The 121,896-nt window shown below is 38.3% G+C and overlaps 1 protein-coding gene and 2 long non-coding RNA genes across 6 annotated transcripts; 2 read left to right on the plus strand and 1 right to left on the minus strand.

The window, feature by feature from the left end:
- The first annotated feature begins 67,660 nt into the window (after positions 1-67,660).
- LOC122828159 lies at positions 67,661-108,871 on the plus strand. Of its 2 annotated transcripts, XR_006370171.1 has the most exons (4): positions 67,661-67,908; positions 68,624-68,714; positions 90,234-90,324; positions 108,825-108,871. It is a non-coding gene; the product is annotated as an uncharacterized LOC122828159 (long non-coding RNA). The 2 variants fall into 2 exon arrangements; XR_006370172.1 differs by lacking the exons at positions 90,234-90,324; positions 108,825-108,871 and adding an exon at positions 79,099-79,145.
- On the minus strand, positions 88,164-121,580 carry si:dkey-40c11.2 (drebrin-like protein A). 3 transcript variants are annotated; one of them, XM_044111465.1, is made up of 16 exons: positions 121,196-121,567; positions 104,649-104,704; positions 104,372-104,484; positions 103,470-103,544; positions 95,973-96,116; positions 95,704-95,781; positions 95,423-95,574; positions 95,105-95,159; positions 94,789-94,863; positions 93,948-94,056; positions 93,311-93,793; positions 91,992-92,531; positions 91,766-91,888; positions 91,541-91,674; positions 90,416-90,467; positions 88,164-90,300 (listed from the first exon to the last, which is right to left on the minus strand). In XM_044111465.1, exons 1-16 carry the CDS (start codon positions 121,285-121,287, stop codon positions 90,164-90,166), a joined length of 2,418 nt encoding a protein of 805 aa, XP_043967400.1. In that variant the 5' UTR covers positions 121,288-121,567; the 3' UTR covers positions 88,164-90,163. The 3 variants fall into 3 exon arrangements, with proteins under 3 accessions (XP_043967400.1, XP_043967401.1, XP_043967399.1); XM_044111466.1 differs by having other exon boundaries at positions 88,184-90,300; positions 91,796-91,888; positions 91,992-92,534; XM_044111464.1 differs by having other exon boundaries at positions 88,185-90,300; positions 91,992-92,534; positions 121,196-121,580.
- On the plus strand, positions 99,244-99,673 carry LOC122828160. The gene is made up of 2 exons (XR_006370173.1): positions 99,244-99,395; positions 99,476-99,673. It is a non-coding gene; the product is annotated as an uncharacterized LOC122828160 (long non-coding RNA).
- Positions 121,581-121,896: the final 316 nt, after the last annotated feature.

Genomic DNA, 121,896 nt, shown 5'->3' on the forward strand with positions numbered 1-121,896 from the left:
GTGCAATAACTTTGAAACAACAAAAGTTTTCTTCTTTTTTTTATTTTCTTCCTTTGGTTTGCTCCTGGAATATTCGCTTGGTGTTTCATCCCATCATCTCATCTATGCATAAACAAAAACAACTATAATTTCGTATTTACTTTGCATTTGCATCTGTAATAAATGAAACCAATTAAGGCATACTTCTAAATTAGGGAGGAGGCAATCCTAATTTTCTCCTTAAGTGCGGTTTCCACGGCAATCAGAGCCCTCTGCAGGGGGTAGAGAATGGAGGCGTTGGGTGGGAACACACGCTGCAGGGACAAACCGAGTGCAAGAGCCTCCTGCACTCATGGGTAAGACTTTGCAAGCATGCACTTATTTCTTCCTTCCTGACTCTCTCAGACATAAAACTATGTACTGAAGGATTGATTTGAACACACTTCTCAACTTAAAAATGAACGAGTGTGTGTTCGCATACGACTCTATTCAGAAAAAGAAAATACCACACAGGCGTTCTGAGGCATTCATTTTCCAGCCCAATCTTTATTTTTATTGTGCAGCTCATGAAAGCATCTATGTTAATGTTAATCTCATTGTTGTCAGTTTGATGAAGTAAAGGATTGTTTAGTGATTCACACAATGAATCTCAAAGCCTATAACGTGTCATACTGTCTGTGTGACACTCAGAGATGTCGCCTAATTCGTGTAGGTTTCTTATTATTTTCCTGTGAATGAATTTGTCCCCAGGCAAATGTGACTATGACAGCTTCCTCAAACTGTTAACAGGGGGAAGTATTTATGGTTCCAGTCAGAATATTAGGGAACTTGGCCGTATGTCATAATTTCTTGTCAAGTCTGGTTGGATTCTCCCTTTTTTTTGTCTGATTATAACAGCATGTTATTTTAGACGAACAAATTGTATGCAGCTGCGCAACAGAATGTACAAATACTCATGCACAATGTCTTCAAATTCAAGACAGTCGGTTCACTAAAGAAATTCCATTTCATCTTTTTTTATTATTATTTTGCAAGATACAAGCAAAATGATCAAATTTAAGCAGTTTACATACAATGTTATAAAATACTGACGGAGGGAAAAAAAATGCAAAAATTGGTCTTGTATGAGTATTTATTTACTCATAACGTTTCGCTACATTAGCAATGTCTTTAGTTTGGAATGGTGAGATTTCAAGAAAAACCTTTATTTATTGCAAAGCAACTATAGATATTTATTAAATTCATGTGACAGTTTTGAGATTCCTTTGATTGCTTATGTTGTATTTTCCTCATTGTTAACTTTGCATCGGAGTATTAGCAACTCAGACAAATAAATAAATCTAGTAGGTTTTAAAAATACCACATTCACTTACAGTAAACGGATGTTTTACAGCTTTCCAGTTTCTGATACACACAACACTGGATGTCATATTTCAGTCATGGTGATGTTTACAATATGTTGTGAATCAAAACTATTTGATTTAAAATGTGTCTCACTTAAAATAATAAAATCAATGTTTTATAAATGTAAAACCTAGTTATGTATTTTTCTTTAGACTGTATTTTCTTTTCTCTTGAAATTCTTTTTTAATTTATATTCCTCTTTTGTCTCTGAAAAGGTTTATAATGTAAAGAAAACATCGTATTGAAAGACACATTTTAATATTAAATATATCTTTTTTCACTTAGATTCTTAAATCGTTTTTGCAGCAGTTCTATTTATAATAAACTCTCCAAACAATGCCGGAAATTTGAAGTGTTTCTAAATAAAGCAAAATTTGATTAGCAGCTAAATTAATTTATCAGCACTGATTTTTACACAACGCATGTGATTCTTTTAAAAAAGGGAAGAGTCCTGACTTATGAAATATTTTTCTGTTAAGGAGAACTGAAGGGAAGTTCAAATATCCGGTGCAACTTTGATAGTGGTGCAACAGTTAAATCAAAATATGTATTGAGTTGTTTTAAGATATTCCAATATGCACATAGATGCACCTATAGGTGCACTGTGGCAAAATACAATCTCACTGAAATAGAATGAATTATTATAGAAATAATTAAAGAGAAATTTTAATGTAATGCCAGCAGTTAACATATGTATTGAACACAGTCATTGCACACAAAATTATTATTTGCAAGTACTCATGTTGGTTATTTTTATTTGTTCATCAGGAAATTGCACTGCATAAGAACAACAACAACAAAAAAAAAATATTTTAATACAGAAACATTGGCTTACACAATCATGGGGAAGACTGCTGACTTCACAGTTCTCCAACCAACTCTCCACAAGGAGGGTAAAACCACAAACGGTTAATTCTGAAGACGTCAGCTCTTTATCCAGTGACATGTCCAATCATAATAATAGACAGTTAAGTTGAAGAAAGAAAGAAAAAAAAAAACAAGTATAAGATGGACCACAAGATAAAGAAAAACCAGAGCCTTGAGATGATTGAGAAGCATGCTTTGTTACGCCACTCCTCGACCAGAGACAACATCAGAAACAACTTGCCAGAGCTTGGAAGAATAATCCAAAGTTATTTGAAAAGGGAAGTTTAGATGCTGAGCAACAGTGCAGTCCAATTTCCTTAAGAAATCAAGAACTCAGAGTGTAGCACACAAGTCAAGTTGCTTGAGGTAGAAATGTTCCCACAGGCAGTAGTGATATGGGGAACCATGTCTGCTGTTGTTGGTCCTCTGGCTTTTAGCAAACTGGAAAGGCAGCACAGGCATCTATTACATACATATTTTAGATCATTTCATAAACCTTTTTGCTGATAAGCTTTATGGAACTGACCTTTTTATTTTCCAGCAGGACTTGCCACCTTCCCGCACTCCCAAGAGTACCAATACCTGCCTTAGCAACCATGGACTCACCGTGCTGGATTAGATCTCAAACTGGTCTGACCTAAATCCAATCGGAGAGGAAGATGAGAGACACAAGAGCTAACAGTGCAGACTAGCAGAAGGCTGTGTGTGTTGTGAATCTGTCTGTGTTATGAATTTGCATAACACTGGATTTTCCCCTTTTAAATTTAATTATTGATTAGATTACCTTTAAATAATCCCTGAGGCAGATCTAAAAATCAATGCTGGCAAGTTTTTGTACAAATTTTCTACTTCTTCAACTTAGTGGAACTTTTTTTCTGTAAACAATTAAAACTTTCCCCCTGCTGTGATACGTTTAGCTCATTTTAGTCTTGCTGGTTAGCTCTTTTGGTAAAAGATTAAAAGGGAAGGAAGAATATAAAATATGACATTCAAGCCAGAACGGCGCATCTGACATTGACGTCTTGTAGTTTGAAAACGTCAGAAAAAGCCCTGTCGCTCAGACACAACAGTTGATACGGAAACACTGAAGTGTTCACGCCGACACATGGATGGAGAGGCAGAGGAAGAGAAAGAGGTGAGAGGGGAGAAGAATATGGATGAAAAGGAAAGAAAAACTGAGCACACAGGCCTTCTTCAGAACATTATGTATTGAGTACCGTCGTTTCAGGTTCATCTCTCATTACTCCTGGGTGCTCTCTCAAGCCTAGCAGAGATGGATTTTGCTACACAAAGAAAGGAATAATCACCCTTTTCTCCTCCTCTTCCTTCCCCTGGTAAACACACCCAACACAGGCGTGTGCGAGCGAAGGCACACAACATACACATTTGCATGCACAAACATACGCACGCCCTCTCCCAGTCTGTTGTTTTTGCTGAGACGCTGGCATACATGCACTGTGAGCGAGCGTGAGCTTTGTGTGACTGTGAGCTGCTGAGTGTGGCACTCGTTCCCTCCCTGCATGCCAAGGGACTCGTCAATTATCTCCCCAAACGCACCGAGTCCTCAGGGGGAAAAAGGCGGTGAGGGAGACGTCCCTGTTTTTGAGGGAACCTGGAGTTTGCAACATTCACTTGAGTGACAATACATTCACGCTCTAATTCTAGGCTAGCAGATGTAATGTTTTTTTTTCTTCTTTTCTTCCCTCTTTCGTTTTTCTTTCCCTTTGTCTCAATCATTCAGGATCTCCTTGTACTTCTCATCATTTCAACTACGAGAAGTTGGAGCTCCTAAAGGCTTTAGTCAGTGCGTGCGTGTGTGTGTGTTTTTGGTAGTCACACGTGAATTCTGACTGCGTGTGTGTGTGTGTGTATGTGTGGCCTTGCATTTGATACAACAAATACAACGCTGTGGGAACCGACTGCTCCTTTGGTCCCGTAAGAAGAGGTGCTGTTTTGGGGTTTTGGGATAAGGTTAAGGACTAAGGTGTGAATGCAGTTTTCATTATGTTTAGGTTTAGGCACGTACTGGGAATGGTTATGCTTAGGATCATATTAGGCTAAAGAAACAAATGAAAAATGAACAGAAATTACAGAAAAGTCTCTGAGAAGATAGAAATATGTACTGCGTACGTGTGTGTGTGTGTGTGGGGGGGTGTGTGTGTTTGTGCGCGCATGCTTCACATTAACTGGTGTATGCTTATAGTTTGATCTTTTTTATCTAATGCAGGCAAGGTGGTACTCCCTTAAGAGTTAGTCTCTGGTAAAAAACAAAACAAAAAAAAAACAAACAAACAAAAGAAAAATAACAATTTTATCATATTCATGTAATTAATTGTGCAAAGATTAGCATTTTCTCTTTTCAAGCATGAAACACATACAAGGATCCCTTATTTAAATAATAATAAAAAAATCACATCAAACCTTCCATAAATTCAAAGAACTAAAATAATATGACATAGGAATAACATTCTAATGATTGGTTGACATTTTTAACAAATTGCACTCTATTGTCTAAAGCAATAATTTAAAACCTATACATATATTTAGATCTCAAAGAAATATATCATATAAGAATATATTATATTCTTATATGTCATTAATGTGATTCAAAAAGTTATTATATAGTTATATAAATTATTTGCATGCAGAGAAATATTTTTTAGTGACTAGTATTTTTTTTGACTCAATTAATATTACTTCACATTATCAGAAATGCTTTTATATTACTCTAGACAAATTAAAAAGGATTTTTAACACAAAAATTATAACCTATTGAATAGAATCTCCATGTAGATGCAGAAAATTCTTCCATCAGGTTTCCTATTGTATCAATAAGGTATGACTTGGATGGGATCTACCTGTGACTGCTGAAGTGTAAAAGAAGCCACCTTCATTTCGTCTGCGTTGCTAGGTGTGGTGTCTCTCATCTTCCTTTCGAAAACTTAGCATACTTTCATAATAGGGTGTATGACAAGTGAGTGGCCGGACAAACAGAGAGACATTCAGTCAGATACTGGTTCTATTGGCAGTGTGATCAGGTGACAAGTTCGGCTGAGAAATGAAGTCAGAAACGCTTGTTTCCTGAAAGACGGCTGCACTGACTTGTTAAGATCCAGTGGACCAACAGGCGCAGAACTCTTGGAAACTTCACATTGGACCTGATGCAGCTTTAATTGTATGCTACTCCATTCTTCCTCCAGTCTTTGAAACTTTGATTTCCAGTGAAGGAAAAAAAATACTTTCATCTGAAAAGAGGACTTTAGACTACTAAGTTTTTTACTCCACAGGCCATATAAAACTCTTGTAACATTGTATTTGTAGGCCGTGTTCTGGATATATCTGTGTTTGACACCTCTTCAAATCCAACTATAGACCACAACTTGGGAATTTGCGCCACAACATTTGAATGGGCTTTTCTTCACAATCCTTACAATGGTACAGCTTTGTTGTTTTCAACCCTCTGTCCTTCCACACTTTTTCTTTCCACTGAATTACCATTAATATGCTTCAATTGAGCACTTTATGAAAAGTGTGCTTTTTAGCAATGGCCTCTTGTGTTTTATGTTCTTTATGTGGAAGGTATTGCTGTGATTTCTAGTTGATTGAGTACACATGAGCCACATACACTAACTTTGAAAAAAAAAAAGGGTATGAATAAAGGCCACACTTGTCTATAAGCCGCAATGCTCAAATATGTATTACAAAAATGTTTTTTTCCAAACAGTTCCTGTAATATGGCCATTTAAAAAAAAAGAAGCAGCCAGGAAAAATCATGGAGCGCAGGAGGAAGAGGAAGACAGCAGTCAAAGTCATCTTCTTCAACATCAAAACTGAACAGCCTCACACACACTTATTCAGTCTTTCTTTTGCTGTCGCTCGCAATGTCTCTTTCATCTCGAGGCAAATTTGCTCTTGAGTTGGTCTGTCCTGTTCATCACACAACAGTCCAGCCTTTTGAAACTTGTTGGTAAAGAGTCAAATAATTAACCGCATGGCAATGTTCTAAGTGTGTAAAAAAAGTAGCGGCGTCTAGTCCCGAAACTACGGTAGCAATTATCTGGTCAAAGGTCAAGCCTGTTACTGCTGCATATGGACAATAACAAAACATTTTATTGTTCTTATTTCATTCTCTAAAATTTTTTGAAAAAAACTTGAAGTTTAAGTTTGTATTTGCTCTAAGGCAGCCATAAAATCTAAAAAGAAATAAACACTCGAAATGCATGTACACTGTGTGTCATGAATCTGTATGTCAGAGTTTCACTTTTTAACTCAAAGCTTAATGAATGTACTTTTCTGGGACTTTGTTATTCAATGAGACGCACCTTTTTGCCATAAGTCAACAAGCAGAGAGGTTGAGTGTCTTCTAATGTAAAAAGAAAACTCCTCTGCCTTGTTTGTCTTGCTTCGTTGACTCAGTATATCTGAGTGCCGAGGCTGCGAGGCTACCTGGTTAAATTAAAGAGAATATGAATAATAGATGGAGGGAATGACACTTCCGTCGCCAGGGGTAATGAAAGACTGACTCTCAGCTCTGTCTTGTCATTTCTCTGACTCACCGAGAGCGCTAATAAAGATGACACTTGACAGCTAACGAGACCCATCACAGAGGCGGATGTGCACTCATACACACTGGAAAGAGACCAAGGGAAGGCGCATGGTGATATATATACAGAACATACAGGAAAAGAAGCACGTCTAACCTCGAAGCAAAAACGTAAACTTTGTCCGGTTTTTAAATCTAGTTTAGAAAGTAAATATCAGCTCATCGCTTAGGGATTTCAATGGTACATTTGGAAAGACAGAAAGCAAACAGAAAGACGGAAATTTGCAGAGATTTAACATCAGGGGGAAGAAGTTATCAACAAATTTCAAGTAGGTCGGCGAGGGCCAAATAGTGTGTTTGAGCAGATTGAGTTCACCTCCGGCCTCCGCCACAGAGTGCCTGAAGAGTGGGTGTGCCATTGTTTACCGTCCACCATGCGGGTAAACAATAAACAATGAGAAGATTGAGGGGTTGCCAGCTCCTCACCCTCATGTTGCCAATTTGGGAACTCAAACACGCCCCCCTTCCCCTCCAACCTAAAACGCCTCTCCGCCCTTCTTGCACCGCCTACTCCCTCTGTCCCTCACTCCCCCTATTTTGCTGCTTCCCTTGTTCAAATTCATCCACAGGCCCCAGAAACCCCAAAGGGCGGTCTGCCCACGCTGCCCTCCAAGAAACCACGAGATGGGTGTGGTTCCGCCTGCAACAGGGAAGCCATTTATTTTGGGCGCATCTCTGCTGACTGACTGGAAAGTTGGCTGCACGCTCCAAAGGCCAAGGCCCCGCCAGCCCTGTGGGCTATCAGTGCCTGACCTGCTCTCCCCCCATTTGACCCACTCTACTCCCTCAACATACATACACACATGCACACACACACACACCCACGCACCTCAGTCCTCCCCAGAGAACCATATACACCAAGGTGATGCAAAAAGACAGTAGTATAAGCATAGGAAGATAGCATCAATATATATATCTAAGAATTTCTATAGCAGAAAGAAAATATTGATATTCCCAGACTTATTTGGATTTATGGTTTAAGTCAAAAGAAGCTCTTTAGCTACACATATGCTCACTCAAAGTACATCAAAAGTCTTTTTTTTTTGTGGCATGTAAATGTAAATGTTTTAAATTGAAACTAAACTTCATTTAAATTCATAATGAAAAGGGGAATTTTAATCCAATAAAGCACCCATTAAAGGTCAGGAACAAAGTACATCCATGCTCTGTTGCAATTCTGGTTGCAAGTCATCAATTAATTATATGTACTGGCTATTGTTGTCAGAGGAACAATAAGTAGTGGATAAAAAAGTGCATTAATGTTCTGTAATTGAAAATTAACTTTAAATCATACAGAACCAGTCAAGAGAAAGTCGTCTGTCACTTCTGTTCTCTGTGTTTGTGCATGTGGAAACAAGACGGCAGACAAATTGCAGACAACTGCAGCATGCAAATTGTCAAATCTTCTTCAATTATTTAGACAATCAAAACCTGAACTAAACTTAAAAACTTTGACAAATGTGCTGTTTTTACGGTTTTTTTGTGTTATTATGCATGTCTAATGTGATCTAAATTATATTGGAGAAATGTAGTATGCCCTTAAAAGAATTAGCAAAAAAATCTGAAAAGCTAAGCAGAAAAGCAAAAACTGTTATTTTTTAAATAATTATTTTTGGTTCTATGTTTTTAGAAATCTGTAAAACATTTTATTGCAAGCTGATTAAATATATTTTAAGCCAAATCTGATGTTTAAATAATATTTTTAATGTAATGAAAAATTAAAAAAAATTCTGTTCTTCACGTTTAAGTAAAAATGTAACAATTAAGATTCTTCTTTGCTCTTGTGTGTCCTCTGAATTAATCAAAATACCTAGAATTTTCTGAAAATATATAAAAAAATCTGAGTAATTTCTAAACTTTCTTCAATCTACATTTATGTTTTTCATGTTAACTGTTCAGCAAACAGACTAATTTCAATATTTAAAGCTTGATATTTAAAGAACTGTGAAAAGATTGAGATTTTTTTCAAATCTAAACTCCTTTGGATGCTTTCAACAAAACAAATCAGATATTATGGTTTGGTGATGATGGCAGTTGTGAGATTTATAAAAACACATGGAGTGTTTAAACTGCACCTAACAGGCTTCCCTGTTTCAGCAAACAAAGAAATAATCACACAACACTCTGAAAATGGTGAATGAAAAATAAATATATTTTTTTTAAATATTGATGTCTTAGCAAACAATGTCAAAAATAACATTGCATAGTTAAGTAGAATTGTCACCTAAATACATTATAATATAAAAAAATATACAAGTGAACTCACTGTAAAAACATCTAATATGGCTGTGGCATTTTTATTGTTATAAAATTGTTGTCATTAATTCTTAGCCATCTACCTACCATCTAACAAGAACATCTCTCCGGGTTCCAAATCATATTGACAAAAAAAAAAAAAAGAAAAAAGGACAAAACAATTTCAACAACCAAGCATTACCAAAACAGGTTGAACTGAATCTTTTTTTTTTCTTTTCTGCTTCATATGACACAGGAGTCTTTGAGAAAACTGTGCTGTAAGGTGTTCTTTATCTCCTCTCTTTCTCCCCAGGGTTCCCATATTGCTTCTGAGATGTCTGTGGGTTCCTTTGCTTTGGCGTGGCACGCTGACATTCCCTCCACACCCACACGGGCAGCCAATGTGCCAATTAGTGGCCTTCTCCGCAGGGGTGTATGGGAGGTGCAGAACACAGAGGAACGAGAAACGGCGGAGAGAGGCCGGGGGAGAGAGAGCACGTTTGAGCGTCTCTGGATGCAACTGTGTATATGTAACAAGGCCTCAGACCTCAGACATTCCTTTCGCTATGGCCTAGGGTACAATTAAAAGGGATGTCCCTCCCCTGGCTCCCCTCCTTAGCGGACCACATCAACGGAAGTTCTGGCCTAGCTGGAGGCTCTAATGATGGGAGAGAGACCAGGTCGCGACCCTGGTGTGCCACCTCAGCGTCACACCCTTCCTGTTTAGGTCCAGACGAGTTTCATGCCAGGAAAAAAAAAGAGGGAGGGAAAGGGTATGGAGAATAAAGAAAGTGTTTTGACTTTTAGAACATCTGGAAATCTTGCAGGGGATGATAGAGACGCGCCGTCATAACGGCTGCTACCCCAAAAGAGGCTCATTTTGTATCAGTAGCAGTGCTGCACAACCTGTCACAACGATAATGATTTTGTGCTGATTTTGCTGAAAATTAACTTACTGCTTGTGGTGATAAAGTAGGTGCAAGAAAAACTAAGCAAAAGAGGATAAAACAGGCCTTACAGAACTTATGGGTGTCTGGTTGTTTGTAAGATGGGACCGGGGTCCTCCTCCCTGCATCAGACATGCAACGCTGATGGAGAGGCTTGGATAATGACATGTCTGTCTGCCATGCCTCTAGATTTTGCTCTCCCATTCTTGTGAGTGAGGTACAGCATAGGATATGTGTGTGGGTGGTAAAATGTGTGTATGTGATGTGAACCCTGTATCTGGCTTTGTATGTGAATGGCATACAAGCGGGATGGTCATGCATATGTGTGTGTGTGTGTGTGTGTGTGTCGAGTCGTTTGCGTGTGTGCGCGCGTGGTGGCGTGTGTGTGACAGGGGTCCCCGCAGATTATAGCTGATGATGAGCGTCTCCTCTCAGCTTGGAAAACCTGTAATTGTCACCCTGCTCAAGTAGGGGAGGTGGGAGCAAAAACACATCACACTGATAACCAGCAGTCCAGCCGACCTGCAAAAAGAGGGGAGAAGTAGAAAAGATGTGCAACAAAATGAAAAAAAAAAATGTCAAAGAAAAAGAAAAAGAAGTTAATGGAAATATGCATCAAATGTTACAATCTGCAAACTGAAACAAAAATTTATCCTCTTTAATTTGGGCAACTACAACATCTACAGTGTGAATTCAAGCGAGTGTGTGTACGTAATATACCTCTGAAGAAAAGGATAAAAAAATGCGGGATTTGAAACTTGTTCAGTGATGATAGTCATTACATTGTTAGTGCCTGACTGACCAATAACAGATTGCTTTCCTATGTCACTGAGTTGAGTTGAATGCTGTACCTGAGATCTATTCAGAAAATTCACACCCATGAAAATCTTTCCCATGCATTTATTAGAATAATTGCAAAACAGAAGAAAATGTGATGGCTTTTAAAATAGTCTCACAAATGCAAATCTGACAGCTGTGGTGTAAAGATAATACTTTTGAAGAAAAAAAATAAATAAAAAAATCAAGAGAAATTTAAATCAAAGGCCTCAGAGGTTCCTAAGAGAAAATGAATGAACAAACACCATAATGACAATCAAGAAACAGAAGTTTAAAGCAAGGTTAGGTTTGTCAAATAATATCTGCTCAATCTGTCATACAGAAATGAGTGAAGGGGCCAATGGTAACTCCTAAGGAGCTGCAGAGATCCAAAACATTAATAATCCAACACATTTCACATTCCAACTTTATCTGACTGAGCTTCAGCTGTTTAGCAAGCAAGTATAAACAAAATGTTAGTCTCTAGTTACACAAAGCTGGTAGAGACATACTTAAAAAGACTTGCAACTGTAATTTCAGCAAAAGTTGGTTCTGTAAAGTATAGACTGCGGGGGAGAAATGCTGACGATGGTCAGTGTAAAAGTGTAAAAAACACACACACTTTTTTAGATTTGTATCTGTAGAAAAGATTGAAAAACATGTATTTTTTGCATCTACCAACTAATCATCCAGTACTTTGTGTTACTCTGTCACATTTAAGTGCTTTGAATTACATCTGTTTGGCATGTGACAAAATGTGAAAACGATCCGGGATAAAAATGACACTTAAAAGGCATTATAACTGTCCATTGATGCAACCATTTTTAAAAGTAAAAGGGTTAAATACTACAAAAAAACCCCCCTGCAATTTAGCTCATAATTTCCTTCCAAATTATTTATTCTCAAATAACAAATACTAATTTTTTTTTTAAATTACTCACACAAACATCTTCATCGTTTTCCTAATGAGTTTATCCTAATTGTGGTTCAGTCTGACTTCATTTGACCTCATTTGAATTCTGAAGAGATACCATTGTGTTTCTTGTGTTGTCCTACTTTGGTAAACTGGGAAAAAATTCAGACATTGTTTTTTTTTTTTAACTGTAATGCTGCACTGTTTCTCATTAAGTTCCATTAATCTATATGCCCTCCACATTGGCCTGACACCACCCGCCTTTTGCAGAAAACTAAAGTGACACTGGCTCCGCTGGCAAGGTTGGGAGGCCGTGAGGTCACAGCAATGATGGCACTAGCTGTCGACCGGTGAAATGTGGAGCCCGTGGGCGGTGGGTGCTAGGTGCCTGTAAGTGGTAAGTAAAGGGAGTGTGCCGGGGGAAGTGAGACATTCATTAGGAGAGCCAAGCTGACGCTGTCAGCCCCACCATTGCTTGCTTCTGAGGAGCTTGCTCAGGAACACACCATCCTCTGCTGCAACCAGACCGGGGTCTACACCGACATGCCTTTGACATCCAGGTTTCGGTGTGCATAAGTGTATGAAAGTAGTTGAAAGGGACACTGGTGTTTTATGCTATGGAATGCAGTGACAAAAATGTGTTTTTTTCTATTTTAGTCATGGGAACGTAAGATATTGCAACCAAAACCGCTGCTATAGGCAGGGAAACAAGGGATGATTTCATTTTAAAATGGTCAAGTTAAAGTTCGTAGCTCAATTAAGGCCTCACTTGAATCAATAGCTGAGGCCTTGTGCTTTTCCAACCACCTTTATAACAAATGACGAGGCAACAATTTTTCCTCAGTTATCTTGCATGCTTGTGAAAACAGAACCCTGTTTTATTGGGTCTCTAATGCGATGAGTGGGGCCAGAAGTCAATTGCTGTGTACTCATTCTACCTCTCTGCCTGAAAAGACTTGTTAACACGTTCAAATAATGAGCAGCAGCTAACAACAGTGCAGCGCTAGATCCTTTCGTCTCACAAAAGGGAAAACACGTTCTATTCTCTTTAATCATTTCTGCAAAACACTGTCACTTATATTTGATTAAAATTGAATACAGAGGTGAAGGACATTGGGAATGTGTAACTTACAGCTTTAATGGTGCCCTAACCTTTTGCTGTTAATATAACAAAAGTGGCATCCACTAACAAATTACTAGGTATTGTACTATAATTAAAATTCATTAATACTATTTACTAAACCAGTATATTAATACAAGCCAGACTAAAGGTTAGATACATTTTATGGTTACTTATGTGAGGCATGAAATAAACAAAACATGCCTTCACTTGTCCAATAAAAATAGAAGAGAAATAAAGATCGTAACTCTGTAAAAAAAAAAACAAAAAAAAAAAACCTTTAACATCCAGAGCTCTAACAACAACTAGTTGTTGCCAGAAGAAGCTCTCATGCTCTCCCAATTGTATTTACATCATTATATACTACCTGTGTGAAGTAGCTTACAATTCCTGGGCTAAAAATATAAATCTGGTTTATCTTATTTTTGCACATGCCTTTGCAGCTAATTTGCAGGTGTCTTTTCTGTTTGTGTCGGCTAGTTAGCATTGCACTGAATATGTGCAACAGAAAAAGAGAGTGAGGAGTTTTCCTTATGCAAAATACACAAATTGGAAAGCCTTTTATACATTTGTGGCCTGAGCAACATGCATTTCCCCAGTTATACGGAAACTTTAAAGTTATTGCCCAAATAAAATTATGCATTTAGTCAGAAAAAACAAATATATAAATACAACCTCAGAAACACATATCAGTATGGATATAAACACATCACAAACAAGATAAACAACCAAAACACACAGACTCTTACAGTTTGTTTTGGTAATTGTTTCATAATGTAGAAAGAAAAAAATGTCTGTCAGATTTACATTTTCTCAAATGCATTTAAAATCTGAAGGAATACAAATTTTTTTAAACCTCTTTTCAAACTACCTTTTGGCCCTACCTATAATATTTCTGGTATATTTTTTATATCCTCTTGTTCCCTCAGTCAGTTGGATTCCAGTCAAGATTCCTGTAATATACCTGCTGTGCCAGTTGGTGGCAATAATGTCAACAACAGCTACATTGATGTCCAAAAGAAGGAGATGCAAAGTATTGCAAAAGTAGCACTAAGCTTAAGAGTCTTCCAAAACTAACTCTTGTATACTTTGGCATTGTTAATACCTCCAGTTTATTAAGATCTAAACTGGAGATATCTAGTGGACAGGATAACAATCAGTGAAATACAGATCAAGTCAGGAGGTGGCCCTAAATTTGCAATTATGATTAATCAAAACACAAAGAAAGCAAATTAAGAGCATGGATAAAAATTGGCCTGAATGAAGAGGACACCACAAATAAAACAAAAGTTATATTGAGAGTGACAACAAAAGACAGACTGTGGAAGTGTGTGTGTGAGACTAGAGACACCAGCAAAATATTCAGACACGAACAAAAACACTGCACTTGACCCACACGACCAACCAAGTCCACCAGCGCACAAAACCAACAAAATTCACCCGAATCACACAAATATAGTACACAGAAACAGCAGCGTTGCACCGCACAATCTGACAGTCAGCTCCTGATCCACACCAATGCAAGGTCCAACGCCAACAATGCAACACATCTGCCCTGGTCAAGACGAGTTTAACAGGGAGGGGGGCTTATTTTGGAGCGGCAAAATGAATCTGCGTAGCAATAATAATATTATTCAAATAAAAGAAAAGGTACAGTGAAGTAAAACTACTTTTATAAGTACCCTTAAAAAAAACTTACTCAAGTGAATGTAACAAGTACTACACACTTTTGAATATAGACAACAACATCGCATGTAGGCTACATGCTGCTTGTTGGCAAGCTTAAAGTGCTATATATATTTTAGCTGGTCATGTTTTAGCTAACATTACCTGTATCCAACAGCATATTACTCAACTCAGTTTGTTGGTTAGGGGGAAGAACTGTGCAAAGTTCTTTGCGATTTACTGCCATGATTGTAACACCCGAGTAGCTCTGCAAAGGTCGCCTTCGCTGCCGCACAGCGCACTCATGTTGCGTTTAAAGGCAGCTCGGAAAAACAGGTTACGCCGTGTTATCGACGGATTAAAAAGTTTTAACGGCTTAAAAAAAAGGGGTCAGAAGGCACAGATATGGGAAGTGCGGAAGCCCCTACTCTACTGTATCAAATCGATATCGGAATAACATAGAATTGGCCACTTTAAGGTAAAGTCAACAAGCAGCTTTTAGTCCAGGGGGTCTCGGCTGACTCATTCCATGCCTGATGAAAAATAAATAAATTAACACATTAATAAAATAATAATAAGAAAGGGGCAACAAAGCCTACCAAGACGGTTCCCAGATCCAGGTCCTGTTGCTCTGTGACATCCATACAAAGAGTAAGTCACTACATTTGCGTTCTACTCTTTCTGGCAAACGTTTCGACAAGATTTAACTGTTTAAAAGTCCATTTAATTATTTTTAGTTAACTTCACTATACAGTGACACTTAGCTTCTCGAAAAAGCACCAGTCGGCAAATTAACAAGAGTAAACTAACCAATTTAATTTACGTGCGACCTCTCCTGAATTCCTACTGATAGCACTGTTAGCACCAGCAAAGTTATAGCATTAGCATGTAAGATTAACACAAATGTAGCCTGTTTATAAGAAACATATAGACATGTTTCATGCAAGTTAGTGAGAGATGATGCAAGCGAAAAGCCAATAAAACAGAATGAGCTTGCATTGCTGGAGTAAAGTAACTCATTATCAGTTATCAACAATACAAAGGAAACGTGTAGCATCGGGCCTGTTAGCACTACAATCAAAGCATTGGGGAATTTAATTCGTAAAGATTATTTTCTGTAGAAGCTCAGTCAAGTTCAGGCAGATAATTTTTTCTCCTTTGGGATACAGTTACTTATTACACAGACAGGAGACCTTAATGAACTTTGGATCCAAGGTTATTGTTGTTGTTTTTTTTAAGATATATAGTTTTATAGATATATAGTTAGCAAGATCAAGAGGTTCATGCCCAAGTCCTCTGCAGCCAAAGAAGAGGTAAAGCAAATTATGCTGCTGCACATAGAGTTTTGTAGCTCTGTTATGTCATGGGGACTTCAGCTATAAAACCCCACTTTCCGGGGAACTGTCAAATAAATGGGTTAATACTATGCATTCTGGGATTCAGAATTTAGACCAGTTTCTATTGTTCTCTGTGTAGTTCAGTCGTTGTTCTCCATCTATGCCTGGGCCTTGTTGGTAACATAAGAAGTTGATTAGTTTAGCTTTACTACTAATCACAATCTCCATCATAATAGCGAAGTTGAAAAAAATAAACAATTTTCAAAGTTATTTGGGAACAGAAATCAGTTGATTGTTTACATTATTGCCTCTACTTTTTGAAGTCACCTAGCATTCGCTTGTGTTTTATTGAATATCAGTTTAAATACAGTGATCCCTCGCCACTTCGCGGTTCACTTATCGCGGATTCGCTATTTCGCGGATTTTCATGATGCATTTTTTTTTTTTTGGTGCATTGTGCTCTGCATTCTGATTCGCTAAAAACTCACTCCCGCTTCTTGTATCAAAACATGCTACGAATTGTGCTATCATTTTGTCGTCTCGTGCAGTTATGTGTACGTACATAAAACAGCTTGGCACTGAGGAATGGGACCCTTTGATGAGCCGTTCATTACAGTTCTCCAACGTAATCGATGGTGGCATGTCGGTGTACAAGGATGTTTTTGCAAAGAAGAAAAAAGAGCGACAACAGCTGCTTATCACTATGTTCTTCTCCCGAACAAACACACCTGCACCGCGGGCTTCAGAAGAGAACACTGCAGAGCGCAGTCAGGATGCAGCGGCCCAGTCTGAAGAGCAGTGAAACGGCCTACACGTGAGTCACTGTATTTGTATACAGTACATGTAATAGTTGCTAATTGTAAAAAAAAAAAAATAATAAGTTTTCTATTTCTCGGATTTCACTTATCGCGGGTCATTTTCGGAACGTAACCCCCGCGATAAACGAGGGATTACTGTACAGCTGTTCTGAATTCTGTCGGAAGCTATCAGTGAACCAACATCACCATGACCACATTGTAAATAAGTTTAATGCAGGTTCAGCTTAAATAACAATATCTCAATCTCTGAAAGTTTCAATTTAAGAGTATGACTGCATACCTGTCAAGTCTCCCCAAAAGAGTATAAAGATACCCAAGGAACCCCAGGAGAGAATACATTTTTATTTTTTGCACTCCTAGACTCTCAAAATACACAAAAACTTATTTAAGGGCTAAGAAGGGGATTTTGATATCTCTCCTTTAAAGGATATATCAAACATGCATGAAAAAACACAGGTATGTTTTTCATGAGGGAATAACATTATTTCAAGACTCACACAAAGAGAAAGTAGCTATTAGAAATAATAAGCTATCTGACAAATAATCTGCGGTGCTTGGACCTCGGCAGAAGGCATGGAGCTGGTAACCGCCGTCAGAGAGGATGAGCCGCTGTGGATTAGAGATCTCACCCCCCCACCCCCCTGGGCTGGACACTGGTGGCAGAGAGTGTAGAGTGGATGCTGGACTTTATGAAGAAAGCAAAGCCTGATGATTGGAGGAGATCAGGAGAAGACCAGCGCCGCGAAGGAGGAGCACGATGAGGTGATTGGCTGGGCAGGTGAGATGAAGAGTCTTCCTGTTAGAATTTATGCCTAGGCTTCATAATACAATGTAAAACTGAGAAAAGAAGATTTTACATACCATAATAGTGCCTCTTTAATACACCTCTCTTCTCTTTTGCTCTTGTTAATTACTGGCTATGTTGTCACAATCTAACTGCACTCAAACAGAATCCTTGTCAAAAAAAAAACAAGCAAAATGTCCTATTTTGTTTATATATACGGTTCGTAGAAATTTTCATTTAATTTAATTTACAAAACTTGGCTGCAGGGTGGTAAATTCCATAGTAAGGAATCTAAAGTATTCTTTTTAGAAGCTCAAATTTTCATTTTGATTTGAAAAAAATTACAAATGTTTAAATAATTAAATTATGTAATTAAAAAAAACCCAGCAGAAATCTTGTGACAAAACAAATTTAAATGTGTGATTTATCTTGACCATTTTCAAAAACACTCCCGAGGCAAATTCGGAGAGCTTTTTGTCATTCCACCTCACTGCTTAATTACCTAAATGAACTCATTATGTATTTCCCGAGCTAATTAAAATCTTTTTCCAAGGTCAAGTCTGACAAAGATTTACAGTGACCACAGTGTGCAGATGGGAGACAAGAAAAGACAAAACAAAATTGTTAAAAAAAGATCCGATTGTAAAATTATTTCTACAATCGCATTGTAAATATAATTTTATATTATATTTGAATATAATATAAATCTTATTTTATATTATATTTACAATGCAATTGCAATTGCAACTCTTAGAAATTTCTAGAGTTTTAGTGCACGTAACGAGACATATTATTTTTAACTAACTACAGTGCTAACAAAATACACCTTTAATATTGGAATACTTTAAATTGATTTGAAGCTATTTATTGGCAACATACATCATGATGTGTGAGCGCTCATCTTCCTCAAAGATTGAGAAAAATTGTCATGATCAGTGAATTGATATTAATAGCTTATCTCAAAACGGTTCAAAACACCCATTCCACTTATGTTTTGTCCATGACATTTAGCCACAACTGGGACTTTTATTTTTTTTCAGTGTGTGAGCCCAATGAAGGAGAGAGTGTTTGTTTAAATAACATTTCTCCAATTGAACCGATCAGAAGTTGGCAGGTCTCTGAATAAGGGTATTTCCACATTTCGCTTTGCTCCATCGGGGGAAATCCTGCAAGCCGCAGCGGTAGTTCAGCAGAACCAAACGATTGTCCAGCACAGAGAGGATACAAGATGATTAAAATAAAAATTTTTATTGACGGTAAAGCTGAAATAATTTTTTTCCTCTGCTTCCTTGCTGGCAAGCGCATACAGAAGGAGCTGGACGGAACAGGTTGGGGCAACTAAGAATTAAACTTTTTCACAATCTTTGGGGAGATTGGCTTGGCGGCTTAAGCAGAAGTTTGATTGACTTTATGGTCCCCCCATATTTGATGCTCAATGCAAAACAACCAGGGCCGGAGTACAGTAGGGCTGGGCTGAAGGTCGGGCCCTGCAGTGCAAAAAGGCCCTTAAATTAGCTTTAAATAACTTGTGAGGATCAAACGAATGATCTTGCAAGAAAATTATTTGCTCAGAAATTTAAAAAGTTTTGAAAGAGATGTGTAATGGTGTGTGTCATTGGAATGATGGCTTTACGGCTTCTTCAGTGCAATGCAAGTGAAAGTCAGACTGAAACGTAAGATTTTAAGCTGCCTCTTTTTACTGTTGCAATAATTTACACAACCAATACAATGTCCTAATGGCATAGTTATTCAGAAAAAAATGGAGGGCTGGTGCTCAGGAACAACTGAGTAATAACACAAATATTAAAACATTTTACCTCAATTCTACCAAATGTTTTTGCTTGTTTTTGTTTGCATCAGAAGTCATCCAGCAGTTTTCTTTTTATGAAAGACTGTAAAGACATCCATTCACAATGTGTTTTAAATTAAACGATATATTTTAGTTACCTTTGCGTAACAGTAGCTTTGGACAGGTCGATGTAGGTGGATAGGCCTACACTTTAGAGAATATGCAGAATCTGCAGAGTCAAGGGGTATTAAATTTCTTTCACCATCAAACAACCATTTGCAGAAATCAGTAATGCATTGATATTAAAAAAAAAACCTGTTTATTTACCTACTGTTGTTTTGTGGAATACTGTATATATGCGTGTTTGGTTCTTTGCAAGCAACTTGGGCCTGCTTTTCCCATCTCTTACGTGGCTCTGCTCAGCTCCTGTTCTCGCGTACCATTGGGAAGGACAAGTCCTGGCTGTCCTGGCTCTTGACAGAGGAGATAAATCACTTAGCACACCGGAGGATAGCCTTCCAGTCGGCAAGCTGGGAACTTCATTATCCCGCCCCTGCCACACATTACCATGCAGATTGTCACTGATTGGGCTGGCTCCGTGGCGTGTGCAGCCTACTTCTGTCACTGCCAGAGGAGCCTCAGATGTGTCTCAGTTTTGAGAGGGGAAGAGCAAGAAAAAATATCAGTAAATGGAGTGATAAAAAAAATATGGAAAGGTGGAAGCGAGACCTACTGCTAAAATTGGGAGATTTTTAGAAGAAGTGGGGAATTTGTACTATTTTCACCCAAGTTCAGACATATTTAGCATAAACAGTTTTGGTACAAAATAGTTTCTGCTGACACTGCAAGGCTGTGTTAAGTGAGGCAAGCATACTTCTGTGTAAATTATGCTGTGATGTAGTTTCCCCTACCAGAAAGGCCCAGGAAAACCACAATTTCTACTCACATCATTTTACGTCAACATTATTTTTTTATGTTAACACCCTGCATGTTGGGAAACAGAATAATTTTCTTTCAGTTTTTGTGTGCGTGGCCTGAAAGAACTCACATACACACACACACTCATGCTTTTGCGCAGATGAGCGCAAACACATGGAAGACTAAGTAAATGTTTGTAATACTAAAAGAAAAGGAAAAGTTTTACTTTTGAGGTGGAATTTCATATGGATAAGATTAGCATTTAGATGGTAATATATTACTCAGTGATCATTGTAGCATTCTTGTTAAATATAGTGGTTAATAAGCCATATTTCGTCTCTCTTACAAACTTCTCAGCCCAGTCAGAGGCAACTTTGCCAGCCGCAGGGTCATCAGCCATGAGCTACTGTTAATTGATCTTTCTCTTCTTTAATCCTGGAACATTTCAGGGTGATGGAGTAGCCATGGGGATGTCTCCTGCCAGATCCCTGTACATTTTTCAAGGATTATTGTTCCTTTTACAACTCAATCTTCTCATGCAGCCAGAGCTAAAATGTCCTCAGCTTTGGGTTGTTACTCCCTTAAAGAGCAGATATATATATATATATTTTTTTTTTTACAGTATAGTGTGTCAACAATACGGGCTGTATACTCCGAAAGAAGTGGGATTTTTTTGTCAGCAACAACAAAGGTGATCCTTTCTTTCCTCACTAACCAGTCATGTTTATAGCCACCATCGCGAAGGCGGCTTCCCCGCAGTGGTTCCCAATTCCGGTCCTCAGGGCCCCCCTGCCTGCATGTTTTAGATGTGCCTCTATACCAGAACAGCTGATTCAAATGATTGCATGACATCTTCTGCAGCCACCAAGTACTACAGGAGCCTGTTAATCACCCAAAGATTCAATCCAGGTGTGTGGCAGAAGGGAAACACCTAAAACATGCAGTCAGGGGGGCCCCAAGGACTGGAATTGGGAACCACTAGACAGGACAATGCTTTTAAACTTACTTCTCTAAATAGTTCTCCACCTTTCTAATGGGACACAGTGACAGGTTTTTTTATTTTAGGATATTTAAAATTTTGCTATTTGAACCAGTTCTCTGTCACAATTAGCTTAACTGCTTGACTTTAAACCACTTTACGGGCAACATCTTGAGTTTTTATTGTGGGCATAAGGTACAGTTCTTCACTCCATTTAAGTCATGCTGCTTCTTCACTGCTCATCATCACTTCTACCCGGTTCATGCACCAGTGGACCGGTCAGGAGTGAATCCAGAGAGACAAGCAAGTCAAGCTCAGAATGCAAAAGATACAGACAGATATGTGAAAAGAGAAGGCAAAACACAATGAAAAATAAAATCTCATTGGATAGAAGAATTGTGAGGACCAGAAGCATATAAAATAATGGAAATAATTCAACTTAAATAATTGAATATTTACACTATATAGGAAAGCCTTTCTGACTGAAAAAAACCAAACTTCAAATGTTACTAAGTGTGTTAGGGTGAACATCACTGTAGAAAAAAAAGATGGACCGTCAGGCAGTGGTTGTCAAGAACAACACTGTGTTCTCACTTGGAGGGTGTAATAAGTGGGCAGGGGGTTACAGGTGTTTATGACAGAAATAAAAATGACATCTGAAATTAACTAACCTTTAATTCCACACTTTTTAACCATGGTGCGCAAATGAAACTGAGAGGGGAATCTGAATCCTTCACCTCTCAACCTCCAGTTCTCACCACTGTCAGCAGATGTCAGTTAACGCCACTGCTGTTTTTCTCTTTCCAACTCTTTCTCCCCAGCACTTATCCCTCATGATAATTTCATCAGGTATAAGCAGAAGAGGGGTGTGAATAACAACCTGGATCTATCCCTTCTACTTTGACCTACGCTTTGTTTTCTCTCTCTCTCTCTTCATCTTTTAGATGCCCTCTTGGTTTCCCTCCCAACACCACCCCCAGTCCAGGTCTGATGTGTCAGAGGGTCCCCAGGGTGTGTGTGGGCTAATTAGGGTGAGGCAGATCGGAGGGAAACACAGGTGTTAGCCAGACCATGCTTGCTGTACAGAGTAATGACTGCACAGAAGCCCCTCCATCCCACCGCCCTCCCCCAAGGTAATTTGTTGTTGCTCTGTATAACCATGCATCTCTGTGCTCCACTTCTGTTTGCTTTTCATTAATTCGTTTTATGCGGTTGTTTGTTAGCATTATTTATGGGCCACACAAATATTCCAAACCATTAGCTGGAGACAAAACAATGACTTTGCCACTGTGGTCTTTTTTTTTCATCCACCAGGACTGGAATCATTGATGTGTCTTTATCAGGTCAAGGTGGTCTACTGGTGCGTAGGGGTGTGTGTGGGCGTGTGCATGCGTGTGTATGCTGGTGTCTATAGATACAGCCATGTTAGCTCAGATGACCTGTAGGTCGTGTCAAAATGTTTCTATGAATTTATTTGCAGATGACTTTTAGAACCTTAATGAAAAGGCAAAGCAGAATAACTTTCTATGGCTTCTCTCTTTGAACGATTAAGTCGACTTGGGTGTCATGTAAAGAATTCATGAACAGAAATTGACGAGGACATAAAGTAAAAGACAGCAAAAATGGAAAGCTGAAATGGCAAGTGATGGGTAGAGTGTGTAATGTAAAAGGAGATGTAGAGATGACTTGAAGTAAAACAGAAAGTGTTAGGAGATAAAAAGAGAGACTGCTAAGTGCATAATTTCCACCTGACTTCGCCTTTACAAGTGAGGGGAAACTGGCGCTGGTGAAAGATATTGTCTTAGGTCAAGGCAAGTCACAATCACTTAGGTGGCTGCTCAGTTGAGAGGAATCCTGAGAACAATATATCAGTATACAAAATGTATATATATATAAATTTTTAGAGAAAAATGTTCCATGCGTCTGAATGACAAAGTTACACGGTATCAGTCCAATATGTAAATCTCAGCTGATAATATCAACCAATATTTATTTTCGTCTTGTTGCCATTTGTTTTTCAGAGGAATGTAGAGAGGGGTTTGTGGTTCTTATTTGGTAATGTGACAGTGATGCTGTGCAGAATTGAAGGGTGAGTAGCAGAACCATAGAAGCAATGTCAGCTGGTTACTTTTTTTAATAGTAGGGAAATGTAGACAATATTTGTAACATCTTTAATTATCGGTTATGGGTCATTATCAGATATTGATATCAGTCCAAAATTTTTTATATTTGTGCATCAATAATTTTAAATGTTTTAAACAGGATTTAATTTATTAGATTATGTAGCATGGTCCAGAGCATAGATGTTATTCTTCTGATGACCCAGTGATCACTGCACAAAGCCCCTCAGTGAAGAGGGATGCCAACTACAACATTGCCACAAAGCCAGCTGTGGTTTGATGCACCCGCACAACCTGAAGTGTATTTGAGGAAAAAAGCTCACACGTCACAACTGAGCCCCGTCTACATCCCAGCTGGGTTTCCTTGTTGATCAAATTTCCCACACTGTTTTTATGTTCCATATTAGATACCTCCTTGCAAATGGACATATTTAGGCATGGCAGAAGTTGTGGCTTTTGATGACATTTTTTGCTCATCAAAAAACCTAATCTGTCCTGTGGTTAGTTTTTTCCAGTCACCATCAATTAAATTCTTCATTTTGGATGATGCATCTGCCTATGTTGATATAGATAGATAATTGAATCTTTTAGCTCATTGGAGGTAAAGTTATCTAGGGTGCACTTTTGGACTGTCCATGATTTAACTACCTAATGACTGCTGGTCACCAGCCCACCTGTGACCTTGCTAAGATAAATGGATATAGACAGTAGATGGATAGATGTCTTAATTAGAGTCTGCCCATTGCGTTTTACAACTGTCTAAATCTTTTAAGAAAGTTAACTGTTTCACTCTCTCCAATCTTGGAAGTGCTGTTGCAAATAACGATTGCCCATGTGGTCTGATCCAACATAGGAGCTGGTGCGGCTCAGATTGCTGAAGAAGTTAATACTGGGTCTGGTTCAAGTCAACTCAGTTTTTAGGTATCAGGATACACTGTGCATCTCAAATTGTTCCTTGCAGAGCTGTTTAGCCACTAATCAATCAGGGTGGTCAGAGCATTTCCTGACAGTTTTCCTTATCAGACATAGGAAGCAAGATTCTTGCTTCTTTTTCAGCAAGAATCTTGTCCTGGGATGTTTTGATTACAACAATGGGTTTTAAGTATCGGCTTGACCTCTAATCTAATTGATCATCAGTGATATGTGTTGGACAAACAAGTTTGATCATTGGAGAGCCGACCTCACAGCTGTTCCAATCAAAAGAAATTTATGGCAAGCAGTGTGCTTCAGGGCTGTTTTGAAAGCCAAAGACGGGAACCAAGACACTAGGCAAGTGGTCATTAAGTTACATAGCCTTGAGTGGTGGATGATTGGGAGGAATTTTATCTTATTTTAAGTAAAACAGAATTGCTCTAAGCTATGACACCAATGTCACAGCATGTGCTACAGTGACTATACCATGAACTCATCACTCATATTTAAAATATCACTTTTATCATAATTCCTCTTACTATATGATTAGAATACTTCAGAAGAAATTCTTTTGCTAAAAATATATGTAATAAAACATTCAAGTAATAAGTAAAACGCTCTGGTTCCCATGTACTTTGTGAGTCTTAACTGGATTAATTAAAATGTTTTATTAAGTGTCAAAAGCACCTGCAGGGCTTACCTTGAAAAACCCGACAAAAGTGCACTTATTGGCATAAAAGGGATAATGGTGGAACAGAGCAGTTGCTGCCTGACATTGATAAAAAAAATATATATTTTGCAGCTGACACAGGTGAGTGCCACCAAGTTCCACTGCACAGATGATTGGATTGTGAGCTAACTGATCACTCTTTCATTTGCACTCTTTCACCCTGAGGTCGGAAGTGTGACACAAGGCGTTTGTTCATTTTACCACTGCTTATGTCAGTTGTTTTTTTTTTTTCTAATCAGCACTGCCGGTGTGTAAGTAGTGCAGGTGTGGCTCAGAGGAGCTGTAATGCTGAGGATCTGTGAAATTACTCTTGTTCTGGGGTTAAGATGAGAAACACCAGAGAGGAATTGTGAAAGCTGAGGTTAATAACAGATTGTTAGTTGTAAGGACTTTTTAAGATTAGAGTTTCTTCTTAACAAAGCAGATGCAGCAAAAACATTTTGGCTTTTTTTTTTTTTTTTGCTTTTTGACACTCTTGTCACTTTTTTAATTATCATATGAATGGCTTTTCTGAAATGTGAATGTTTACCTCGTATGCCAGTTAATACTGAGAAAAAAGACTGCTTCAATTTATAGAAAACTGGCCTCAATGGGTCAAAATATTTTATTTTATCATAAAAAGATAAATATCTCATTGTCTCAACATGAAATATGTCACATTTTGATCGGGTTTTTTATAAGATATGTTTTATTCAGTAAAAGGCTGCAGATTAGCCTTTGAAAATGCCTCAAAAAACATTCACATAAAAGTAAAATAAGCAGTTTGCTTCATTTGACAGTGTGCTTCATTTTTCTATGCGTAGGAAATTTTTTTTGTTTTATAAACTTTGTTGACATTTTTTTGACTCAAATCTGAAACGTTAACTTGAGTAACACATTTCCAGTGTTAGTCACAAGTATGTACCCAAATAACTCAAATGTAATGTCTTGTCCTGTCTCAGTAAAACGCTATTGGAATAATCTAAAAGTTTATTTTTAGATAATGTAGTTGAATAGAAAAACAAAAAGCATTTTTTTTTCTTATACCAGCATTTCACAACATCCATACATAGTGTAAAATGCCATCAAGACAGACCTCTCAGATTTAATAATTAAAATTCAGTGGAATTGCCAATGACAGCGAAGTCAACTTGAGAAAAAAGGTGGCACTTTGGTGCCTTTGTGTTCTCTCCAGTGGTCTGACTTGAGGTGAGAAACAATAGAGATATCATATGTCAAGAACAATCACATACACATATGGCACTCAGAATAGTGTTGTTCTTGATAATTAAAAATGATGACTGACAAAGTTTTCACATTTAACCTGTAAGTCTGCAGGAGTCTTTCTAATTGGCAGCTACTCGTGTAGTCAGATGTGCGTGTACAATAAAAGTAATGATTACTTAGCTCTTTGACAAACATAGACCACTTTGAACTTCATTTAGGATTGGCCAAAGAATGCATGAGGCCTTAAGCAAATTGGATTCACTTAAGGCCCTTTCTTTCTGCGAAACTGGGCTTTAACAACAGCGTTTCAATACAAATTTTGAGTCTGTAAGAAAGCGTCAAATTTTATTAGCTAAGTTTAAAACAATCACAAATAAATGATTACTATTTGTTCAGATGAAATTGTGAATAAACCGAGCTGAAACCAATGGAAAAGATTAAAATTGTAACATCAGATTATAACTACAGATTTTATTCTTTAAAATTCTTCTGTATCTTTTTCATTTTCTTTAAGAGTGCCACTAAAAGAAACAAACAAACTGTGAATATGCATATTGTACAATAGTTTTCAATAACTAATGCAAAACTGACATCTACATTTCACACGCAGGTCAATGCCTGTGATCAAAAATAGTATGTGTCATGAAAGGCCCTTGTAATATTGATGATACCTAATGATAAAGATAATTATGTCTGGTCTGCTGAACCACTAAAGTGGTGGTCAAAGTGGAACAGCCTTTCTGTTCATGCCTTTAAGCCACTTGAGCGACCAGAGTCCTTGCTTTATTCACTTAGAGAGCCCCTGTTATCCCCTTATCAGCAACTAGGAACCTAGACCCACTTTCAACAGTATGATGATGATAAAAGGTTGATCATTTTGGTTGTTCTGCTGTCTTAACAGTAGATAGTTATTACTGGACACATGGGTTAACATTTTACTGAAACGGTAATGAAGCTCCACGGTTCCTAGGTTTTTCTATTTAACATTGAGTAAAATAGAGAAGAATTTATTTTAGGGTTTTTCCATTCCATAATCCACAGTTCAATGTAAAGAGGCCTCATTTTAAAGCCTTTTAGGGCCTCATTCATTTTTATGAGTGTTTTTCTTGTCAGCTCTAATTCTTGTCTCTCCAGCTCCCCTAAAACTATCAAAAAGTCTTTATTTTCTTTTTCAAATATAAAAAAACCCTGAGACTCTGTAGGTGAGGCCTCAAAGACACCTTACAAAATATTCCTTTAGTGGGTTGTGCCTAATGTTTACTTGGCATGTACCAGTGCCCAGAGGCAGCTGCTTTTATTCCTTCTCTGACATCAGTGCTGTCTTGAGCTGCAAGAAGAAACCCTCTATGCCCACAATTAATTTCCGCCAGAGCTGTAATATTCCCCTGGCATCTGCGTGAGACTGGCAGCAACCAAAGGATCTGTAGGCTCTGGGCTCAGTCCTTAATGGACATTTATGCCAGCAGAAATTGGTCTCAGCTCTTCATAACCCTGAACAGCATAACACACGTATGGAAAATGAAGCCTATGCTCTTTGTTCAAGAGTGGTAATGGTATGTTAATGTGAGTAATTACTCACTAACAGGACCCTAATTGTTAAAATCTATTATGAAACAGAAAGGACAAGAATCGAGTGGCCATTCATTGGGTTTTCTTTTTGATTGAAACAATCCTCAACAGTTATCCTCAAACAGTAATTTTTACTGTACAGTTTTTCCTTTTCCTGACAGTCATTTTGCTGCTACAACACAAAAAGGCAGATATTTGCTCTTTTGATTTAGATGAAATCTCATTGGCAATGTTTATGATTTCTCCCAAAATTATAAATTGTGACTTTGTGACATAGTCATAGAAATGATACTCTATCACCTAGTCACATAGCTAAAGTATAACTATTTTACAGTTCTAGTTGTTCTCAGATTTTACTTAGCTATCATGTAGTTATTTTCTTTATAAAAAGTATTCTAGACAGAAACTAAGAAAACAAATTTGTCTATAAAAATAATACTATCAAAGAAGACTAAGAACAAGATTACATAGAGGTTCTAAAACTTTCAATAACACTGGAAAGTCTATTTGATTTAACACGAGTGTCCTTTTTTTAACCAGACAAGCTAGAGGGATCCGAATACTTGCTTACTAGATACAATATTTGATGTGATGGAAAAGTGCAGTCTGCGACAGACTGGCGACCTGTCCAGGTGTACCCTGCCTCTCACCCGAAACGTTAGCTGGAAATGGGCACCTGGTGAAATGGGTTTTCTCCGTAGGGTGTCTGGGCTCTCCCTTAGAGATAGGGTGAGAAGCTCAGTCATCCGGGAGGGACTCAGAGTAGAGCTGCTGCTCCTTCACGTCGAGAGGGGCCAGTTGAGGTGGCTCGGGCTTCTGGTCAGGATGCCTCCTGGATGCTTCCTGGATGCCTCCCGGATGCTTCCTGGATGCCTCCCTGGTGAGGTGTTCCGGGCACGTCCCACCGGGAGGAGGCCCCGGGGAAGACCCAGCACACGCTGGAGGGACTATGTCTCACGGCTGGACCGGGAGGCCTTGGGGTTCCTCCGGAGGAGCTGGAAGAAGTGGTTGGGGAGAGGGAAGTCTGGGCCTCCCTTCTGAAGCTGCTACTCCCGCGACCCGACCCCGGATAAGCAGAAGAAGATGGATGGATAGATGGAAAAGTGCAGTCTGCGACAGACTGGCGACCTGTCCAAGTGTACCCCGCCTCTCGCTCGAAACGTTAGCTGGAGATGGACACCTGGTGAGTGTTGCCCACATATACAATTGTTTCTCACTTAAAATCGTGTCAGGTCTCTGTCTACTCTTCCTGCTCTTTAATAATGACCATGTGCTCCTGTGTATCACATTGTCAAAATTTATTAACTCTGATTTGGCAATGACCTTTATGCGAAGCTATGAAGGGAATATGAGAATGTTAACAGTTGCTCATTTGAGTCTCCTTTGTGCTTTGAACAGTAGACACAATGTCAAAGATTTCAAACTCAGACTAAAGTGGAAACTTGGGTGTGATTTCAGAAATACCAAGAAATAACACACCAAATAATAGGCTACAGAATGGGTTGTACTAATGAAATAATCATTTGTATTGCAAATGAACGCACAGTCTTGGCTCTTGGCCTTTATTACCATACAGGTCTCTTTTCCGGTTGTTTTTTTCAGTACAGTGCCCATTCCTTTCATCCTAATCATTCCTTTTGCATAAGACTCAGCTTGGCAGAATTCATATCAAAACTTGTTGATGCCATGTTTATGCAGGGGTAGCTCTAGAGCTGACTCTTGGACTTTGTCCAAGGAGCAGCAAAGAAAATTAATAAAAACAAATAAGGTTATAGTTAAATATTTGTCTTCTTTTTTTTTATCACTGTTTGTTTAAAAATGCATAGCCTAGTCAATGCCTGGTAACATATATGTAAAAGACAAACATCTTGAGTTTGGCTGGTGCTCTGACAGTTTGCAGCCCAGAAAGTTGTGATCCACTCCCGTGTCCTCACTGTTGCCTCCCACCATGCCCCTTAAAGAGCAAGAGTTCATGGGAATGACCAATGGGAATCATTGCTCAGCTACTTCCCACAGCCAAGAGGCAGCTGTAATGCTTTAACCCCCTTCCCCATATGAGTTCATAAACACACACACACTCACAAACTTTCTAAAACACAATGGAATTTGTAGGTACTAACATTTGTGCAGATATGAGCAGACACATTCCGCAGTAGTACAGCTCCTCCCAGTCGTACTGTGATGCGGCTTTTGAATTGATGGTGTTACTGCTGCAGTGTCCTAGATTGCCCATGAACATTCATCACTGGACCCTCCATGGCAAGCTGGGGCCACTGGCCGTCACTCAAACCCCATCCCATAACACTGGAGAGGTACTGATAAAACAAACAACACCCTGCTGAATCACATTGACCCTCCGAGTCTGCATATTACTCTCTGCCATCTCTGCACCCCCTCACTTAAACAATCTCTTCTTATTTGCTTTTGCTCTAACCCCGTCACCCCTTTTTGTGCCTCAGTATTCTCCATAATGGTTAACTCTACTGTACTTTCACCTCATTCAAAGTGATGGCAAGCATCTTCCATTTTCCACTTTCCTTTATCTGCTTCATGATGCTATTAGATAAAAAGGATTTGAATAGGTGCAGTTACTGAATGGGTTGATTGAGCTAGAAATGGTAAAAAGAAGAAAATGAATATATTGGAAGAGAGTAAATGAAGGTGGATATGAAAGGGCAGAAAAAAAGAGAACTGTGAGAGCCTAACATAAAAGCCCAAAGTAATCTTTGGGAAAAGAAAGGTAAAGATGCAGCTCCTTGTTCTGTGATCAATGCTAATCCTTAGACTGATCCCTGTATGTTTATATGACATGCTGGTAATTCCTGGTGTATAGTTGGTAGACCTTTCAAAGGCAATGTGCCAATATCAAATCAAACGTTGGCTTGAATCATTAAGTATATTGTTTATATAGGTGCTGACACTTCAGCCCATATTAGATCATCTTTTGTTTCTGTGATCAACATGCGCTAACAGTTAACTGAAAGTCCTGGCCGACGACAGACCGGGGGATTGAAGTGAAATCATAATTTTATGCCACTGGTGGACCTCAGGAGGTGGTTGTCAGGCCATGAAACATGATAAACTGTAAGAGTTTGTAGAGAATTGTGAAACCTGGAGACAGTAGAAAGCAAAGTCAGCAAAATAGATATACTGTATAATCCTCTAGTCTTTGTATGATATGAAAAGTAGAATCTGATGAAAATCATATTTAAATTACAATATTTATTTGGAAAGCTTGCATGCACTGGTGAAGTCACAATAGGGTAAATCCCCAGCAGATGATGGCTGTAGCAACCACAGCCCTTTTATTTCTCAATCAGTATATATGTCAGTTTTGGTTCACCACCAGCTCGATTAGTGTATGTAGTGGGGTCAAGACTGTGAATATCACAGGGTTCTTACTTGTTTTTACTTTTTTAGATTTTTCTTTACTTTTTTTTAAGGATCATCTGAGACGTTCACCAAGTAGTCAGATAATTATTACCAGTGACGTGCGGTGAGGTTCATAGCTGGTGAGGCACTGACGTCATCAGAATCAGATTTGCAAATAGATGCATAGATTGACAGCAGTTTACAGGTTATGTTTCACTTCTGCATCCTTACACATACAAACTGTAGCTCACAAAACACACATTTCCTTAAAAAACAAAACAAAATAAATGTTATTACTGTCTTACCTTACCTAAAAAATCACTATCTCTATTATAATCTATCGCTTCCCGAATCGTTTAGCCTAGCTCGCTGTCACTTACTCGGCAGTTGAGGAGTGAACAAGACGAACGTCTGGGATCTTGAGCGCCCCCTGCCATGAGGCAAGAGAACTGCCTGCCTCACCTCGAACCTGTTCTCTGCCGTTTATAATCGCTCATTACACGAAACACGTTACACAAACACAGTTGGTGACAAAAAGCACTGTACATTATATACATAAGCTAAATTATTGGAAATAAGTTCACATATTAAATTTGTTTAAACCATTTTATTGACGCCGTACAGCAACATGCTCTCCGCTTAGCAGCCAGCGCAGAGCCAGGGGTTGCGCAATCCAAGGTGAGGCAGAGCTCGCTGCTGCCTCACCGGCATCGCTTCCAAGCATTTGAATGGGAAAATAAGAAAATTCAGCGATTTTGAACAAATAAAAATCGAAATTGGTGAAGCTACATGAAAAATAAATATTTTTTAGTACAAACCACCGGATGAATATATCAATTTAAATTACTTTATGATTATATATTTTCTTTCTTTCCATGATGGCTGGTGAGGCACTGCCTCACCTGCCTCCCCTGACCGCACGTCACTGATTATTACCCATAATACTAAGAAAGCAAGTCATGTCTTGAGTTAGATTTTCAGCTTAGAGCATTAGACCCCTGGAGGTGAGAAATTTTTCATCAGGGCAGATATCTTTCTAATGTTGCATGACAGTAAATAACATTAATATTGGGTCATTGCTGCAACTTTTATGTGGGAATTGTATTGATGCTGTAGCTGTGGAGCCTATGTTGTTGATTTCACACTCCTAAAAATATCTGTGGCAGCCTGGATAAGCTGGTTATCAAATTATGTATGCCACAGTGTTAAATGTGTAGGAACACCATGCTGGAGCATTATTTATCTTTGTTACATAAGGCAAATACAGAGTTATGTGTCAAGGATATAATTCAGGGCTGCACAGTGGCGCAGTTGGTAGAGCTGCTGCCTTGCTGCAGAGAGAGTGGGTCTTTCCCCCGGCCCAGGGGAAAGACCCCGGGCCTGGGGTCTTTCTGCATGGAGTTTGCATGTTCTCCCTGTGCATGGTGGGTTCTCTCCGGGTTCTCCAGCTTCCTCCCACAGTCCAAAAACATGACTGTCAGGTTAATTGGTCTCCCTAAATTCTCCCTAGGTGTGTGAATGGTTGTTTGTCCTGTATGTCTCTTTGTTGCCCTGCGACAGACTGGCGACCTGTCCAGGGTGAACCCGGCTCTCGCCCGGAACGAAGCTGGAGAGGAACCAGCAACCCTCCCGACCCCATTAGGGACAAGGGTGAACAGAAAATGGATGGATGGATGGATGGATGGATGGATATAATTCAAATGTTTATATTTGCCACAACTAGGCCTGTCACGATAACAAATTTTTCTGAGCAATTAATTGTCTCAAAAATTATTGCGATAAACGATAATATTGTTTGAAGACCTTTTTACACTAATTTAATAGAAATAATGCAAGTGATTTCCTGCCAAAGATAGATGCATTTTATTTTCAAAAGAACACTCAACACTGGAACGGATCAAATAAACAAGACAACCAAAAATAAAATGGATTCTCAGTCTCCATTAACAAAAATGTGCTTGAATAAAAACAGCTAAGTGTAAATAAATACTGCATTCAACCAAAAGAGTGCAGATTTTGAAGTCTGTTTACCATATTGTCCTTCAGTAATCATTAAATTTAAATAGAGAAGATGGGCACATCTGACTACCTGATGCAATAGTTCACACTACACGTTAGTTCACACCTACATTTTCCCCTTACAACAATCTTAGAACGTTGATCAATAAAATGTCTAAAAATTCAATAAAGTTAGGTTTTTTTATTCATATCTTGAAATGGCAAAACACATTGAATTATCGAATTGTTTTCATATGTTCATGAATACATCACTGTAAATGGGTGTGTGTGTGTGTGTTCATCAATAAAACCAATTTATCAGAATCAGCTGTATCAAATGTACTTATTGTGCCCCAAAACAATAAAATAATTACATCCTAATCATATTCAAAAGTTTGAAACGTTGTCCTTAGTTTTTTTTTGTTTTTTTTTCATTCCTAAATATAATAGTGTGTGAGAGACAATGTGTCAATGACATTCATTAACTTAAAATACTTTGCAGAACAGCACTTTACGAAGTTCGGTCCATTTATTAGCTTGCTGGCAGATAAGCCACTTTCAATATGGCGGAAGCTATAGCGTATTGCAACAACGGGCCGACCCTCTGAAGGAATAAGTTCCGATTCAAAAGCACTGTCGTCCAATCAGCGATTTCTCAGGTCTCCAACTGGGACATATCCTTTCCGTTTTGTTAATGTAGCGTTTTTGTAAGTTGTAATTGTGCTTCGTTAATGTTGTGTTTTTGTAATTTGTAATTGTGCTTACTTAATGTTGTTGTGTTTTTGTAATTTGTAATTGTGCTTTCTTAATGTTGTGTTTTTGAATTTGTAGTAGTGGTTTGCACCTCAGGGCCACCGTAATATTGGTTAGGAAGTGACAAAAGAGAAGCGGTACATCCTTAAAAAAATACTACCTCACAGATATCATTTGGTCACGTTGGAAATAATTTTGTTTCAGTATATAGTTTAATATATATAAAGTTCTGAATAAATTACTTGTTACTTGTTAGATCTGAAAAACTTTGTGGCATACCTATGCATTTACAAAAAAAAAGGCAGAAGAACTGGTTCTTGAGGGCTTTCAATTAATTGAAAAAGAAAATATACAAAAGTGTTTACAGCAGTAGCTCATCCAATGTATAATCAGGAATGAGAAAAGGTCAAGCACAGAAAGAGAAAGATTAAACACAGAATGAACGTATACGGAGAGAACATGAAGTTAAGGCTAAACACAAAAACATTGGAACTGGTGTAGCTTCAAAAAAGATGAACGTTTGAAAATTGAACGTCTTAATTGTGAATAAATGTGTCTCCTAATTATGTTTTCTATCATTAAAATTCCAAATTAACTTAAACGCATCTTCTGATTTTATGTTTAAATTGACATTCAGAATTTTATAAATATTAAAGTGAATAAATGATTCAAGCTAGCACACTTAAATTCACACAATTGGTAGAAAACATGGAGGAGAGGAAAGAGACAGAATGTGAGCGATTCTGCCTTGTTGAGGCAATCTAATCTAATCACTAATCACATTAACGCACCACACTCAGCCAGTGCTGGGGATGAAACAACTGCTTTTGTTTCTGTGGCTTAGAATCCACTCATTCTTCTTCTACAGAAGTATTTAGTCACTATAGCTGTTAAAAACAAAGATTCCCTGATGGGATCAGGAGGAGCTATTGAGAAGTACTGGTTTTGCAGTTTACTTAAAAGATTTCTCGTCTTTTTAGAGCTGGAAGAAATTGTAAATGAATAGACAATGCAGGCTGGAAATGAACAGAGTAAAAGCCTGTTGTTGCTGACAGGGAAGATCTGAGTCAAAGTAAGAGAGGATAAAATCTGAGAACTGGAAAGCTGACAGTATTGAGGAGCTTATGTGCTGAGGGGGGAACAATGTTTCACCCATATTCAACGGAATGCCTTAAGATGTTAAATTTGAGAAATCAAACAAGTTTTGATTACATAGACCACATTTTAATCACCCTGGGTGGTAGCCAGTTTTGGGCATTTTAAATAGTTATTTCTAAATCAATTTAATTTAAAATATTACAAATATACAACTTTTAAAATGAGTGAAGGAAAACATTTCTGTTGACAAGAAATTCATGTCAATTGTCATTAACAACCAAACTAACCCACACATACAATTGGTAACTGTAATAAACTAGAATTGTAACATAAATATGTATGATTCCAAAGTTGAAGAAAAAAAAGATGCAAAAAACCCCCCATGCAATCCAGCTAAAGTCCATTAGCTTTTAGGAAGCACATTGTTGTGTTTATTCATATTTATTTCTTTAAATCTTACTTAAATAGACAAAGACATCTGGTGTGAATTTATGAGCTCATTAGAAATCCTACTTCTACTAAGAAATTTTCTTTGGGACTTTGTTTACTACCTGGATCAACCACATAGTTTTAGTAGTCATTCTGACCTTTATGAGAGATTTAAGCGTGACTTGCATCATTCCTCTTACGTTCCTCTTCCTTCTATTTACTTGGTCCTTCTTTGCCATCTATGAAGCAGGAGCTGCCACTTCTAGCTCCTAATGTTGTTTGGCAGAACAAAAGCTTCAGGGCTTCTGCTAACAATCCTGCTCTAGGAAGTTCTGGGGTATGTGAGTTGAGCTGTGCTGGAGGTAATATCACTGTTCTCATCAGTGGGTTCTTATGTCAGGTGGTGTGTATGTGGAGATGAGGATGATTCCTTTGTTTGCTGTGCATACTGCTCTCCATATACTCACTCCTCCTGTCTCTGCCCATGCCTGTCCTGCTCCTTCTTTGGCGTTTTTTATTTTTATTTTTTTTTTACTTTCTGTCAATGCATCCCTCCTCCCCCTCATATTCTCATATTCTTTGTTTGACATCTTGCTTTGAGTTGTTGTTTTTCTCTCCTTTTCTCCCCCTTTCTTTTGCACTTTCTCCGCTTCTTCTTGTGTCTCTTTGATGCCCTTATGGTTGGTTGAATGACTGAAGCCATGAGGCTGTTCCACCCACACTCGCATACTATGCAGAGCTGTCCTATGCTGTGTTGCTGATTTTCCTGCCCAGTCTGCATGAAAAGAGAAAGCAGTGTGACTCAGATGCTAAGGTGGGTGGTATTGGCCCAGGTGGGTGGTTAAATAGGCTAACTGAAGCTTCTCCGGCGCACTCACTTTTACACAGGAGATGCTCTGATAAGTCGCTAAAACAAGGCAAATTGGAGATGTGAACAGCTTTCAAATGTGATTTACAGTTCAAAGATTGTTGCCGCTATATCTCTGGGTTGTTTTGGAGACAAACCAAAGCTTTTGATTTGATTTACTGGGACGACTGCTACGTGCTGTGATAGCTCCTTTAGCCTCAGAGTCAAAACGACATTAGCAGATCAGCATTATCATAATCATCCAAAGCCATGCAGCCTTCTGAGTTATTTTCATCTTTTCTGCATCGCACTGAATGGATATTTGCAAATTAAAAATGGGATTTTATTAAGTTTTAAATTAATGTTGAGGCGCTAAAGCCGTTTTACAAAATTTCTATCCAAGTTGTATTAAACACACAGAGTTCTTATGAGTTACAGTTCTTGGTTTAATTTTAAATCATTTTAATAAAAAAAAAAGTGTTTTACACATTTTTAAAATATAACAAAATGATAACACAGATACAATGATGTTTTTGTAAGCCACAATGCTGCTAGACAATGATACCCCTCCCTTTTACTTTTAAGGTTTTAAATATCCCCCTAAGTAACAGATTTAGGTTTTTACTCTGAGCAGTGGTAATTCTCCCATTCAGGCTAAAGGGAATAAGTCTCATTATGTGGGCATGGAAAATCTGCAGCTTATCTATAAAGGTGCTTAACTTTACTTGGTATGTAATACTGGGAGGCACTACTTAAGGGCTTTCATTCAAATACTTTTTAAACACATAAACAGGATTCAAAATTTGAATTTCCAATATAATGCTGAAGAAAATAAATAGAAAGACGCCAGATGAAATAACTGAAGAGAAGAAAAATACTAAGCAAATAAATTATAGAGCAATTTCAACAGTCCTTTTGAAAGGTATTGATAATACAGAATATTGGCAATGACTCATGTTTGTGATGCATTTTGATACATGTTTTTGCTTCAATTCATTGCAAATTTCACATATAATAGCAAAAATGGGGAACATAAGAAAATATTGGTAATAATTTGAATAAGTTTTTTTTTTTATTCTAAGAGGAGCAAAAACAAAACTTATATAGCTAATTACTGAGTTTCATTCTACGACTCAAGTCACACAGCTTGGACTGAGTCTTGCAAAGTGAATGTTGCTGTGAGCAACATGGCCAAGAATATGCATTGTATTGACAATCGTTCATGGAAAATGTGGCTTTGACTTCTTTAAATCTGAAAGGGAGTAAATTTTACATATAAAGACATAGTTTGCCGCCCACTCCTTCATTCTCACTTACAGGCAAGAAGAAACGGCTTGTTTCCAGAGGATTAAGAGCTTTTCAATCAAAACCTAAATGCAGGCTTTGCTATTTGAAGGAGAAAGCATTTTATTCATAAAAAAAATGCTATAGGCAAGCTAACAAATGAACAAAGCAAAGAGCAAGGCACAACATAGATGCAAACTGTTTTATTTCAAACTCTTTTGCTAAACCTTAATAATTGTAAAATTCAAAATCAAATTTTTTTATTATCATATGCAAATAACAACTTTTACTTCAAATACATTTTTAAAATCAGATTAAAAATAAGTAATCAGTAAAACTGATTATATTTCTAAAAGTATCCAGAGAGCATCTTTATTAAATGCCTGAACCTCATTAGCTGTTTGATTTCAAAGCTGAAATGAGCTTCTTATGAGCGGTGGTCTTCTTAGCGACAGAAACAAGCTGGGGAGCTTGATCCCCTGGAATAGGCTGCTGCTCCTAAGTGAGCTGGGCATTTGATTGAGGTGATTCCTGGACATCTCCACTTGGAAGATTTTAAGACTGGAGGGACTTTATTGTATCGTCTTTTTTGGTGTGGGAGCACCCTGGGATCCCCTGGAATGAACTGTGAAAGTGTCACCTGGGAGCAAGATGTCCCAGTTTCTGTTCTTGAAACCATTACCACTGAAAACTGATTTTGGATGAGAGTCAGACAACTGGTGGATGGAAGGAATCACCAAAGTGGGTTCACAGGACTTGTCTACTGGCCGTTCTTTAGCTTGTGTACCATCACTCATATCTATCAGTGAGTCCCCTAACTGCTCCTGGAACAGGCACTAAGGACTTTTAGGCCACAGGTAACAGAAAATGCATGTACAATGAAGTAACTTCAGTAACAGTTCTGCTTCTCTAAACGTTTTTCAAAGATCTTAATATAATCTTGGTTCACATATATTTTATTTTATTTTATTGTAAAAAACATTATTGTTTGAGAAAGACGACTACGGGGGTTACTGTCTAACCCCCGTAGCCATCTGTTGGGAGCTGGTGGAGGAGCCATGATGGCCCTCCATTTGAATGGTAATTGAGCTTGAAATGCTCTTAATAACAATTGTTCAGGCCTAATATACCACATCAGGAGCTAGAGCACCGTGACAACCCTAAGCAGCCAAGACATTGAAGCACACAGAACAGATGAACCGGAACAACATTTTTCTCCTGCTCATTACCAATTATATATATGTACAAGCAAATACAAATACAAGCCACTGTTCTTCACAGTTTACAATAGCTCATAAAATAAGAGGTCTAAAACAAATGGGCTTCTTTTTCAGGTTTCATTGTATATATATGAAGACTGGCCAAATGTAGGAGCCTTGCAATACATGAGACTTGCCCTACTTTTCTAATTGGTCATGTAATAAACTTGCTTTTCAATTTATTTGTAATGATCAAATGAATCTTAGCTGCCATGACAATGAACACATCCTCAGGGAACGAGTTCCATGTGTTATTAATGGGTGTAAAATGATTTGTAGGTACTAATACGGCGTAGTGTGTGGAGGGGCCTGTGTTCGGCATGACAGCTGCCCCAGGAGACCACAGGGAACGTAAGAGGTACTTGTCAACAGCAGGCTAGAGACAAAAGGCAGACGTCTTCTTAGTCGGCAGGGGCTGGTGTCTGGGATCAGAGGGCGTGATATCCTGTCCGACGTGCCTGCTGAGGTTCCAGAAAACCTCAACTCTCTGCACCTGTCAGGCGCTGCGGGGTGGTGGCTTGACGGTGTCACACTCGTAGCACAAGAGAACGCCTCTCTCCTGAGGTGTACACGTATAGTAATCATCATGACTTCCATTTCAGATGTATAATCAGCCGTTCAATCTGGCAGAAGCACTGTGTTTATGCCTGTATGTTGCATTGTGTTGGAGCTGAAGAGGCTATGTGCTTGGGGTTTGGAAGTGTAATTGCCTCACAAAGTGAACTGAGTCATGAGGAAATGAGCATCCTCAGAGAAAAATCTGTCTTACAAAGTAAGTCATACACAACAACCAGATTCTGCTGCTGAAGCATTACTTATTCCCTCTCAACTCCCCTCTGCTATTCATTTCCCAGTCTATTCAACTTAAAGTGTGTGGGTGCTGCTAACTCACCCAGGCTGCATGTGTAACCTGCTCAGCAGTAGCTAAATGTTACTCTGGGGAAATAGCTTCAAAAGAGCAATACCATGCATCACAGAGACCACATTTAAATACCAAATATTGCCCATTCATTTTCCCCTCACTAGTCATGGAGGAAAGCACAGCACTGTGTTTAGCACAGGCCAGAGGGATTTGAGCAGGCAAACAGATGGGACCTGTGAAAAGGTATGGATAAGGTACAAATGCAGGAATGGGAATCCCCTGAGAGCGTTCTCCTCATTCTGGCACCCACTTTCATGGTGTGTTTAGCGGCCTAGTACATAATTTATGAATAGATCCAGAGACTGATTGTATGAAGCTCGAAGTGTGCTATGTTCTACGTGCTAATACTTTGGTAGAAGGTTTTTTTTTTTTTTTTGGATCAGCATATTTTAGTGTTTAAAACATAAAATTGCTCTACAACATGCTTTCTACACTCCAATTGACGGATGTTATTCCTTCGCTATTAGCTATTTTAAAAAATAAGACTCAGCTCAAAAGAAATGAATAAAAGACTTCGACCTTCAAAGAAATATGTGCAGGTGCAACTCAATATTTTAATAATATAGTACACGCTATTAGTTCAGTTAATTTTGATGACATCTAACAAACCTACAGTTCAGTGTCTCAGACAATTATGTAAGACAAGTGAAATAGAATTTTTGATAAAAGAATGTTGTGACCTCCATGGTCATCAAGGACTGCTGACTTGACATTCTTGATAAGGGTAAGAGACAGAAAGCCATTAATGAAGAATCTCACTGTTCACCGAATGCTTGAATCCCTGCACAGTATGGGAAAGTTAAGTAGAAGGAAAAAGTCAAAATTTGTATTTTATATAAACATACATTTTGCATAAATTTTTGAAATCATGGTCCCAGAGTCTGAAGGAAAAGCAGAGAGGGAGGTAACTAAGTTTATTCATCAGTATAGTTACAAAGGACCAATACCTGGTATAAGGACAGTGGTATTACTTTGCTTAACTGTCCAGCAAACTGGCTTGAACAAAGTACATTGAGAACCTATACAGTTCTCAATACATAAGTGACCCAGCAATGCAGATGAGCTGAATCCCAACACAGGCTTCTACCAAAACAAGCTGGGCCTTCTTCACTGGTGTACCACAGGTTGATCACCTTCATATACCTTTTTGTTTAATTTGAAAAGGGATTTAACCAAATATGGATCACAGTCATTGATAACTGTGATGAAGATGGAAATACTTTTAATAAGGTCACATTTCTGTGTTAAAAACATCTTTTTAATTAATTTTTTGTTGTTGAGAAACTTAAAGTTATGGTAGCATTAGCTGCATGTCATCGCTACCAGAATAAAAAAATAACTAAAAATTACATAACTGTGTAACGAATCAATTGATATACAAGTTTCACATTTTTATTAAATCAGTGAAATAAATTAACTATTCAATATTATTCTTATTCACTAAGATGTATCTTTATTTCCTATCGGCAATAGTAGCAATCAGCACTGCTATTTCAAGACTTCTCAGGGCTGCAGAGTCCTGACAAAACACATGTGGGAGCTGAGCTGACAAATCTGGAGACAACATAGGCACTTTGACCTTCCCCCGACATGCCGCCTACAGGCTCCGAACCCACTCAACGTGATGGGTGTCTGTGCATTTCTACTGAAATCATAATTGCGCCTCCTGTCCAAGTGCAAGAAGACATCTTCTTAAGGACCTTTTCTCTATGCATCTCCGTAAGAAGCGACAGAACAAGAGTACTTATCCTCATCTGTGAATCCAGCCCCTGAGGTCTCTTACTTTCATCGAAAATGTAATGAGACAATGTTAACTCAATTTTCAGAAATTTACGAGAAAATGAAAAAGGCCTTTCTGTGGGATTAGAGAACGCCACTACCATTTAATTTTTGCTTGTTGAGCCCCGATATGGGTTGATAAAATGTGGCTTTGATACTTAAAAATGTCAAATTTCTATCGAAATACACTAATGTCTCTTTGAACGCACACACACCGTAGCCGTTCCTCTCCATTATCTCTGCCTTTTAGGTCTTAGAGGGGTTCTTTTGCATGCCCTGACATTTACACAGCTTTCTATGAATGCACTTTAACTCACACACGTCCACTCAAATGCTACACTAGATCACAGTGTTAATCTGTGTCACAATGCCCTCTGAAAGGATAGGGCACCTTTCAAAGAAAAAAAAAGAAAAATACTTCTGCCACAAAGGACAGTTTGTGGCAAAAGCACATGTCTAGGTTGAGGTCACGGTGAACTGTGTCACTGTGAGCCAGGAAAACGGATGAGGTGGGTCTATTATGCCAAATTCTGGTTGCGGTACATGAACATAGTGGCTGTCTGCTTCCACTGAACCAGTAGCCCTTGCACTCACCTGCAGAGAATGAGAGGGAGAAAAAGCTTTAGTTGTATCCCTTTATCCTCCTTTCATCACACTTTTGAGCATTTGTCTATCAACTGCCACAACTTAGTAATAAGTATATATACTTATTACTAACGAATGTCTCATTCACAAGTGTGCACAAAGGGCATGAATGACCCTTTGGTTGACAGAGACCAACAGTCATTGTAACATTTGGTCTCTCCAGCATGGAAAAGTGTTACCATGGTTGATCTAAACATTTGCCCACTAGAAAGGTCAACTTTATTCAAATTATTTAATTGTTATCATGTTTCAGGGGTTTAAGATGAGCTCACCACATGGTCCATGTTGATGGAAATAGCTTGGAGGAGGCAGCCGCTGATTTGAGGCTGCTTTTAGGTCAACCATATCATCATGTCTTTCTTACATGATGCCAGGACTGTGACATTAAGCTGCAGGCCTCCGGGCCAAACAAGTACCATGCTATTTCTTTGGTGTACCTTTCTCTTTTCCTTCTGTATTTCAAAATTACAGAGGGCACCAGTCAATGCAGGCCCATCATTAATATTGCTGACTGAGACCGTTATGAGGCAGAGATTGTGACTTGATCTTTAGACTTGTACTCAAGTTGCACCTATGCAATAACAAGAACTTCAGACTTGGTACAACTCTAACTTAGAGTCGTGCTTTAAGACTCAGTCTTTGTTACATAATCAGAAGTTAAGGACAAATAGTAAGCTTCACAGCCGTGATTGCGTGTGCATAAAGTCCTTTGAAAATGTGAGCTTGATGTGGTTGCAAATGAGTCTTGGGCTTTTCAGAACAAATTAACTTAACTTCTCTCTGATATGTTGTCGTTTTGCCGTTAAGCATGAGTCATGAGTTTTTCACAGTAATATAAAAGTGTTTTCTGTTGCTTTTAGATCAAAATTCAACATTTGCAACTTTGCAAATTGAAATGAACGTTAAAAGTTTAAAAGACAGCTGCCACCTGGTAATGTGTTCTGCTGAAGAACAAAAAGCAAATTATTTAATTTTGGAACCAGCAATGCAGCTACAGACAAACAAGATGAGAATATTTGTTTTAATCATTAGATGTGAAGTCTGCCTTGGACTTGGAAAAAATACTAAAGATCTGCTTGTAGTGTATGAAATATTTTCCTGCTTCAAATTATGTGGCTATGATTAGAAAAGTCTTCTCAGTCTCCTTGGTAACATTCTTTCTTCATTCACCTCAATCAAATAAATTATCAGTCTAATCACATCAACATAAACACACGAATAAGCAATTGTGCATTTGATCTTAGATGATTGTGTGCCAGTTCAAAGTTGTCACTGATGAACAACACAAAACAGTAATTGGTAAGGAGAAAATTATATTTATGCAAGTGTTAGGGTATATTAGGTAAGGCGTTAAAATTAAGGCAGTTGTCATTTTTTCTATTATTTTTTTTAATGAAAGAGTTTTTAAAAAATACATTGCAAACCCAATTCTGTTATTAACCTAAATGAATATATAACTTCAGCAAAAGCTACTGATTTTGAGATTTGCATAGCAGTCTCCACATTTATTCACACCCTTTGAAATTATTACGGTATGATAAAAAAATCACAGTTTCATGTTATCATAATATTATAATTAGAGCTCTACAATGTGTTATTGTTCTTTTTCTTTAGCATGCTTTGATGTGAATGCAGAGAGGATTTGCTCCCTAAATGTTTGCTGAATTGTGAGCTGATCTTCACCCTTTGCCATGACCGGTTGCTGCCAGAGCCATCGCTCAAAAGAACAATTACAATAAACTTGAATTTAATTGGAATTTCAAATTCAACTATCACCATAGTCTCTTTAGTCAAAGAGACTATGGTGATATTGATTTTATCAAAGCTATTTGTATTCCAGCATGCACATTTGTTTTTAGTAACTAAATATATATTCAGACTGTAAAAGTTAAACTTTTCTGACATGATCATACTGCAGTAAAAGAAGAATTCATATAAAAACTTTGAGCCATTGCTAGTAGTAACTGTGAAGAGGCTGGAACTCTTAAAAATGTTTTCATGTAAACTTTAATCAGGTTTACGTGTGAATTTGGAAAGTAACTATCAACATGCAAAATAAATAAAACACTTCGTAGGCGGACTGGCAACTCAATCTCTAAAGTTTCCAATCTGAGCTTTAACACATCATTACAATCATCTACACCCCCCAACCCCCTGTCCTTTCTCATAAGTAAATAACTAAACTGACACCACCTGAAAAGCATGCACTTTACCGCTGACACTGTGAGGGGGATTTGGTCCTGTGGAGATATAAATACCTGCCGAATCATGAGATACTTACCACTGAGAGATGAAGGAGAGGCCAATCAGCTGAATAATGGCCATAGTTTTTACACCGTAGCTGCAAGTACTGGTTGCCATCAGTAGTAATGTCCACCTTGAAAAACCCTAAGTGTGCTGTTTGATCAATGCTGCCTGATGGGAAGGGGAAAATCAAGCCCATAAATGGGCCTTTGGATGCTAAAAGAGGAGTGAGACCTGAGGGACTGAGCCTTGAAACGTATGGTGAGAGGTATATTGATGGCTGAATTCCGAGAACCAGAGGTGTTTGACCTTTTAACACTTTCCGCTATTGCAAATGCATGTGCTGTAAGGTTGGACGAGAGCTGCCAAAAACTTGGGACAAAAGTAAGACAGTAATTTTTGAATTACTTTCCCCGTCTAATGTATGTCATCATTGCTTTTGTCCACCTGTTAACAACTTAATGGAAGAACAAGCAACTCACACCTCCTGAAATCTGTTGAAGTATTTGTATGTTGGGACGGGCAATATTATATTGTGAAGGAAAGACAGAGTTGATGATTTTACAAAAATTGGATAATCTAAAAAGCACGTTGTATGTCCTCTTTGTCTATGCTATTACTCATTGTTTCACTGACTTTCAAATATTACCATTTTGTAGACGTAACAAAATGGTAAAGCTTAATATTAACATTTAGTTTTTAAAATGAAATTACTATAAAAGCACTGTGGTTACTGTGGTAATATGGTTTTTGGACTTTCCATCAAGAGCACCATCTGAAACACTCATATGGTTTAAAAGGCAGTACAACTAAATACTAAGAAAATTAATCTAATTTTATGGAATTGACAAATGTTTCAAAAATTACTATCTTATTTTTCTGGCATTTAGCAAACATAAAAAACAAAAATCTGGCATCCGAACACTTAAAAGAGGAATCATTGAGTCAGATTTAACCTTCAGGAGACCAGGATTTTTATTTTTTTTTCTGTTTGTCCGATCTGACATCAACGGTATTTCATAGCCAATGGAAGCAGCTCTCTGCTTATAAAAACAACAGTCTTTTCGCTGGTTGTTGGTGTTACTGGGCTACAGACTGTAATTTGTCACTGACATAATGTAAATAAATAAATTCTGTGTTTGTACAAGAATCAATATGTGTCTGAGTGAAATGCTGAAGAACTAACATTACTTCTACTGAAACTATTAACAAAAAAACTTTTGACATTTTTATATCCCTATTTACTTGAGTGTTGATGTCATTATTTATGTTTGAAGTTAGATTAAAATTTCTAAGTACGGTATTTTAAAATAGTATTCTAGAAGTTTTAAGGTGTCTTAAATGCTAATTCTACATCGTTCGTCTTTAATGTAAATGGCACTACATTTTAGTTACACTCGTGATTGTGTTTCTTAAAACTGTTAAGAGCAAATTTGCTTGCTACATTAATATGTATGATGAGAGACAGTTGTGCCTTTATGTCTTTTAGATGCTTTTTCAGCAGTTGAAAAGTTCATCGTCTTAAATGCAGGAAACACCACAACCTCTTAAAGCTGACAGGAACAAAAGAAAAGCAAAGAGAGGGGAAACACAAAAAGGAATAAGTAGCAGCAAAGTTTATCTGAGTAAAGAAGAAGGCATGTTTCTGACACTGTTTTCCTTTTTCATGGCAAAGGGAGCAGAGCCAAGGTCGAGCATGTCAGTGTGAGTCAAGCCTGAAAGTGTGAAGACTCCAATTAGACATAGCCTCGGGTATGACTCCAAAAGACAAGGATAACACACACCCCTCTGTGAAAATGTGCCAAACAACGCATAGTGCAAACACATACACACACACGCACACGCGTCTTCATGTCCCTGTTTTACATGAAATGCATGTTGATACCACAGCTGTTTGCACCCCATCCATCATCTCGAGCAGGCAACAGGCAGAATTATTAACAAGCAAAATCTGTCATGCCCTATTAGCGCAATAAGGAACCTGCTAAGGCAAGTAAACAATTTATTAATGTATGTCTGATCTATCTAATTATTGTGTGTTTGAAAGAGACCAAATATTTAAAATTTCACAGTCTATTTGCACTTAATCGATCATGTTGCTTGTGAGAAAAGCACAGCACTGATAAGTTAACGAGTATACATCATGTTAAAGTTTACATCCATTTTGTTCTTAACTCGCATGTAATGAACAGTAACATATTTGTGCTAAACAAAATTAGATATTGACTCAGTACAGCTTTGTAAAGGAAAAGAAACCCGTATCATTCAAGGACCTGAAGTGTAGCGTATTCAAGATTTTGTTAGTCCCTTTAAAGGAATGCATTTATGTTCTTTCTTTAAGTCTAAACAGCATGTATGGGTTCATGTCCTGATGAGCTCCCCAGTGCTGCTCTATAAAAAGGAGCAAGAGTAATTTGAATAAGTCTGAACTTTTAGCATTTACATACCTCTTTGAAAATCCTTTTGCAATCATTTTACAGCCACATGCAGTTAAAGAGAGGTAAACTCGGCATGCTGAAAGCATAAATATCCAAAAGTTCAAAATGGTACATAAGTCAAGAGCAGAGTTGGACATGATTTTTCTTTTTTGTTTTTTTTTTCATCTGCATTTTTAAAAGTTATGACATAGCATAGAGAACAAACAGGAAATAAATTGACCACTATTTTAATGTAAATAAATCTAATTGTTGTATTTAATTTTCTGCTTAACTGAGAGTAAGCCTAACATCTTTTTACAGCAGCAAGACATATAATTCACTTAACTGAATTACTTACCAGAAACAACATCAAGCTAAATGTAAACATCACTTGACACATGAGAAAAACATTGGACATTGCTGATTTAAATCTTTATAGAAGCATTAGCATTAGCATTAGCGATAATGCCATGACATGTACAGCATAAGCAAAGCCACATGAAAAAGCAGTGTGAAAAAATCTCATAAATGAAACATGGAAATGTAGGATGGTTAGTTATTTCCCCTCTTGTGTACAGTTAGCTCTGTCAGGGGTGCAGATGACCCAAAACCAGAGATTGTCCCTGTCGTCTACCTCCCGAGACCTGCTTTGGTCTGACCTAATTTACACCCATTGATCTATTTCCAAGCCATCAAATGTGACCTCTCAGCCACTTTCCTCTACTACATAAACTGCATGGCAGGACTTGAAAGGTGCCTTGCTGTGTTGATGTTTTAACTGATCTATGATAACGTTTTTTTAACCGTACAGTCACTGTTAGAGGTACAAGTAAGTGATTCACATTCATCCTTTTAAAAACAAGCTTATTTTGCTGCCGTGTGCTAATTTCTTTTAATGCAGTTTGTGTTTGGTGGAAACTGATACGCTACATTTAGAAAAAGATTTGCATGATTAGCCAGTGTCTGGATAAAATATGGTTTATCATTTTTGAAAAGAGCCTCTCATTCTCCTGGACAGATGTTATTGCTTTAATTTGCGGTTAAAGTAATCACATTTTAACGCGAGATGGATGGGTGGATGGACATTTTAAGGAGAGTTTACTATAATATTTTATTTAGTTTTTATTCTTGTCATGTTGTGCGCCAAATAGCCTAACCTTTGAAACCCATACATTTTCTTATCACTGTAACCTAAAGTAAATTAAGAATGTTTTGTTGTTCTTTTTGAATCTGTTGTTTCAAAAACTTTGCGGATGAAAATTTAAAAAAAACAACAACAAAAAAACCACATAAAGCGAAATTAATAACACTATTTTGTGATGCTAATTTTAAAGTTATTCACTATTTAACGTCATCAATGTTTCTCATTGTAAGAAGCGGCAGCCGCAGCTGCGTCGTCATTATCATCAGAGTCACTAATGGGATCATTGTTGCCATCATCAGGTGAGCAAGCAACTCTGATTGCTCTGCAGCACATGGGTTGGTTGTTGTGACCAGTTCAGAAACAAAGATAGAACGCAACTCTATCCATCTGTCCGTCCATGCCTTCCTCCATCTGGAAAGGGAGAAAAGCAAAGACGAGCTTCGAGAGCAGAGGCATAAATCGCTGGAGGCCTCAGACCAGCCTGTGTAGTCCCACCCAGCCCTCTCCTGTCCAGGCAGCATCTCAGTTAGACTGAGTGGCCCTGCTCCAGCTTGTTAAATAATGAATTAGAGGCTGATATCCTGTGACGGAGACTGGGAGAGAGCACTTCCTCTCTGGGCCAGAGTGGGGCTTGAATACCCGTGAATAATACATGGCCAAAAGTGGGTCTACTGAAATGACTCAATACCAGGAGTCAAGTGAGAGATTATTTTTCCGCAGTTATGAAAATATTGCCGCCTTTGTAAAACAATAGGAGAGGCAAGAAGATGATTGCATGTCATAGGCTCATAGTTACTGTGATATGTGAAAATGTTATCAAATTTACTCCATAATATGGCTCATTATGTTAGCTACTAAAACGCCTGTCCAAAGGCATGTCTGCAGAGGAATGGACAGATAAAGTTGCAATCCATTGAGCATAAAAGCAATGGCTAATGTACTTCTGTGATTAAAAGATTTTTTTTCCTGCCGAAAGTAGACTTTAGAGGTCCCCTTTTTATCAATGTGACACAGTAAATTTCTGATCTGTTTTTCAGTGATCCATCTTGTGAATCTGGTTTCTTTGCCTGAATTTGGAAGTAATGAATTTAGGGACCTGGAAGGTGAACCTCTACCTCAGCCCCAAACCATTTGCAATATCTTATAGTTGTTCTTATCCCCTTATGATGAAATTAGTCAAACATCACAACTCTGAACTGTTTTCAGAGAGATGGATTATGTTAGTCTTTTGCCACACATAGCATATTTAAGTCTTCTTGTTCAACTTTGAACAGTCCTGATGAGAGGCACTCATGTTCTGTCACATACATGGCCTGTGGCAAACTTTATATAAAGATTTTTCTTAATGGCTTTCCTTTAAATGTAAATGTTTTGATTGTTGTTGTTTTTGTGGTTTTCCGTGTTCCACATTGAGAATTGGTTAATTGAGCATGTATTTGAAAACCATAATATCACCTCTTCTACATAGAGAAAAAAAAAACTTTGAAGAAAAATTAGGATATACTTTTTTCACGTAGCTGTTAATTTACACATTAAAAATGGAGTTCAGCCTCCCACAGGACAAACCATCGCTCCCCGCCTACCCCCCGTTTGTCACTATGCCAACTCAACCCTCCAAGAAAGCTGGAAACCGCAGGCTCTTGCTGAGCCCCCAGCTCTCCCAGCTAACCACTAATCCATGTGTTTGATATATTAGACGCTCTGCCTGGATTTATTCTGTAGGGATGTGTTGTCCCTTCTTCTGCCAAGTTCTCTCCTTTTCCTTTACTTGTGCTCTATCTTGCTCCTACTGCAGTCCAGAGGATTAGGCCGTAGTCCATGGGATTTGCCTAATTGTGTTTAATTAGGGTTGGGTCAGGCCAGAGTCAAAAACCGTAAGCTGTTAGACTTCAAGAAAAGAGAGTAGACAGACACCCTCCAGATATGTGGCTGGCAGGGTTCTAGACAGGTAAGAAAGAATGAGAAAAAGAAAGGGAAGGGTGGATACTTAATCTAGATTGAGAGCAAGAAGAAGGAGAGAAAGATAGAGGGCATAGGGAAGAGGAAAAGAGAAATCAGTAAGGTGATGACAGTGTCTGTGTTGGATTCCCCCAAGGAGTAATCGATTACCACGCGCCTTGTTGTTCCCCTGACCTCTGTTTCCCCGTACTTTTCTATGTGACACCATACTGGGGAGAGCTGTAACTCACTGTGCCCTTGGTTGGAGCTTTAAGAGGACTGTGGGTCAGGAAAGCTTCCTTCCAGGATGATGCACTGCATCCCAGCTGGAATAACTTCTTTATTAAAGAGCAGTACCAGTAGGCAGCTCTATGCGCTTCTCTTTGTAGGGGCTACAGTGGCTTGTTAAGATATCCATGAATCTAGAACTTTTTACCATTCTATCATGTTACAAGCCAAGCCAATTTAGTTTATAAGTACTTTAAAACAACAAGACAGACTGAAGGGCTGAACAGACATTATATAAAAGCCTCGCACACAAGTACGAGCAAACATCCACAGAATGTGGTTTTATTTGGATTGAATGTGATAGACTTAACAGAAAGTAGTGCCTAATTTTAAAGGCAAATGGTTTTTAGGTATTTTTGGGCAATCTTTTTACTTTGTACAGCTAGACATATTTTTCCTCATTCTTCTTTTAAAAATGCTGAAACTCACAGTAATTAATAGTTGAATATTTGGCAAATTTTTCAAACCACTACATTTTTCAAATTTGCCAAATATTTTCTTATGTATTCTTGTCTGGACTCTACCTGCACCCTTCTATTACATTGATATGCCTTGAATCACTTAATTTATGTCCTGACAGGATGCTGTTGTCCTCCTGGAAGATGACCTGCCAGCTTGATTTGAATTCTTTTGTGACTTGTAACAGGTTTGCTCCATGTTTGGTTCTATTCATCTTCCCATTATACCTGCTGAATGAAAGATACCCAAGAGCAGGATGTTTCCTCATGAAAACAGAGTGTTCAGTGAGGTGGGTGTTAGTTCTCCGCCATACATAGTATTTACGACCACAAAGTAAATTTTGGTCTCATCTGATCTGAGAACCTTCTTCTATATATTTGTTGTGTTCCCGACAAAATTTTACACTTACTTTAAATATTACTTTTATTTAACAATGGGCTTCTGCTAGCCACTCTTATATTACACAACTTTTGTGAAGTGTACAACTAATAGTTGTCCATAAAAAGATCATCCCACCTGATGAATGGACCTCTGCAGCTCCTCCAGAGTGACTATGAGTCGCTTAGCCACCTCCATGATTAAAAGGGGCAGTATTTTGTAAAAGCTATTTTTTTAGCTCTCCATCCTGTAATGATATTATTCCCTCACCAAAAACATGCCTGGAGTTTTACTTACATTCTTTCATACGTGTTTGAAAAAGTTTTTAATCTCCCATGGCAACCATTCAGCTGTTCAAAACGCAGTATTACGTGTTTACCAGCCACATTGTATCACTTTATAGCCCAATCAGGTAACTAATAGAAAGTAGTGTCCAATTCTGAAGAGGAACAGAATGGAGTCAAAAGGTCGGATGTTATAAAAATGCTTAATATAGCCTATTGAACATGACTTAGTACAAATTTGACTTTGTAATTTAATGGCTTGAAATTTGGCCTCTGTTTCTTTAAGTTTAAAAAGTTTTGAAAACCATGTCTCTTTTTCCTTCAACTTTGCACGTCAGACATTTGTTTCTTTAATTTGCACTGAGTGAGGTGTGTTGGAAAAAAATAATGTTTTACCACATATGGTCTGACTTGATACTGTGATGTTGTGCTAATGCTAAAATTGATTCTGTTATGTTGTCATAGACACAGTGGAAAGAACATTTTCTTTATGAAAACTAATTACTTATTGCTGTATAAAACACCAAGGTTCACAAACTCACATAAAACAGTGCTTGTCATGTTAGACACTGGGACATCTGCTTTCCCAAACAACATTTATTCATTCACTTTAAGTAATAAGCTTTCATTATGATATTAGGGGTCTTATTAAATCTTTTTTGGAAGAGGTAAATGTTACTCCTACATTTCGAGCTGAAAACACACACTTTCACTTTGCACACAAAGGCATTGTCATCGAGAGTCTCTAAGAAAGCACAGAGCCTCCAAAATTCCAGCTGTTGATGCAAGCACAAAGCCTGTCATCGTGAAGCCACTATAAAGGGAATTCCAGCGCCAATAAAGGAACACAGATGGAGCAGTAGCTGCATATAAAATTTAATTAAATGTGGCTGCTGGCTGTTGTCTCGTTGTGATGTGAAATACAGTCTTCAAGTTAGAGATTTTTACAGACAATTGTTCATATTCCTACAGAGTAAACTAAAGAGGTACCTGACACTGACAATCCTTTTTAAGTTTAGGGTTTAGAAGTAAAGTTCTAGATGTGTTTGAATAGTGTAGGAGTGTATGATATAATGAGAACCAGTCTTGTTTCAGAGCAATTTCTTCAGTCTGCACAAATACAGCAGACTAGTACAACCCTTGATACTTTCATGTCTGTCATATTATGTGTATTGATTCAGCACAATAGAAAGATGGCCACCAAAAGCAAATTCAATAAACATCAATTTACTCAAAAGCTCCCACAACTACTTAATACCTCTTAATCACAGTGACCCATAACAGCATTCACTGCACTTCACTTGGCTCAAAAACGGTGCACTGTGCAATTATTTAAATTACAGTTGAACAAAAGCAATAGTTGGAAATGCTGAAATTAAGTAATTACTGGGGTAGCTAATGCTGGGACCAAATGACACGAGCCAAGAGATTAAAGATCTCATATCCATAGTAACCCTACTAAAGCAAAGTAATATTTATGTAATTTGTACCAATGTGATCAGAAACAGATGCAATAAAATTTGTTATTATTATTATTATTAATTATTATTATTTATTAACAATAAATAATAATAAATTAAGAGAACTTCTCATCCTCCTTGAGGCTAGTTATTCACACAAGTATCACAGTATATTGGAAGCTTACCATCTAATCACGTTTAGAGTTAACCTGGGAGTGGTGACGATCACCGCTTTTCTATTCATGACCTTCTTTGACGCCTGTAAGTGTACCATCATAAAGAAGAAATGAAGGAAACTCACTCTAAAGTGGAGGCCAGAGATGGAGAAAAAGAATAAAGCTTTATTATTCATCACATGGTTGGCAGGGCAAACTGGTGAACACAATATATCCATTTGCATCAGCCTAACAAGTTAGTTCTCTGTCATCTCTGTCATTAAGTATTGAGCTGTGTGAATCAACCCTGGTCACATTAGGAATCTGTGCATCCACAGGGCAATCCATTTCACTGGATTTGTTCCAGCTGCTGTTTTGTTTGTTGTAATATAATCAACAATTATTAAATTACATTGTACAGTTCTGTGAAAAGGTTTCTACCTTCTTACAGATTTCTCCTTTATGGTTTTGTCACTACTAAATGTTTCAGATCATCAAGCAAATGTCCACCTCATAAAAAAGGTAACCCTAGTCAAAGCAAAATGCAGTTTTTAGATTCATTCTTCAAGGAAAAACAAATACCCTCCAAACTATTTGTCAAAAAGTTGTTGCACTCATCTTAATAACTGGGTTTGCCTTATAGTGATAACTGCACAGCCTGTAATAAATGAAATAATTATTTGTAAACTGCATTTTTTCATTTACAAGATAGTATTTGTCTGATACTAAAGGACATCAGAACCTTATTGCTCTTAGGCCTAACACATATCTCCTTTTCCAAACCCTGTGTGACAATAAATGTGTAATATGTACTCTCTCACTAGGGTCTATGAAAATATCTGCATTCACTCCAGATTTTTTTGACAGTGTGAAGTATGTGTAGCAACAGGAACAATATTAGTTCTAGACAGAGGGTGGCGCCATACAGTCAGGATATAAGGAAAACAACAAGATCAGAGTTTGATCAGAGGAAGAAAAACAACGTGTATTTTGATGAAAAAAGTGATGAGAGAGCACCTGTTTTCCAGCTAATAAAAACACAACAATTACTGTTTTCATTGAGTCATTGCTCAATGAAAACAATGATTAAAAATTGCAATGCTATTCTGATCATAAATCCACCATTTTTAGGCCCGAGCAGCAAAGCGCTGCGAAGGCCTATTGTATCTGTACTGTTTCTTATTATTAGGCCCGAGCAGCAAAGCGCTGCGAAGGCCTATTGTATCTGTATTGTTTATTATTCTTTTTCTTCCACCCTCTTTGGAGGCCTTTTTGGAGGCTTTATCATATTCAAAAACTCACCAAACTTGGCGGACGCGTAAAGCCTATTTAAAAATTTCGTATTTTAAGGTCGTTGCAAAAATCGCCAAAAAAATGGCTCAACAGCGCCACCTAGAAATTTTCAAAAGACCCTTTTCTATTCACTTACTTTGTCGTAGAGACTTGAAATTTGGTACAGTTGTAGAGCTCCCCAAGACGCTCAGAATTTACAATTATTGTCATAGTGCAAGTATCACAGGAAGTCGGCCATTTTGGATCGAAGGTCACATTTTGACCCGATTTTTGCCGTTTACAGCCTTCGTATTTGATCGAACTCCTCCTAGGGATTTCGATTGATCGGCTTCAAACTCGGTCAGTCTGATCATAAGGCATGGCCGATTAAAAGTTATCAAAACGGTGACTTTTTGAGTATGCTGAAGGGGGGCTAGCAGGGGTCAAAGTTCACCAACTCGCCACGAAACTCTAAACAGTTATAACTCCTACACTAAAACTCTCAGAGGAACCAAACTTTCAGTGATTGAGCATCATGGGTTGACCTAAAATACCCTGGGGTCAAATGATGACATCACTAAGGCCACGCCCCCTGAGAACAGGAAGTGTCATATTTTACTGGGAACGGTCCCTATATTACACCTTTGACCTAATCAACATGAAACTGTGTTAACAGACAGGAAACATGTTGCTGTATTGAAGATTCCAGCCCCGACCGGCTTTGATGGAGCAGGTGGGCGTGGCGGCGTGGCGAAGTGACCTCTAACGCCGCTGTCATACGTTTGGCTCTGAATTCCACAATTTTGGGCCAAACTTCTCCAAACTCACTAGGATGGATCTTTATCCACCCCAAGACAGGAATCCATGATAAAATTTGGTGGGCGTGGCCGAATTTCTCTATGGCGCCCCCTAGAAAATTTTAAATGATCAGCCCGAAGCCATGCTATAACCTATAATTACGAAACTTCTTACACATCTGTATATTGTCCTGATGTACAAAAAAGTCTCTTGGAGCCATGGTCTCAACCCAACAGGAAGTCGGCCATTTTGGAATGAATTTCCAAAATTGACCCCATTTTTGATGTTTACAGCCTTCGTATTTGATCGAACTCCTCCTACAGTTTTTCAGATACAGACTTCAAAATCGCTCAGCACACACTTGAGGCATGAAAGGTGAAAAGTTATCAAAGGAATTGTCGTACTTCAAAGTATGTGGGCGTGGCTATGTGTCAAACTTTGACTATTCGCCATGAAACATAAAACTCTTATAACTCCTACACTAAAACTCTCAGAGGAACCAAACTTTCAGTGATTGATCATCATGGGTTGACCCAAAAGACCCTGTGGTCAAATGATGACATCACTCAGGCCACGCCCCCTGAGAACAGGAAGTGTCATGTTTTACTGGGAACGGTCGCTATCTTACACCTTTGACCTAATCAACTTGAAAGTTTTTCCAGACACAGAAGACTTTCTGGTGTATTTTGGATTCCAGCCCGACCGGCTTTGATGGAGCAGGTGGGCGTGGCGGCATGCCGAAGTGACCTCTAACGCCGCTCGGGTCTGATAAAATACAATATCAGACCCGAGCATATGGATTTAATCCAGTGCAAACTCACTTAAAATGATAAGGTGATGACATCTGTCAATGCTGGTTGAACAGTGTTGGCGTGGCCAAATGGCGAATATCAGACCCTCGCCATATTCATACGATTGTCTTTAAATCACACATGGATGAGCCGATTGGAACCAAACTTGAAATGTAAGACCTGTGGTAACCTTTAAAGAGCTCAAAAGTTTTGAAATGTAATTTGACTCCACTCGCCCCTAGGTTAATCCATCAGCTATATCTCCGCCGTAAATGGACCGATCTCGCCAGATTTTTTGTGAGTTGTCGGGGAGGCGCTGCGAACGCTTTCATGTGTGTCGGCGGCGTCAGGCGGGAAGGTTCGTGACAGCTCCTGCTGTCGGCGCCCGGCGAGAGCTTCGCGGCTGCTGGAACTCCAGCGGTGGCCAGTGAGCCGAGGCGCTTGCTGCGAGGGCCGCACGACGCTGCTCCGCAGCTTTAATTAGGCCCGAGCAGCAAAGCGCTGCGAAGGCCTATTGTATCTGTACTGTTTATTATTATTATTATTCTGCCCCCCTTTTTGGGTGCCTTTTTGGGGGCTTTATCATATTCAAAAACTCACCAAATTTGGCGGAGGCGTCCAGCCTGTTTAAAAATTTTGAATTTTAAGGTTGACGCAAAAATTGCAGAAAAAATGGCTCAACAGCGCCAACTAGCAATTTTCAAAGGACCCAAACCATTCACCTAACTTCATCGTAGAGACATGAAATTTGGTACAGTTGTAGAGCTCACCAAGATGCTCAGAATTTACAATTATTGTTATAGTCCAACTATCACAGGAAGTCGGCCATTTTGTATTGAAGGTCACATTTTGACCCCATTTTGGCCATTTATAGCATTGGTATTTGATCGAACTCCTCCTAGGGATTTTGATTGATTGGCTTCAAACTTGGTGAGTCTGATCAGAAGGCATGGGCGATTCAAAGTTATCAAAATGGTGAGTTTTTGAGCATGTTGAAGGGGGGTTAGCAGGGGTCAAAGTTCACCGACTCGCCACGAAAATCTAAACAGTTATAACTCCTACACTAAAACTCTCAGAGGAACCAAACTTTCAGTGATTGAGCATCATGGGTTGACCTAAAATACCCTGTGGTCAAATGATGACATCACTAAGGCCACGCCCCCTGAGAACAGGAAGTGTCATATTTTACTGGGAACGGTCCCTATATTACACTTTTGACCTAATCAACATGAAACTGTGTTAACAGACAGGAAACATGTGGCTGTATAACGGATTCCAGCCCCGACCGGCTTTGATGGAGCAGGTGGGCGTGGCGGCGTGCCGAAGTGACCTCTATCGCCGCTGTCATTCGTTTGGCTCTGAATCCCACAGTTTTGGGCATAGCTGTTCCAAACTCACTAGGATGGATCCTTATCCACCCCCTGAAAGAAATCCATAATAAAATTTGGTGGGCGTGGCCTAATGTATTTATGGCGCTGGCTAGAAAATTTTAAATGATCAGCCCCAAGCCATGCTTTAACCTAAAATTACCAAACTTGGTACATATGTGTATCTTTTCAGGACGAACAAAAAAGTCTCTTGAAGCCATATTCTAAATTCAACGGATTTTCTGTAATTTTAGATTTTTTAGAAAAAAACATATGTTATTCCCATTAAGTCCTCTTGGTGTCACTGTTACTCCACACATGAATAAGGCGAGAATTACACAGTATGAGAGAGGTGCTGTAATGGCGATATTAACCACTTGGTGTCACTATCACGCCATACATGACTATGTGTACATTTTTACCACTGCAATTCCCAAAGATGCATCTGTGTATTTTGTAGTTCCACAATTACGTTGTTTTCGATACTTCTGCTGGCTCGTTGGGATAAAATAGCCTCCACGGATAACATTAACGATCAACCCTTCCTTAATCCCGTCTGCATGTGCGTTTTTATTATGTAAGTATACATTTCCATCTCCTATATTTGCGTTTATATCACTTATTAGCACTAGAGAACAGAATATGAATATGACGGTTCACAGTCAAGCTAACGCAGCTAAGCTATCTACGTGCACAGAAGCATGCAGGATTTTATCGGAGAGAGCAGCGACTGCAGCTGCACTCTGCTTATTAATTTTCCCTGAAGTAAGAAAAGAAGAATTTCTGATATTTTTATTATTGAATCATCTTTATAATTAACAAAATTGTGGAGAAAAAAAAAAGATTCTCTGTCAAAACATCTTGTACGTAGCGCACGCCAAAGCTTAAATCTTATTTCTCAGTTCGCTTTTTTTATTTGAACCTCCGGTACTTCTAAGAGCGGTTTGCATCCCAGCGAAAACATCTTGTACGTAAGCGCATGCGCCAAAGCTTAAATCTTATTTCTCAGTTCGGTTTTGTTTATTTGGTGCTTTTTCTGTAAGCTAAAAATGAATAAGCAGAATTTGAACCTCCGGTAGTTCTAAGAGCGGTTTGGATCCCAGCAGAGATTTTTACTGTGTGCGGTTCTGGCTCGATCTTTAGCACACACGCACTTGCATGCGCCTCCATCCCCACCCTCGAAGGGTTGAATATGACGTTGACAGTCAAGCTAACGCAGCTCCTTGTTTTGACTTATGATGTTTTTCAAAATTGCATAGAAGCGAATGAAGAATTGCCTTAATTTTCATGCTAATAATGTTGTAAAACTGTTGTTTGCAATATTTTTACATCAGTTTAAGAAATTTACAGTATATATTGTAATTCTAAATTATAAAAAATATTTTTGTAAATATTTGACATTTTCACAGTGAATTTTTATTTTATTTTTCAAATCGGATTTTGTTTGAAATCAAAACAAAATTTGTTTTGATTTTGATCAAATCAAATAAAAATCAATGATTTGAATGAACTTTAAACTCATTCTTAGAGTTTAAATTAGAGTTTAAATTAATTTTAATTTTAATGCCATGGCTCTTCAGCATTTATGTGAGCTTTAAGGGATTAATTTTTGCTTTGAGATCTGTTTACTTTCTTCCTAGTTAAAGAAAGCACATTTCAGCAGCAAGGCATTTAAAAGTGCTTTACACCAAATCAAAGACAAAAACACAATGCAACATAGAATCAACAATCAAAACAAAACATCAAGTCAGGTTTTGTCAATACATTTGCAATTTATTACATTTCAAATACAACTCTAAACAAGTGGGTTTTTAATTTAGATTTAAAGGAAGTCAGTGTTTCAGCTCTTTTACAATTTTCTGGAAGTTTGTTCCAGATTTGTGGTGCATAGATGCTAAATGCTGCGTCTCCTCATTTGGTTCTGGGGATGCAGAGCAGACCTGAACCAGAAGACCTGAGAGGTCTGGAAGGTTGATACAACAGCAGCAAATCTTTAATGTATTGTGGTGCTAAACCATTCAGTGATTTATAAACTAACAACAGTATTTTAAAGTCTATTGTTTGAGCTACAGGAGCCAGTGGAGGGACTTTAAAACTGGTGTTATAATGCTCTATCTTCCTGGTTTTAGTGAGAACACGAGCAGCAGCATTATGGATCAGCTGCAGCTGTTTGATTAGTTGGACAGACCTGTGAAGACGCAGTTGTAATAATCAATGTGGCTGAAGATAAACACATGGATGAGTTTCTCTAGATCTGGCTGAGACATTAGTCCTTTAATCCTGGAAATGTTTTTCAGGTTATAGTAGGCCATCTTTGTGACTGTCTTTATGTGGCTATGAATGTTCAGGTCAGTGTCCATCACTACTCCCAGGATTCAGGCCTGATTGCTGATTTTTAGTTGTAATAACTGAAGCTTTGCACTGACTCTAGATTGTTCCTCTTTAGGTCCAAAGATAATAACTTCAGTTTTGTTTCTGTTCAGCTGGAGAAAGTTTGGCACATTATCTGTTCTAAGCATCTGTTCTGTGTTTGGATGGGTTCTGAGTAACCTGGTGACTTTAGATGTGCGCTGCTGCTGCACCTGGATAGAATGATTAGTTCATTAGCCCCACCACTACCCACAGAAAGTCACCATTTTTCCTGCAGTATGTCTAACTTTTCTCTGTTTTTTATATGGATTTAATCCAGTGCAAACCCACTTAAAATGATAAGGTGATGACATCTGTCAATGCTGGCTGAACAGTGTGGGCGTGGCCAGATGGCGAATGTCAGACCCTCGCCATATTCATACGATTGTCTTTAAATCACACATGGATGATCCGATTGGAACCAAACTTGAAATGTAAGACCTGTGGTAACCTTTAAAGAGCTCAAATGTTTTGAAATGTAATTTGACTCCACTGCGCCCCCTAGGTCAATCCATCCGCTATATCTCCGCCGTAAATGGACCGATCTGCGCCAGATTTTTTGTGAGTCGTCGGGAAGCGCTGCCGAACGCATTCGCGTGTGTCGTGTGGCGGGCGATCGGGCGGAAAGGTTCATGACGGCTCCCTTTCTGCGCGGCGCGCCGGCTCTGGAAGCGGTGCGAGAGCTTCGCGGCTGCTGTAACTCAGCGGTGGCGTGAGCGAACAGCGCTTGCTGCGAGGACGCCGCAGGCTGCTTGCAGCTTTAATTATTATTATTATTTATATTTTTCTTCCACCCAAATGAATTGCCTTTTTGGAGGCTTTATCATATACAAAAACTCACCAAATTTGGCGGACGCATAGAGACTGTTTAAAATTTACGAATTTTAAGGTCGACGCAAAAATCTAAAAAAAAATGGCTCAACAGCGCCAACTAGCAATTTTCAAAGGACCCTTTGCTATTCACTTACTTCGTCGTAGAGACTTGAAATTTGGTACAGTTGTAGAGCTCCCCAAGATGCTCAGAATTTACAATTATTGTTATAGTCCAACTATCACAGGAAGTCGGCCATTTTATATTGAAGGTCACATTTTGACCCCATTTTGGCCATTTATAGCATTGGTATTTGATCGAACTCCTCCTAGAGATTTTGATTGATTGGCTTCAAACTTGGTGAGTCTGATCAGAAGGCATGGGCGATTCAAACTTATCAAAATGGTGAGTTTTTGAGCATGTTAAAGGGGGGATAGCAGGGGTCAAAGTTCACCGACTCGCCACGAAACTCTAAACAGTTATAACTCCTACACTAAAACTCTCAGAGGAACCAAACTTTCAGTGATTGAGCATCATGGGTTCACCTAAAATACCCTGTGGTCAAATGATGACATTACTAAGGCCACGCCCCCTGAGAACAGGAAGTGTCATGTTTTACTGGGAACGGTCCCTATATTACACCTTTGAACTAATCAACATGAAACTATGTTAACAGACAGGAAACATGTGGCTCTATAAGGGATTCCAGCCCCGACAGGCTTTGATGGAGCAGGTGGGCGTGGCGGTGTGGCGAAGTGACCTCTAACGCCGCTGTCATAATTTTGGCTCTGAATTCCACAGTTTTGGGCCAAACTTCTCCAAACTCACTAGGATGGATCCTTATCCACCCCCTGAAAGAAATCCATAAAAAAATTTGGTGGGCGTGGCCTAATGTATTTATGGCGCCCCCTAGAAAATTTTAAATGATCAGCCCCAAGCCATGCTTTAACCTAGAATTACGAAACTTGGTACATATGTGTATTCTTTCAGGACGAACAAAAAAGTCTCTTGGGTCCATGTTCTAAATTCAACAGGTTTTCTGTTAATTTTGATTTAAGTTCACTGTTTAGAAAAAAATATGTGTAATTCCCTTTAAGGCCTCTTGGTGTCACTGTTACTCCACACATGAATGTGGTAATCTTTAAAGAGCTCAAATGTTTTAAAATGTAATTTGACTCCACTGCGCCCCCTAAGTGAATCCATCAGCTATATCTCCGCCGTAAATGGACTGATCTGCACCAGATTTTTGTGAGTCGTCGGGAGCTGCCGACGCATTCACGTGTGTCTTTGGCTGAGCGATCAGGCGGGAAGGTTCATGACGGCTCCCTGTGGCAGGCGCCCGGCTCTCTGGAAGCAGTCGAGAGCTTCCGCGGCGGCTGGAACTCCGCGGTGGCCGGTGAGCCGGAGCAGCGCTTGCTGCGAGGGCCGCACGAGGCTGCTTGCAGCTTTAATCTTGTTTTCTTATTCTCCTTTTCAGTAGATAGTGTGTACACTGTCCTTTACTAGGTTGTCGGGAAAACTGTATATCTCTGAGTGAAATGCATCATTCAGTAGCACAAAAAGAACAAACAGAGCACATGCTGATGACAAAGGTCCAAGCAGCTAATATTTAGTAAGACCAATTTAAAACTGTTTAATTTAGATAAGATAATTTACACTTATAGAAAGTTATACAATATTGTGTCTTTATTATTGTGATAAATTATTTTGTCAAGGTGTAAAGTGTAAACATAGCTACTACAAGCTTCCACTATTTAGCCGGTGAAAGGTTAATGTTTTAAGTTAACAAACTCATTTAAAAGTCATTACATGACCTACTAACTATTATTTCTATGTCTCATGATTTTACTATGCAACCATTTTTTATTTGATCCTCTGGGTTCAGTAAAGTCTGGTTAGCTTGTGTAATTCAAGATGGTGGTCTGTGAAGAGTTATGGGGTCCATATAGACTCTTCTGTACACCAACAAAGTAGGTCACAAGTTTTGACTGAATGTTTCGTTAAAACTACCCAATGTCTGTTCAAACAGCAGAAACCTAGTTGAAGAAACAGTTCAGCATGTTTTCTGAATGTAATAGAGGAAAGGCGAGGATATTTACCCAAGCAGGTGGAATGAAGCCAGACATTGTTTTTTCCGAAATAGCACACTTTATACCAATGAATGAATTTTTTCAGTAGATGTGTTGCATAGACTCTGTGAGGCAAAAATGGGGCAGAGCAAGACTCAAATTAAAGAGAGGCGCAAGAGTGGGATGTGTGCACATAACACTGAGGCAGGTTGTCTAGTCACAGCGGAACACTGCGCTGCATCCTGGTCCCAGAGAGTGCTGTGGATGTGCTGACTCAGCCAAACCCCTCAGCTGCAGGCTGCAATTGGCCCCCAGGAGCACAGTGTCTGACCCATATACCCAGGTACTGTGGAGTAACAGCATAAATTAAGTTTCCCAGAACTTTACTTCTAGTTGAGTTTACACTTCTGGTGACATTATGCCTTCGTGTACAAGCTTTAATAATCTTGCCTACGATACAAACAGAATGAATCATGCATTAATCATTAGCCTTAGAGAACATGAAGAAGCTTCAACTGTCCATTTGTTTGTACAACTTCAAGGCTAATTTCCCATTTAGTTACAAACATGTAATGTGTCAGTCTTTTCCTTTGTTCTCTTTTCAAATTTAAAATAGATCTAATTCAGACGCTGGTCAATTAGCCATCACCAATGACACATATAGGGTTGTACGCTTTGTGATGCCCAGAGACGACTAGCTTGTGGCATCAAGCTGCACGACCATCACTTCCCATTAACCTTTTCCATAGAGCTGGAATAAAACTGCAAACATATAAAACCTCAAGACTTTATATTTAGAGGCATGCTCCTGATTCTCTGCTCATCTGTCTTTGTTCTTCTTTGAGATGTAGTGCTTGCAGGCTACCAGTTACCTGGCAACAGATACGTCTTATTTTTGTGGGCTTTTATAGATATGTACAGTACAGAACAAGCATTTCTAACCACTCGTAACTTCTTTCTACTCTGCTTTGGAGGTGCCAGACTTTCAAAGTGGTCTTGATCAATAGAATGACCAAATGGCTTTACCATTCAGTGTCAAAGTTAGGCAGTCAAAGTTTGAGTTATAATTATTATTGTTTTTCACTTTCACACTGTCTTATGTTGTGAAGCTCTTCGTCTTTTGCTATGTTTATGGTTGTTTTGTAATTTGTCCAACAACGGTGTTTATGTGAAGGTAAGTGTTACATTATTATTGAGTAACTTAATCTGTGACATTTCTATTGTTTAAAGTGAAAGTTGGCTTTTGTATGCATTCCTTTCAATCTAGACTTATTAGAACAATCTAACATGTTTCGGTATATCAGTCTTTTTTATGGTTTTTGTTTCTATCATTCAGAATGATCCCATCGATCATTCTGATTGATAGAAATAATATAATGCAGTCCAATTACATTATCATGAGACAGAAATTTACGTTTGATCTGCTTAGAATAAATAGCTGGTCTCTATCTAAACCATTTCTGTGGCTAAGATCTAGTTAGAGGAAAATATCAACTACTTCCTTAGTGTTTTTGATCAAAATCTTATCACTTTAACCAAAGCTTACTCACTAAATTTGATAATCTTTCACAAATGAAAAAACTAAAACTGCTCAATAAACAAAATGACACTTTACCAACAGTAAAGAACAGCTTGGGGACTTTCTCAGAGGTATGAAAGCTTCTGTGTATTTTAATTTTTCTTTCCACTCTGGCACTGATGCGAACCCCAAAGAAAATGGACATCTGGACTATGTAAAGGAAACTTTGTCTTAATTGTTAAAACTAACACTGTGTCACCTGTACTATGTTCTTCCTGCATTTAAGTCCTTGCAGCAGCAGCCAGCTCTATTTTGTTGTCAAATACAGGAAGGTAGAGATGAGAAAAAACACCATAAACCTATATCAGCAGAGAGAAAAAAAGACAGGACACTTGGCAATATTAATAGTAACAGACCCATGACAGTGAACAGAAAGGATTTTGTGTGTGCTGCCTTTTATTTCAACCACCCTCCCATATAACCCACAACCTCCAGCTTCTCTCCTGCCCAGCATCCTATGAAATATGTACAAGCCAAACAGAGGTGGGGTTGATGCGCAGACCTTCCTCCTCTATGACTAACCACTACACGTCTAATACCATTACTTATTTACAATGTATGCTGTGTGAGTGCCAGAGTGGCCACTCGTGATCCCCCCCCTCCCACAAGCACACATTTCCTCCTCACATAAACAGACACAAAAAGGGGCACTTTAATGTCATCTTGTTTACTTTTCAAACACCAAAAGATGAGCAATCATTTAATTTGTTTCATTGCCTCCATTAAATACGCGGTGAAATGAACTTAAGATGTTTATTGCTAAATGTATTGATTGAGTGTGTACCTCCGGTAGAGGTATGAATCACCTCTACCGGATTTATGATGAATAATCTAATATATTGGCAGGGACTCGTGGAGCCGTTTTCAATGTTTAAGCTTTGAAGTTTGGTTTCTTAGAGGAAAATATGTAAATGAAAGTGGGACGATTCTTTGTTGAGAAGCAAACAAAGCCATATGACAGGATAAGATTTCCTCCCCACAACACAATACAGAATCGAGTTAAGTCTAGTTAAATACTCTCACCACAGCACTGCATACATCTTAAACTGACTACAAGGTTTTCCACAATGCTTGCCAGAGGACATCAAATTGAATTACTGTTCCTTATCAAATCAATATATTTAAAAAGAAAACATCAGATTTTGGAGTTAGAAATCTTAAGATATAGAAATGATTAAAGAAAAAAAAACCTTTTGCTGTTTTTGAGAGCATATGAGCATACTTTTAAGACATTTTTATATGAATAAACCTGTTGAGCCATACCTACAAGAAGGAGGGCTACTATGAATAGATAATGACAAATTGTCTGGAACTGTAGAGAATGATTTCCTATTGCTGTAAACAGAGAGACAATAGATGTGTGGCAGCTAATGACCAACACATGAAAACGATGGAGGGAACAATTACTTTCCTCAAAGATCTTCTTTGCAGTAAATGTCGGTGAGTTTGTGAACATTAAACACAGTAGGTGAAGACAACAGATTTCTTGTCATCCACAAAAATCATTTGAAATTCTTTTGTCATAGAGATATAAAGGTATTTAACAATCTGAACCATAGTTTCAGTGGTTAAAAAAACAACCCAGGACTAAGGAAAATGAATCCAACACAGTCCATCCAATAGTAACAACAGATATTTGCGGTAACCATGAATGTTGTTTGTGTGATAATGTTGACAAGTACTGTTGTACAACATTAGGTAACTGTTTATCCTTTAAATATCTATTAATTTATGACATAAAAATAACTCGACTTACACACCCGAACACAATTGAAGCGGAACAATTGTAATGATGCTATTTGCCCTCAGAAGTGTGTTAACCCTAAAGCTGAGAAGATATTTTTCCTTCTCAGTCAAAAATATGACTTTATTAACATAGTTAATAAAGTCATATTTTTGATAGAAGCAATGTAGGGCATACTTTGCACCAACTCTTGAGAGTTTCAGCTTGAGACCATCACTCGCATGTCTCTGGATACCATCATACGTAGAGCTTTATGGGCCACAAACACATACACACACACGCAGACACCCCTACACATGCAAGCTCATTCTGACACATGCCCTGCCAGCCTGGCCTGAGACATGTCACCATACTGCACCACTGTTTGGGGGTTCCACAGCTATTGGATTCCCAAAGCACTATCCAGCTGCATCTTTCACAGATCCAGGCTCAGGTCAGGCCTGACCTGCGTTTTTGTGTGTGAACCAACCCAGACCTGACCTGTCACAGATCCATCTTCTTTCCACACCAGGCACTTCATCCTTTTCCACATCTCCCACGCTCTAATCTCATCACTTGTCTCCTGATGGATGCAAGTTTGGGATTGACGGCAGGACAGTCGCCTCTGTCCTTGCCACTGCCATCTGTTTAGTGGGCCCGTGGTATGTGAGAGGAATGCTTTGCAAGTGACTGCCAGCCAACCAGCTAGCCTTGCCGAGGGCCGTTGTGTCCAAAAACACTGTGCCGTGCTGCAGAACCTTAACTCACTGTCACAGTGCCGTCCAATGTGATTGATCTGGTCCATTTAGTTAGAGCAGCCAAGTCTGGAGGAGGTCTAGTGCTAATGTACCCCCTTCAGCCCTCTTCATCTCACCATAGCCCTGACATCTCAACTAGACCAACACAAACACTCGAATCTTGCCAGCTGGCCAACAGACCTGACATGCTTCGCTTGCTTATCTGTTAACACACTGCATGCCTAAAACAAGGTTTACATGGCCATCCAAAGCAGAGTGCTTCCATGCGTCCCAATATAAGTGCTTGAATTGTAACATGCATTCATGTTATAAGTATTCAATTTATTGGACAAAAACATTTTAAAATGCAGTTTTGTAATATTTAGTCTGCCGTATTTCCAATTTAATACCCAAAGATAAGTGGCATAAATTAACAACTTTAACTGAATCTTCATAGAACTCACAATGAGCCACTGTATCAAATGCTCTATATTTCATACCCGTTGCTCATAGAACACCCAAAATATATTTACTGGTGACATATGAAATGGTATACAAAGAACATTAAAGAGGCTATTGATTCATGTCAGAGAAATTCCTTTCACATAAAATAAATATATGTCATGTACAGTACACACCTTCTTAATTTTATTGAATGTCTGGTGCTCTGATATTGCTCATACTATAGAAAACATTTTATTAGTGTTTAGTTAATATGTAAATAAGCTCCCTAGACACATAGTTCACAACTTAAAGTCTACACCAAGTTGTCGTGTTCTCTATATTACATATGTTAAAATCAAGCCTGTGAAAAAAGGCAGAAATCTCAATGGGTCATTTCAACTGCATGATGTTCTGACATTATTAGCAGTTACAGTGTTACAAAAAATTCTCAAACATTGGAGTACATTTTAAGACATTTAGCCATTGAAATGCTCAGTTTCAATATATAAGACTTGAACTTTTTCATATTATTATCAATTCACAACTAGAAAATTATAAACCAAGAAAAAGTGGGTTATAATTGTGAGAACAAGTGAGGAAGCAGCATCCTAAAGACTGTGGAACATACTAGACAGATCACAGATAAATTCATGGAGAAGTTTAAATTATATTTAATTTATAAATAATAACCAAAGCTTTGAAGCTCTGTTTAATCAATCAATCATAAAAAAAATTAAGCAGTAAGGTACAATTGACATGACGTTGGTTCCGCCCCCATGCGGAAGTAGAGCAACCACACTGTTATTAAGGCAGACTAACGGACCTCAATACGTTACCCTAGACATTTTTTGAGTCATTTTTGCCTTATAAACCAACACTGAGGCAAAGACGACGGGGAAGAAAATTCTGTAACTAGTCCTACGTCAGGTCTGTAAGGTTATTAGCGGGAAATAACGGAGAAATCAATGAGAAAGCCCAAGAGAACAAATGAGGGACAAAAAAAGTCTGTTTGGATTTAAGTGTGAACGCTGCGGGACAAAATGGGTGAGTAGTTACTTAAATAATATTGGCTTGTGAAAATCTGCCTTCAGAAAAATGCTTAGAAATAAACAGTAGTATGAAACGGTGTTTAAATGCCAACATAGCAGTTAGCGCAGTCTGTTTTCATGTTGCCATAGAGATACTGTTGGAATCTACACGCATAAAATCCAGCATAACTACCTTCACTTATTGATCTGGAAATGATTTGATGTTTAGCATTGTTACTTTAATTTAACTGAGTTATGAGTCGTTACCACGAGCCTGAGCCGTTAGCACCGAGCCCAGAGTCCTTAGCACGAGTCTGAGTCGTTAACACGGAGCCTGAGCCGTCAGCACGGAGCTATCAGTAAGTATTGTTATGACAAAAATTGGAATGTTTACTACCAGTTACCTTCGAGGGAATGACTAACGTGGTAGTTCCCGTCCATCAGTTTCATTCAACTGGACGTGAGTTGGACTGGACGTGAGTTCATGATCCATTTCTTGCGTTATTCCAGACTCCTTTTTGATTTTGGAAATGTAATAAATTGTATTCCGCCCTCTGTATGTTCTGGGTAAGGGCTGTCGGGATTGCATATTACCCGCTGACAACTTGGATTGTGGTTATCTATTATTTTTCTCAAAATCTCTCTGACTTGTAGCGTGTTTTCTATGATAGATACTGTCAATTTTCTCGGAGAACTGAACTTGGAACGCTGATTTGTCATTTGCTAACAAGTGCCCTGGAATGATTGGAGGAGGATTGCTCTACGTCATCATGGGGGCGGAGCCGGCGCCATAACTCTCATAAAAAGACTGATAAATCAGAGGTGAGACAAACTTAATACTAAGGGAACTGGACACATCCATAGCTTAGGTGAAATGGTCTGCTGAAAATTATTTAGTAGAGGCCAGGAAGAATGTGTTTAAGGAAAACCATCAAATCCTACTTGCAGTTGCCACAACCAATGTTGGAGACATAAAAAAGCATGTGGAAAAAGGTGCCAAGATTAGATGAGTCCGGAGCTGAAATCTTTAGTCACAAAATGCTGTGTGGTGGAAAATTAACAGTACACTATCATATCAACCTAACCAGATCATACCCACGGTGAAACTTTGGCAGCATCAGGCTGTGGCATTTTTTCTGGGGAGGAGGAGTCCAGTGGGAAAACTGGTCAAAGTTAATGGAATAATGAATGAAGCAGAAATACAATCAATCTTAGAAGAAAAACATGTGACTTGAGACTTCACAATCCACCAACTACATGCATGGCTGGAAGGAATTTAATGGTTTTTATCAAAGAACATTCGCGTGTTTGCGTGATCTAGTCAGAGTCTTGATACTAAGCTGTTTTTAAGGACAAATTACTAAACATTTCAGTTTTTCAGCATGCATAGCTAGTAGAGAAAATGTTCCAAAGGTCTTATTACTTTAATCACTTCAAAAGATATTGACATTTCAGATTTGTATTTACCAGGACCTTTTGAAAAGCAAAATATGAAAAAGGTCAAGGGGTATGAATACATTTGCATGAACATTGCATGCATTTAAAATAGTGTGTAAGGTGTCAGAATTGTTCAGATATAGACATTTAACTAGTGACAGTGAACGTTTGTTTTTTTTGCTTTGATTGAGAGCAATGGACTGAGCTAGACATACAAAGCTTTTAGTTTCAGAGAATTGAGAGGAGAAATGGGTTCTATGTTCTGCACATACACTCAGGGAATATGAAAAGCTCAAAAAAGTTGTTAGAAATATTGCATGTCCTCTTACTTTAATATTTAACAAGAGGAGAGCTTTTTCTCTGTAACTTTTCAGCTACTCTCCTGTGTTTGTCATCTCACCAACCTCTCTTCACTCTGCTATTTTTGTATGATGTCTCAAATGCTGGGTAAAAAAAAAAAAGCAAACTTGTGACTTTGTTTCTGTTTGAATCTTCAAAACAAACGACATGTAAAATCAAATCCAAACTGCATATAGTTAAGAATGACATTATTACATGTCATGCCTCAGACTTAATGCTTTGATTTTCTCTCTCATGTGTGTACAAACTTCTACACTCCAAGACGCTCTTCTAAAAATCAGCATTCTGCTGTGGTGTTGCAACCTAAGAAAACTGCTTATCTACCCGAGGCATTTGGCACAAGAAGCCTGTGTGCTGTCCAAGGACCACCATGGGAACTTTACTAGAGGGGTTGGCTGGAAAGATTGTGGGAGGCTAGTGACAGTTGGGGGACTTTTCTCATGTGAAAAAGCCCAACCATTCTAGAGAAACACACACCACTACAAACAAAGACCAGCCATGACCTGATGATAAGATAATCTTGAATTGTAACTCTTTTTTTTTTTTTTCAAGTGTCACAACCTTCGCTACTTCACTCCTTCTGTCATATTTATAATTGTTGCCAGGTTAATTAAAGAATTCCTCTCTTAATTCCCCAGAATAGAATCATGGCAGTTTTACAAGCAGCAAAGGTAATATGATCTCATATTTTTATTTAGTGCTGCTAACGGTGTTGCAAAGTAGTTTTAATCGTGTCTCCAGTGGTGACACCTCATCACGGTGCAGTATGAAATGCTCCTGAAGTTGAATGAGACTCAAACAAAAGCGTGAGGGAATTAGAAATTGCGAGGCACATTTCCAGAAAGTGTTTATGTTCTTCTTAAAGCCTTTCTCTGGCAGAAGCGATTACATGAACGTCTCCTACTTATTTGTTTTCATTTGAACATTTGGCTGAGGGGTTTATCCATCTTGACAAGCACATAATATGGCTTTTGGTGATCTGAGGGAGAAAATGGAAGCGATCGGATTGGAGAGGGAGAGAGAGCGACAGAGGCAGATAGAGAGGGAGAGAGATAGGAAGAGAGAGCAAGCGTGAGAATGAAGAAATGTAAAAGTTAAAACAGAAGCTCTGTGGTGGGGTTTTATCACTTTTTCTTGCTCTTCCCATTCCTCTCTTTAACAACATGCTTAACTCCCCAAAGATGTGTTGAAAGATCACAGTAATCCCCTCGAAATGACATTAGTCCTCACTCTCCTCTTTGAGTAGGTGGGATGCATGTGAGCCAAATTACTGATGACACTCTAGGGTGTTGGGAACGATGTGATAAACATGTAAAGTTCCCAATGTAATTTGATTAAGTCTAAAAAGTATAAATATGGTATCTTCTCAACGTTCCATGGTAAGCCTATTAGGAGCTCTACAGTAAATGAATTTTTGCGCCATACGATAGTTTGACTTGACTTCTGAGGCAGTAAAAAAATGTGGCTCTTAAAACAGTAAGTATTTTCAAAAACTTTTTGTCGCTCTCTGCTAGTGAATGTTTCCTCAAGAAACAAATGTTTAGAGATCTGCATTTTGGTTATTTAAAAAAGTACTGCGGCCGCTACAATTAACTCGATGTCAAATGTTTTTGAACCCTATACAGTTAGCAAAGTAGGCATTGTCTCCAAAGAACAACCATGTCAAGCTCTAAATCTGTCCCCTGGCAGAGGAGTTTTAGGTCAATTTTTAGAGTTCAGTCTTTAAAGAGCATCATTTTGTGACTTTTTCTTCTATTGTGCTTTAAACGGTTAATGAATGTATTCGCATTTGAGTTTCAGACATCTCATTTTCAATATGCTAATTTCTGAGGCCTTTGTTTTCTGACAACAGTAAGAATATAAATACTAACCTGATAGTAATGATTCACATTTCAAAATGCAACGGTAACCTTTGTCTAAACAAAGAGAAAATTGACTTTTCAGCTTTCCATAAAAACATGAAACGAAACACTGTAATTGAAAAGACAAACTAACACCACCACAAGTCATGGCACTGATCATTTATTTTTGGTGGTTCTTTTACATAAACATGTTGCCAAGTAAATTTTCCACCTTCTGTGTAAATATGGTAAAATCAGTAATGTTTTGTTAAAGATCTTTGTTTTCTGACCATTATAAATTTGACCACAACTGATTAAGAAAATCTTCAGATCTGCAAAATGCACGTCATCAACCAAACAAATCCTGGAGTAAAAAAAATAAAATAAAATAAAATTTGTGTGCTTGGTAGATGGTTTGAAATAAAAGGGAAGTGCATTGTGTTGCCTGGTTGGATTGTCGTCTTTCCCACTGTCTTAACCACTTGGCCGCTACTTGAAGGCAAACTTCAAAATGGAGCATTACAGAATGTGGACCTCTCACTCCACACCGATGCCGCATTTCGAGCATTGCAGAAAGAGCACCAAAGTGCTTATTTCTGCTCCAGCAAATTGGGAGCCTGGGAGGGAGGATTGGAGTGCTCGGCTCCAAAAATTGCCGCCAAGATATGCCACTGACTTTTCAACCAGCTTTCAGTTGTAACAGCATAATACAGGAGTGGAGGAGAGGGCTTTCTGTGTTCATCCTTTTTTTGTGAATATGGGAGGATGGTAACAATTGTGTGTGTCTATCTGTGTGTCTGTTAGAGGTGTGACAATACACTCAGCTCAAAAAGATTTTCACATTATATTTTTTAGGAAAATGAGGAACCCAGTGTGTTTTTTCTCTCATTGGAGAACAAGTGTTACTGGTTAAAAACAATTTTTTTTAAAAAATTGTAATTTGTGTAAGATAGCTCATTATACGTATAAACTGTAAGTTCTTTAATTGTTGTCTTTTTCAAGCCTAATCTTAAAAGGTTGCGTGGAAGATTGCCAAGCTAAATCCATTCTTAAATTTAGGAGCACGTTACAAAGAGTGGTCTGCGGCTGTAGTCCGTGCATCAAGAGTCTACACATTTATTCTTCATGTTAAGGCACCCCTGAACCAGAGAACACATCAGAAGTGTCACTTGGGCTAAAAAGAAAAAGAGATGGACTGTTGCTCAAAAGTCCAAAGTCTTCTTTTCAAATTAAAATAAAGTTTGCTTTTCATCAAGTTTCAAAACCTAGAGGAAGAGTGTAGAGGCACAGCATTTATGTTTGAAGTCCAGTGTGATTTGTCCACAGCCACAGATGATTTGGGTGCTATGTTATCCACTGATTTTCTGAAATCCAGAGTAAAAGCAGTCATCTGCCAGAAAATATTAGAACACTACATCCATCCTTTTGCTCAATGAAAATTTCCTTTTCCAGCAGGACTAGGCCTCTGACCACCCTGCCAAAGTTACTAAAAGCTGATTTCAAGGACCACGACGTTCAGGTTCTTGATTGGTCAGAAAAAGTTGCCCGACCTGAACCCCGCTGAGAATCTGCGGGCTGTTGTCCAGAAGATGAGAAATATGGCAAAAAATATTCTTGATATTCAAACTCTTTTAGCTGTACTTGTATGCTAGTGTTAAATATGTCATCTGGCAATGTTTGAGGGTTTTTTTTGTTGTTGTTTTTTTTTTTTTTTTAAATAAAAACAGCACAGCAGACTACTACATGCAATGCACACAGAGTGAAAAGGGTTACAATTCATTTACACCTTGTATGTCTTTTTTCAGTAAGGCATTCTAGGCTGTCACACAAATGGTGTGGAGTTTTTGAAAATGCTAATGGAAGTGAGCGCTGACAGCCAGTCCCAACACACACCTTTGTGTCCATACTTTTGCAAGACAAACTTTGTCTGTCTCTCTGTCTGTTATTGTATTGTACCATGTCTGCCAATATAGTTCTGCGTGTGTGGCTGTCTTTTTGCCATTCTGTCTCTCTGTGTGAAGTGTTGGATAATTAGCTGGCTTATCAGCCTGGGACATGGGCAATCTCCTCTACACTGACAGGTCATGGAGCCCAAGACCAGCAGGAGGCTGGAGAAAGGGATGATAAGGCCACAGGAGAAGATTCAAGGAGTATGAAGGGACTAAAGGAAAAGTGTATTTTCCTTTAGGAAGCTAAAGGAAAAGACACTTTTGTGTGAGTGTGTGTGTGTATGAATGTATGTTTCAAATGAGGGAGCAGTGTTGGTGTTTTAGATGTGAAAAAAAAAACTTGAAAGGGTGGAAGGGAAAGAGAAGCCAGACAGAGGAATAGACAGAGAGATGAAGCAGTTAAAGAGGGGGAGACAGTTAGGCCCCGCAAGGACAGAGCAGCTGCTCCGGCCTATCAGCTCTTTCACGAGACCTCGGCACTCATTAGCATAAATTCAAATGACAAATGTGGCCCGCTTTGGCATAGACTAATTAATTCACGGAAGAGGGAAACTCACCAGAGTAGGAATTTAAATCATTCAATGCCACAGGCCTGTACAAGTGCTAAGAAGAAGCTTGTTGAACTCAATTGTGCTTTGAAATAATCATATATATATATATATATATATATGCGTGTGTGTGTATTAGACAAGAAGGTTTAGTGGTGGAAATGTCTAAGTTTGTATATTTGTAATAGTCCTGTGTTCATGCAGCCTGTGTGGGTTGGTGCGATTAGGGTGATTAGAATGGCTAGTCTTGTTTGGTGTATTTTCTCACAGTGAGGGACAAACAGGCACCCTGTACCTCCTGATTTATAGCGGGGAACAATGAACTGGAAAATATTGCCCCACACTGAAGTTTCTAGGAAACACTGGGAAAGCATAATTGCTCCCCCTTGTGTTCAGTATGCCTCAAATCCTTATTCATTTTATGGGACAGTGTGGCAGTGGGTTTAGGGAATAAATAAATCATATCAAATGCTCACCAGATATGCTTTTGATATGAAAAATATTAATACCTATATTAGGCCTGAATAAGCTAACCTTTCCTTTATTGAGACAGAATGAACTTATTTACTTAATGTATTTAGCTAAAAAAAAAAACATTCTAGATTGAATGAAACTTCACAGAGAGCTTTTTGATGTGTGTGCATCAAGTAGAGTTGAGCACAGGTAAGAGTAAATGTAATTTAGTGCTCTATACCTCTCAGCCCTCCCTGCAGTTATAGTGTTTCAGTCTCTACATCTTCTGAATCTCTGTCTTTCCCTTCCCTTCAGTCCAAAATGTGCCAGGCTCAGACAGGTGCAACCGTTTTCCTCACCAAATCCCTTGTTAAGACCCCAAAAGTGCTCCTCAATAAACTAGGCTTTTCCTGAACTATAATTACATCAGCGAGTTGTGCACTGTGAGGTCTATTTATACATCTACATTAAGAGCCAGTTTTCTCTCCTTCTCTCTCCAAGGAACATCCTTATGTGAATACTGCATGTGTGTATATGTGTGTGTGAAGTTGGGTGTAAATGGGAGGTGGTTTGGCAGGGTTATTTGGATTCTCCAGGTGGCACATATAGGGGCCCCTGTTGCCATTGCCCAAAACCAATTACTCTGAGACTCCTAAACCTGTAAAATACATTATACAATAACCAAAATACTGAATGTAAATGGTACTCTTTTTGTCTGACAGTTGTGGACAGCTAAAACGATTTCAAAGCAATGCTATAACTAACCGTTCAGTCAAAACGGATAATTTAGGCAGAGCCACAACTATTATGGGTGTACTATTCCTATCTTTGGATGAGGTCATCACAATTTCCATACTTGCTTTGTATGTAGTGTGATTGCCCTCTGGTTTTAACTACAGAATGGTCTTTGTTGGAGCGAGCTCATAAGTGTGCAGTGTTCCAGCTTCTAATAGGCAATTACATGCAAGGCCTCGTCATTTTTTTAAAATTATATTCTATTGCATCCATGGCAATGATGTCTGATTCATACTAGCACTTAGCATTTCTGTTTATTCACAGAAACTGCAAAATCACACAGAAGAATTAGTCCCCAGGCTTGAACATCTTAATTTAACATGTCTTCCTAAAAACATATAGGTTTATTATGTGAAAATCCTTTGGAAATGATTAGACGAAAAGGCTAATGTCGCTGTCACATTGTTAAATTTATCTTGCAATTATGTTGGCATGTCTACAAATTATTTTTAGGTGAGACCAAACATTAAGAAATGGAGCTCTGTCCCTTAATTTCAAGTCATGTCACGTGTGTAGTTGTGTATTTAGGAAAATAGTTTTTTCTATGACTGGACCTTATGTTTTCACACTGTCTCATCGCAGTCATACTTCAATGTATTTCATTGGGTTTTATGTGATTCATGAACACAAAAAGGCAACTGTGAAGTGCTTTTTTTTTCACAAACTAAAGTCTGAAAACTGATGCCTATATATTTATTTAGTTCCCTTTCCTTTCATAATTCTAAATGAAATCCAGCAAAACTTCAGAAGTTTTCTAAATTGTAAATAGAGTTCCTCTGTGTGTTTCTTCATCTCAGTATAAATACAGCTGTTCTGTGAGCCACAGAGGTTTGAAAGAGAACAAGGGAGAACAAACAGCATTATAAAGTTCAATGAATACAGTAAAGATACATTTATGAAGTTTAAAGCAGAATTCGGTGGTAAAAACAATATCCCGAGGTTTGACAATGGGCTTTATGGAAGAGTGGCAAGATGAAAGATGTTTTGAAAGGCACTTTGGTCAGATGATGCCAAAGTTAAATCTTTAGACCTACATGCTCAATGCTATTTGTTGTAGAACAATGACACCGTACATCAACCTGATCTCACCATTTACGTTGTGAAAAATGGTGATGACGGCATCATGCTGTGGGGGCACTTTCCCTCAGTACGGACAGGAAAGATGAACATAGTTGGTTGGAAGATTGATGGGTCTAAATCTAGGGCGTCGCTGCAAGAAAACCTGACACGGGATACAGGTTTACGTTCCAAAAACCATAGCTAGAACTACCATGGCATGCCTTGAGTTAAAGCATTGTTAGCTGGTAAAATGGTCCAGAAAAAATCACAAAATCGGTGGCAGACTTAAAAAACAAATGTTAAATATTAACAGATGCTCTCAGTTCACTCTCTCTGGGCTTCAGGTATTTTGCAAATAAGAACAGGCAAAAAGCTCAGTGTGTAAATCTGGAAGAGACATGCCCAAAAACCCTGGTTCTGCAAAGAAATCACACAGTGGGGTTGAATTCATAAAGTTTATGGAAGAAAGTTGCTTAATAATTGTTTGACTCGATGGATACATTAAGTGAGATTCTTGAGGGATAAACTTACCACATTGTTAGTTTTATTAGCTTTATTTGGAAATGCAAAAGATTTTTTTTAAGACTTCATTCTGAAATTTTATATTTTTCACTAAAATTCTCTGTATCTGAATTTGAGCTGAAAACATTGCAGCAACTCTCTACCTTGCAGATGCTCGTAGGAACGGGGAGGAAGAAAGTGGAAGAAATGGTTTCATGGCTGAGCTGACTGTTTGTATTAGTGTATCTGAAATAGGCATCGTCTGCTAGCACTCTGACATGGTGTTACTCTCGCCTTTGGCATGCATCCATCCCTTCAGCGTGACACACGTTCAAATACAACTTTCGTCACACAGACACATATCACACACATGCACAACTCGGCGCACGGAGACACACATCATGCATTAAGCTTTGCCTTCCCCCGACCTCCCCACTGCGTCTGACACTGCGCCCATGATCCTTTGCCTCGCAGGCTGTGAGCTGTCAGTGTGACAGGGCATGAGGAGGTTGACATGTGACGTTAGGAGACAGGATCAAATGTGTCGTCATCTCCTCAAACAAAGAAACAAAAGGATGAAAAACTCTTCTTCTTTTGCAGTATAAGCTAATTTTTGTTGCTGATGTCAAAGCTGCAATTGAAGGGAAATAAAGTGAAATAACACGCTCTGGTTTAAGCAATTTAGTTGCGATATTCTGAAGAGCAAATTCCCTTATTAAAATGCACACAAAAATGTAAAGATGGAAGTGCAGCACTGAGAGAGGTGAGGCTGCAATCTCTAGAGACCATAAATGCATCAGGGTGTTGTGTTTGTAGCCTGGCAACAACTGAGCTGATGGTGTCATGTGAAGCGTTGGCAACTAATACTGGTGAATTGTCTCTTAAGACAACATGCACAGAAACTCACAGCTAGCAGTTCAGTGCCCTGGTTGCATAGGCGCTCCTTCACACTAACATCCTCAGGATTCCACCATCTGTTGTTAAGAAACACTGCGCTGGTGTTGGGAGTTGGAAATATGTTCTAACAGCCATGTCTTTTGTAAAAAAAATAAAAATCATGTTTTCCAAATAATTCTGTTGCACTCATGCATTTGCTCCAGGCGTATCCATTTAATTTGTCTAAGATCTCACATTACATTTGTATACATTTAAAAATATATATAATAACTCTGGCGAACTCTTGAGTGCTCTTCCAATCCTGACCTTCATTTTTTACAGGTCCTCTTCAAAAATGTAATAAATATGGAGTCTTCTCGAAGGCAACACCTTAGTTTTAAAAAAACTTAATTAGCTGCTACATTTAACCCCTTGTGAAAGTGTTTAGAACATCTTTACTATTTTGTAATATCACCACCAAAACATTGCGTGTATTCAGGGGCTTCTACACCCCCACGAATACACAATGTGTTAGAGAAACACAAAATAATGAATAATTGAGAAGTGACTGGAAAATCTGGGCAAAAAGAAGACTTTTAAAGTTCTTTTTTTCATTTATAAGTCTCCTCTTGACCTTCCCTCGGGTCAGCTGACCAGATGCTGCTGGTAGTTCCTAAATCACAGAAGAAAATGAGACATGATAAAGTTTTTTTCTGTTGCAGCTGCCTCTGCACAAAAAAAACAAAATCCTTCCATGGGATTTTTAAATCTCACTTTAAAACACACCGTTGTTATTTTACTTTTCACACAATGTGATTTTGTCAGTGCTTGTATTGTTTATTCAGATTGTGTTGTGCTATGCCAGTTCTTTTAGGACTTCAGTATTTTTTTAGATATATTTTTTAAAATAAACATAATACAGTTTTTCCTTTTAAGTAGACCTTTTAAAACTTTATTTTGCATTTTTGTTTTTTTCTAAAGGAAATTATTCCACGGCATCATGCTGCTACCACTTTGTTTCACGCGGAGCATGGTGTGTTCAGTGTGTTAGTTTTTCATCACATAGAGTTTTGCATGTGGACCAAAATGTTTGATTTTGAGTTCATCTGAACTGCCTTTTTTACATGCCAACTTTTACCCCATAAGGCTTTTGTCAATATAATTTTGTTTTTAAAGCACATCTAGAAACCAAACTTCCTGTAGTCATCTTTCAATAATGGCTTTCCATTTTCCATACTTCTAAAGAAGTCAAATTTATGGAATAAACAATAATAATTGTTCAACTCAAAACTGTGGACCTCTGCACCTCCTTTTTCTGTGAAGTTTTGAAAATTCCACTTTGAAAATACATCTTTTTCTTCTCTGATATCTGGTTAATGCTGTCCAGGATAGCCAGTGGAGATTAATCTGGGGTAGAGGACTAATGCCTGTTGCTTGGTAAGAGCAGACTTTATCATCATACCTTAATGTGCAGATTTCTGCTTGCCTTTAAATAAATGAACCTCTAACATTTCCTCAGAGGCTTCAGAACTTCAGAACTTGGGCTGGGACTCTTCACTCTAGAATGGAAATGGGGAAGAAGCTTGTTGACTTTGATGAGAGTAGTACAAGTTTTACACCACACTCGGTTACATCACATAATGAGCTGCTAATGGAAGGTGTGTGCTGAATTCATGAATTTCTGCGAGATTTGCTTGTTTATGCCAGAAAATATCCAAAAGAGGAACCTAAACTGAACGCATGAGTCCACACAGTTTTCCCTGTCTGAATCCCGTCTGCCTAGGATCGTCTTACTCTCTGCTTTGTTAGCACACCAGACATCCACCACATCAGGCCTTTATTGTTCCTTCCACTATGGAAATGGAAACAAGAGTCAGTGTAGCACGGGTGGTTAGGAAGTGGTAGCCGATATCTGCAGGCCTCAAGGCCTCAGTGGCCCCTTCCATGCTTTACTCTCTTTATACCTAGACATACACAGTTGTTCAAACATGCACACTTCATTCACACCACATTTCTCTTCCACTGTAGGATTTATCATACACATACGTGAGACACATAGGCAAACACTGCAGTGAACCCACACATGATCCCTCCGAAGGGTATAAAATCCCGGTCGTGTCGAGTACATTTCCAAAGAAATATTTGTGGTTTTGGAGAAAATGCAATCACTTCATCTTGGAGTAACACAAAGCCTGCTATATTAAAAAAAATGAAGGAGTGCCCATATGGAAGCAATCGCACACCCACACAAATCAGAAGAACTCCATTCCACCTGCTAATGAGGGTGAGCGTGACGTTTTTATAGTGTTATCCTACTGTGTGGCTTAGCTAATGGCTGAGAGATGCTAGGTTTCATCCACACGCTCAAGAGTACTTTCAGGCAGTATTGTTACACCCTAAACACATTTTATGGTCATTTCAGCCTTAGAATTATAGTATCAGTTGTACACATGGCAGATGCAGGGTTTAGTAGTTGGTTAGCACGCTGGATGTATTTACTTTAAATATTTCATAGGAGCCAAGCTGATCTATGGGAGCTGGTGTTTCTTTTACCATACAGTGAGTAGACTATTATAAATTATTTTTTTATTTGCTCTGTTGCTACAATGTATTATTCGCATTTTCTACCTGATCTCTATTTGACTACATTTGTAAGATATTGAAAAATGAAACTATATCTTAGGGGTGCTTCTCAGTTTCCATTCTCATTTTTGAAAGTTTGAGCAAAGTATTGAACAGTAAGTGCTGCATATTTCCAATTGACTTGTAAATTTAAAATTCGCAACTGATATCTGTAACAACCTGGGCAATTCTCACATTAGTCTTAGTCTAAATTGGTGGTTTATAAGAAGCCATCACACAATAAGTACTGAATGCTGGGTAAAAGCAGGAAACTATCTCATGACATTCAAAACCCTATTGTTGTAAAGCATCTTAAATAACATCATGGCCCTAATCTAGAAGTGAAAGGAACATTGTTTCACCACAATCTGACCACCAGATGTTGTCTGAGTATCAGTAATGGAGATCTTCAAAAAGACCAGTAATTAGCAGTTACAGTTTTTCCATAAAGATACCTCAAGGCAGAAGACTCCACCGCTGAAGAAAAAACAGAAATTCAATTACATTTTACCGCAAATCACTCTGGCAAATTAATGAAATACTCCAGTTAGAAAATTTAACTTTTAGGATGTCATTGAACACATTATGTTTGAAAAAGCAATTGCACTTCACATAAAAAAAACCAAAAAACTGCAGTTTGGGAGCATAGTAGTATGTAGGCTGTGTCCCAATATATAGTATAGCACATGATACTGGTAGACCTTGATTTTTGAAAGACAGATGTGGAGCAATGTAATGGAACATTCTTGATTAAAATCCTAAGATAAAATGAGGGTTTCAGCAAGAAAAATGTCCCAAGCACACAACCAAGTAAACTCTAAACTGCTTTCAGAAAAAGAAAATAAGGCTGCTAGATTGATCGAACCAATCATTGAAGTTGAATCCATTTAAAAATATGAAAATAATCACATAGGATCAGAATCCACCAAAGTGCCCCAGAAGTGTACATATTTTGAGACAGTTTATTTGTATCATTGGGGCCAAATTGCTCCAAACTTGATGTCTTGTAAAGTTACCATTACCAAAAATAGATCTAAAGTTTTGGGAAAATTCCACTAAATGTGCGAAAACTTGCCCTCTCTGTCATTTAACTTAATTTATACACCAATTGTCTTTTCAGTGTAAGTGTGGATTACTTTGATTGTCATGTATATTTGACGTGAATTTCATGTCAATGGGCACATTCAATATATATTTGTTCAAGAACATAGAACACTTTCAATGCCTATTTCCGCTGCTGCAACATGTACTTTGATGCTCTGATGGTGGCTGGGTGCTCTTATCTGCCACTGTTGTTCCAGCCTGTGTAATCATGGCATTAATTATTAGCTGTTTGCTCGCCATCATCTACGTCCCCTGGGGCAGGCAAGGTGGCTGGGCTGCCAAGGGCTGGCACTGCATGTCTCTCCCTCTATAAATCTGCATGATTAGCATCCCAATCTTTGAAACAATAGCGAAAGTAATCTTTTTTTCTCACAACTGCATTCTGTGAGCCTGAATCACGTTGTCCGGCCAAAAAAATAAACACTCTGTCCCCATGGGCTTAGCCTAAATGACATGAGAAAAGAAGTCTCACATTATTCCGGTTAGTGCCCTCCAGCCAGGCTGTGAATTAGTCTCAACTCTATCTGATCTCATATGTGTCCTTTTCTCGCACTGCCACTGGCATATCTCTCCCTCCTCAGATACGTGCACACATTCGCTCATGGACATTTGTCTCCCTCAAATACTACTGTCGGCATCACTCCTTCAAAGATACTTTCTAAATGTATTGTCTGACAGAAAGTCACGGCATCTGGCAGTGATTGCGGTGCCCTAGGCAAAGTTTCTGCAAGCACAGAGCTTGTGTTTGTATGAGTGTGTGTTTGTCACCAAGGGGATAAGGGGTTTCAGGCATGTTAGGCTTCAGGGTATAAGGCAGCTTAGCCCATTACTGAGCTCCAGGATTGTTATCATATTTACATGACGTTGGGTGGTGACTTGTTCAGAAGTTATAAACCAATGAAGAACATTTTCCAAGTTATAAGGCTAAAAATAATTTTTCACCCACATTTATTAAAATATGTGTAATCAAAATCTAAATGAAAAATTCTTACCCAACTGAATAGCAGCAGTTTTTAAGATTTTAAAGGTATAGTTTTAGATTTTTTAATTGGAGCTCTGTTTAATAATTATTAGTGGTTAATTTCTTATGTGTGGTAGCTGTGTCTCATGGTAGCTAAGTCCTCTCATTAAGGATAAATGTCACCTTTCATTTCCTATGTAAATAGTCTGTGACTTATGTGTACATAACCCCCCATGACAACCCTGCATTAAATATGTTCATGAAATAAAATGAAACACAAAAACATTAAATGCACTATAATGTTTGTAAAATTGGAGTTGCTTAAAGACCGTAGAAGTCCACATTGATCATGGTGACTCTTCTTTGACATTTGTTGTAGCCTCTGAGTCTGACTAACCTGGATTCATGCTAAATAAAGATGCTAAAACGTTTATCTACTGGAGATATTAGTCGCTTATAGTTTTTCAGTAGAACCTAGTGAGACATATTACACATCCATAAACTAATGTACTTTTTTCTCTTTTCAAATATCACATGACATTGACAAATATGACATTTTTTTAGATATTTTCTTGATAATTTTTGTTGATTAATGATTTTTAAACTGTTTAAATATACTTCTCCTGAATGGACACAATGATATTTATGAGCTAACGTACAATAAATGTGAACCAAAAGAAGAGGAAATTCTTTTTCTGTCTCAAAAGACCTAATAAAAAAAATAATTATTTCCAGTGCACCAACAGCTTTCCTTTGTCTAGGATAACATCTTGAACATTAAGTAAGGGATTTAGACATGCGCCCCCCCCATCCCCCTTTTTCATCTTTAGAAACAGGAAAATAAAGCATTCGCAGATTCTATTGTATTAATTAACAGCTACCCATGTTCCCAAGTGGTTTCCAAGCACTTTGAAGATTCCTTCACAATAGACTGGCAGACTTTACCATTTACAAACTGAAGGAGAAAAGAAGGTTTCTGTGATTGGATCACAATGCCACATGTTGGCTGATTGCAAGTGTTGAACTGGTATTGTAGATGCAGGAACCACCTCTTGGGAATGGTGTCAAGAAAAATCCAGAAAAAAATGCTGCCAACTTGAAACTGGTGAAAAAAAGAGAGGGAGAGAGAGAGAGACTTTTTAAAATCCCTTTTTGCATTATTTTGCTTCAAGACAGTAAGATGTTCTAATCCTCCATTCATTGTTAGGGTTGTGTGGGACTGGCCAAGGAAAAATAGCCCTTTGATGGCAATGGAAAAGGATATGGAGCTTTGCCAAAGAGGGCTTCAGAAGTTAATGGGCCAGTTTCTATGCTGACAGTAAAATCTAGCCGAGAGCCATCCGTAGCTTCCGAAGCGTTATCTGCTTCTGCAGTTTTGAAGATTATCCTTAAAAGGAAAATGACAATGTCAAGAACAAAAGAGATGCTTAAATGCAAAGGTTTTTATCAACACTTAAAACCAGATGGAATTATCTTTGAGCTAAAGCTGATTTATGCTGGATAACATTTTAAACTAAAGTCTTCCTAGATGAATACTGTTGCTTTGAAATAGTCTCACAAGCATCAGAACTGGGTTTAGTTTTGATAGTCTGCAGTCGTGTCTACTGAACAATGTGTTGTCTACCATTAAACAGTTGGCTTATGACATTCTATCTAATCTAGCATTTATCTATGCAGGATCTATCTATCTATCTATCTAAGCAGCTATCTATCTATCTATCTATCTATCTATCTATCTATCTATCTATCTATCTATCTATCTATCTATCTATCTATCTATCTATCTATCTATCTATCTATCTATATATCTATATATATATATATATATATATATATATATATATATATCTATATATATATATATATATATATAAATAAATATATATATATACACACACACACAAAACCCAGGCCCCATAGGAAGAAGTGCTGTTCTTGGCCAGGGTTAGGCTTTAGAGATGAGTGAAAAATTATTGGGAGTCAATGCATAGTTTGTGTGAAGATAGAAAGACAGACATGTATGTGTGTGTGCGCAACACCCTGAAGCAAGTTGTGGGGATACACATACTTACTTCCAGAGCAACCACACATTTTTTGTAGTTATCAATAATGCCCTACCATCAGTCCTAACTGGATATTTGACCACTCTTCTTGGCAGAAGTGGTAAAGCTCATTTAAATTGGTTGTTTTCCTGGCCTGGCATTTAAGCATAGTCCATTAATTTTCAACAACGCTGAGGTTAAGGCCATTCCAGAAGCTTAATATTAGGCCACTTTGTTCCTTCCAAAACCAGTTTTGCTGTGCATTTAGTATTGTGAAACACCCAGTTGTGTCCAAACTTCCATTTTTGACCGAAAATGTAACCGCAGTTGAATGGAAATTGGTCAGGATGTTTATTAAAAACGAAGGAACCGCAAAGGCTTAAACTCATCATACATTGGAATATTCTGGAACACAAATCTCACCACCTACAATAAAATGAGTATTTCATCAATATAAAGCGGGTAGAGTGCTTACCAAGGAAGGAATTTACAGGAATTTGCACCTTCCCACATGGTCACATCTCCAGTCTTCCTGAGAAAAGTTTTATAAGATTAGACAAAGATTGAGCTGGTGGGCCACAATGAAAAGAAATATGTTTTGAGAAATTAAGGTAAGGCTTCCAAACATAAGAACACTGTCAACCACAATGGTGGACGCACCATGCACACAGTGTAACTGCTCCAGGTACCAGGTGGTTAAAACCTGAACATAATTTGGTGTTCCAACATGATAATGATCCCAAATAAACATGAAAATTAGTTTTGGAAATAATGAAACAGGCTAGCATTACGACTCTTGAATAGCCCTTACCTTAAAGGTTTGATGATTTTGCATAAAAACTGGGTCCTTCACAGGATACCAAGGAATGTAAGTTAGTTATACTACAGTTTATTTAAATAAATAAGATTCATCATAGATAGAGTCAGAATTAAGCCAGAGCCTTTGTTACAACCACAAAAAGTATATATATATATATACATATATATATGTACATATATATATATATGTATATATACATATATGTATATATATGTACATATATATATATGTATATATATATATATATATATATATATATATATATATATATATATATATATATATATATATATATATATATATATATATATGTTGAAGTCCTTTGTTCGTTGATGTCATACCATCTTGAAAAAAGTGTTTCAAAACCATCATTTAAAATCTCAAAATTATATGAATTTCAATAAAACTCTGACTCATGTGCCACCTCTCACAGATGCTGAAAGTAACTATAAGCTTGCCAAAGCATTTTTGTCCCTTGTAAAGTAACACCATTACTAAACAGATACTTAATCACAAATATTGCAAGATAAGCATGACTATGACAGGAAGGAGTTTCCTAAAACAAAGGTCTCAGAATGGTTGGCACCGGCAGTTTGGTGCACATGTATGTGTGTGTCCCACGTGCATGCGCGTGTGTTCAGCTCATCCCTACCTATAAGTGTCTCGGCAGAATGCCAGAATCTGTTTTAGAGCCAGAAACCCAGCCAATAAGCCACAAGCCATCAGCAGCCAGGTCAGATTAGCTTTCTGTCATTGGCATTGTGCTGATAACACCACAATGAGTGGCACTTCCCTACCGCTATGTCACCTCGGCCGGCCCACACTTGTCAGCCATCCGCCGGTCAGATAGTGTCTGTCAGTTAAAGAATAGATAAAGGGGAAAGTCAAGGGGGGTGTCTGCTGGTTTAATGCTTTAGTTGAGGAGTTTTTGTTACTGATGAGGGTCATCGAAGGAAAACACAGCCTTAAGACAAAAGGAACAAGCAAGGGAAAGTTGACTGGCACATTAGCTTGTGCCTCTCTATCAGTCTGCTTGATTAGAGGAGACAAGGGCTCTCTTGAGTTATGAGGATGACCATGGCAACAAATACCCAACAAAGTACGAGAAAGGAGGAAAATACTGTTACGACTGTTTGGCTCTCTATTTTTTTGAGTTTCAAATGCAAATAAACAATTATCATCAATGTTGTCTTAACATTTATGAACTTTCTCTTTGCACTGCTACTTTTAAACTTCAATCATGTTTTTTTCTTAATCTATCAATCTTGCTCATTTGAGGTTTTCCCAGCCTTCTCCACATTAACCAATTAAAATTTCATAAGAGGCCCATCACTTTTTCACACATATCACTGGTGATTAACCTTCTGGGATAACTTTGACAGAATAGTCTCCTGGATAGATTTAGTCAATCTGTCAACAGGCATCAGTTCAAGCAGGATGAGACCCATGTCAAACATTACCTCTCTATTCCTGAACAGAGTCGTGTCTGCCAAACACTATTATTGAACTGGCACTACAAGAGCGTAACCTAGCCGCCCTGGCAGCATTAAAGGTGCACGGTTAAGAAATATTAATGTCATATCCAATCAATCATCATTACCTCGGGGGAAAATCCTGTTTAAGGTGTAGAAGCATTAGCAATTTTTAGCTTTGGGAATGTCAGGATATCCTGCTCCTGAAATGTGTCTAACAATGAGCCTCCTCTCTGCCTGTCAAAATATTTTCCCTTTTGTCCTGAGGAATCTGCTCAAATCAGGCAGCTTCCTCTCTACAAAGTCAGCAGCAAATTGGAAAAGACAACGTCTCCACCTACAGGTAGAAGAAGAATATTACATGTATGCCCTGTTATCAGATCAGGCTAAGCACAGCAAGAACCAAATGTGATTTAGTTTTGTTCTATCCAACATGTGTTTGTCTCATCAGTGAAACACTTTAAATACAATTTATCTACACATTGGTCTGTTTTGTCCATATCATTAACATATTTTATGTTGTTTTAAAATAAAATATGTCTAAGTGTACATTAAATCCCAAAACATAAAAATCAAGACTCTATGCCTTGAGTACTATATACAATAAAAACGTCTGCAATTATATCAGCTTTAAACAGCAGAAAAGGAGTAAAATAAAAATAACTAATTAGTAAATAACTGGTACACAGCTGGTTCTGTTCTGAGTCCAACACAAAGGCTACTAAAAAGGTTTTTTATTATTATTCATTTACAGTGATAAATATAAAAGTGGGACTTCTCGAAGGTAGTGGAGAGTCTATGATCATCAACAACAAGACTGGATGTCCCTATTTGATGATGTGGGAGCTCAATGCATTGACATCACACCTAATGACAGCTGCAGGTGGATCTGACACTACAAGTGATTTCCTTTTATTATTATTTCTATTTCTTTAGACATCATAGTGGTAAAAGCACAAGTTTTAACATTAAAGATCAACGAGATTAGAAATCTATTTTTCTTCCATGCCATTTTGTTGCAGTTTTTGTTACTGACTGTATGGAGTGGTCACTCTTTTTATGAATTCATTTCCTGTTTTTTACTGTACCTCTCTTATAATGTACAATTATAAAATAAAACATTTGTTTCTCAGCAGCTTAGGATCTAAACAGTAGGTGCCGACATTCAACTCTCAAACAATAAATGTTGGAAAATCATATATAAATACAGCAGTTGCTAGAACTTTGACAGTTATTGCATGTTGATTGACTGTATGTACATGTGCAATTGAAAATGTTCTACTCTTTAGCAGAATAATTTAATTTTGACTATGCAATGAATTTAAATGGTGTAGCAAGACATGCTATGTGGAGTAAATAATGCTCTAGCATCACGTTCTCATGCATGAAACACTGTAGATTACATAATTAGACAACCAGCTTAGACAGGCTATCAGTTTTTATTTTCTGGACATGTTGAAAAAAATCCTTAATATAAACGCACCTGTCATACATCATGCGTGCTGCACATGTGCACTACTACTATGCTATTTACACAACTGTTAAACAAACGTTGCAGCAATGGCCTAATTAGAACACATTCTCAAGAAACAATATTCAAATCTCTGTTTGTGCCGACGAAAATCAGGATGGCAGATGCTTAAAACTAAAAGCGAAGTTGATAGCATCAGCTATTTCCTGAAATACTTGGAGACATTTGTATAACATGTAAATATCATTTGAATTTAGTGTTAGTTGATCCTTAAATAGTAAAAATACCTAAACAAGATGGTGTTATGGCAAAATCAATACATGTCATGGTTTCATAGTGTAATACTGAATCCTGTATCTTTGATCCCAATATACATTTACTGAGAGTGCGTATTCACAAAATACACTTATTTTTCTCACTTTTTGATCAGAATGACACATTTTTAATAGATATCCATACAACATAGGAAACAGTGGGACAGAAGTTTAATTGATGTGTTCATATTTAATGGTAAACATTGCATACAGTATTTCTGCAATATAACACTTGAAGAAAAATATCAAATGTCTGCAGTCAATTATAAAAGCTAAATAAAGACTAAATTAGACGTGTATTAGCTATACAATGTTATTAAGGCATTCTTATTCATCTTGCTTTTAGCAAAAGATTTTGTTTTGATGCTTCTTTGGTTTGGTGAAGTTTGTAATTCAGCTCACATTAAATTCAAAAGTAATTTATTTATCCAAGTATCTCCTGTATTTATCTGTGTTGCAGTTGGTTTCAAATACCAGACAGGGCATTAGTTGTAACACTAGAAAAAAATCTGTTCTTTTTCTTAAACATATAAAGAAGTGCAGACTGTGTTGATGCTTAAAATGAGCGTAATAGAATACAAAATATAAAAAATTAAATGAATTTATGCAAAAGGACAAAAGATGTCCTTGATCTCAAGGACATTTGCTTTTGCTTTTTTAAAAAATATTTTTTTTTAAAAAGCATTACATGTAAGAATAAAAACAAACAGAAACATTTTGAAGTACTTTAACTGTATAAAGGCTGTATATTTGAAAGTTAGGAGTACATACGAAAAGAGATACCATTAAAACAAGCAAAGAACTTAGAAACATTTGACCTAAGAATTGAAAAGGAGAGGGTCATTGATGTTTTTTTATACATTCTTATATACAGTCTGTTAAATTGCGATGCGTCATATTGTGTTCCAAAAATGCAATCAATTGTTAAAAGCTAGGTAATGAGACATACATCAACATACAACCCATATACATATATATATTAAAAAAATTGTTTTTCAACATCAGGAGGGAAGTTCAACATCATTTTCTGCAGATTTTTCATCATTTGTTTTGTTTCTTGCTCTGGTTTGGTAAATTAACCTGTGATCATGTGAGAACATCAGTAGCAAATGCAGAGCTCCAAAATAATGGAAGAGACACAGGATGATGATTACAAAGATGATACCTGGTTTTTGGATACGAATGGTGATGCTTGGTATGCTTGTTATATGTGTGGATCAAAAAGAAGCACTGCAGTTAAAACATGTTTGTGTTACTAAGAAGCAAACCAAGTTTCCCATCATTTGCGCCCCCTTATTTCTCCCCCTAACTTACATTTCCACTGCTTCTCAAAAGAAAATAAGTTATTTTGGTCCAGGGAAAGGTCTTTACTATTTTATCCATACGAAATAAGGCTAGGGTAATTTCTGCATACTATGTTGTTCTCCAAAAAAAAACCCATCAAAATAAAGAGTTACACTTTTCTTTATGCTTTCTTCAGAACAAGGAGTCTCGTGTTTCTTTATTCTTCCTACAGAAAAGAGAGCATAAAGTTTCAGTGGGAGGATTAAGGTAAAAACATGCAGAAACAAGAAAAGAGAAGGTGTCCCTGAGTGTGTGGCATGTGTGTGAAGGGGTGTGTAGGTGTATAGTGTGCCTCTGTCTGCCTATATGGTTTCCACGTAATTAGCGGGGAATAAACCCTGACGGCCGTCTTTGCTCCACCCCCTCCACCAGGCTTTGTCCACTGTCTCCACGTCCCTGATGATGTCACCGGGTTCAAAGGAGATCTCGGATTCGTCCTCTGTGGGAAACACAAGATAACATGGTGAGGACCAGATAATCACAGTGTAATTACTGCAAAACGGAGGCACTTTATGCGAACATGTGTGGTAATTATCCTCCAAATGGCAGCTTACCTGCCTGGTAGTCATACAGAGCTCGGACGCACATATGTCGGTCGGCTAAATCCTGCAGTGGATAGGAAAATTCAATGGGGGAAAAAAGAACAAGCTATAATCATGAAATGCTGAATTTCTTGTTCAACTAGCATAATAAGTTTGAGGAAAAAAATGACATCACTTCCAGGAACACTGACAGATGTTCCAGTAAAATGTTCAAGTAACTTTTTTCTGACATGGTATGTTAAAACTTCTGCAGTGAAATCATGATATAGATCGTTCATCATTAGCTATAGAAAACACGGTCCTGAGCATTGATGAGGAAAGCAAATATCTGATACCAAGCTGAATTTGTGAAAATATTTCTGTAGGAGGTATAAACTGATTTACCTTTGTTGGAGTGAAATGAATATTTGGGTGTCTACCAACCAACAGGAATGCTGATGTGTACGGACCGCCATCTTTGTTTGCCTATCAGTGCCCTGTCACTTTAAGAAAGTACTCAACCGCTTTTTCTAAGACAATTGTCTTAAAATCGTTGTCATCCTTTCATACCTCTTGACCACCCTGCCCAGTGCAGTCTTCAATTGACCTTAACATTACAGAAAATCTGTGGAGGTAACAGAAACTTTGAGTTGTCGAACAACAGTTGGGGATTTCTCTGAAGATGTCTATGAAGCATCTGATCAACTGCAAAAAATGTCCGACCCCTGTACCTCCTGGCAAAGGTTTCAGTACCAAGTGTTTTTCTGGCTTGCGGATCAAGTATTGTACTTTTTTGTGTATGCATACTACAAAGTCCTCATCAATTTGTCATTTATTTAAAGATTTTTCAGCAAGTTTTCAGATGTCACATGTTTCTATACTAAAATAAACCTACCACAATTATTATGGACAGATTACATCAATGTATAACTGTAAGTCTAAATTCAGCAGGGTATCAAATGACCCTTTCCCTCACTGCCTGTCAAGCTTCTACTGATCTTAGGGATTTTATTGTTGTGCTACCATCAAGAAATATATCACGGAAATCCATCTTTATTTTATTCTCAATTGGTAAGGAAAAATAAATCTCTGAAGAAAATGTGTAAACATTGCTGTACTCATTAAAACATTCTATATAGGTCTGGGGGGAAAAAACACCTCTTGTCCATTTTCAGAGATCTGCTGCTCTCTGTCCTCAGTTTTGTCTCCGTCTTCAGTGGTTGTGTTAACTCTGTAGCAGACAGGAGACTCAGAGGTGATGCCGTCTGTGTCTGTTGGACTCAAGGACCCCACTGAAAATACAGAGGAAACTAATTTAGAACGATTCAATCTCTGAGCCGAAACTGCAAAAAATGTGGTCGTTGAAAAAAATACTGTTAAAACCTGTCCCATTTTGTTCCTCTGTGCCATCACCGTTTGTCATCCCATTGGTTGATGGAAGTAGAGTCTCATGCTTGATGTCTTGACAAGCTGGTTCAGGATCTTTGATGACGACATAGGAAAAATCTGAATAGAATTGGAGTAAATTTCAATTATTTTTGAACGTTTCAGCCCATTTATGATCTGTGACACTGTGACAATGCAAGTCAGTAATAGTGACAAGAACTACCTGTGTGTACTGACTCCTCTTCCTCAGAAAACTCTGCAGGCTCAGCGAAAGTCTGGCTGTATCCTGAATAATTGTTCTCTTCTTCGGCTTCCTCTGCCTCCTCTTCAACCTGTGGCATCGCTGCCGGTTCTAGCAGTGATGAAGGGTCAGCTTCCTGTTCTGATCCCACCTGCATCTCCTCCTCGTACTCCTCCAGTTCCTTCTTGTTATCCTCCTCCTCCTCATGCTGCTCTTCCTTCTCCTCTTCCTCGGGTTCACTGCTCTTACCCTCTTCTTCGTGCTCTTCCTCCTTGTCCAACTCGTTTTGCACCTCCTTCTCATCTTCCTTCACCTCTTGCATCTTTTCTTTATCTACCTCCTTTGTCTCAATCCGTTCTGGTTCAGCAGTGACAGAATCCACCTCCGGTTGTGTTTCAGCTTCATCTCCCTCCTGCTCCTCCTGTAGTTCCTCTTCCTCATCTGCTTCCACCAGCACAGCTTGTACTTTGAAGCCAGTGTCTGAGACCATCTTGGTGTTTTCGAGACTTGGTGTGCTGAATTCTGCTAATTGGAACAATTATACAGTTAAAATTGAAATGCAAAAAATCACAAGTAATTGTTGGTTGACATTGCAGTGCCTTGCAAGCATGTATTTTACACATTACATTGCAACCACAAAGCGCAATGTATTTTGTCACTGTTTCATGTAAGAGAGTGACACTAAGCCATGAATAATTTATATAGAAGGAAATTAATACATGGCTGAAAACTGACTCTCACATTTGTATTCAGCCCCTTTAAATCTGATGGCCACTCCATCCATTCCAACCAATTGCCTTTAAAAGTCGCCTGTTTTAAAATAGAGTCTACCTGTGTGCACTTTAATTTCAGCATACATCCAGATATACTGCGAAGGCCTTGGATGTTTGTTAGAGAGCATTAGTAATCAATCATAAAGACCAGAAAAATACCAGACCGGATCGGAATAAAGTGAAGACATTTAAAGCAGAGATAGGAAAAATGGTGTGGTACAGCGGCGAACTTACCAAACCTACAGACTGAGCAAGGACAATTCTAATTAGGAGGTAGAAGGAGAAGAAGAAAGCAAATGCTGAAAGAACGTCACAATTACCCCAAATAAAGTTTGCCATAAACTCATCTGTCCTGAAAACACCATTCCCACTGTGAATTATGGCAGTAGCGAAATAATGTTGTGGGAATGCCTTCAGCATGGATGGAGAAGCTGGTCAAAATTGGCGCTTATAATGTGGTAATACGGGGAAAATATAATCTTTCAATAAATTTGTTCAACATATCCTTGGCTTGCCATTCAGCCTTACCTGTGTTCATATCAGGAGGGTTTGTTAAAAACTGCGAAGGCTCAAAGTCCAGAGGTTGCTGCTCTGCCTCTGAAAGCAGCTGAGAGATGTTTTCATCTATTACAGTTGGAGGCAAAGAATCTAAGAGACTTGGGGAAGCAGGAGGAGCAGACGGTTCTGTCGGTTCTGCAGCCTCTGGCTCAGCTGCGGCCTGAAACTGGTTGGTACTCTGTGGAATACTGGGCAGAGCTGAAACTGGGGGGGCAGGCCGAATGGGTGAGGTGGGTGGAGACATGGGGGCTCTGGGCTTCAGAGGGGAGGTGACTGGGTAAAAATCTGGGCTTCTTGGGGGAGACACGGCCTGGAAAACGGGAGAGTGTGGAGCTCTCGAAAAGGGGGAGACCAACGGAGAAGTGTATGGAGAAGATGCTGCGCTTCCTTCTGCTTTTGAAAAGATGAAAGCTGTATCTGTCAGACTGCGCTGGTATCGTCTAAATGGTTTTCCTGCAGAGGAACAAAGCAGTTATCAGCGCTAAAAATAACACAGGTTGGACATGCAAAAAAAACAATAAAAATAATAATAATCCTGTGCAAAACAGACTGATGTGTTTTAGAAAGTAATTCCGCATTTTCAAGAGAAAAAAAAAAAAAATCCTACCACTGCGGGAAGATCCAGGACTGGTGGGGCTCTGTGATGATGATGATGACAGTTGTCTGAAAAACTCTCGGGGGTTCATGGAGCGCTGTGACACTAATGCTGCTGCCTCCTACAGGTCATCAAATATGCAGCAGTAAAAAAAAAAAAAAAAAAAGGTGCAGAAATAAGTACAGCTACAACCAGAAGTTTACAAACTCAAGACGCATACAAATGTATTTTTTTCCTCACTGTCTGACATTAACTCAGATCAAACTTCTCTTGTTTTAGGACAGAATTACTACCAAAATTTGTTCTTTTTCAAAAATTCCTCAATATTTAGAGGAAAAAATATGTATGTGATTTATTTGTAAGTATCTTCAAAAACATAAGTATACATACAGTAAAAAAGGCAATTATCCTTGATCCTAAGCAAGTGTATATAAACTTCTGAATTCAAAGAAAGTTACGGAAATATCTCTATAATGGAAATATCTCTATAATATATTGGATGGATGGATGGATGGATGGATGGATGGATGGATGGATGGATGGATGGATAGATGGATGGATTGATTGATTGATTGATTGATTGATTGATTGATTGATTTTCTAGTATTTAGCAAACAGAAATAATTTTGTAATTCTAACTTAATTCTAACTTAACCAAAACTGTTTGGTCTAATTTAACTTTAGACAGTGAGGAAAAAAGGTGCATTTCTTTAAATTTACTGTATGTAAACCTCTGGTTTCAACTATTTACTAACTCGTTTCAGTTGTGCAAAAAGTCCAAATCTTCTAAGAATAAACATGATTTCCCATCAAAGTCAGTTACAAAAGGGTCATTTTAACAGAGTCAACTTACAGCTGCTTTCTCTATGGATTCACTTCGTCTAAGACGAGCCCTCATATCCTCTTCATGCTCTCTTTGGTGCTGCTCCTGGTAGAAAAAACAATAACATGCATCTGGGTGTTTTATCTGCAAACATTTAAGCTGTGATTTACAGAAATCATGTTTCAAGTGATGTTTTGTGTTTCTTTTTGATTTAGTAGATCCTCTGTCGGCATTTTATGCCCCATTTTAACTTTCATGCAATTTCTCTGTAATCATAGCGTCAAATCATAACACTGAAATATTGTGTGACGTGAGAAAAAGCTCAGCGAAGGTTTTTTATCCTCACCCATCTTAACTTCTCCTTCTTGCGTAGCTCTTCTTCTTCTGCTCTTTGTTTTTGTCTGTAAAAATAATTTCAATGAAACAGGTGAAAGTTTAAAGTATTTTAGCAACTAAGCAGATTATGATATACTTAGTTTATTTTTGATAAGAGTAAATTAAGAGTAAAATTTACATCTGATCAGATGTAAACAACCTTCAAAAACTTTCTTGCCAAAAGTAACTGAATGATCGAAAACATGTTCAAACAAATATATTATATTTTTGTTATAATCTGTGAAGTGAATTAAAAAGCGTGGTGTAGCGTTCCATGCAGTGTTCAAACCTCTGCTCCTCAATCATCTGAAGTTTTTCGTTCATTTTTCTGTCTCTCTCCTCTGCATCCCTTCGCTCCTTCAGAATTCTCTCTCTTTCAAGGCGCCGTCTCTCCTCTGCTGCCCTTCTCTTTTCCTCATCTTTGCGCGCTTCCTCTTCACGCTGAAACACACGAAAGGCATCAAAATAACATGTATTTTAGTGTATGCCTTCAGTTTTTTCTTTTCTTTTATCTTGCATTTGTTGAAAATATGTTAAGCAAAAGTCCATCTTTGCATGTATTTGACATACTTCAGCACGTGCCCAGAAGGAGTCTCTGTTAATTAGTCTCATCTCCATCGCGGCATTAGTTTTTCTGTAGTTTGTACCCTAAAGAGAAATATAAATGAAACCGTATTAATGAGAGTGACACCAAAAAGGTTTGGTTTCATTTGTCAGGCAAGCTGGAAGTAAAAAGGTTTTTGTAGAAACGGACTTTCTGTCTTAAAAGACGCTTTATGGAGAAATGAAAATGCTCTGTCTCCATCTGATGGACAAACAAGGAAGTGCAAGAGACTCACAACGAGTTCCTCCTTGTCCGCAGACCTGGAGCTCCTCCTCACCCACTGTGTGGGAGCCTGAGTTTGAGTCTTGCTCAGCTCAGCTCTTATCCTGTCCTCTGTCACATCCTCTGGCTTTTCTGCACTAATGAAAGCATGTGCTTCCTGAAACACAGAGGACAAGGAATAAAAAATAAAAATAAAAAAAAGACAGGCGTAAGACAGATATGAATTTAATCCATTCTCACATGCTGCTATGCAGTGCCTCTGTTCACACACCCATAGACACAATGCTGTTAACACACACAGTACTTCTTGTGGGTTTCTCTCGGTCTCATATTAGTTATAACTTTGAGTTATGAAAATCTGAAGCCAAACAGTTGTGCAACTCCTTCAGCTGTACGGACAGCAAGAGAGAGAGAGAAAAAAAAAAAACAGCAAAGGCCTAAGCATGGGAACAAGAATGTGATGCTTGGTTTATGGATTGCCAAAAGAGGGAGAAGGGAAATGAGAAGTGTCGGGGCCAGAAGACATCCAGAAAATTGTGAGGGTAGTATTTTCTAAAAAACAGACAGGATTGATACAATTTTTTCTGCCAGTTTTAACTTTTTGAAATGCATTTTGAGTTATTTTTTTTAGAGGACATCACCTTAAAAATACATCTCCCTAAAGTTGTTTTTTCCCACCTTGTAACACTGAGCAAACACTCACCATTATTAGGTAAAGTGCCTAATATTCTCTCCCAAAGGATTCAGAGATATTTAGAGAACAACTAAACCCCCTCACCCCCCATAAAAAAAATCTCTTGACATTCTGAAACTGAGAGCTTTTAGATGTTTTATCACCACGCCTTTGTTTGGATGCAGGCATCTGAGCGCACCCAGGACCTTAGAATAATTTCCCTGAGAGAATAATTCCAGGCTTGTTCCCAAAGGTCGTGTCTGTCAAACTCCTACAGGATAGCACAGCTTTATCTGAGTGACAACACTGACACTGAACAGAGCTTTCATTGTGCCTTATAATAAGCATCACTATAGTGTGCAATCCATATCAATCTTGCTGTCAATGCCAACTGCACATACTTGGCTCATGAACCAGACAAGTAGCCCACAGAGCTGACAGTCAGAAAAGGATGGTCAAAAAACTTATGTAGTAATGGCTCCCGAAGAAGTTGTGCAGGAATCAATTTTAATATTAGCGGGGGAAGAAAAAAAAATTCTTAGAGTACTGACAGAGCTATACATTTTATTTACAGTAATTCAGTAAGAGGAGGACAGTTCTTTTACCTTTAACAGTAAAAGAACTCTTAAAGGTTATCATATTACTCAGACAAAAGAAAGATATTTTCATATTTGTCACTTCACTATATGGATGCAATTTTTGACACGAGAAGATAATGAGATGAAAAACAACAATAACAATAGTCTTGTACTGAAGGATTTAACTTGTTCCTTTTTCATGATGGAATTAGGATGCAACAAAAAAAAATCTAATTATCTTATACATTAAAAAACAGAAAGATGTGTTTGAATTTTGAGGATTTTTTATTCCATGGAAAGTCATAATTAGACATACAGTACATGCTTAAAAATATACAAACACCCATCACAAATTGTCTTTTAGCAAAACATGGTTTGGTTCCAGAGCCATATTTGCTAAAACAAACCATATTTTAGTGAAACATGGTTTGCTAAAAGACATCAAGAATATCTTGACATAATTCTGGCATCGACCCCATCTTAGTCCAAATATTTTCAACAGAGCTGACGGTACTCTAAAAGAGTACTCTTACCCTGATTTCTCCTTTCCTATACCAATTCAGTGTGTGTTTGGATCATGTTCTACTTGTTTAACACTTAATCAAATTCAGAGGACCCCAAAGCACTTGCTACAACTTTCAGTCACACACACACACACACACACACATTTACATACAGATGGTGGCTATATTGTAAAAGGCCTCTGACCGCAAGCAGCAGGTAAGGTAGGTGAAGTGTCGAGATCTTGATATCACTATCTACAGTGAATGTTTCAGTAGTGATTTGGGGTGGAGAAAGCAGTGTGTCGGTCAATGGTTAGTTCCACTGCATAATTCTGAAATGGGGTGACGCCGTATGATGGATGTGAAATAATCTTTAAGGGTCTGTGGCACTGATGACCTGTGACAATGAAAAGTCACTGTTGGTATCCGACTGGAACCTGTCTGGGGGGAAAAAATGAGTCCACGGTGATATGACAAGATTTTTGCTATAATTGGACTCAGTTTCGCACAAACTGTCTTTCTGCTCTGGAACCAAACTGTTCCACAGCATTTCCCCGACTCAGCTCAGTGGAAGAAGCAGCATAAGTAGACGTGCGAAGATTAAAATTTTTTTTTTCCCCAGTAAAAGTTTGTCTCAGATGGCAGATGGATGACTTATAAAATGTCACTGATAGACTTCCAAAAGTTGATTTTATCGCACATCCACAGCGTTAGCTACAGCGTCTTGCGAAAGTGTTCACACCCGTAGACTTTTTTTTTTCCCAGACATTGTGATGTTACAACCACACACTTCAGTATATTTTACTGGATTTCTAAGTGACAGACCCAAAGTTGTGCATAACACCTGATTGGGAAGAAAACGTGATGCAAGGCTTTCGACGTTTTCATTTGGAACAACAGTCACTGGTAGTGACGGTGGTAGGAATTCAAATCCTCGCTCAGTCTGTCTCAGTCGTTGTGTGTTTGGGCAAGACGCCTGACCTGCCTTGCTGGTCAGAAGGCCTGGTGCCACAGCTGCATGGCAGTCTTGCTTCTGTCAGACTGTCCCAGGACAGCTGTGGCTACAAAGTAGGTCGCTACCATTTGGAAGCGAATGACTAAATGTAGTGTGAAGAGCTGTGGGGTTCTTTAGACTTAAAGTATTGAATTCATTTTCACCAAAGACAAAACTTTACAGAACAGCTTTACCCTGCAGTTTCAGCTGTAGTCCTATTTGGATTGCTTTCTCCAGGTATTGTACATCTTGATACTGAAATGTTTGCCCAATACCATACCAAAAAGCCTCAAGATCAGTCAGATTGAAAGAAACTTTTATGACATCGATTTTCATGTTTTCAAGTTTTAAAACCACAGTTTCAGTTACAATTGGGACTGATAAGGACATTCTTAGACATGAATATTCTTTTATTACAGATTGAATTTTTTGGTGTGTATGTTTTGGGTTGTCAACCTGAAATAGTGAACCTTTGTCTTTGACAGGGTTCCCCCCTCCCCCCCACCCCCTCCCAAACTGCTCTTTATTTTGTTCATCTTCATCATCTTCATCGATCCTGACTAGTTCTGTGTTCCTATTAAGAAAAAGCATACAAAGAACATCATGCTCCTAGCACCGTGTTTGACAGAGGAAAAGTGTGTTCAGGATGATGCTAAGTGTTAGTCTTCCTCAAAGGGGAATTTTACATGTAAGGCGTGTAAAAGTTAACTTTTTTCCAAGACTTTTTTCTGCAGTGTGGTGCACAGCTAATAGTTTTTCTCTCAACAGATTGTCCTACTTAAGACATGGATCTTTGACGATGCTTTGCTGATTAACGCTCTCCTTGCCAGAGCTGTCAGTTTAGGTGAAGGATTCCAATTGTTGACTAAAGTTCTTAACAGATAAGCTGTACTTACACAGAGATTATTTGACACGGGTGAAATTTATTTCCAAGTATCAAAGTAAAAGAGGCTGAATATAAACACACACACCACACTGTGGATCTTTTCATTTGTGTATAAAAATGTGAAAGTCACTCATCCCTCCATTCACATGTGCTACCTTGTGTGAAAACCCCAACAAATAAAGACCATTTTGTATACGAGGTTTACGAAACTAAAGCAATAAACAAACAGTTAAGAGCCAACGAGCAACTTGATGAACATGTTTTCAATTGCATCGTTCTCCTTCAGAGTCTGTCAGGGCCACTTCAAAGACAATAACAGAAACTACCATCTCTGATCCCTGGTGAATTTACACAACAAATCTATAGATGAACTACATAAAAAATGAAGAAGAGTTGAAACCAAAGTGGTTTGAACCCTGCATTATATAACAGATTAAAAAGCTGCAGTGTTTCAGGGTTCATTGATTTTGACATGAACATCTTTCTTCATATTTTGTTTATCTAGGCAGCATCTCGGCAGTCTTTTATTGAAATCCAACTTTTCATCCCTGTTTTCTTACAGACTAATCTTCATATATTTCACACAGACTCACACAAAAAAACCTTACTGATCCAGGTTTTCTTAGCTAATATCCATCACAATGTGAATCCTTTCATAAGCCAATGCAACTGTAGACTTCAATCTGTGACAGAACCAAATCAGCAGCTGCAGACTCGCCTCGACAGAACCTATTCACTGCCAGCCGAGACATGCAGCACAGATAGCCGAAAAACCTGAGTAAAGAGAAAAAGAGGAATGAAAATGGAGGAAAGTATTAAAGTAATCGCAAAGAAAATGTAAGAAAGTCTCCCACAGTGACGGACAAGATTCTGAGAAATATTAGTTGAGCTTTCAATTATACCATTAATCAGTGTTTATGAAACTTTTGTGCTAGGTTTGGTTTGCATGTCACAGCAAGGCCAGGAGAGTATTTAGCCTTGCAGCAGATCTGTTTAAAGAGACAATATCTGTTTAGGATTTTGTAGAAGTTGTATGCAGCATTCATATAATCTCTTTCATGTCAGATCTGTGAAAATTGCCAAGACATGTATGTACTCTGTAAATGTTTATGCATGTTCATGTAAGTAGCATTTTCTATGTTTACAATCAGCGGTGTTGATCCATTAAAGAGGCCGCATGGCTCTTTTAGTGTACATTATATTCGTGTCAAATGTCTGCAAACTTAAGAGTCTGGAATCCAAACTAAAGAGTCATTCTTCCATGCCGCTGCTCTTTAAGTATTTCAAACCACTCACTGACTCTAGCCTCCTCTTCTTCCACTTCGTTACATTTCATTGAATGCTGATCAGGGCTGACATTATGACCACCAGCCCATGGTGTTGGCCCATTGGAACATGGACTCCATTAGACCCATGAAGCGATGCTGTGGTATCTGGCACCAAAGTGTTAGCAGCATTTTATGTCATTTGTGTAAGTTGCGAGGTGGGGCGTCGTTTACACAGTATATTCCAGACATACAGATAGATTTGAATTCAGAGCATTCCTAAAACATTTTTGCTTTATTGTACTGAGGTATTATGATGCTGGAAGAAGCCACAGCCATCAGGGAATATACTTCACGTAAAACAGTGTACATTGTCTGCAACAGTGCTCAGGTAGGTGGCATGTGTTAAACTAACATCTACTTGAACATCCCCCATAACCTCACACTGCCTCTCATGGTTTGCCTTCTTCGTACTGAACACATGCTACATGTTCCCAGGTAAGCAACACACAGGCACTCAGCCATCACTGTGTCATAAAAGAAAACAGGATTTATTTGACCAGGCTAACCTTGTTTTGGAATCTTCAGCAGCAAAAATAAATCAGCATGGGCACCATGACTGGTCTGCAGGTAAAAGCCACAGCAACTTGGCTTTTACATTTTCCTGATGTGCCAGTAAGTGCATTGGGTGCTTCAGGTTTAACCCCATTTTCTCCTCGTACCCCATTTGATGGATGCTGGCCACTGCAGACCACAAACCTGGCAATACAATTGCACTCTTTTTGAACTCTTTAAAATCACTATTCATGATGAGTTTTTAACACTTTGAGGATAAAATATAGTCTTGTTATTTAATAGATTCCGCCCTCTAACAGGTAAAATTATAAATCTCTTAATACCGTAATTTTTTAGAAGCTGTAAGTGTCAGTGAGCATAATGTTACACCAGTTTAGTGTAACATTATGCATTTAGGATCAGTTCTTATGCTAATTCTATTTCCAGTGATAGGCTCTGAGCAGTGATGGACAGGTCAAACTATTAAAGACCTTGCTTGTCATTGTTCATTAAATGTATCAAACTGAAAAATTGCATTTCTTGTAAATCAACAAATAGCTGTTTTTAAGTTAAGTGAAAATCAGGTAAAAGTCAGGAACATATACTTTTCTGCATAAATATGCATAATTTAGTAATTCCTTCAGTTTCTATTAGATTTAAAACTACCACCAACATTGAAGATCCTACAGGACATTTATTTTTTTGCCTTTAATATCTCCAAAACCACAAATGCACAGATTAGTAGGTGTTCATTTCACTTTCACATATTGCTATGATATCAGTGCAGTTTTCCTCCAATCGACTGATAGAAACAAAGACATGAAGGCTCCAATCACACACCAACTACAGGAAGTTAGCAGAAACAATTCTGATGGAGTCTCATCTGTTTGCAGACATACTTCCATTGTGTGTAAAGGATTTTTCATCAGTGTGTTACGTAATCTTGCTCATGAGTAGTTCACTTGAGAAAAACAGGAAAACCGATTCAGCGTGAAAAATGGCAAATTAGATCAGAGAAAAAGAAAAAAAAGCTGGATTCCTCAGATGTTCATCTGCAGGGTGCAGGTCAAATGGAACCCAGATGCAAGGCTGTGTATTTCACTGCAAGCATGTTTTCTGTAAATCTGATTCAAGTTTACTTTAAAGAAGTTTAATCAACTAAAGTTCATATATCAACTGAAAAATGTTTTTTGTTTCTCTTTTAAAAAAAAACAAAAACAAAATCTCTTTGTATGGAGTTCAATAAGAACAGTAGCTAAAGCAGTTGAAGCTGTGAGCACAGGTTTTGGTGTCGTGATCTAAGTCCAGCTGTTACATGTGTGAGTATTTGCTGAGGTCAGAGGTCAAATTTTTCTCACAGCTCCCAAAAGCAGGGTTGACCTTGTTCAGTCTTTTCCAGGTTAACTATGCGGTAATTTTTCTACAGTAATAAAAAAAATAAAATAAAAAATTACAGCTCAAAATTGCACACATGCACTGTTTCACAATGGGTTTGGAGCATTTTGTGGATCACAAGATCCCAGATATTTTTCTTGTTCTTTAAAAAAAAACACAAAAAAAAAACAACAACAAACATTCCACAGATGCCTCTGCTGTTGATGGGGAGATGCCTTTATATGGAAACCAGAAATATCCAGGCAACAGTTAAAAATCTCTTAGACTGAAACCACAAGACAACAAAGAGCAGAGTTCATCCCTTTAGAATCAGGTCAGATCATAAATCTGCTCAGGCTCCATTACAAAAAAAAAACAACCAAAAAAACATGAGCTTTTTACTCCAGACTTAACAGACTCCTTCCGGCTGGGGAGGAACACAGACAACATCAGGACACCAACAGAGCAGGAAGTGGACTGAGAACAGGAAGCTCTCAAAACAATGCTAAGTAAACTACTGAGTATAAATATAGTGTTTTGAGAGTGAAATGCGGAGCCCCAGGGGAAAGCAGAATTTGAATATTTTCTGTGGTGTAGGAAGTATTTGCAAAGTGAAATCATGGCAAAAATAGTTTATAATGTCAGTGGTGAATTTTAATTATCACAACTTGAGACTGAATACCTTAAAGAAGTGTTTGATGGCTGGAATGTGGCTGGCACACTCATTTTTCCTGTAGTCATCCACATTTTGGCCGACCTGGAAACAAACACAGGATGTATGCGCATAATTGTATTCTTGTCATAAACCTCTTAGGAGACAAAAAAGACAAGGGAAACAATCTGGGGAACAGGAGGGTTCATAATAATGTCAAAAGACATTTTATGTTTAGTTATATGGTACATTCGTATCCATTATGCTTTATTAATTTGATGTTTGAAAGGTTAGTCTTGCACCATAAATGTGGACATTCAAATAATAAGATGAAAACAAACTGACTACATAAAAAAACACAAGAAGTTAAAATAAGAAATGGTTTATAAATATATATTAAGGGCAAAGACTAATGTGTTGGGGAAAGGTGAAATAATCAGATCTGGCCCAAAGGTCAATTTCCCCTTTTCACATCTCATACACCCACTTTGTACCAATCTGTTCACATTCTGGGCTTTCCTACGAAGGTTTTGCATTCCCACCGACCTAAGCTGTTGAACATCAGAGCTTTTTCTCCTGTCAAGTGTTAAGATTAAATTATGTTTTAAATATTTGGCAAAATGCCAAAAAACTTACATAAAATTACATTTTTGGTACACTCTACATTTTCCAGAGAGCATTGAATTCAATTAGAAAGTGTGTCCAAACTTTTGGTCTGTACTGTAGCTCTAAATGTCCTCTCTACAAGAATTTATAACAGCCTGGTAGGTTTTTTTTTTAGTACAGTTTATGATTTATGTAGGAGCTTTGGAATCACTGTAAAAGTCCCTGTCCAAGCTAGAGGAAATTAGTCTAAGTTAATTCCTGGGCAAGTCGTTTGTGAGTCTTTCACTTGTCTCAGTGTATGATTTATGAGAATTGATGCAACTCACCCAGCTTATCAAAGCAATCCGAAGAGCTCCTCCATCCACTCCTCCCACTTTACACAGTCCATACTGAGGTTTAGAGATGTGAAACTTTTCTGCCAGTTCTGCCACACCACCCGCTGGAAAGGGAAAGGTTTAAAGAAGGAAAAGCAATATTATTCACATTTACTTTTAAAGTACACTACTTGTGGGAAACAGGGTGGTACATTTTTATCCTTTTACAACACAAAATTATTATTATTATTTTTTTTTTATTACTTCACAAATTAATAGTTCACTCTACCTCCTGAGTCAGCCAGTTTGAGCTTGTTGGTAACCCCTTCATATAAAAATAATGCCCTGTGAGCATAAGGAGAACAAATGTAGGTTAGCTACAAAGAAATTTGACACAAAGCCACAGCTGACATGTCAGTAGATTTAATAAGAGTCTAAGGCGTTTTTCTATGTGCTCGTGAGGAGACTTAAAACTTTAAAGCCTAACATTGTTCATTGTAGTATGTACAAGCAAAAAGTTAATTGCACAAAAAAAAAAAATCTCATGGTGTGGTCACCATCCGCCTTTGACCTCAACTCTATTGAGAACTTTTGGAGTTTCCTCAAGCAGAAGATCTGAGGGTGGGATGCATTTCGTATCAAACCAGCAGCTCTAGGAAGGTTTTCTGACATCCTGCAAAGAAATTCACGCAGAAACTTTCCACAAACTCACAAGTTCAATGGATGCAAGAACTGTGCAGGAGATATCAAAGGGGTCCTATGTTAACATGTAACTCTGTCTGTTAAGATGTTTTGGATTCAATAGCTTTTGATTTTAGTACATATGACCACCTAATGCTGCACATTCAAAGAATGACCGTTTGCAGTTCTTTATAATCCATAAAATGTTCAGAAAATCTGCTGTGCATAATAATGTGGATAAGTGCATTTTGAATTTTTTTTTTTTTAAAGAAATACTGTTCTCATTGGGAGTTTTGTTCAGTAAAGTCTGATTTATACTGTAATAGTTCACGACTTGACAATTATACTGACCATCATTTGCATTGACCATTTAGGAAAATCTGAGAAAATATCACTTGCATAATAATTTGGAACACAGTGTAGACACTTCTGTATTATTTTTTTTGGTAAAAATCAAAGACATGAAGCTACACTGAAACACAATAACCAACATTCACAGTGCTTTCTTCAAACTTGGATGGCTCCTCAGTGTGAAACAAACACAACCAGCGCTGCTAAGAGCTCTGAGGTTTTAGGCATTTTGCAGGTAAAAACCTGTCCTACCACACCCTTCAGTCAGTCTACTGTCACTGTGGCAACTCAACTTAAGATGTGTTTTCATGAGACCATTGAGACACAACTCTATTGCTTAGTTAAGAGCACTATAATTAATTTGTTTTGTAGCTGAAGCTCCGAGGCAGATTTGAGTGATAAAGAAGACAAAGTGAAAAAGAGGCAAAGTGAAAAACTGACAGTAGCCTTGAATGGAAAGAAATTGCAAGTTCAGCATTTAAATCAATTATCTACTCATTGCTTTGAACATCAACTTCATTTACGTGAATCCTGTGAAGAAGAAAAGTAAAACTTGGACTGGACGCTCTAAAGTGAGATGAAGTGACTTGCATGAGAGTTCAAGAATTCGAATGTGTCCATGGTTGAATGTGTATAGGTGTAAATCTTCCGCCGTGTCAATAACATCTGGAGCAGAGGGGCCATAAGCAGCCATTACAGCAGGTCAGAGGTGAAAGATGCTTGTGTGAGTGTGTGGATGTGTGTACGCAGCGGGAGGAGACAACATTTAAAAATGTGTTGGCTGGCTACTGACAAACTGGACAAAACAGCAGAAGTTTAGCGTACAAGTAGATAGCATGCCCGTTATCTCCATCAGCATCTATAGATGACTCGGTTATGGTTTTTTTCTAACACAACAAACCTGCCTTTGTTCTCTCTTTCCATTGAACAAAGCACACAACAAGTTAGTGAGGTTAGTGTGCTGAGGACACACTAACCATATTGTGCACCCTATTCATCATGTTGCATCCTGGTCAACTGCATGAGTGGGAAGGACAACAATGTTCATTTATTATTTATTGTCCTTGTAATGGAAATATTTACAAGGTTTCTATCACGTCACCAAGCGAAGGTAAAGTGCAAACCTTCTCTGAAGTTTATTCAGTAAAAGCTTTGCAAATTTGTCCCCAAAGAAGCACACACACTCTCTCTCTCATGAGGCTGATGAACTCTTTATTCCCTTTGGGATTAATTTAAAGTGGCAGTTTAACTCATATAAGAGCAAATTTTCTCTACAATATGTCTTTGGGCAAAAGTAGAATGCTGGAGGAAAAGCAAATGATCCGAAAAACATTTATTTTAGAACTGTACAATTGCTCCACTCATTCAAAATTGAGGCACTGACCTAAGTTTATGGATCCTTGGTTCTCCAGTGTTCCTAAAGGTCAGTGTTCACAAGGAAGGCACCCTTTGTTCTATTAGCCGGATTTTGCAAATACAATATTCTTTGCATCAGATGCATAAAAGGGCAACAGTTGAATTGTTTTAGTCTTTTAACAAATGTTTAAATGTGAATTGTTTTCAATGCCTAAAATCTTCAGTTATGATGTTAAATGTGAATAATGTAAAATATCTACATCTCTATATGTGTGGGTCTCAGTATTGATAGGTTAGTATGCTTGTTATCTGCACCAACACATTATGTTGTTGATCCATTTAGTGGTTTAATTCAAACATTGGAAGTTTTATGAAATTTCATGTCCATCGGATTCAAATACAAGCTGTTTTCATAGTTGCACCCTGTGACTGCCCCATTGCTATAAACCTATCTGACACAGCTGTATTATTGCATTGTCTCCTACATGAACTACAGTACGCAAAAAACCAAAGAAAGCTCAGGTGTTTGCATCGTACGCCAGTGTTATCACTGCAACGCCATGGTAGCATAAGCAGCTTCTGAAATTGTTAAGTCTCCTAAGCTAATAGAGCAGATAGGCCCCTCCACACACATGGGGGAGCAACAGATGGGAAAAACAGACTCGCTTTCTCTCTCTACTCCAGCCCACCTCCAAATGCAGCCAGCTATGACTTCAGAGGGAGGAGAAGAGGAGAAATTTGAAAAGTAGAGAAAGAGGCCACCATTAAGGGATGTGAAAAGAGGAGGAGGGGGGGGAGAGAGAAAGATAATAATCTAAAACATAAAGTTTTCAAAATAGTATGTTCTGCAGATAAGATCTCGACATTCTTACCACAGTTCTAAACCCGACACCGCCACAAAAAATAATAAGTACTAAAAGGCATCCATGCAGTTTATAAACACAGACATGCTCCCACACAAAGGGAAATAAATCTACTGGAATTTTGAGTCGGTTGCAATCGCAGTGGCTTGTTTGGGACTTTCAGACCCTTCATCCCCACCAAACATGTTATGATCTATCATTTCAAGATTAGCAGAAGCAACCCTGTCGTCACCAATGCAAACATTCCCCTACACCAAGGCTGCATTCACTTTGAGTCTGGTAAAACACAGGGCATGCTTCTCTTGTTATGTAATTTCAGAAGATTTTTTATTTATTTTTTTTATCCCACCACTTTAATAACAGATAAGGATAAATCCCTGGACCAGAGACAAAATTGTGTTGTTTTGTTTTTGACCCCCACACCTGAATTCCATATTTAGATATCAGACTACTCTTTACCAAAATTTGATCATTTTCTCCTCTGAATCATCTCACAGTTACGTAGACTGTCAAGAAATACAATTGTACCTTACAGTCACCTTTTTCTCCATTTCCTTTCTAAAACTCTCTTTAGCTCAAAGATTATCTATTAATTTCATTCTTGCATTCAATAGGGATTAATGCGTTTTTGTTCCCTTAACCCCCTTCCAGCTCCCCAAATCCTCACTCTCTGCTCAAAGCTGACCTGTCTCCTGTTTCTATTTTTAGCTCGTCTCTTAGTCTACCTCTCCGTCTATGTTGCGTTGGGGAGCCCGGAGACGTCCCCGTAGCACAACTCGCTCATTTCCTTTGTCCAAACATGGGCAAAATAAGTCTAACAAGAGCCGACTGCTTAAAAAGTCATTTTTCCTCTTTTCTTTTTTTTTTTTTTTTGCCACTGAGCTCGTTACTCAGACAGTCTCTATAGAGCCGCCCCAAAGCTTCACACATTCCTACAACAGCCAGAGACATATGGAGACTTATCATGAGTGGCTGTGACTAAGAAGGAAGTAATAAAATAAATGACTTGGAGGATATTACAAAGAGAAAGAGAGTGGAAAAAGAGAGAGAGATACAGATGACGTGTACATATTTATACAGAAATATTCTGTACATGTGTGTTCTGTGGAATGAAGCATCACCGTTAATATTTATACTTCATGTTTTTCTTTTTCTTTTTGTCTTTCTTCCCTTTTCCAACTATGGTCGTTCGGAAAACGGACCCATCTCTACAGACTCACTGGTGGCTGCTGTGACTCAGTGGGAAGAATACTTTGAGTCTCAGGGCAAAGAATTTCAGAAGATTTTTTGATTTTTTTATCACTTCCTCCTGCACGTCGATGTCTCCCTGGGCAACACAAATTGTGTTGTTTTGCCTGTTGATCTACCTGAATTCCATATTTGAATATCAGACTACTGTGTTTTGGAAGCAATTTGGTCTCCTCTGAATCATCTCAAATTTAGTTATTTTGCATCACTCAATTTCATCCCTTTTCAACACAACTAAACCAGATGGCTAAATGCCTTCAGCTCTGCAGAGGCCTGGAAATAAAATATCAATTTAATTCAGGTGTGTTGGAGCATAGAGGCATTTAGTGGCCCTTTTCCATTAAAGTCCACTCAGGTACCATGAAACTGTTAGCCGTTTTATGGTACCTGCCTCTTTATAACCTAATCGCTGAAGTTCGCAGCATGTGGAGTCAGACCGAAAGCATCAGAGGATTGTCTGTCTCTGATTGGCTGGGGCTTGGTCACCCTGGTTACATCACAACAGTGACTCACTTCTTACAATAAACCAACCTGTCATTTTCATTTGTTGTTTGGTTAGAGGAATAGACTTCATTTTCATTCCACTTGAGGATTGGTAGTGAAAAATGAATATTGCTATTCACAGACGCATTCGATTTGATTTTCCTGAGCTTCGGCTAATTTACAAAGAAGAATGGGCAACAATTTCCGTGTCAACAACTTTTGGCTTAAATTGCAATAAAATATGTTTCTACGGTGTAAAGCATTGACCCAGGGCAAAAGCATGCACACTTTTAAAACTTGGTAACATTTTCCTTACACGTAATGTTTTTGAGCTACTGTAACTTGAGCTGGTTAATGGTTGTAACATAAAAAATATAGAAAAGTTCAAGAGGAACAAATACTTTAACAAGGCTGTGTAAATTAATGCATGTGGTCTCAGTAATTCTTTTTCACATTTACATATAGAGACATCTTGATTTTAAGAGATTAGTTTAGTCTTTGTCTATTCACCCATTAAGCCACTCCTTATTTTTTCCTTTGCAAGCCAAATAGCCATGCAGATCCAAGGACAGGACAACTTTGTAAAACCTTTAACTTTTCAGATAGCAGTTAAACTTGAAACATCTAATAAACACAATAACAATTCGGCCTTTAATTGTTAATTGTAAAATGTAAATAATTTTTCATCAGGTGTTGTAAACCTCTTGTTCAGACTTTAAGGTTTCCTTCAAGGTAAAAGCAAAAGTGAAGGAAACTTTATTATATAACTGTGAGTACAGTGACCAATGGTTATTGATTGGGGGATTTTTAAGAGATTAGAGGACATTGGAAATTTGTAGCCCCAAGATACGTGGTATATAAAGGCAGCCATAACGCTTAAAATGTTCAGCAGAGACAGGTTTTGATTGTGCTTTGTTTTTCTTTTGGGTGGGCGTTACGGGAGCAGGGAATTAGGCAACAAATTGTAGAACCATCAAACTAAGCATACACCCATTTCAAACTGCTGAAAGTGTGCAGTTTCTTTTTTTTTTTGGTCTCGTTTTCAGTGGTGAAACTTGGATGTCAAAATAATGTTTATGTAAAAACTTTGCAGGGCTCATTATATCAGCGAGACATGATATGAAGAGTTCAGTCAGGGCTCCTTCAAAGTGAGATACGAGCCATGGCATTGGAGCTTCAGTGGTTCAAGTATAACTTCCACTGTTATTAACAATACCCATCGTAGGCATTAGATTGAAATGTACTGGTGATTAAAATACCAATGATTATGGTAGAGAGGGCAAGTGGAACTGCAACCAATTTGATTTTATTTCTGTACGTGAGTCTTTGGCATATTTCAGGAGATATTCTGAAAAAAGAAAACACAAGTAAGATGCATTTAAGCACTGATGTGGTTCATAAAACTAAGAATAATATCCTGCTGCTGTACTTTCCAGAGAAGACAATCCTTGGAAAACAGCTTAAGGAAAAGATTTGCTGGGTCAACAAAATAATAAGAACATCCTATGATGCAATTCACCACGCACTGCACATGAACATTGCATTCCCTTTTACAAATTGGATGAACAAAACGTGATGGCAAGGCTCTAAAATGGGTTTTGTAAAGTTTAATGATGTAGTAAAGAGTGCCTTCAACTCAAAAATAAGTAAATGTCCAACAAATCCAAACAATTTATAATGATTCTCAAATACTGCTCTATCAAAAAAAAAGAATATTAGTCTCATTTTCATTTTTGAAAGTATACATTTAAATCAACTCTGCACAAGTAGTTTCACAAAGAAATTGTGATACAAGTAAGTACTCTTTAATTTGTGACTCATCTTGCCACACGGATCTTGCTAACATGGCAACAGCAACAAACTTCTCCATTTCCATCTATAAAATAGAGAAGACTGAATAAATATGAAAAGCTTATTAACCGAGGCACTGTTCTCACTTCTGAAGTCCATTTTTAAATTACATAATACTTTAGCAAAATATGTTTGTATTTTTTTTGTCTACTAAAAAGTTTAGGGTTCTAAACTCAGAACAGTAAGAGCAGCAAAGACATTATTGGAACATTTACAAAGCTACAATGACTTCAAATAAAAAATATACCATATATAACAATGTTCAAATAACAAAAGAAACAGCATTGATATGCTGTTTCTTTTGTTATTTGAACAACAAAAGAAACTCTCAAGTGTTGGGTCAACACTTGAGAGTTTCTGAAGGTGAAGTAACATTTTCACAGATAAACATCATCTTCCAGTATACTTTATGTTGATTGCCTTTTTGATGCCAGGGACCATTTGCTCAGATCCTCCCTGTGAGAAACACTGAGTGATCTGTATAATAGTTGACAGGGTGGAGGACAAATCAGACTCCCTCTGGAGACTATTACAGACCACTGGAACTATTTGGCCCACGAGAGAATAGTAAATAGACAGCGATATGACAGACATGATGGGGGGAAAGAATGGAAGAACAAAAAGGTGATAGTTAATTGAAGAAAAACTTGGTTAAAATGTAAACAATAGACTGCATACAATATCAGGCGGTGGGGGTGAGGAGCTAAAGGGCAGAACGGACTGGCTGGAATGCTGAAGGATGACGGGAGGGAGGGAGGAAAATCTCTGTTCTCAGCAGAACTCGGAGCCAGAGAAGTTTGGAATATGACAAAGTAAACAAATAAGTAATTAAATCACTGCCAAGGACCAGTGAGAGAAAACAGCCCTCCCTTTGCTGAGGCAGATGGAAACAAATGGCAGGGTGGGCGGGGGGCCGAAAGGGGCAAGAGAGACAAAAAGTAAGCTACTGTTTTGCGGATGTCAATCTACACAACAATTTCGGAAGAAGCGCAGACAAAAACACACCATCAACGGCGAGATTAATGGCACAGAAGCAAGCACTACGTTATCAAAGTGTAGACAACAGTGGTTCCAACAGTTTCATGTTACAGCCTCGAAATAATCCGCAGATAACATGGAACGGTCACAGTGCAAACAGAGCAGCTCAAGTTTCCATTATACACCGAGCATTAGCATTCCTGTATCTTTGATATAATTACCACCTCCACAAAAGATAAGGGTGTGTTATTGTAGAGTAGGTGTGTATGCCTTGAACACACATGGAAAACATTGAATTATAAAAATGATAAAAGATTAGCCAAACAAGTTTAATATTAATTGGAAAAACTGTGTCCTTCCCCCTTGTTTCATCTCATCTTGCATGCAAAGTGACTAAAAATGTTAAAAACCATAGAGGCTGGAAGGAATGGGCTTCCCAGGAGGAGCACCTCTCGCAATAGAATCTCAATGGGAAGCAATCACTGTACATTGGAGGAATCAAAAGGGGGCAGAGGAATAGCTGATAAACAGGAGCAGATGATTTTATGAAAATAGCACATGTAGTAAATAGTTGGTAAATTGAGTGTCTGAATTTGCTTTTGTACACATTACAGGCAAAGGGGAGAAAGAACGGAAAAATGATGATAATTCCCCTGAAATCAGCGTCTTCTGGGATCTATGTGGCATTTCCTGCTCAAGCTGACTTGCATAAACACAAGAATACCCTCCGTCCCCTTGCACCTTATCATAGTTATTATGGGCCTAGTAAAAGCAGGACATCTTATCTCCAATCGCTTCCTTAATGCGTCTCATTTTCTCGTCTTTGCAACTTCTCCATTCTACTACATTTCTCTTTCTAGACAAGTTATCCATCTGTCTTCTCAAAGAAATGTCCTCCTCTGTCTCCTTTTGCCCAATCTCACCCTTTCAGATCCCTTTCCACTCATCTCCCTCAATTCATTCGCTTTCTCCTGGCAAACAACCCAGCTTTCCCATTGGGGTCGTCAGGACAACGGGAGCCCTTCAGCTCTCAACCAGCACCCACTGATCAATCCCAACAGCCAGGCGAATAAACACGACAGGAGAAAGGCAGCTAAAGTTCTCAGGCTAGACAACACATTCAATGCAACTTTCCTGCAAAGTGCGAGTTAACCCTTAAGAGGCCACAACTACAGCCAGGGAGCAGCACAATAACCATGGTGATGCAGATTATTGTTGCCAGAAGAGCAGTAAGAATGAGACAGTGTGCATGTCCTTTTTAGATGGGGTTGCTAGTATGTATTCGTGTGCCGCACTGTGTGTGTGCGGGTGTGTGTGTGTGGTGATTTCATAATTGTGCAATTACAAGCAAAATAACACTGAATGATAGCTGTGTTATACTTGGCGCAGACTGGCAGTATGACAGAATGTTTCAGCACGCTGATGGTTGCTTGCACAACATTCTCTTTATTTTCTTGGCTTTCTATTGTAACGCAGTTGAACTATATCTTTGTTCCTCCACCAACTAAACAACAAACAGTTCTCATCACTGATTTGGGTCAAATTCAAATTGATTACAAGTTTTATAGATGAAGGTAAAAACAAATGTTTTGTTTTTTTTTTTAACTGTGATTTGCATTAGTTTGCAACCTTCCAGGCATTTTCACTTAAAAAAAAAAAAAGATTAACACTGTCAGTCCTTTTTAAGGAAGAATCACATTCCAGTCGTATCAAAGCAGGACTCATGACGCTGTCATGTGTGGACGTGCAAAAGCTATCGGCTACCTAAACTCATAAGTAAAGAATTTCTAAGTTCCTATTTGCTGACCTCAGAATAGACGGTGATCGACATGCATGTGACGTCATTCACAGCTCAGAGTTCAGACTTTTAAGTGAAATAGAACCAGTATCTCGGCTAAAAGAACTGCTTCCTCTATTACTCTAAAGATTCACACATGATAATTTGCATGATTAGAAAATCTGTTTTAATGCACTTGTTTTGTTTTTTGTACACAGGAATTCTTACGGAAGCTTTTAAAGGACTATAAGACAAAACCGCTATGAGCTGCAGCCTGTATTAGATTAAAAAATGTTAGTGTAATTTTTGTATAAAAAGTTTGGGAATATGGGTCATTTGGTTCATTTCACACAAATACCTTTTTAATTTTACCTTTTAAAAAAATAAATCTCTCCACAAATCAGAACCTTATGAAACTAATTTTATCAGCCTGGTATTGGGGAATGTCACATTCCTCAATTCGATTGGAGTCTCTCATTAAATTAGTACAAGAAAATCCATCTAATCAGCATTCTAGACACCAATTGATGCCAGCTTCATATAAGCCAGGGCAAACTGCTCTCCATTATTTATCCAAAGCCTCTTCAGACATTCTCTCTACTGATGATAATGCTGAACACAGGGACTGTGCTGGTTGCTGTTTATGTTCAAATTTTCTATCTTCCTTTTGTAATTAACATTGATTTAATGCATTTAATTTTAAGACAGACCTATTCTAATTGGAGTAAGGAAATTACTTGGTTCTACCATTTACTGCGTACCAAACTGGACGTTTTGTGCATCATTACATATCAAGGAAAAATGAATAAATAAATGCAAGCTCCATAAACAAAAAGTCTTCCCGCAGAGCCTTTTTTATGTGAAGCAATAGCGTATTTTGTTGTGTCTACAACTGTTGGCCTAACAATGAAACATTTCCTTTTGGTGCTGTAATAAACAGAATGGTTTGAGTCGAAGAATTTTGAGAATTCAATGGGCCATTGGTTTAGATGACTAGAATCACTAGGCGTACGTAGGTATGAGATTCTCATGGTATGATAACTTTGCACCATCTAAAGTGAGATCTGTATATTTTACATTTTTTTCTATTTCATCATACTTGATGAGATAATCATGCCCATTTCAATGTTGGAATAGGAACACATTTAAAACATGCAGGAAACTGACCCTTGCAGACTGAAGTTAGACACTCCTGCCAAAGAATATTACATATTTTGATTGTTCTTCTAAAAAGTAATACAAGTGCTTGAAAATCTAGCCTCCAATCAGCTGCTTTGCAGATACGGCATCTCTGGCTTGCCAGTTGTAGTTTCAAAGAATGGCCCTGTCAAATTAAGAATGATGGCTGGCGTTAATTTATTTTAATTTCCACAACACTTTTTTGTGAGAAAAGTTCAAAAGCCTTCCTAACATGCATAGACAGTTTAACAATCTGTCTATTACATAATAGCAGAGACATCCCAGATAAATCTGGCACTTTCCTTTACAACTCTTCAAAATAATGCATGTCAAAGAAACAATATCACAAGTTACTTTGATGTTTTAACACAGTAGTTTTTGGGTTTTTTTTAAACATTGGTAAATCATGAGCCCACAAACCAGGTCGAGGCTCCATAAATTTTGGAAATAAATAAATAGATAAACTTTTAGTGAGAGTAAAAACACAAATATTATATCTGCTGGATACAGTTTCAAAAGTTTCAATTGTTAAGTAAGCAAATTGTCATTTTGTTCCCAAAAGAAATTTGACACCAAGACAAATAACAGCACGGGAGTGCCATAAAGTCATGAAACTTTGATTGCACCCTTTAAAAGGCTCTGTGTGGCCGTCCCACTTTTGTCAGTCAGTGGTCTTCAACCCAACAGGGTACCCAAACATAAACAGTAGACACGTACACACACAGCACTAAGTCAGTATTACCATCTGGAGTCGTGTCTCATCAGGTCTAAAGGCTGCCATTACGCTGAAGCTTCATTGTGAGTGCCTAAATTAATCTAAACAATATTTAGGAAGGTAGAAAGCAGTTGTTAAGTGATACGTTATGAAATCTGACTCCAAGTGTTTGCTAAGTTGAGAAACACAGTATAATAGCCATTATAGTAAAGCTATAATCATTGTCAAAGAGGCCACCCACAGGCAGCGGCGGGTTGGTTAAAGGTTACAGCCCACATGGTATGGTACAATATCTTTTAGTCTTTCAAACTGGAGATATGTGGCCTGATTACTTAGAATTTGTTATTTCCTTGCATGTTAACCAGTTTTACAAGCCTAAACCGGAGACCAGCATGACCGAATCCAAACAGTAAACAAACAAAATGTATTATTTTGTGGTATAGTGGTTTTGCAATTGCTCCACTGTAAAAATTAAAAACTGAACGAATAAACAAAAGCGAAACACAAGCATTTCTTTGGAAATCAGCAGTGATCAATGTCACCTGGGTAGCCAGCGCCAGGTGTTGTGCAAGAAGCAAACATAGAGAGAGACAAAATCAGAGAGGGGACTGGGCATTGGTTCAAAGTGCACTTTCCTTGACTTCCCGTTTTCAGTAAGCTGCTTTTACGCTATGCTGTTATTTGTGTGAAAGCCAATCAATCTGGTTCCATCGGCACGGTAGTGCGCTCGACTTCAGAAGCCTTGGTTTGAGTGAATGGTGAAAACTAATGCTGTCTCACCCATTTGCAGAGAGGTTATCTGTAGTATTTTACACAGCTTCAGATAGGGATTACATAAGAGCCTGCATATCAACAGATGGTGTTAATATGACTTTCATTAACAGGTTCATCTTTGTCGATAACTACGGAACAGAGCAAAAAGCAGAACCTGGGAGAAGAAGTTCGAACTATGGGAAGCTTTTTGATATAGTTTCCTGCTGTATAATCATAAACAGATGCATCAGCACACACGCACACACATTTTGTATTTCTTCCTACTTTGCTCTCTTTATGCCCACAGGTGTATTTTACTAAGCAAGTAACCTTAAACTTAGTGACTCTTAAGGTATCAATTAATCATGCATGAGCCAGTGGAAATTTCTGGCAAGTAGCAGCAGCACACACACCCCAGGCCTGTGCTGAAATGGAGAGGCTAACACTTATTTAAACTGGTAATTTACTTGCAAGAGCTCATTGTGCTGGAGGAGAAAATAATGTCACAAATTAAAATGTGTTCGCCATCAGTATACATTAAGCCAACTCTAAGGTGAAAGTAAAACATGAAGCTCAAACAGATTTTTATCTAAAATGTTTGGATGGTATGTTGTGTTTCAATATATGAGGGCGATTTTCAGGATTCTTCTCATAACAACTTACTGAAGCAAAGTTCGGGTTTGAGAGTCTTCAGAGTTGCTTGAGGTAATACGGGAGTGAATGCAATTGTCTGACTATTACTATGTGATGACAGATTGCACAATATTTCAACCCCCAAAAATGTTCATAGTGAAAGGCTTTCCTTATTAAGTGTCAGATCCTTTCAGATCATTCGTAAACATTAAGCAATTATAAAGTGTCAATGTCTATTCCAGTAAAACCACCTCAATAAATTACTGTCGGTAATTTGGAAATATTTTTCCACCGAGAAGAGCTAAAGAAATGCACAAAAGTCTTAAGCCACACCTAGTTTATTGTTTTTTGTGTCACATTTAAAGAATCAACTTTACACTCCAGAGAGAAGTTGGTTTTTAGGAAAATATTTATTTCAGTCATTGTGCTTGACTATTTTCAGAAGAATGATTTGACCGTTAAGCAACATAAAATTATTTAATCTTGAAAACAAGATGACACTTGTCAGGTATGTCAACCACAATACAGTGTCGGGTCCTAGATTTATATATTTCTGCTTCTTAAGGACATATTTTGCTAATTTGTTGTTGAAGTTTTAAAGCCACGTTCTTTTTATGTTAGGCTTATTTTACAGGGTACTGTTTCCTTAAAAGGCTGCCTCCAGCAAAGTGCCTAGAGACACAACTACAAATTGATCTTGTGCCAAGTTGTCACTTTTAAGTTAGACATAACACTGACTTCATCACTTTATGTTTGAAATAGGTTTTTTTTCCTTTTCGTCCTGATTGATTGACAATCAGACTTATAGCCGCATTCGAACTGTCAGACCTGAAGCCAGATCTCTGATTGGGTAAAACATCACATTCAAACTGTGCACCTTCCAATACGACATGCATTTAGTTAGTGGCCAAGCTAACTTGTATTGGTATCATAACCCAATGACAATCTGTTTCCATTCCAAGAAATATGTTACTATTTAGGGATTACACAAAACCTCTAGTGCCACTGATTCCGTGTGATACAGAATCTCTGTATCACACAAATTTTTTTTAATACACACGTTGTCATATTAGATATTATCAGAATGGCTTGAGAATGTCTAACTTTCCAAGTCAAAATTCTCATAATTTGTTGAGCTTGAGACTCATCCAAGTACAGCATAAAACATAATACAACCTACTTAAACATCAAAAAGAATCAGCTTAAGAAAACAGATGACTCAAAGAGTGGACTGTGAATGCAAGTTTAAAAAATATTGACATAAAGGTGAAATTATGGGCCAAGTTTTAAAGTGGACTGCCTAAATACGTTTGTGCAGTGTTGCCATTCCATCAGAAACAAATCCAACATCAATACACTATCAAAACTGAGTTACCAAGTGTCACTGCAATGAAATCATTTATTTACTTTATGTGCCTGTGCCTGACTACAGTAATCTCTAGTGAATAAAACTTTCCACAAACTTCGCACACAGTTTCAATGTCCTGCAGAAAAGATGCATTTGAAGAACTCTGTCACAGTCCACAAGATCTCAATATGCTAACTGGCCATTCAAAAGCATTGATCTCCCATGTGAGAGGCTGAGCATGACTGAAACTAAACTGTAATGTGTGAGCATACGCTCCTTTTCTATTGCATGTTTAGCTCGGCAGCTGCAGGTCTTGATTTTGGGCCTGCCCAGGAAACGTCTGCTTCATTGAAACATTTAAATTCATCCTTGATGTAAAATCCAAATCTGAATTTCTTTTCCACGCCACTGTGGTGATTTCCTGAACAGAGGATTACACAATCACACGAAACCTGATGTTTTGCAGCTTATTTTTCTTCAGTTCTCTCATTACACGAACAAACACATAACACATGCACACAGTGCACGTTTCCAGCCCAGAAGGAACAAACTTCTTGGTGTTCAAAGAGAACAGGCGGAGACAGAGCATGGAGGTCTGAATGAAGGACGCATTGAAAACACTCCTCTTTTTTTGGTGGCCTTGCTGACAAAAGCCCTGCTTCCCATTCAGAAGACAAGGCCATTAGATAATGCACACACAGACCCCAAGGTCACACACTGGGGGGCGAGATCCTTCAGTGAACCAAGCCTCCATTCTAAACAAACTCTTCAGTGCCTTGAGATGCACATGTTCACGTCTATATTAGAAACATACATATTAGACGGACAACTCCTCAATCCTTAAATCCTTCCAAATCGCACTGAAAGACTGGGTGGAGCTTAAACATTGCCAAATTCCTTTCCCACTTCACTTACTTAAATTACTTGTTGAGTAATTCTGTTTTCTTGATGTTGTGTTTTTTTTTCCTATTTTCAGACACCAAGATTTTAAGAAAGCAGTAATTTAAAAGTGTAAGGTTCTTGCCATTTCGAAGCAAAACCTGCTCCGTGAATGCTTAATAAAGCAAACCCAACAGCAAAGTCCAAAAAAAAAAAATAAAAGATCATCTTGCAGTTTAACAAAGAAAGTTCTGAAAAGCAAAAAATCCAGTGAGTGATAGGTGTGTGTAAGAAAATGCCTCACTGATGTGAGACTACAGAGGAGAATAGGCAGGCTAGATTGAGGATATGTTAAGGCAAAAGTAGCTTGAATAACTAACTATTCATTACTACCGAGGTTTGCTGAACAAACAACACATCGTACCATGAATCAGACAAACATCTGCAGCTGAAGACCAGACCAGCTGCCACTTCTGTTTGCTACGAAGGAACCATAGAGACACTCGGCATAGCGGCATCTTCGTGGTGCATCGTTTAAATGCCGCAGACTATCAGAGTAATCTTACTGACCATGTCCTGTATGACCACAGTGAGGCCATCTTCACACTGGAAAGATAATGTATAATGCACCAATTACCAAAGCCCAAATCACCTCAAACTGGGTTCTTGAAGGTGACAATGACTTCACTGTACTCCAACTGCCTCAAAGTTTCAAACACTCAACCCAATCACAAGAGCGTCACACCGTGGATGAGCAGCTGAAAAGTCTTTTTGAAGCTATCGCGTCAATGTGGATCAAAATGTCAGATTTTGGTTTGTATTTTTTATTCGTTGTTCAGTGCAAAACAAAAGCAATTTGGGCAGTTTTGAAGCCCAAAGGAGATCTTAGAATAAATTTCATTTTACATTTCATTACCCAATACTACCAAAGTATACCTAATAAGAAATATATTTGAACTTTCTCACCGAGTGGAGGTGACCCGTTTGTGCCTAAAGAGAACCCCAACCCTGATAAATGAAGTGTAAACAGGAAGAAAATGCAAAGAAAAGTTTTGAAAAGATGGATCCATTGCCACGGTGACAGACTGATGACCAAGCTTTGGGACAAAGAGACAGAGAGAAAAGCTAGAGCAAAGCGTCAGGTAGTCGGCAAAAAAAAAAGAAAAACTGAAAAAAAAGGAAAACACAACAATTCTACAAACATTTTTTAATTCAACAGACACCATTTATTGCAGACATCTAATGTGCATAGCGTCAAGTGTTGCTTTGTGTGATTGTTTCTTATGAATGCGGTGTTATCCGTCATATTAAAGAGTCTCTCTCTGAAAAAAGACCCCTGTCACAGATCAGCACACCAGCAGAAACACGATCCCAGGAGAGCTCCCATCACAGAGACAGCAGTCCCGGATCGCAGGGCCAGGGTGAGGCCAGCAGCAGGCTGCAGGCCAGGTGCTGCTCTCCCCAGCGTCAGTGCATCACCCCGTTGCGATAAACCATAGTTGCACACATCTGCTACCGCTGAGCTGGTAAATATAGCAGAAGTTGCGTGCAGCTTCCTGAGTTGGCCACTTCTACATCTCTTGACTGGATTAATTCAAATCAAACCTCCCCTTACGCAACTGTGTGCGCACTCTCGCTGTGCATAACTGTGACACTGTGAAACAATGTGAAGAGCAAGGAAGTTCCAACAAAGGCATGGAAGTATCACTTTCAGACTAAACGCGTTAATAAAAAGTTTTACCAGTTGGTGGAGGAGCGGGGGTTGAGAATGTCCTCTTTGGCTGTGAGCAGCGACAGGCTGTAGGTGTCAAGGTTGACCGTTTGCCTGCTCATTATGGCAAAAAAAAAAAAAAAAAAAAGAAAAGAAAGAAAGAAAGAAAGTTCCTGGACCACTCCCGCACAGCTTCAAGTGTTCACGGGTCCTGGTGGGGGAGCTTTTTTAGGGGTGGGGTGGGAGAGAAGGGGCAATCTTATGGAATCGGCCACACAGTAGTTAACGACCGGCCCCGAAAAGACGCACAGAAAAAGTGTTGCAGATTCAAGGCGATGTAGTTCCAAACCAGAGCGGGCGATGTGTGCGCACTCACAGCTTGGAGGAGAGGCTGTGACTGCACGCTGCTCTTTGTGAGGCTGGGTGGAATAAGTTTTCGCCAAAAGCTCCACCTCCTGTTGAGAGAGTGGAAAGCATAATGACTTCACTCGCTGGGTCGTTGGGAGGAAAGGTGTTCCAGCGCAAGTCAAATGGCAACATTAGCCGTTCATGAATTGTGCAGAAGTCTATCTATTGCACATCGGCTGTTATGCAGCAGAAAATTTGAATATCTCGGAAATGTAATTGTTTTTATTTTAACAATTCAGTTCCAAAGTTGCAACCATTGTAATGTGCTCATTACACACAAACAGACTCTAAAGAATTTATCACTGTTCATACTGACTGATTAT

This window comes from Gambusia affinis, linkage group LG03, assembly GCF_019740435.1.
Source record: "Gambusia affinis linkage group LG03, SWU_Gaff_1.0, whole genome shotgun sequence".
NCBI classification, from domain to species: Eukaryota; Metazoa; Chordata; class Actinopteri; order Cyprinodontiformes; family Poeciliidae; genus Gambusia; species Gambusia affinis.

Excerpts from the sequence above, each read along its gene's own strand:
- si:dkey-40c11.2 (XM_044111464.1), bottom strand. The coding sequence starts at position 121,287 with ATGAGCAGGCAAACGGTCAACCTTGACACCTACAGCCTGTCGCTGCTC. Across the intron at positions 91,889-91,991 it reads AGAGGAGTCAGTACACACAG|ATTTTTCCTATGTCGTCATC; the intron begins GTAGTTCTTGTC and ends AATTCTATTCAG. Across the intron at positions 90,468-91,540 it reads TCTCTGAAAATGGACAAGAG|GATTTAGCCGACCGACATAT; the intron begins GTGTTTTTTCCC and ends TATCCACTGCAG.